General features: G+C 44.9%; 3 protein-coding genes across 3 annotated transcripts; 2 read left to right on the forward strand and 1 right to left on the reverse strand.

Moving 5' to 3' along the window:
• Positions 1-18,032: 18,032 nt before the first annotated feature.
• Positions 18,033-99,880, forward strand: GLG1 (golgi glycoprotein 1; the record flags this gene model as incomplete). Its single annotated transcript, XM_082005480.1, has 26 exons — positions 18,033-18,344; positions 55,630-55,662; positions 58,384-58,470; positions 61,910-62,125; positions 68,783-68,986; positions 69,629-69,700; positions 71,958-72,141; positions 74,004-74,218; positions 80,505-80,626; positions 81,291-81,392; positions 83,300-83,453; positions 86,948-87,085; positions 87,912-87,998; positions 88,881-88,943; positions 89,690-89,803; positions 90,203-90,291; positions 91,191-91,308; positions 92,307-92,399; positions 92,947-93,084; positions 94,406-94,529; positions 94,878-95,020; positions 95,253-95,354; positions 95,882-95,989; positions 96,651-96,771; positions 98,651-98,757; positions 99,233-99,880. 26 exons carry the CDS (start codon positions 18,033-18,035, stop codon positions 99,398-99,400), a joined length of 3,414 nt encoding a protein of 1,137 aa, XP_081861606.1. The 3' UTR covers positions 99,401-99,880.
• Positions 99,881-108,511: 8,631 nt separating this feature from the next.
• On the forward strand, positions 108,512-125,893 carry PDPR (pyruvate dehydrogenase phosphatase regulatory subunit; the record flags this gene model as incomplete). The annotated part of the gene is made up of 16 exons (XM_082005593.1): positions 108,512-108,587; positions 109,609-109,690; positions 109,782-109,945; positions 110,922-111,043; positions 111,923-112,040; positions 113,408-113,557; positions 116,301-116,493; positions 118,038-118,162; positions 119,838-119,993; positions 120,096-120,229; positions 120,624-120,772; positions 122,090-122,202; positions 122,570-122,664; positions 123,301-123,390; positions 124,338-124,520; positions 125,489-125,893. Exons 1-16 carry the CDS (start codon positions 108,527-108,529, stop codon positions 125,891-125,893), a joined length of 2,340 nt encoding a protein of 779 aa, XP_081861719.1. The 5' UTR covers positions 108,512-108,526.
• A 10,603-nt stretch (positions 125,894-136,496) lies between these two features.
• ST3GAL2 (ST3 beta-galactoside alpha-2,3-sialyltransferase 2) lies at positions 136,497-140,479 on the reverse strand. Its single transcript, XM_082005916.1, has 6 exons — positions 138,644-140,479; positions 138,307-138,500; positions 137,687-137,866; positions 137,454-137,499; positions 137,179-137,298; positions 136,497-136,868 (listed from the first exon to the last, which is right to left on the reverse strand). The coding sequence occupies exons 1-6, from the start codon at positions 138,974-138,976 to the stop codon at positions 136,695-136,697; spliced, it is 1,047 nt and encodes a 348-aa protein (XP_081862042.1). The 5' UTR covers positions 138,977-140,479; the 3' UTR covers positions 136,497-136,694.
• Between the last annotated feature and the right edge of the window lie 1,686 nt (positions 140,480-142,165).

Raw genomic sequence — 142,165 nt, forward strand, 5'->3', positions numbered from 1 at the left:
GAAGCTAGTAAATGTGATGCCCACCTACAAGAAGGGCAGGAAGGAGGATCTGAGGAACTACAGGCCCAACAGTCTGACCTCGGTGCTGGGGAAGGTTATGGAGCAGATCATCTCGAGTGCCATCACGTGGCACGTACGGGACAAGCAGGCAATCAGGCCCAGTCGGCATGGGTTTATGAAAGGCAGGTCTAACGTACATTCAGCTAAACGTAGCTTCTTCCATAAATCACACGGCATTTGTAATAGTTTAAGTTGTTTTACGCAAATCTCTTGTTCAAAAGTTCAAATTCAGCACAGATGCGAGACATCTCTCATAAGGTTGCATGGTATATGTATAACTTAGTACGTGTGCTTGGCACCTGCATCTTTTTAAGGCACACGGTGGTCAGAAATGGACCCACCGGTGCAGCCTGAGCAGGAAAACAGAATTTGTTCTGAAGCTGGGTTTAGTATTTAACTTGGAAAGGACAAATTACAAAGAGATGTGAAAGTCTGGTTTTTCCATCTCTTCTACTGTGGGGTAATCGCTGAGGGGCAATTTGGAAATTTACCCTCTAAGAATAACATTGAGACCGGGTGGAACATAGCTAATGTACAATGAGTCTGTACCATGGCAATTCCCTAGGCAGCCCCAGATGTTGGCAACATCAGGGGCACTTGGTGTGCTGATTCTGGGAGAAATTGCAAGGAGGGTGGAGCGGAGTGGGGACGCCGCGGCCACACTCTGTGAACAAGGGAATTTAAAGGTACACAGTGTGTACATTAATAAGCTGCACATGCGATGCCCTGGGTCAGTGACCTGTCAACTTTGATGAAATGCTGTACTTGGAGTGAACTTTGCTTATTATAATATTATTATAATACTAAAACGCACACCCCTCTCAAAAGTTACCCACCTCCCAAGGTGTGACCACCCCTCAATGAGCGTGCGCACTGAATTTTTCCTAGTCTGGACCTTTAAACGCAAGGCAAGAGAATTTTGGACCAATCCTGATAAAGGTATGTATGACTAGAGTCACTCAAGCTCCACCTGCAAAGTAAAACACTATAAAATAGTTTGAAAAGAGCTGGATGTCAGGGAAGACACCATCACTCCTGAGTTTTAGGATCTGCCAACGGGCTGACCCTCTCTTCCCCTCATTGGGACGCCTTTGGGTAAGATTCAAACACTCAGCTATCCCAAGTGGATCCGCGGGAATTTTAGGAATCCCTAGAGTTGTTTCATCACTCCACGCGTGAGTAATCAATTTAGTGCACTTGCTTTGCAGACAGTGAATTTATCACTGGCGATCCAAAGAACTTGCGCGTCTGTTGCTTCAATAAATCGCACTATTGATTGACTCAGCCGTGTGTGGTCCCTGAACACGACCGTACCTCTGAGTGCGGCCGTGTGAGTTCAGGAGGTGTCCGGCTGAGCAGGTCGTGTGATGTTAGTAGTGCATCCGGACCCGTGAGAGTCCAACGAAAGGGGTTGGGTGCGACCAGACTACTAACGCTGACTTTGGGCATCTGCCTCTTAATGCAACATCTACTCAAGGAATCAAAAGCTGATTTACATGCATCTGGTGTATGCTGTGTGATGCTTCTTTAAAATACAAGGCTCCGTAGTTAAGTTGAATTCCATTTATTCTTGACGAACGCGTTGGGGTTCCTTGCTTGAAGGAAGGAAGGGCTTGAAGAAGGGCTTAGGCCCTTTCTTTGCAATGTGGTTGGAGAGGCTGGAGTCCTGAAGCGGTGAGGCAGAACGCCAGCATGGCTGCAGCTGGCAGCACTGACTCTTGCCCATCACGCTTTCAGGTGCCCCATGGTGTCGCTGTCCTATCTGCCCCGGATGGCCTCAGCGTCACTGCCCTATGGTGGAATATTAGCTGGGACCTTGGAAGGAGCCTGCTTTTGGGAAAAGAAAGCTGGTGACTCCTACCAGCCTCATCACCTGCCGCTGGAACCTGGAGGATGCATCGATATTCAAACAGAGATCAGCACACGACACTGCCTCGCGACATGCAGGCCTAGTACGTAACAGCGTACATCTGCAGTGCACTCTGCCACTCTGGCCTGCTGTTTGAGTTCAGCAGCAGCTTGAGTGCTGAGGGCGCAGCAGAAATGCAGTACCTGCCCTGGCCAGAGCACCTGCACGTAGAAAAGAATTGGGTGAGGGCAAAAGGAGGCAGCTGCAGGCTGGTGTTGCTCGTATTCCTACAGTTAAAACTTGTCCGCAACTAAATTTTCCAAAGGTTACCTCTTTATTTCTTCTGCGCAGGTAAAAATAACGCGTGCGTGCGTTGTGTGATGATGGAACTGACCTGCAGCCCGCTGACAGAGGCCTCTGATGATGTGGTGTGTTCTTCCAGCCTGGTTCAGACTTTCAGCGCTGGGCCCACCTGCAAGTTGCTGACCAAGAATGCCATTTTTCAGAGCCCAGAGGAGGATGGCAGCATCTTTGTGTGTGCTGGTGATGGGGCATCTAATTCTGCCCGAGGATCTCTCGTTCCTTTCAGTGTGGTGGAGGGTTTTCTTGCAATTCTTAGGAGAGAAGCCTTCTCAGTGTGTTTTGGTGGGAGTTGTCTTGTCACAAACGTTCCCCTGTGCAGGTTGGTCTGTTGTGCTTGCTGTAGCAGGTGTAACTTTGTGGTAGTGCGGGACACCCAAGCGAGCCAAGGCCTGCGGGCCACAGCCGTCGAGAGGAGTGCAGGTAGCGAGCCCCTGTTGTCCACCAGCGGAATGCAGCTGGGCACGCTGACACAACTGGGCACTCACTGGTGTAGCGGGGACTTGGTGGGATAGCTCATGTGGTAAGTGCTGTGAGGGGTGGGCGCAGGCTCTTTAGGAAGGGCAGGGGAGGTGGGGATACCTGGGGTTGCCCTTTATATGAAAAAGCAGCTCGGATGCAGAGGATGGACAACAGGCCGCATGGGAGCTCATGAGTCAGGGTCAGAGGAGAGGGCAGTCGGGGTGACATCATGCTGGGTGTTAAAGACCACCCAAGCAGGCTGTGAAAGTAGACAAAGGGTCCTGTAAGTAACTTGAGGAAAGGCTTTTTTGTAGAGAGAGCAATTTCTGTTTTGGACAGGAGGGGAGAATCCTGCCATCTCTGACCTTGTCTGTCCCACAGCTATGGGATGCTGGAAGTGGCTCCTTGCTGCAGAAGCTGCAGGCTGACCTGCCTGTGCTAAATATCTGCCCCTTGGAAGTGAACCAAACCCACCTCCTGGCTACACTGACTGAAAAGATGGTGAAGATCTACAAGTGGCAGTGAGAGCGGTCCCTGCATCCGCCAGAGAGAAGCTTTCCAGATATGCTGCGGATGAACCCTACGCAACTGCTCAGTCCCAGACTCTGCTGTCCTGCATGGGCTGCTTACAGGAGACCCGAACCACTATGGCATCTTCCTGGCAGGAGGCAGGAACTGGGCCGTGCTGGTGCCTGGTGTAATTCCCTTCTTCCTCCATCTTCCTTGTTAGGTCTGCCCCTATTTCTTCTTTGGTCAATTCTCTTCAGTCAAACTGCACAAGCTGCCTCAGCACAGTAATAATTCTTGGACTGTCTCCAGCGCGTGTGGCTGCACTTTTTTCCCAGTGTGAATACAGCACAGGGACTTGCAAATCTTTTCTGCGAATCAACAAAATAAGAGGAACTTGCAGAGCTGAGACTCCCACGGCACTTTCTCGGGGAGTCCTGGTGTGATTACTGGGTGACAAAAAGGTGGCAATATTGGCATCTCGCTAGCATGGCTGATACTTGGTGTAAAAGCCAATTCACTGCTTAGAGAACATGCTCCCATGTTCTTTTGAAGGTCTAGGGCAAAGTCAGTTGGCAGTTATTCCCTGATGAGGACAGACCCTGTTTTGTGGCCATGGAGGGAACAGACGTGGAAAAGCTAGACAGAACCTTTTTCTTTTGTGCCTTTTTGTCCATGAGCTTAGAATTTGCACTGTAATTCCTTAATTCTCTGGCCCCATTTCCTTCCCCTTCTCCCTTCCCTGCTTCACCTGCAAGCCAACTCAGACAGTTTGGTTGTGGAAGATGAAACTGGAGAAGTAGAGGTAAAAAAGGAGATGATTCTTGTACTGTTGGCTGCTGTGGTCCATGGTGTCCTTCCCTAAAGACAGTAATGTACTGAAACAGGCAGTACCTTGGGAAAGTATGCTGGCTGCTTTGGGGTTTTGGGGTCTTTTTTTTGTTCCTCCTCCCTTTGAGGAACTGGTGGAAACTCAGGGATTTCATCAGCTCCCTTTCACTGACCTTTTGCCTGCCTTAAGTCATAGCTGCCAGCTCATGGGCGGGTCCTAGACAGCTTCCAGTTTTATGTGTGTGCAAGTGTGCTGCAGACTGGCTGGTTTACGTAAATCTGAACCCGTCAGGTGGGATTGGAGGTGAGGGACTGTGGGCTGGCCAGGACGGCTCTTAGCCCCCTTACCATAAGTACGCTGAGGGATGTGAGAATGTTTTATCTCCAGGTCAGATCATGAAGGAGGATTTTATTTTTAATGAAGTTTCTAATTTCATTTTATTTTTAATGAAAGCAAACTTGCAAGGACGTTGACAACTGCAAGACGAGTTCCCTGTGTTGGAAACGTATCCCTAGGCCCACCTCTGCCTGTGGTAAGCGGCATCCATCCTGTTCAGATGATGTGGTGGCACACTCAAACTGCCAGAACCATTTTGTTTTCTGAAGTCCAGGGCTTGCACAGTATAATCCTGTTTATGGCTTGCCTCTTAAAAATGAGATTGAGAAGGATCTGCTTAAAATTATATTATTCTGTATAGTATTTTGTTCCTGTATTTTTATATACTGTAAAAATAAAGCGTTTATAGTTGCCAGATACAACTGCTGCCGCTGTACTTTAAAAATACATCTCAGCAGTGTGAACAGAAGGAAGCCAGAGTGGCATTGCGGTCGGTCCTCTGGGAGGGCTAGAGCGACCCGTGGACCATAGAGAGGGGTGCCGGCGGCTGGAGATACGCCTCCAAGTCGGAAGTCCTCCCGGGCCATAGGGACAGTCATCCGGGGTGGCTAGAGAGGCCCCGTAGACCATAGAGAAAACGTGCGGCGGCTGGAGAGTCGCCTCCAAGCCCGGAAGTCCTCACGGGCCATAGGGACCGTCCTCCGCGACGGGTAGAGTGACCCAGTATACCATAGAGACTGGGTGTCTGCGGCTAGAGGGCCTCCTCCGAGACCGGAAATCCTCCCGGATCATAGGGACGGTCCTCCGGGATGACTAGAACGACCCATGAGCCATGGGGGGGGGGGGGCGGAGGGGGCTGTGCCGGCGCCTAGGCAGTCGCCTCTGAGCCCAGATTGCCATTCCACTTTCAAGCTGCAAGGACAAGTAAAAAAATATAACAACGCAAATCATACAGGGTTAGACACATTCAAAACACACCACTCATTCAGCTATAATATGAACTACCCCTCACTCTGAGCTCATCCGTTCTGCCACCTGCCTGCCGTCACAAGTCGTTGCCCCATGTCTACGAGGCTCCTTGCAAATGCTGTTCCCGGGGGCCCCAAAAATCACCCTGCCTGCGAAAACCTCGTCCCGAGCCCAACCTGTGTCCAAACATTGGCGATGAATGCAGCCTCGCAGAGTGGCCAACAACGGGGGAAAGGGGGGAAATCCTCCAGCTGGGGGGTTTTTTTATTATAATGGAAACAATAATTTCCTATTTCTATATGAAATAGAGCCCAACATAAAAAATACACACACAGTTAGACATATTCACAAACTAACACTCATTCAACATCCACTCATTCCACCCCTCACTCAGAATACATCCGTTTCACCACCCACCTGCCACAATGGCAGGTCATCCCGATTCTAAAGCCATCTCTGGAACTGCCTCACCACATGCCTCTAAACGACATCGCTGCTCCACATGATTCTACATCGTCAGCCTTCGTAACCAGAAGCTGAGGAAGACACTTTGCTACATGCGCCACTCCCGCTCCTCTTCCCTTTCAATCGTACACTCTGGCACAAGTCGCTCAAGGATTTGTTCTGGGGATCCGCATTGCCCTGTGGCACCTGCAAAACACTACATGAGGGACTCTATGGCCTGCTTAATAGCTGCTGGCTGCCCCCAAAAACAGGTTATACAACCTCCACCCAAACAGGCCATGCTAAGCAACAGATTATCTCAGATACACACATACACACACTCTACAAACATTACCTAAGGATGCTAGAATACCACACAGGGTAGACCTAATGCCAGGCCAAAAGACACAGCCTGACAGTAAGCACAACACTGCCCAGGATGCAGGGCACGGAAACTACAGCATGGCCTGCCGTGTGAGAACGCCACAGCTCGAGACAAAGATGACCCAAAAGACTTAAGACTACAACGGCACAGGGAATAAACCCCTGGAAGAACTCTTGAGAAGGAGAGTCAGAGACAAGACCTGATGGCAAAGCCCAAGCACGAGCCATGAGAAAGACTGGCCAAAAGCTCCTATGACACTAAACCAGACCGGAGGCATCACGCTTCCTCTGCTTTCTCTGCCCGCACGAGACTGACTCCCCACAAACTACCCTCCCATTATGCCAATGTTTAGACACACACGGTCTCCATGACCCCCAGATTTTTGCCACGCCGCTTAGCTGTCATGCTTCCACAGGTCACGGTCCATTCTCGATGGCCATCCTCAATAGCAGCCGCGTCACTAAATGCGAGGTGCCTTTAATCACCTCATGCTGCTCTGCCACCTGCAAAAAAAAAATACAAAGCTGTTGAATATGCACTTCATCCATGAGAGAGCCGTCCTCCACGGCTCCGCTCACCTGCTCCACTTCGATTCCAAGAATAACACTTCATAGTCAAAGACCCCCATGGCACTTGAAAATCCAGAGCATCGTAATGACCGATCTCTCCCAAAGCAACTGACCACTCTGAGGCCCATCATGCCGCTCCTCAGACCTTGATGCCTTGACTGTTTCTAGAGGCTTGCCCCAAGGTGCCTGCAAAAATGTTAGTAAAACCATTGCTGAGTTACTGGCTTACCTTATGCTACCTCCCAGTCTGGTTGTGATCTGCTCAACTCCCACCCATGTGCACAGAGACCTCAAAGTCACTTCAACCCTCTATGCTGCTTCTGCAATGCCATACAGTACCAACATAAAGAGAGCCGTGTAATGCACATGCAAATAGAATGCCATACAATGCAACATGCTCATAGATCATGGTCAAAGACAAAATACAATACGGAGCACTGCAATGGAAGACAAAACACAATACAGGGCCATATGATGCAAGACAGTCTCAAATGACGTTCAATACACATATGGAGTGATAGAATACAAATAGCAACACCAGGCCATATGACGCAATACAGATGCAAATACAGAGCAACACAATGCAAAATGCAACACAGGGATGTATGATGCAAGACCCTCTCAAATGGCAGTCCATTACAAGTACGGAGGGAAGCAATGCAATACGAAACCAAACGCAGAGTGATACAACGCAAAAGAAAGCGCCGCAAAGCGAGGCAGTCTCAGATGGTAGTCAAAACCAATGCAGAGTGCCGGAATGCAATACAAAACCAGAACATTAAATGTATGTGAAGCCAGGCTTGAAGACCTAAGCCCAAAAGGGTGCAGGGATGAAATGCTGCAGGGGATCTCTATGGAAACAGAACTTTTAAGAGCAGAGCTGTCATCGTTACCTTCCTTGTTGGAGTAGACAGTGCAAGGTTTCAATATAGCAGGTTTGGATTGTGAGAATGGGAGAAAGCACAGTGGCTGTTTGCAAGGCTATGAAAGAGCAGAGCCCCGGTCTGGCAGTTTATCTGCAATGACTGCCAGGGCAAGCGAAGACCAGCAACACAATTCTTTCTTAGAACCTTCCTTGTTGGGCTAGACAGTGCAATGTTTCAATCTCGTAGTTGGGAGTGCGAGAGTGAGAGAAAGCAGAGCGGCTGTTTCCAAGGATAGGAAAGAGCAGAGCCCAGCAGCCTGGATCACTTCCACAAAGGCAACCCTCCAGAAACAGCTGTCAGGCAAAACACGCTTTAAGCTCCGATCACAAGATCAGAAGCGCTCAATGAGCTCTATGCTGAAGCGGCAAGGTATTAGAGAACCCGCGGACACCTACTGAGGTGGGTGCCAAGTGCAGAGCACCCTTGGGGCAGTAGAGAGACCTCTGGAAAGCACCATAGAGCAGATGGAATGCACACGACAGATGACACTAGGATGCAGACGTAGGCCAGAACATTCACATCCTGCAGGACGGACCCTGAGCCCTCTATCTGCCCCCAGACTTAACAGAGCCTCCATAGCCCTCTCAGCAGGCCTGATGTTAAACCCCTCCGCTGGCCTCACACCACCCACTGCTTTTGCCTCTCATCCTTCAGAGGACAGCATCGAGAATCCATCCTCATCAGGAGCACTTCATCCATCTACATGGATCTACATCCATCTACATCATCTACAGCCACTCCTCATTTATCAGCAGTCCTGGTTAACAGGGGAGGTCCCAGGTGACTGGAGGCTTGCCAATGTGACGCCCGTCTACAAGAAGGGCCAGAAGGAGGATCTGGGGAACTACAGGCCTGCCAGCCTGACCTCAGTACCAGGGAAGATTATGGAGAGGTTCATCTTGAGGGTGCTCACAAGGTACGTGCAGGACAACCAGGGTGTCAGGCCCAGCCAGCACAGGCACATGAAAGGCAGGTCCTACTTGACCAACCGGATCTCCTTCTATGACTAGGTGACCTGCCTGGTGGATGAGGCAAAGGCTGTGGATATTGTCTACCTGGACTTTAGTAAAGCCTTTGACACTGTCTCCCACAGCATTCTCCTCGAGAAGCTGGTGGCTCATGGCTTAGACAGGTGTACTCTTCGCTGGGTAAAAAACTGGCTGGACATCCGAGCCCAGCGAATTGTGGTGAACAGAGTTAAATCCAGTTGGCAGCCAGTCACAAGCAGCGTTCCCCAGGGCTCAGCAGTGGGGCCAGTTCTGTTTAATATCTCTATCAATGATCTGCATGAGGGGATCGAGTGCTCCCTCAGTAAGTTTGCAGATGACACCAAATTGGGTGGGAGTGTTGATCTGCTTGAGAGTAGGAAGACTCTGCAGAGGGATTTGGACAGGCTGGATCGATGGGTTGAGGTCAATTGTACAAGGTTTAACAAGGCCAAGTGCCGGACCCTGCACTTGGGTCACAAGAAGCCCATGCAATGCTACAGGCTTGGGGAGGAGTGGCTGGAGAGCTGCCCAGCAGAAAGGTACCTGGGGGTGCTGGTTGACAGCTGGCTGAATATGAGCCAGCAGTGTGCCCAGGTGGCCAAGGCGGCCAGCAGCATCCTGGCCTGTATCAGCAATAGTGTGGCCAGCAGGAGCAGGGCAGTGATTGTACGCCAGTACTCGGCACCGGTGAGACTGCACCTTGAATACTGTGTTGAGTGCTTTGGGCCCCTCGCTACAAGAAGGACAATTGAGGTCCTGGAGTGTGTCCAGAGAAGGGCAACGGAGCTGGTGAGGGGTCTCGAGCACAAGTCTGATGAGGAGCAGCTGAGGGAACTGGGGTTGTTTAGTCTGGAGAAGACGAGGCTGAGGCTCTCTACAACTACCTGAAAGGGCTGATCTCTTCTCTCACGTAACTAGCAATAGGACGAGAGGAAATGGCCTCAAGTTGCACCAGGGGAGGTTTAGGAAATTGGATATTAGGAAAAATTTCTTTACTGAAAGAGTGGTCAAGCATTGGGACAGGCTGCCCAGGGAAGTGGTGGAGTCACCATCATTGGAGTTGTTCAAAAAACTTATAGACGTGGCACTTTGGGACATACTTTATTGGGCATGGTGGTGTTGGGTTGACGGTTGGACTTGGTGATCTTAGAGGTCTTTTCCAACCTTTATGATTTTATGATGCCAGCAGAGAAGCCCTACAACACTGCCGATGCTTTACAGCAACCCAAGGAAAGTGACGGCTGTGGCCTGAGAGAGAAAGCTACCGTCAAAACCAGAATGAAGGATGCATGAGAAGCTGGACTTTAAAACCTCGACCCTTAGGGATGTGGGCATGAAACCCCAGAAGACAACTCTGTGCAAACAGAACTCTCCATGGTGGAGCTGCAGGCCCCACCTGGCTCGCCACTGCCAAGAGATGATGGAAACTAACGTCTCGCATTAGTAAAAAGCCTTAGGCCGCAAGCTGTGATCTTTCACCAAGATACTGATAAACTTATACTAAACTCTGACCTAGTTACATGAGGGAAGGCCCCCGAAACGGGTGTAAATTAGATAGATAAGACAGCCACATCCATCAGCTGAAGTTGCCTCCTCAAGAAAAGAAAAAGAACGGCCCACCTGGAGACAGTGAAAGGATCCAATGAGGAACAAGTAGACCCCAGACCCAAATACTACGACTACTGGACTGAACCGTCTCGCGAGGGGAGGGGAACTTACCAATTGTAAGGGTATAATTGCCTTTCCAGAGGCACCCAGCTCGAGCTGTTCTACACCGCTGTACCACCTAATAAATTCGTATGGCATACGTCATGTCGGAGATTCTGCTTTGGGAAACCTAGGGTCGAGCCTGAGGGAAGAGGAAGCGCCCGAGAGTGAGCGTGTGTGTGTGAGGAGTCAAAAGGGGCACCCGTCAGCTCACTGGAGTTGCCCGCTGCGAAGGGACTCTGATCCTAGCAGTTAAAGTCTCAGGTGGTGTGTGTGCGACTCCTTGATTGGTGTGTGAATGCTCGGGCAGTGGCTTCCCCCTTAACACTAGTGTTGTGCCAAAAAGGAAACTTGCTCCCTTTGCCTGCCCAAAGGGGACTGTTCCTGGACAGCCCTCTCCCCTCCACTAACTGCCCCTCCCTGCAATTCCCAACCTTGTCCCCTCCTCACAGCCCCTCCACAGCCCCAGGGGTGTGAACCCATTCTCAATTAAAAAACCACACTGGCTAGCTGGGACATTCATGAAGTCACCAGGTTCCTCTCCATCAGCTGCAATAAAAAACAAAAGACAAAGCGGTGCTGGCAGTCAGCATCACACTGGTCAATGCCAGCCTCTTCAACAGCACCCGCCTCCTCAAAAGCACCGTGGCGCTCTGCTCACCTGCTCCGCGCCGATTCCAAAGTTGGACGCTGTGGCCATCATTGCTTGTAGTGCCTAGGATACCAGGAGACACAAAATAATCATTGCGTGTGAGAAATCACCAGCCCTGTGCTCCTCCCTGCTAATACACAGAGCACCTCAAACCAGTCATAGAACGGTTTGTGTTGGAAGGGACCTTAAATATCCCCTAGTTCCAACCCCGCTGCCATGGGCAGCGACACCTTCCTCAGGACCAGGTTGCTCACAGCCCCATCCAACCCGGCCTCAAATACTTCCAGGGATGGGGCATCATACAGTTCCCAAGGCAGCCCACACAGCACCTGCAAAACCAAAGGTAAATGCTTTAAAAAGTTGCCATATACCGCTTTGCTATTAGACGCTGACCCGACTGACAACTGCCTCACCTTCTCAGACCGCTTCACCCCTCTGAGGCTGCATGTGGCACCTGAAAAAAAGAAGGCAAACAAACAAAATGTGCAAGAGGCACATGGAGAGAGACTGCCCGACACTGCAGCCTGCCCACAGCAATTCGTGTCTCCTACTCCTTTACCTTGACTGCTTGACCAACCTGCCTTTGCCGTTTACAGGTTGCCAGGTCATCAACAATAAAACATCTGAAAAACAACTACTACTTCAGCCCAGCTAGTCATTGCTTACCTTGCCTGAGACCGCTCCGGTGCCAATACACCGCTTTGCTCATCATTTCATACCTTCAAATTAAAAAAAACAAACCATAATGTAGTCATATAGCCACCAGACACATCTTCCCTCTGACACCACAAGCCAACCCACCTTCTTAGGGCACTCCGCTCACCTCCTGCATCGCTCTTTGCTGTGCATCTTGTCCCTCCGCATCTGAAAAGCGTTAAAAAAGCCACCCGGATGCAGAGCAATAGCTTAACAATTCCAGAGGTCTTGTTTCCATTTAGGAATACCATCTAGACTCCAACTACAGGCTGCCATTAAAAAAAAATAGACCAAACATTGTGTGCGTATGCGCTTAACACCTTTGAGATTCAATCTGCTTCACTACTGCTGAACAGCCCCTCCCAAAAGGCTCCGATCACCTCCATAAAACACTATTGAAATGACCATCCACGCAGTCTGACGACAGCTACTCAATCCAGGGTGACTGTACAACCTTTGCCTAAACAGTCAAGCCGTCTCGACACACTAACCATAGACTCTTATTGCTGTTGCGCCTGTCCCTGACTCCACGCCTCAGGCAGAGCAGCTCCACACCAAACACACACATGCACAGACCGACGCACTACACGGAACACCGCAAATAACGCAACGCAAAGATGAGAGAAAACTCTCAGCAAGAATAACAATTCCTGGACCAGAGGCGCTGCCGGGCAAGATGACCTGCGGGGCCGCAGAGGTGATGCGCTGCTTTCTCATCTCTGCAGTCAAAGGGGCAGGTTCTGGGATGGAAGGAAGGAAGAAAAACCTCAGTGTCTCTGCATGATGCAGGGCAGCTGTCAGTAAAGGCTGAGTCGTTTCACTGGTGCTTTAGGCAACAAGCCACTGTGTGGCTATTTCTGCCCTGTCTCTGGGAAGATTTTGTTATCACGGAGCAGGGCAGCCTCTTGGCAATCCCTGCAGTAAATCTGATGCCAGGCGGTAGGTGAAGCCGGGCAGTGCTGTGGCTCCTGCAGACGGGGCCTTGCTCTTAGCTGTGTGCGGGCTTTCCACTCCCCCCCCGGCTGTTGTGGGGGAGCACCTTTCCTAATTTTAATTCTTATAAAACCAGGCCCGAGGGACAGCACAGCGTTGGCCAGAGCTGGCTGTGCTGGCAGCTTGGCAGGAAACTCATGGGGTCGCACCGGTGCCGAGCACGATCCAGCCATGCAGCACCCACTGCTCCCCGCGGCGCTGTGGTGTCGGGAGGCAGCTGGCTGGGAAGGGGAAGCCAGAGCTGGAGGGAGCCGTGCTTTCCAGAGAAGGATTGTCCTCCACGCCTCCCTCTAACAGGGGCGATCCAGCCTCAGCCTGCGGTTATCTGCAGAGTGAGCAAAAGCCTGGGCAGGGGAGGGTCAGCAGGCAGCCAGCTCCCTGCCTGCGCTTGGCCTCTGCGCCGTGGAGACTTCACTGCCATAGCACCTACGCTTGCATTTTAGCCCTTGGTTTGGAGTGACTCAGGGGTGAAATTTCAATAAAAATAATCAAAAAATGTTGCAGACGACAAAAAGTAGGGCTAAAAATGTGTGAGTGAAGAAGCGAGCGCAGCTGCGGTGTGTGCACGCGAGGCGGGACCTGCCAGCGCCTCCCTGGGCTCTGGCTCTGCCGCTTCCTGGAGGACGGAAGAGCGGCTATTTTGCACGTCCCAAACCAAATTGGATTAAAACCAGGCAGTGCAGCAAGTGAAACCCGCAGCTTCATCTGAACCTTGTTACACTGAGGTAGCCAGAGCAGCGCAGTGGAATTTCATTTAGTTCTCCTTTCAGTTTGCAGGGAGACGTGGCAAGAGTTTCTACTAAGGCAGTAAATTCCTTAACAGACCTGCCTTTCTGCTGGTTTATGAAAGAGAGACAATATGAAGAAAGGGAGTTCAGGGAGGAGGAAGAGGAGAGAGGGGAAACAAAAGAATGAGCAAGCAAAAACTACTTTTCTGTTGGGTTTGATTTGCATCAAATACCAAAACTAGTAAATGTGAAAAAACAGATTTCCCTGCCAAGACAGGTAGGGAGAAAGGGGCAAGGTCTCCCCTGCTGGGAGGCACTTTCAACTTTCTATTAGCAAATCTGCAGTAAAGACTTTTCCCAGCTAAAACGTGAATTACTTGAGTGCTCAGACACCCTCTGAGCCTAGCTGCATTCCTAAATGTTGCGGAGTTGCCTGCGAAATCAAGCAGCGCTCGATTGCAGCACCTCGGCAGTGGGACTGTCCCTCCGCCAAGCTGCTGTCGTCCCCTGAGAGCACTCAGCCTGCAAAGTCCAGCGTGTTGGTGTAAACAGCCTCCGTCACTTAAGATAACAATATTTATCATTGTTTATTTGCATTTGAGGGCGTTACAGAGCACTGGGTGCTGCGGGATGGGTGCCCATAGGAAGCCCACGCTCTGGTACAGGGGAGTTAATTGATAAAAGCCTTGGAGCTGTAGCAGCATCTCAAGAACACCAAGGGAATGTGGGATGTTGCTTCTATCCTGTCACATGCAACATCGTGCCTCTAAGTAGCAATAAAATAGAGGAGCTTGGGGAATTACGCCCTAAAATGCTTCTCTAATCCTTGGGACAAACTTAGCAGGTAACTGGCCCTGTCCAGCCTGTGCTGGTCAAGAGAAAAAATGCCTCAAACTAACTTCCGTGATTATCCCACCCCGTGAAGCGTAATTAATTTGAGGGTCCAGGGGTTTAGTCTTGCATCAAGTCCAATGAGGTGCTTCCGCTAGCAGCAGAGGTTGCGAGCCCCCCGTGCTTCAGACGGCGTCAAGCTGGGAGCAGCACTGAGCGCTTGGGAAGGCACAAGCAGGATTGGGAAAGAACTGTGGCAGGTTGGAGGAAAGGTTGGAAAATCGCCCACCTTTTTTTTTTTTTTTTTTTTCTTAAAGGTAGGTGCTAACTGCAACACAGAGCTGAGCAAATACAGGGGGAGCAACAGGCTCTGCAGTAGAGACCTGGGGCTTCTGATGCTTCATGAAGCAAAGATGCGTCAACAGCAACACTGTTTTGTGAAAAACACAAAAGTCACATCAGGTTGGATGAAGGGTTGTGCATAAGAGGCACAAAGATCCCTTGCCCTCGGCGCTCACAAGGTTATAGCTGGAATATTGTCTCTTGCTTGTCCACAGCGTCCTTGGAAGCTAAATACTGCTGTGGCCATCTGGTTATTTCCTAGCACGGCTGAGCAACGGTGCTGCAGGACTCTGACCTATAAGAAAAGCTGAAACAAAGCAGGGCTGAACTTGTGCATGTCACGCAAATAAAACACAAAATACCAGGCTAGTGTTGCTGCCCTAGCCATGAAGAAAAAGCGCTGAATAGTAGCGGTAATGAAGCACCTGACTAGGTTCTCTGCAACAGCATTTGTTGGTAGAGATGATCATCAGTTGGGAAAGGCAGCGCTGAAGTTTTGGGAGACCCATTGCGTTGGAGGGAGGCAGCTGAGCCAGTCTGCGTGCAAGGGAGAGGGCCTCAGCACGCTGTGTGGAGGCTGAGCTGAGATTCGGAGCAGGGCCCATGTCTGCAGGGGAGCGAGCGGTCTGTATCCAATTAAAAATTGGAACAGCTCCTCTGCAGGGACCGAGGAAGAGCTTTTCTTCTCTCTGAAGCAGTGAGCTGGAGGACGAGGACGCTGCTGGGAAGGAGCAAGAGGCGTCCCAGCAGCTGAGCTCACCTCTGCCTCGGTCTGCAAAGCTGGGGGCTATATAAGTGCATTTTATTGCTTGAAGTGGTGAGACTTCAATGTGCTGCCTGCTACAAAAGCAGACGACTGCAAGCACTTAATGCAGCACCCAGTCTGAAAGCCTTGCTGGTAATATGCTTAAAATGTGGCAGTAAGGGAATCTCCACCAAGGGAGAGGGGCTGCTGTTGCAATGAACTGCTGGGGTTATTGCATGGGCAGAGATGTTGCTATGCACAAAGAAATAACTTCTTCCTTTTTAACTTGCTGCGTGGACATGGTAAGCACAGGGCTCTTTGTGAAATGCTTATTTAATGGTGGATTACGCAGGATGGTAAAATCCAAGGTTGGGAGGAGGTTTCCCTTGAGCACAGGATACTCAGCAGAAGGATGCGGGCTGCTCATCAAAAAATGAGTCTCCAGAGAGCTCCCAAGGGTGTGGGAAGGAGAAGGGACCCATAAACCAGCTCTGCTGCCCCTCTCTGTCCTTGTCCTGCGATGGATAGAGGAGCGGAGCCAGCTCTCACGCTGGGCTAGCTCTTCAAGTAACTTCCACTAAGCCAAATGGACTGCTGAGCATGGCCCGGATTTTGCTGGCTTTTGTTTTTAAGTGTTCCCAGCTGTGTGGCCCCTGGGTGCCAGCACAAAGACACTTTCCCGAGCGCTGTGTCCCAGCGTGACACTCGAATGCAAGAAGCATGGGGACTTTGCCAGCAGATCCCCCCTCCCTCTCCTGCCCTCACCTCCACCTGGACAAAGCGGCTGCAGGCTGGTGGCCACAGTGGGCTCCAGCTTGCTCACGGTGCTCTGGTAGCTCCTGGTGTGGATAAGATGGTTGGTGGCATCCCCAAAAGAAGGGCTTTGCCCAGGCAGGACGAGGTAGCCCCAGGGCAGAAAGGGAGCAGCCCTACAGCTCTGCTTCACCCGAGCCAGGGCAGACCCGTGGAGTGCCCCGGCATCCAGGCAAAAGCTGCTGACTTTGGCCTGATGCCGGCTTGTGCTGGGAAAACTACTCCTGGAGTCAACCAGGCAGACGAATTGAGGTGGGATTCTCCTTGTCCCCAGTTTCCATCTGTCATTGGAAGCAAAGCTGAGATTTTGGGGTAAACTCATCTTGGGAGGGTGCTGTGAGCCAGCCTGGTGAGATCCTGCTGCTGGGAGACCGGGAGGGCACCCAAAAAGCTGTGGTTGCTGAGCTGGTGGCAGACCCGTGTCCCACTGCTGCCACCAACCCAGCACTTGGACAGGTATTTTTTTATTGTGAAATACCAAGGTCTGGCTGACGGGGCGGAAGGAGCCGCAGCGTTACGAAAACGCTGCTCCGATGGAGGCTAAGTGGTTGCAGACACTGCTTTTCAGACACCGTCACCAAATTCAGCATCCAGTTGCCCTAGGAGGAACTTGTCGATCCTGTCGGCAATGGGATCAGCCCTTGTAGATCCTGCTTTGGGGACAAAATCACTCTTACAGGAGTGCCCATTTCTCTCCATCCCCATGAAGGAATCCCGAGGCCACAATGGAACATGACATGCCAAATCCCAGCTCTGAAACAAGAGGATCCTGCGCTGAAAGCTCCTGCAGGAGGTGCAGCCAACCCAGTAAACCCCAAAACAAGCAGTCTTGTGGCACCCCCCAAAATGTGTTTTTTTTCTGCCCTTGTTTGGCTGCCTGCTCCCCGAAGGGGATACCCCAGGGCTGGGCCACCCCGGCACAGGGAGCAGGATTTATCCCATCCCCTCCTGCCAACCCTGCCTCAGGAGGGGCCGCGGGTGCATCCGTGTATGAGCAGAAGATCCCCCCAGCTGGTAACTCAGCACCTGGCATGGGGAAACACCAGCACAAAGGTTGTCTGTGTCAGTGGGGTTTGCTGCCCGTCTCCCGGATGATGCAACGCTTACCTGCATCATCCCGTGCCGTTTTGTTACTGTGAACCCTTGCCCAAGGTTTTGGTTTTTTTGAGCAGCTATTCAGTATTTTTTCTTCATCATTCACTACGCATCCCCAAGTTTTCTTTACTGCACACTAGCCCAACCCTGCTCTGTGCACCATTTCCTCATGGCCTTTCCTCCGTCCTCCATCACCAGGGCAGCCAAGAGCTCCTCGGGCTTTGAACAACTCTCCCCAACGTCCCTCCGACGAGGATGGCACTGCAAGCTCCGTTTCCCGGGTGGGAACCGAGAGATTTAGAGCAAAAACTGGAGACAGCTTCTGGATACCCGCTGTGGGAGGTGTGGGGCCGGGCTGCCTTCCTAGAGGTGTGAACGTGCCGGGGCCATGGCTCCTCGCGTCCCCTGCCAGCAGCGCTGGCTCAGCAGTCTGGCAAGTGCCGTCCCGCACAGCCGATGAGCTGTGGGGACCACGGCGGGGCTGTGATGGCGGCCGGGGGCTGCAGTGGGGGTGGGGGGGTGTCACCACGGCGCCGGGGGCCGCGCGGGCGCCTCGCCCGCTTGAGGCGACGACGGGGCGGAGCCACGGGACCCGGACGGGACGACCCAGGCCCCCTGGTCCGAAAGGGGGTGTGGCCGGCGAGGGGGTGCGGCGCGGTGACGTCACCGGGGCGCTGATTTGCATACGGCGTGCGTGCCGCTAAGGTGGGCGGGCGGTCGCGCTGGGGGTGGCGGATGCAAGATGGCGCCGTGCGGACGTGTCTGGGGCCGCTGCCCAGGCCCGGCGCTTCTGCTCCTGGCGCTGGCGGCGCGGGTGGCGGCGGGCGGCCCTCCTCCCGCGGGCCCCGCCGCTGTGGGCAGCTTGGCCTTAGCGGGGCAGGCGGTGGGGCCGGGCGCGGCGGGCCCGCGGGGTCCCCGCGGCGGCGGCGGCTCGGGCAGCGGGTGGAAGCTCTCGGAGGAGGCGGTGTGCCGGGAGGACGTGGTGCGGCTCTGCTCCAAGCACAGCTGGGCCAACAACCTCGCCGTGCTCGAGTGCCTGCAGGACGTCCGCGAGGTGAGCGCCGGGCGCCGGGCCGTGCCGGGCCTACGCGCGGCGGCGAACAAAGAGCGGAGCTGCGCGCCGCTCGCTCCCCTCGGCCCCGCCGCCGCTCCTGAGGGGAGCGAGCCCGGCCCGAGCCTCTGTTTCTTATTCACCTCGCGATTTTTGTTCTTAAAAAGCGGGGTTTGCGTGCAGGCCGGTGCGGTCCGCGCTTCCCGCGCTGCGCCCCTGGCGCTGTGGAGCGTCGCGTGAGGGGGACGGGCCGGCTGCGGGGAGGATGGGGACCGTGAGACGAGCCCGTCTTCTGCCGGCAGCCCTGTGGGGTTTGCAGCTGTGGGACTCTGGGCTGCCACCCTAGCAGCGACCTCCTGGGAGGGAGAGGTGTCGGTGGGATGGCTTTGTTTTGGCTTTGGTGCCTGACGCGGTTATTCTCTTTCCAGAGGTCTGCCCCCGTAGTGCTGAGGAAAGTGCGCCTTGCTGGTAGCAGCGGTGACCTCAGAAGGTGTTTTTTTTCAGGCTCCGATTCCCACCTGGGTGGAAAGCTCAGCTGCAGAGGTGGTTGGTCTCCAGGACTTGCTTGTGCGTGTATGAAACCAGATCTATACAATCCTTAGACCTCACTTAGTTTATGTGGGGAAGTTGGCTGGGCAGGCCGTTGTTCCCAGACATTTGCTGTGAGTGGCTGAAGTGTAACTGAAGAAATCCCCCCCTGAGTTGCCACCTCAGTGTCTCTTCTAGCCCCATCCCTTCATTCACTCGTTGATGGTTCTTGTTGTGTTTGAAGAAGGGGGAAGCGTTTTTGGTGAGCTGCTGTGGTGTTGACGTCTGTTTAGTTCTTGGTTTCTCTGCTGCAAAGTCCAGGAACGTCAGGCTGGATCAGTTTTAATGGTGTTTTATCAAGTGGAAATGTAGTCAGGAAAAACCTGTGCTCATTCCTCATCCGTTATTGCAGCGACAGCAGATGGCAGTGACTTAATGGTTACTGTCCTCAAGGGGAGTCTTTAACCAGTAAGTGTCAGTGATTTACTTCCGGGCTTAAAATGCAAAAATAATTTAGATTTTTATCTAACACCATCTTTTTTAATTTTGGGCAGGTAGCTTAGTCAGGTACTTGTGGCAGGCCTCTTAAATGAGTCCTAATGCAACATTCACGACAGTCATAAAACCATCTGATGTTTGCTTTATGAATAACTTGTCCCTTAATGTTCCTTCTGCCTGTCTGGGCCCTTTTGGCCCCTCTGTTAGGGAGGCACCATCTCCTAGACAAGCTCAGAAGCTGTGCTTACAGGTGGTGGCTCATTAAGCTAGCAGCCTGCCAAAAAGGCAAGCTCTTGTTCCTTACTTTGGAGTTGTGTGGCCCCTCCCTTCTCTTGTCATCGTTTCAGTGCTTATTGGTTTTCTGCCATCTTAGTGTGGTGGACCTTTTTATCGTCTGTTTTTACCAGCTTTCTACCGGAATAGTTTTGTCACTTTCCTGAGTGAGGGGGGTGAGTGCAAAGGCTAGGGCACAGGGGTGAGCAGGGAGAAGCAAAAGATGAAGGGATGCCTCGCATCACACACTATTTTCAGCAAGTGCGAGCCCTTATTTTGGTTCTCCGCTGTCTTCTGAATGTTCTATGTTGCTTGTGGTTTTCCTTTTCTCCTTTCAAAGCCAGCCAGTAGCTGTCAGTAGCTTGCTGGCTGCTGATCTTGCCTAGCTGTAATGCTGTCTGATATCCAGTGCCGAAGGTGACTCTCTTACTGGGGTGACATCCCAGGTGGCGATAGGACGTCTTGGGATCATTTTGGATGGAGTTTTCTCTCCAAAGGTGCCTGTCTGCAGCCTTGTCTTTATTTGTCTGTTGGCCTGTAAAGAGCCAACACACAGGTGGTCTTAGACTCAAAAGTTTGCCCGTGTGGTGGGCTCTATCCTGATGTAAGAATGACTTCCTAGAGTGCTGCTCTGGGAAGTGAATTAAAATACCTGACTTCTGAGCATCGCCACTGTTTAACTCTTGATCTTTAACCTCTGGCTAAAAGTCATGAGTTGCAAATGCTGGGTAGCACATCGAGTGGTGGGGAACGGATGGAGTGAGATGTTGTCTGGGGTGTTTCCTTGCATTGGAGGAGACAGAGGAAATAAGTGACATGCTAGCTGTTACTGTGGTTGATAAACCTTTTAACTTCAACCCTAGAGTATCTGACAGCTTGTTTGGATGATACCAGAGAAGTGACAATTACGTTGTCAAATGAGTGAGGAACTAGTCTAAGTCGGGGGAGTTGCTGTGTGTGTGGTGTGAAGATGGTGTTTGGACACTGCTTTGCTACAAGTAGCAGGGGAGATTTTTAGGTGCAGCTAGGCTGCAGAAGCAGCCTTTTTTCCATAGATGTTTAAATTGATCTTATTTTTCCCATAAGAAATATTCCTCTAAAGTGGAAAAACTTTCAGTTTGAAGCCAGGAGCCTTCCTAAGAGCTGTTACGGTTATTAATTGATTTTTCTTCTTAGCGTGATAGGGAAAAGCTAGAATGCTCTTAAATTCAAATAATCCAGGGAAACAACTACTTGAAACCTTTCCTTTGAATCCATCAAATGCAGAGGAAGGAAAAGATGTCCTTGCTTGTTAGCCAGTGTGAATGCAATCACACTATTTCAGCAGCTGCTGGTTTGTTACCACGGATGTCTTTAAAGGAAGTCCTCCCTTGTTTTTGCTGGGTAGTTCTCCTGAATTGAAAGAAGAGGGTTGTTGAGTCTGTAGTTGACTGGTACAGCAGCCTGTCTTGTGAGGTGAATGTTGAGAGCAGCTGTTTAAGACAAATATTCTGCAAAGAATAGTTTGAAACGAGAAAAACAGTAAGACAACCAAACCTCAAAATCGTAAGTTTTAAAGTTTTGGTTTTGAAAGGTTACTTGTAGAGTGTCCTTTTAAAGTATTATCAGCACAGATATTTAAGCACTGCATATTTTTAGAATTCTTTTTTAAAAAACATCAGATCCCCAGACTGATTTTTCCACCGAGTCAATTCAGTGCTTTATTGCTGTAGTGGAGAGTCTGCTTCTGCAGATGCATAACTCTTCTGCATTTCAGGTTGTTCAGCTGTTTGAAAAGGCAGAAATGAAGGGGCAGTCATGTGTGTTTGCTTTCCTTCCATAGAAGAATGAGAAGGATGCTCCTTAACTGGAGGAGGTAGTGGCCAGAGCTAGTCAGCTTAATTGTTGTTGATTCTGTCTTCTGATGATAGTCAAATGTGTGTTTTGGTGTGTTTTCCAGATGAATGAATTTCTTTCTAGTTAAGATTGTGTACTGCATAAGTTACTCTTTGGAGTGACTTGAATTTTGTCATCAACGTTTTAAAAGTTACTCAATTGTTAATTGAGTAACTTTCTGCCAAGATATAGAAAGAGTAGAACAGGATGGTGTATACTTCTGTTTCTCAAAAATGTGTTTTAAAGTGTGTTTTTTCTGAAGTGATTCTGGTTGTGAGCCTGTTTGTAGAGACACTAAAGAGCTTGTGTTTCACTGAACATAGACTTTGGCCTTGAAGCGCTTTTTTTATCGGCTGCTTAGTGAAGTAATTTTCATGGTGGTTATAAATCCATGAAATATATTACTGTGTTTCTAGGTGAAAAATTTTGCATTATTAAGGATGATGTTCACTTAAGGCATGACTGAGTTGTTGAATTTGAGGTTGGAAACATTAGCAGGTATGAAGATATCTTAACCGGTGTAGCACTCTCTTGGCTTATTAGCGAGCATAATTTTAATGCTAAAACATACCTTAGGTCTGATTAATCAGTGAATTAACTTGATGTCATAATTGTTGAGCTTGCATTGTGCTTGTAGAGAGTATGTAAGATTTAAAGCATTATATCCATCTATGTAATGCTAATGCATTACAGGCTAAGAGCAAATGGTCATGGTTAAGTTGGGATTAGAGATCAAAGTTTTGGCCTCCTGCTACTTTCTTCATCCTGAGTGGCTCCATTTCATTGGTAACACCTTTATGGCAGGGACAGTATAATTGTGTCTGAATGCTCTGCTTTCTGGAAAACATAAGGGTCTCTTAAGGTTGAGGATTGGATTAAGAACAAAACAAGTTAATCTTAAAGCTTTGTATTTTAAGAATAGTATTTTTCCTGTTGTTTCACATGTATAGTCAGTGTCAAAGGCCAGAAAATTCTTTTGATGTGACTTACAGACTAGGAAGTGTGTGACATTTGACGGGTTGGGAACTGGCACGTTTCTTCTCCATAAATGTTTTATTCCTCACTCTGTACCTGAGCTCCTTAAGTGGTCTGATGAAATAGTGCCAGTGAAATTACCTTAAGTTTTAAATAGATGGAAAGGAGAAACCAGACAGTAATGCATTCTTGGAATCTTCATCTCTCTTGGTAATACTGTAGTTGCAGGAAGAGTCATGTGTGCTCAGTCCCTGTGCTTGTTCTTGAGTTTTTCTATTTTCTTGGTAAAGGGATTGGAAATGCGAAGGCTTCCCTGAAGCTTTTTGGTTGCATTGAGGTGGATAAGTGTGGTCTGTCACAGTAGCTTGACTCATTTTGGGTTTTTTCCTCCCTTTTATCTCTGTAATTTATTGAGTTGAAGGGGGAAGGTTTTGTTTTGGCTTAACGTGTGACATTCTCTCACATTTGAGCACGTACTCACATTCTTTCCATCTCTCACAGCTTTGCCATGCACAAGTAGAGGCTGGCATTTAAAGTACCTTTTTTGAGATGTCTGGGCTGTGGCAACAAATGACTATTTACCCGCCTAGAGCTGTACGTAACTGAGGGCTGTGGATTGAACATAACACAGGGGTGGGCTAGTTTTTTGTAAATGCAAATAGTGAAGACACCGTTTACTGAGTTGGCCCATCTCCTTCAGTGCTTATAGTTTGGTTTTGTCCCACAAAACCTCCAGGCGTTCTCCCTAGCTTTCCGGTGAGCTGTTTTGAATGGGAACTGCCTGTTTCTCAGGATGGTAAGTATGGAGTTGTGGGGCGGAGTTGTGGGATGGAGGCTGTTCTGGTTCTCCAACCATTACTGTGGCAAATGAGTAGGCAGTTAGTATTCCAGTGGTGCTTGTACAGTGCCTACAGCATTATCAGGTTCAGACAGCAACAGGTGAAGGGATTTTTTTTTTTTAAAGACAATGATCAGAAACCTGGAAAATGTACTTTAAGCCTTGCCAAGGGCTTTGCTTACACACTCCCTTTTTTCTAAGGGATATTGACCTGGTGAAGGTTCAAAGCCACCTAAATGAGGGTTGGCTTTGGCAGGTACAGGGCAGAAGAGTTTGTCTTGCATCCTGAAGAAAAAGAGGGATAATGTCTAGATGTTCTTTATAATGTAGCTTTCCTGCATGAGAGCGCCACTTTGTCGGTGGACTCTGCTTGGTTTGGTCTTTGGAAAACGTACGCTTACTTTTGAACAAGCTTTGCAGTTGTTCTTCCTGATAATAAACTGCAAAGAACTGGATGAGTAAAAGGTCTAGGTAATTGCCTTTTTAGTTGAAATCCTGCCTCAAAACAGTTTTTTTAAATCTTCTGCCTAATTTGTTTTAAGGTCTTTGAAGTTGGTTACTATGGCATTAAAAAAATTCAGTTCTGTTAGCTGATCACTCCTTGTCATCATGGAATACTTTCATTTTCTGGATGTTCAGTTTGTCAGTATCCATAGCAGTGTGTTAGGTGAGAGGCAGAGAGCCTTCCTTCCTCAGGTCCCAACTTGTAGCATAATTGCAACCTCTCTTCATCAAGACAGTAGGTCATGAAAACCCATGTCTTCTGGCACGCTGGTGTCTGAATGCCTGTAGTTCAGAGCTGAGGAATTTCCTTCAGTAGTTGAAGAGGAGCCTGTTTTCTCAGTGCTGTCTTTTTGAGGGTATAGTGCCTGAATGTATGTTATGTTTCCCTTTGGGTAGGTGTATCTTGTAGCTCTTTCAGTTTTGTGAGCTTAGTTTTTGTGCGTTTGCGTTGGAGTGTGTTACTCGGTTGTAATGTCTACAATTTTGGCATTTGATGTCTTTAATATTGTCAGGGCTGTGGCTTGGGACTAATGGTACATATCTACTATCTGTTTTTCCAGGTAGCAACATAGGGACAAATGAACATGAATCATGCAGGACAGGAATGTTTATGTGCTGCATTTGTAATTATTTGCACCTTTGCCTGAAAGGAGGCATAAGAACTGCTGGTGAACTTGAGGTGACAAGAAGGTGGTATGTATTGTCATGGGTATCCATGGTTTCCCTGCATGCCTGAAGCATTTTACTCTGTTGCAGTTAGTGGTAGAACTGTGTGCTCTTCTGTGAAAAACTTCTTGTAGTTTCCTTAGTTGATTCTCAGGAGTTTTGAGTGTCTTCTAGAGAAAGCAGCTGGTTCTGTTGATCCAGTGAAGTACTTCTGTACGTTAATAACAAAGAGCTGTTCCAGGCCTGCTATGCAAAATCATTCTGGCAAATGTGTTGTCTTTTGTTTAAAAAATAATGCCTATCTTAATCTGGTGGCAAGTTTGCTGTCTAGATCTCTTGAATCTTAATAGAAGGCTCACCCACTTTCATCATGCTCAGTAGTTTGCTGATTGAGACTTTCTTGTCCTGTTAGTGCAGGGTAAAATACTTTCTGCCAAGTGAGCTGCCAAACAGACTTGGCAGAGTATGCATTCTTTTAAGTGTTGAAGTAATTGCCCTACAAAATGTTTTGCTAGAGTAAAACCAAACAAACAAAAAACCCCAAACAAAAACCCAAACCTGCTTGGCTTGTGGACTTCCTGTAACAGTCCAGGCTTGACTTGAGCTGAGTCAACTTTTGTTAGGCTGTTCTCAGGTGAGTTGAAATAATATCTGGAAGAAGCTTACAGGAAGCTCTTTCATTATCAAATTGATTTTTTTGCTTTATGTCAGTATCTGTGTGGCCTATCTACGTATGTCATAAAATGAGAACAAATGAACCACCTTCAAGTGAAAACCAGTGTAATGCCACAGTGGTCGTAACTTACAACGGGAATTGTGTATGAGCCTGCAGTTCTTTAACTGTGTTCATGGTGATTTAAACACATTTATATTAATATGATCCTCTCATTGTCGACTTGAGACAGGCTAAGTCAAAATCTGGTCTCCATTGATATAAGGTCCAGAGTAAGTGCAGGTGGAGAGAACTGTTGACTGTGAGTTTTATATATGTGTTGTCAAGCATTTTACATTGCTAGTCACATATGATGTGATGTTGACCCTGCTGCTTTTTGATTGTTACTTTTGAACTGATGCTGTGAGCACTGTATTTTTGGTGCCTCAGTATCTGAGATGTGAGTTGTTGGGTCTCCCACCATAGCACAGCTAATCAAACTCATGATGACATCCGTCTTGTCTTACTGAAGTCTGTAGAGTCAACTCTGCGTAAGCAACAAGTATGCTGATGCAGTCTCTCATGCTGCCAGTCTTCAGACTGAAGATTCAGTCTGCTTTTCAGTAATGTATGTATGTTGTAGGTGGCGTGGAAATGTCTGTGTGTTGTAGTTGCCAGTTGGAACTGTGTTCTTAATGAGTAGTGTAGAACATCTTACAGGAAAATCTTTTTAGTCCAGATGGAACTGGAGAAACTCAGTGTGCTGCAATGTGAGGTTTGAATGGGAGAATTTTTATGGCAACCTTAATTATCCATTTTTTTCTGCTTAAAACAGTGAGGTAAATTTTCTGCAACTATCTGCTTCTTGGGCAAGGATTCAGCAGGATACCAGTTCAGTGCTTCCTGGAGGGAAGTACAGTTTAGACAATACTTAACAGCAGTTGTTGCTGGAAAACACAGAGCATTTGCAGCAGAAGTCAAAGATGTTGTGAAGCTTGTAACATTGCTTGCTTTTTTAACTGAAGGTTTCCAGGCAGCGATCCGCAACTGTCTTCAGTTATTTTGTTTCTGATTAGTCTTACGAAGCAACATTATTTTCTAAAGCCACAGAAGAAAAATCTGAAACATTAGTTTATGGTCTAAGTCTTCCCTGCATTTTTGTTAAACTTAGTACAGGAATGGGACTGCCCTGGTGAATGCTTGTCTCTAGGAAACCCAGGGATAACGGACAACAGCATCATCTGGGAAGGTGTGGTACTAGGGAACATATTTTCCCTGGACTGAGTCACAGCTCTAAAGGTGTATGCTCATTCTAATCTTGCTGTTAATAGCCTTAATTAGAAGTATATGTGCAAAATATGCAGGAGGGATATGGTTCTGCACTTTCCTCACAGAACACAAGGCCTTTCTGTGTTTTGTATTTTTGCTTCATGACCCTTTACCTGTGCTTTAGCAGGCACATAGTGAACATATAGTGAACCATCACTGGTAATACTCATCTCTGACTGCAGACATAGCAGCAGTGTATAGGGCAGACTTCCCTGGAATAAAGCCATTTGTTCTAGCTCAGGTACTCGGCAGTGTGGCTTGAGCTTGTCCACATCAAAACCCTTCCATGTGCTCTGAGGCTATGTTGGCTTCCTTTCTAGGAGCAGCTCTCAGGTAAAGCCTACACAAAGGGGAAAAGCATACAACAAGCCACAAACTACAGATTTCTTTGTTTTCCTCACCTCCTCCAGGCATTTGTGAACTCTCCAGCCTCCTGTTGTATAAAACAATAGCCTAAACTTGTTCTGTTAGGGAAAGTGCTGATGGAATTTAAATTCTTCTCTTTGCAGGTCAGCTTTTCCCTAAGTGATTTCCCCAAATACTTTCCTCCCTTTAGACATTCCAGTGAAATCTGTCATGACTTTGTGATGCCCTCACAGATTATTTAATAAATGTTATTGTCTAATGTCTTACTTGCTAGGATTCGTAGTATCTTAAACTTAAACTTTTCAGAAAATACCTTTTGCAAGTATTCTAAGAACACTGGAGAGCTCAGGTAGACTGTGTGGTGTTGGCATACAGCTGGGAGGAGTACAGAACCTGGATTTCTCTGTTGTGTAATTAAAAGAGAAGGTGAGAATCAGTGCTCCAGTCACTTTACCTGCTGGTTGCTGGCCCACCACAGCTGTATTATCCAGTGTGTTGCCTGAAGTAGCTTAGGGCAAATGGAAATAGGCAAAAACCTTCCTATGGCTTGGAGTTGTACATCAAGGGTAACTTTAACATGGCAGCATATTGTTGCATCTTAAAGTGATTTTTGGTCTGTTGGGAGATGGAGTTCCATCTCTGACTTCTGCATTACCTAGTGGGACCACTAGTTTGGAATTGGGCTTCTGTTTAGGAGATCAAAGTTTTGGCTTAATAAAAAAAAGCCCCTCTGAACCTAATACTGAGCTATTCAAGCAGAATGGTAAAAAAGGAAGATGTTAAAAGCAGTGTAGCAGAGTAGCTTATAGCCTGTTAGGTATTAAAATGTTGGAGAACCTCTGTGTATCTTCGAAACTTTATTGTCTCAAGTTTTAAGGCAGAGCATTATTTCATATACCTTGATTGTTCTGATCTTAAATTGGACCAGAAGAGTTTTTCGAAACTGAACTTTTGTTCTCAGGAACCATTTAAAATAAATTTGTGGAGGCTGGCTGATATTACAGTTCACTACCTTGGGGACCATGTTGCTGAAAGTACTTCTGAACAGCCCTTTTGGGGTTTGGCATGGCTTTCTTTCTTCTTTCTTTGTGTCTTGCATCCTTCTTGTAGCATTAAAAGCCATAAAATAAAATGAATCAAGAGTTCCACTTTGAAAGTTTTCTAAAGTAACACCTCAGAGCTGTTGAAACATTGCAGGGAGTAAAATTTGGGCAGTGTAAGTACAGTGTTGTTTGCTCCTGCATTTACAGGGCTCATTGTTTTGTTTTGCCCTGTATAATAAGTTAATCAGTTTGGGTCCTATCCCTTGGTAGTACTGTTTTGTGTATGTTCTACTACATGTTCAGACCTAAATCCAGGACTTCAGCAGTGAGCTTCCCTCTGTGTACCCTGGTGAATCTGAAACCATATGGCCGAGCGAGCCACATGGGTTGTCAGTAGATCAGCATCTTTATAGGAAGAGATTGGGGTAGATGGAGAATTGGAACAGCACAGCCACTTTCCAGTCTTGAAGCCACTTGGAAACGAAGGGAAGGATGACGATTTGGGGGTTTTTCTTCCTCTCTGCCTCTAGAAGCTGATGTGCAGAAGCTGAGAGGATCCAGTCTCAGGCAGGCAGTGCTTTTTGCCACTGTTTCCCAGCTGGGACTCTTACTTCTCGTGGGACGCTAGAGCAGTAGGCTTGTGTTGAGCATCTGGGCATGTAACCATCCTTAATAGTGAAGGTGGACTTGTTTGCTTGTTTTTTTTAATGTGGAATTTTTCATATCCCTTATTATTCAAATGTCAAACCAAAGCTATGCTAGCCAAATCATCTTAATTGAGTCTTTCCAGTTGAAGGTACAGGAACTAGCTTGCTCTTATGTGGAAAGTACTTATCTTCCTAGAAATAGACTGTAGTATTCCAGGATAGGGATAAAAATCACAGAATTGGCCTGATGACAGTGAATACAGTAGCTGGAAAGAATGACTGATTTCAGAGAAGCACGTGAAGGGTTTCTATTACAACCTCTTCTTGGATCACATGGCATATTGCTGGGATTTTGACCATGGAAGTATTTATCTTGAAGTTCCAGTGGTGTTGGCTGGAAGCGTTAACAGTACAACGATGCTGCATTTCCGTGGAAGAGGTACATGATCAGGTGAATCTTCCAGAATAACAGTGACTTGGAAAGGTGTTCCGGGTAGCGGTGGTAGTTAGCAGCCACCTTAGTAAGGCACATCTCACATCTTGTTCTGAGGATTGCTACAGCTCTGGTGCAAGGGGGAGAAGAACTTCTTCCACATCAGTTGCTGTTCCTGTAGAGCTACCCCTATGGATGCATTCTTAATTTGCAGCCTTGGCTGTTTGTTTTGTCTTACTGGGTTGCTCACATTTGTTCTTTTCTGGGTCTGGCTGTCCAAGCTCAAAAAGGTACTGTAAATCTGACAGGTATCTGAGGTTGATGATATTTTGGGTTGGGGCTGGATGAGAACCTGTGTTATGGTCCTGAATCGCTTTGGGACCTGCTGGTTAAAATAACTCTGCTTTGGTTTCCTCAGCTACAGTACTTGGTGACAATAGAGAATAGTATACAGGCTGAAAGTGGGCAAAACAGCGAGTCTGTCTCGGTGCTGTGAACAGAGGTGAGGGTGGTTTTCTGTTTGTGTTGGATTTTTTCTTGCCTTTCAGCATTACAAGTTCCATAATGTTGAGCTTTGCCTGTATAATCTTGGGAATGAATAGCATCTCTTAATGGTAAGCAAATTGCACTTTTTTTTTAAACTAGTCTCTCAACTGATTAAGACATAGCTATGTTTGTTCTTCCTTGCAAAAAAAAAAAAGGAACTTGTTTAACACTTACTGTCAAGACTTGCTGTATCAAAAGATAACAGTGCACTAGGCGTAGATCTGAGTTACTTGGTGTTTCACATCCTTTCATACTGTCTGTTGCTTACTAGTCCATGGAAAGTGCTTTGTGAAAAATATGGAAGAGTTTCTTTTGCCTGGAGCATCTCAGAGTCTTAAAAACATTGTGTGGGATTGAAATGTTGCTTCATCCTTCTGGGGCAAATCTGCAACTTGTTTTAGTCCAGAAGGAATTCTAGGACTAAAAGAACAGCAATATGCTATTTCTGTAGCAAAATGCCTGAGGCTCTCTTCAAAGAGAAGTGTGGTCTTGAGTAGGATATTAATGCCCTGAAGAGCTTATTTGTTCTTAGATTTGATATTCATATGTCTGGTAAATACTTGGGATTTGATTGCACTAGGCATTCATCCTTCATGAAAACCGGAACTGCTCCTTTTAATGTGACAGAGACCCTGGGAGCAGCTGTGGAAGAGGGAAGGGGAACAGGCTGCTTGTCCTCAAATTCTCTAGATGATGTGTCTCTCAGAGTTTCTCACATATGTTTATGAAGTCATATGTCATCTGCAACAAGCTGTGGATCTGCTTAAGAGCCTGAGGTACCTGTGTGATGAATACCGCTCATGACTTCAGGAATATTGCAGGGCTCTGTCTTGCCCTTGGCTATAAGACTGTGGACACAGTTGGGTAGTTTTATCAATGAAACTCACTGCTTGCTGTTGAGAAGAAAGTGCTCATTAAGGAAAACAACAGATAAAAGTTATCAGAATAACCCTTGCTCTCTGGAGAGCTGCCGGTGCAGTGGAGAGGGAGGCCTGTCTGTCACACTTGCATTTGAATAACATTACATAACATAATATGAAACAATTTAGAATGAAGAGCACAGGAGGACTGCACTTCTAGCCCCTCAGGCTTGCTTTATGTTCAGAGCTTGGTTGCTTGAGTAGGGAGTGTGGGATCTAAACGTAAAATCAAACTTAATAGCTTTAAATCTTTGCATGTGTCAGGCTTGTCCAAGCTTAACTAAATCAAGTGCAGAACTAAAATGATGCACATCTCCTACATGGATGTGTCATAGTTGACTACTTGTCACCTGTGTGATTGGGGCCTAATTTTTTTATAAGGTGTTTGAATTTTTACAAAATGTCTTCATGAACCTAAGGTGAAATTTCCTCTGAAACGTTTAACAAATTGTGAGTTATCTGTTGTTGTGGGTTTTTTTTATTTTTTAAAAAAAGACTCCCCAGTTGACTTCATTTAGGCTGTTTGACCATTTACTTAGTGTTTACATAGTATCCATGTCCCAAATAGTGATTTTAGTGAGTTTTTCAAATAGTTTATGCTATAAACTTGGGGTAGAGCTAGAGCAGATGAGAGGCAGTGGCTCTGTCTGTGGAATGGCATGAAGGAGTGTGGTGGCCCATCTTATGGAGTAGTGAGGTCTACAGCAGGTGGGGAATATATGCTAGAGGTATGTCAACAGTTACAGCTGAATTCCTGCGTGAGGATTCAGGATTTCCCCTAAGGGGAATCAGCATTACCTTGGATTTCTTCAATAGTCTCTTTTTCTTCTGTTTATGGAATAAGCTGGCTTGTCTGGTGACTCTTCAGAAATGTTCCAACAAGACAGTTTCTGGATGAGGTGGTCAGCTCTTCTCCCAGGACTGATTTTTCTGGCTAAAATGGTGTGTGTGAGTATAGTTTTCAAGTACTAGATGCAGCTCTTGGACCCTGAGATCTTGCTGCAGTTGATTTACCTTATTTGTTTCCAAGCTGTTTGGCTACAGAGCTTTTCTCTGCTTTAATGCTTACTTTTGAAGAAGAGATCGTCTCGGGGATGTATTTGGCTGGTTTGGGGGAGGAGTGGATAGCATGTCTTTCAACTGGTAGAAAATTTAGTTTGTCCTCTTTAACACTGCACACCATGGTGTTCAATAGTGACAGTAATAGTATGGGCTAATTATATCTACATTTAGGCTTTTGCTGTCTGAACCTAGCATTTTGTTTATTGTGTGTCAGGGGAAGATGATTAAAAGGTTCATTAGAACCTTTCCTGGAGGTTTTTTGTGCTTTTACAAATGCCTTGTTTTGTAAGGTCAGCATTCCCTGGAGGCTTGCATGCCTCAGCTAACCCTTGATATCTAGCTCTTGTCCCACTTTTTATGCTGTCTTTGCGATGCATTAAAACCTCAGCAGAGTACGTCAAGGGAGAGCATTCTCTGAAAAGCCATGTATTGCTTTATTCTGTCATGCTTTGTGATAGTCCTAGGAAGAGAGAGGCTGTAGTGTCGTGGCTTACTGGCTAGGCAAGGCTGCTTCAGGTGCTCAGCGCTCTGGTTAAGAGTCTTGGAGTTGATGGGATAAAGATGCTCTAAAAGAGCAGGTTAGAGTGAGCATCCATACATAGGGTGGTAAAACTGAGGCATGATCTTATGATTATACACTGCATATTATGCACTGCATGTTATTAACATAAATCACCATGATGGCTAATAGTTGGCAGTCTAGGCAACTGATGAAGTGAGCACTGATTTGACTCACAGAAGCAAATTAAATCCGGGAGTAGTAAGTTTCTAACAGTTGTCTGCTTCACTGCTAAAGGCTGTTGCTCCTGTGGCCAGGGCAGCTGAACAAAACATGCAGCAGTTCTTGTATGGGGAAAACAGGCCCTGGTTTCAGTGCGTTTGGTTGCAAATGGTGGTGCTTAGGAGTGGCTTCATGTGTTTGTGGTCCCTGCTCCAGGTCATGCTCATCCTTGGAGAGACTTGAACCCTGTCAGCTCACCCAGGTAAAACCTTGGTGGCTGAAGTTGCAAGTCAAGACCCTTTGGAGGAGCTTGATACTAGAGTCAGGAGGAGAAAATCTTTCCATTTCATCTAATATACATAGGACAAAGATTTGGTGAACCCTTGATGGGAAAAGATGTCCGTATTATGATGAACTGGGCTTAAAGGTTACATTTTTGCACCTGTGGCACATGGCTGTGTAAATGAATTCAGATTAGATATCTAGGGAGGCTAATGGAAGCATGTTTTAATGAACTCTGTCTAATTACTCTAAGTTCTTGATCAATACCCAGGAGAATTCAAACTACTTGCAGATTGTTTTTTAAAAACTCTGTGCGTACTTGTGCACTCTCTCTCTCAAATCTTCAGCATATAATCAAAACAATTGGAGGCATTTGGTTTGCAGAGTTCTGGTTCACCAGGGCTTTATATATTTGGAGGGCATCTGTAAATTAAAGCTGAAGACTCCAGCACTTCCGAGAGTGTTAATTGTGAATTTTTGATGGGAAGTGCAGAGGAATAAATGGACTTGAGAGAGCACATAGTAGGAGAGAACATGACTTTTTGGAGTAATTTTTTCTGTAACTGTGTAGAAGTGTGTGGGACAATTAGTTAGGTTACTTAAATGTGGTCTGGTTTTTGCTTTAGGGTTGGAACCTGTTTGACATGCTGGTGTAGACCAGAGAAGGCAGATGTATGTGGTTTTCTAAAAGAGGAAAGAGTTCTCATAAATACTTACTGGCATATGCATGTTCTTAAATGACCTATATAAGGACCACCTCTTATATTGTCTCAGAAACTTGTCTTTTTCCAGAATATTGTGTATGAATTTCAGTGGACTCAACATTAATGTTAAATGAATGCCAGGCAGGCAGCCTTACCCTTAAGGGATAAAGTACTGTCTTTTAAATTTGTTCATATTAAGGAAGTTGGAATATGTTTAGCCTTTTTTCATTGAGCTAATTAGCAAAACTGTATTGCACGTTCCTAGTTAATAGATCACTGTGTGCAAATGGATAATGAATGCATAACTGAGATTAGGAAAGGTAACCCTTCAGCAAACAGCCTGCAACACCATCTCCTTGAGTTTTGTTTTATAAATTCTTTGCAGTATTCAGTGAGAAATGCCAAGTCTGTCAGGCAGATGGCTTTTATTCTTGTGCATGTTCAACCCATTGCAGCTCCTGGTCTCCATTGGTAGCAGCACTGATTGTATCAATGGAAAAGTATCTGTGCTTTGACTTGCATAGCGACGGAATGACTGCACACCAAGGCTTTAAGGCAGCCCGTCAGATGCATTAATGCTGTACCACTTGTATAGGAAGAGGGCAATGTGGCAAAGGGGTATGAGAAGCATGTGCCTTGTAAAAAAGAAAGTTAGGAGCCTAGTGGTCTCACTAAGGGCATCCCAAGTAGAGTTCTCTCTGTATAAATGAACATCAGGTGGTGCTAACTTAACACCCAAAAACCCCAAGTTGTAGGTCTTGCTGAAGATTATAAACTCACTGCCTCCCTCTGAAATGATTTAGTGGTTAGTGGGCTGACTGAACAGATCCTTTGCCTGGGAGCTTTTCACAGTTGAAACTGGCAAGCAGTTCAAGGAGCCAGTTCCTGAGGTATGAGCAGTCCGCTTAAAGGCTTTTTTATTAGACCCGAAAAATCTGTTAACTTTGTAGAAGCCTTGAGAGGGATGTTGTCACTCTCAGCCACAGAAACCGGAGCCCAGCTGGGTCTTGAACTTTGAAAGAGAGAATTCCCTGGAGCAAGCAGTTAGCAAACAGGGCTAAGAGATAACATGGAACATGGGACTTTCTGAGGCAGAACCCAGCTCTTTCCTCTCTCACAGAAAACCGAAAACACCCTTTTCATAAATTTGAGATCAGCAGTTATGTAATGTTGCGTTAGCACACTGTTTCCCTGAAGTCTTCAGAAAGATCACAAGATTGAAAAATAGCCAACAAACTTTGCACTCCATGTTCCTTCAGAAATGAGTGGGAAAGTTGGAATTTTATGCTTTAATCGTAGAGTTAGCTTTCTATGTTCTCTTATCTTCCATTTAACGTTGTTGCTCTTGTGCCTAAATCTTGTCTGCTTTGTTTCATTGTTGATACAGCTCTTGTTTAAAAAAGGAAAAAAAATCCCTGTTATGTTATCAAGAGATTGTTCAAGCATGACTAGAGATAAAATTAACTACAAGTCAGTGCTGTGTGCTCTGAGGAGTGGCTTCAGATGATGGCTTACATTCCTGTACTAAAAATGACCTTAGGCAGTGATATAAAAAGACAGAGGTGGGCAAGGGATATCAACGGGAGTGAAACTTTTCATCCAGTGGTGGATATAAATGGACAAGATCTAACCTTAAGAGCGGGTCAGTGGAAGATGGCTTTTTTTATACGCAGAAGTCTAACAAATAATTACTTGACAGTTATCACTCTTCAGTGCTTTCCATGCTCATACAAGGTATAGCTGATCTGGCTTGTGACCTTTACAGAGCTTTTACCAATCAGTAAATGATTGTAATCACAGTGGTTCTTTTTTCCAATCTTGTAGTTAGTCTCTGGGTAGAAGGTGGGGATCAAATACGGACAGGGTTTCTAACTGCTGGGCTTACTGATTATTTTTTTTTTAATACCCTTTTCACCTGGTTTCTACTTGGTTGTGCTAAAGCAGAAGAAACTGCTACATGGCTGCAGATCATATCCAAGACTTCAAATATACTGGCAAATCTTTTGAGAACAGGCAAACATGTTCTGTAGTTTTACTGCAGTGAATTCCTAGTGCAGATCCCACGTACTGGCTGAAGGATTTTTCTGCCTGTGTAATTTGGTGTCTGCTTGGATTTCCAATGGTACAGCTATGCTGGTGGAGAAAACGTGTCTGCCTGGTGTTATCCTAAGAAACACGTAGAAAAGGCCATAGCCATGCAGACTTCCTAGGAGCAAAAGTGATGCATTAACAGAGTAATAGTACTGGGTTTTCATCTTTTACTGCTTAATTTTCTGTAGTTCCCTCGCTAATAATATAATGGCATTTTAAGTTTTCATCAACTTTTTAGGTACTTGAAACAAATGCAAGCTGTTTTTTTAGTGGGTCAGCTGCTGGCAATTTTATTTAGTGATGTAAGTATTAGAGGCAACACAGCGGGAGGTCCACAGCTTGGTAGTTGATGGCTGTGTTCAGAAATCTGCTTAATTCTGTGTTAAAATCAGATGTCTGTATGTGTTGCTGTATGCAGACTCCTTTGGAGGCTGTCTCCAAATAGTTCAAAAGCTGTTGCTACTTAAAAATCAAAGAACCTTGCAGCCAGTTGAGCTGATTAAAAAAAAAAAAAATCCTTTTCTTGATCTTACAGCAGCTTTACCTTCTCCTGCAAGGATATCCTCAACCACATCTTTGGAGCTTTAGTTCATTCAACTAGAATGCATTTACATGAAATGCCTTCTTTGCTGTTGCTGGTTTACGAAGAGCTTTCTGTGCCACAGCTTGTTGCTGTGTGCTTAGTTATGCTGGTTGAGTTGCTTGCAGGGCTGAGCTGTGAACTGAATTACTGATTGAGCTGGAGTGTGGCCCCAAACCTTTGATCAACCATTAACTTGAGCAGTGCAGTGCCTCAGACAGCTGCATTTGCGATGGCATTCAGGGTGCCAGTGTGAATAACGAGCTGGAGATGGGTAGGGGATGTGTAAAGAGTGGAGCAGGGTAGATCCCTAAGCCTACCTTGAACTGCCATGCTTCAGTGTGTTTGCTCTACAGAGTGGCAGAGGCAAGGTCTAGCAAGTCCCACAGGCAAAATGGTCGAGGAGCTGGGCAAGCTTGACTTCTTAACCAAGTCTCTCTGGCTTAAGAGTGCTTGTTATAAACATGCAAGATGGACATGAAGCTCAACCTCTGGAAATCTTAAATCAAGTCCACTGGCTATGACTTTGCAATAACAACTGCAAATCGAAAATACAATACAGTGTTAGACTGAGGTGCAGTCTTGCAATAGCATTGCTCTCTGTTTTGAAACCATGTGGCTATTGTCTGATAACTTCAAGTGAACTTGGAGGTTCTGGAGAAAATGAAATGAATTCTCAGAAGTGAGGTGCCCCTGAGTCTCATGTAGGAGAAACAGCATCAGTAGTTCAATTTTATTAGACTTGGCAACATAAGACTCCCTAAAACTAAGCTGAAGGGGCGTTTTATTTAAGCATAATACTGTAAGTATTAGTATATAAAAGCAGAATTGGATGAACATGCAGACTTGAGAGCTGCACAAATTTAACCAGTCACTAAGCTTTCTCTTTGGCATAGTTTACCTATGCTTTCCTTTCAGACTGAATTCTGTTTAATTTTTTACTGTGGTAAAAGGATACTTTCTAGTTAGACTCATTTGCTGGTATTTTCTCTAGCGTTGCTCAGACTTACTGGTTTTGTTTTGCAGGGCTCAAAAGATGTCTAATCTTAAACCAGTTTTAGTGATCTGAGGTATGCATGTATTGAAATGGATGCTCCCAGTCAAGAAAAGGAGCACCTTTATTTACAGGTGTGTCTCAGATGGAAATGTGTTTAAAAGGGATATAGACTCTATGGAAATGCTTTGTTGTCCTTTCTAGTCAATACAGGAAGGTTGTCTGGTGCAATTTTCTGGTGATCTGTTTCTAATTAACATGCAGATCAACTGCTTGGTGCTGGAGATCGGGATTGCAAATATGAAGTGCTAATATGTGTTAAGCTGGGAAATCCCTGGCATCTGTGAAAGCTCCAGCACTGTCTACCTCTACGTTTGCTGCTGGGTGTGGAGTGGTTCCCTCTGGAGGAAGAGAGCTACTGCAGCCTGCTATCAATGGCTCCTTTGTTTCACTTTAAAGAGAACCGGTTTTATGTTTTGATGTTAATGCTTGCTGCCCCTCGCAGGGAGTCATTTGAATGCATTTTACAGCCTGGTTCACCAAAACTGGCTGTTGTGAAAATGATGGGCTACTTCAAATATTTTCCTGGAGGTACTGTTTCATGAAGTACCTTATTTCTTCATACTAGTGTTGCAGATGCCAACTAAATGAAGAAATTAGCATATTTGTTAATGCTTCTCGTCACTTAAAAATTAGTTTTCCGTTATATGCTGCTGTAAAATTTATATTTAGAAAGCGGTTTTGATCTAACAGGTAGAAATGCTTAATTTTGTAAAGGGCTGGTCAAAAAGTGAGGTTGTACCTTTGTCCTTGAGGCATCTGCTTATTTTGATGTCACAAAATAGCTTATCTTTCCTCTTCAGCGTTTTTGTGCCAACATTCCCTATTACCAATGGCTGTAACAGCTGACTTAGTAACGCTTTTTCACACAAGCTGTATTAAGGTACAATAAAAGCCCGCTTGACTTTTGGATTGCAGCTTGTTTCTAGTGCTGACTATTAAGGGAAAAATCTTTTGTGCAAACTGAGCAAACTTGAAATGGAAAAAATGAAGCAAATAAGTGCTCAAAAGCCCTTTTCTTCTCCAAAATGCATCTATGACTTAAGCTTTGTAAGAGAATTATGTTGAAACATCAAACTGTCAACAAAATTGGGTATATTTTAAAGTGCAGGAAAAAAGACTTTTAGTTTTGTGAGTCTGTTAATAACCAAATGGTTTGGTTGCAGATGGAGTCAGCTCTGCTTGCTTGGCTTCCCGTAGCGCGTTGTCACCCGGTCCCCTGTGAGCTGTCTCCAGCAAAGGTGGGGGGGCTGTGCGTGGTCAGTGGTAGCAACTTGCTCTGTCCTAAATGGCACTAAACTGCACCAGCAAAAGGAGGCTGGAAGTGAACCTGCCAGAAATTGTTAACTAGGTTGGGGCAATGTAGTAACAAAATTAGTTTTGTAAAAAAAATTGTAGCTCAAACTAGCATGGAGACTGTTAATAAGCCTAAATAAAAGGAAAGACTTCTGAAAAACCAGCATGAGTGACTTAAATTCAGGAGTGTTCTTGCACAGACTGTACTTTTTCTTTTTTTTCCCAGAAAGACTTAATTCTTGCAAGAATTAAAGCATTTCAGCAGACTGCCTACCAGTGTCTTATGTTACAGTGCTGCTGTGTAAAACCTGAACACTGAACACTTTTCCTGGCTCTCCTGTCCTTACAGTGTAAAGCCTCACTCTGCTAACCCTGCTTCCACTGAAATTTTAAATAGAAGATGAGGAAGAAGGATCAAGTCTTCAGTTCGAATAATTGATGGATTCACTCTGATGTGCTTATCTCGAAGGGCAGTGAGAACTGGCTTCTAGTGGTGAGCCCCACCTGTGTTAGTAAGATCTCGCTCGTTCTGACAAGGTTTCCTGCTGCACAGCAGGGTCATTGAAGGAGGCTGTCTTCCAGAAATGTGTGGGAAGCTACCTGGGTGTCTTAGAGAGGGTGTCTTACTGCAAAAAGTCAGCAAATGTAGTGCCAAATCTGTACAGTCGCCTGCTCTGGTTTTGAAGCAGTGTGTAGGGAAATTTGCTATTCCAGATGTTTGGTACTTCCATGTGGAATCTCTTGCTCCAGTTTTGAAGTTGAACTGAGCACTTGTGATAACTTGCTGAGCCAAAAATAGCACAGTTAGTGTTTGTCCTCTTAGACTGGACAAATTGTGTTGCACCCACCTCCCCCTTCCCTAAAAGCAAACCACAATTAGTCTTAGTTTACAGAAGCAATTTTTATTTATATAGCCGTGGAGCTCTCATCCACCTATTGCTGCAGATGCTGTGTTCAGCAGGTTATTTCTGTTCGGCTGCTCTTTAGGAATGGGAGGCTGGCATCAGTCAAGGACAGTTCACTGGAAAGCATGAGAGAAGAATATATGCTTTAATAATATGTTTTCTTTCCAGTTTTGCAAGAACAAATGGAACCACTTAGCTTTCTAAAGGCTGTTGTCTTGTGCAGTAACAATTGGGTACTTGAGGACATAGGACCGCCATCAGGTCATGGGGCAGCATCGCTTGTACTCTGAGAAGAAGCTTTGCAAGTTCAAAGGGGTAGAAGCCTTATATGTCTTAAATTACTTGCAAGCGTGTGAATCTGTGGGAAACTACAGTGCTAGCACTTCCGCTAACAAGCCTAGGAGCTTGGTCGGAGCAAGACAGCTTTTCTTGCAGTGGTTTGAGTTGGGTTTGGTTATAGGGGCTCCCTTGTGGTTTTTGCATGTCTACTAACAATGTGGTGGTTGCCTGCAAAATGCTAGATTTGCAAGTCTTGGCTTCTAAGAGGTAATCGCAACTACAACTGATAAGGAACAAATCAGATTTTTTTTTCAGAGAAGTATAGTGCGTCTAGCACAGGAAGGTGTGTGTAGTGTGGCAAAGACTTCCGAATATTCAAGTCCTGAGACTTCCTGATATTAACCTATAATTCATTCTCATTTCTCATCCAGTTTGACTAAAGAATTGGCAACTGCTCTGTCATGGTGGGAATTTTTTTTTTAATAAAAATTACCCTTTTGACAGTCAGCCAAGCTGTTCTGTCAGCCTGCAAGTGTAACTTTCTTGCAGGTTCATGCCCTTTTTTGATCTCTTGGGGTAAGAGCTGCTCCCAGGACTGGTAACATTTGGATTGGTAATCTCGCTGGTGCTGTAGAGAGAGAATATAGAGAATGTTTTGCTAGCTTCTGGCCTGCTTTCAGGTTGAGCTGGGCCTGGGGATTGCTTTTGAGGGAGCAGGTCCATGATAGGTCAGGTTGACCTAAGTTAATTTTGCACTTTTCCTGTGTCATCCTTCCCTCCAGCAGCACTGACCCTGGAGGCTGTTGTGAGTGGCTTCAGCTCAGTGGAGAGCAGGAAACTAGGGGAAAACTCCTTACAGAAGTTCTTGAGGAGAAGTAAGGAAGGTGGTTTGGGGGTTTTGGGATTTCCATCCCCCACCCCCAGTCAACTGATGCATGTTATAATTCACCAACTATTCATCTGCTTCCTGAGTTCTGATAGACTTTGCTTAAGTACACCGAAAAAAATGCCAAAACTTTTGCATTGCATCTGTATTACAAGTAGCAAAACTTTTTATCGCTGAGAAGCATTAGATAGACATTTAATTGTATTGCCCCTCTGTGCATCATGGTAGTGATTCTTCTGTTGCTCTCGGTTAAATGCAGGCAACAGTGAAATGTCAGTGCTTCGACAGCTTCAGAGATGTGAAGACGATAGGCTTGTCGTAAGTGGGGATTCTTTGCAGTACAGTTACACCGCTGTAGTTGTGTGTAATACTTCATGAGTGTTTTATTTTGGAGTTAATTGTTTTAGCTCATCCTTTTCCCAAGACAGACCATAAACAAGGAGAAGGTTTCTTGTGCAGAAACAGGTTAAAATTAAAGTTACTCTGCAGTATCTTCTCTTCTTGACCTCGGTGTTAAGACTCGTTTGGTAATTTGCTAGATTATCCATTATAAATATATCCTTGTTAATCTGGTTGCCTCAGGTGACCTGGTAGATGCTGTGTTATAATTAGAAATGTAAACCTGAATTTACTAAACTCAATTTTGTGGGCTTCAGGAAGCCTGAAAATGTTGCTTTTGGAATGCCTGGCCTGTGATTAAATGAAAATTGTCTGAACATGGAAGTTCTTAATTTGCTCTAAGACTTTTCAGTCCTTGCTTCTTGTTTTCGAGGGCAATGTGGATGAAGCTAATATTGTTGCTTTGACCTCTAGATGGTCTGGGCAAAGAACAGTGGACCGCTCGTGTTGGTGCCAAGCCTGGTACTTACCATGAGGTACATATTTTTAAAAAGCAGCTGGTAATAATGTACACAAAGAAAAGAAAAAATCTTGCTGTGTAAAGTTGTGTCTCTTCCTTATTGTGCCATCTGAGTTCAAATGTACCTATAGAAAGCTGTGTGCAATAACGTTCCATTTATTGGAGGGTTGGGAAATCCTGAAGTATTGCATCTGAATGCTGAATGGTCATGGCAGAAGGTTTTGCTCTTGAGTTCCTTCTCCATCTGCTCTTGCTTTTTAGATGCCTCAAACTCTTTGTTGTGTCACATTTGGGCTCATGCCCGAATGATGCCAATGGAGCTTTGAATGCTCACTTGCAGTACATATTTTGCTAAGATTTAATTTTCAATTAAAAAAAATAGTATGTGTCTAATAAGAGGTACTATCAGTTGCTACTGTGCCAGGTATTCTTTCTTCAGACACACCTATCAGGAATGCTCCTGCCTCTCCGTGTTACTTGGAAATATCTGACTTGTTTCTGGAGATCTGTTTGTTGCATTTAATACCTCTGGTACTCTGTGTTTTATTGTTCCTTAGAAATTGTCATGGGACAATCATGTCTCCAGCCTCTTCTCTACTCTGTATTATATGGTAATCCAAAAATGCACAGAAAAATTATTCGTTAACCTGATGGGTAAATTTTTAAGTTTTCTTTTCCTTTTGTATGGAGATTGACAAGCTTTTTCACCTAGCAGAGTTAATTCTCCCCCTGAGCAATACTCTTCAAGGCTAGTCAAAGACATCGTGGGAGACCAGATAGGTGGTTTTGGTTGCAGTGTTGACCTATGCTTAAAGCATTCAGCTCTTACCTTGCTGTTGCAAAAGTTGCACTACCCGAACATTTTTTTCTTATCACTTAGCTAGAAGTCTGCATGCAGGGGATTTAAATGCTTGCAATGGGTGGAAAACTGCTTACCTGAGGGTACTGTTGTCAGCTTTTCCCCAGCATGTCCCCAGAAGTATGCTGCTACCTTATTGTGGGCATGAAAACTACATTGTGTTCCCCTGCTGCTTGGATAAGAACAGATCAGACTTTTAAAGTCATATTCTCAAGTGTTACCTGCTGGGGAAAACATGTTTATTCTGCTTATTCGTCAGGACAAAATAATCTCCCTATGTTACCAGGTTCTGCAGTGAGGACGGTCTGGGCTTTGCCATCAGCATACTCGAAGTAATACTGAAAACTAGATCTAGTCTGTTGGGCACTTTTCTGCCTGTAGAGACCAGAGATTTATAGCTTCCTGTGTATTTCTTCAGCCACAACGGAGCTTCAGATGGTAGGAAAACCTTGCTCTAGTGTGTAGCTTCAAATAGGTTAACAGTGCATAACTTATGTACAGACCACCACCAGTAGCCAGAGACTAGAATAAAGTATTTTCTATCAAGTGGCAATTGTTGTCTGCTATATGCTTAAACTCTGAAGTTCTCTTTTAGATATAATTGAAAAGTCAAGTTAGACAAGAAGGTATAGTGCTGCCCGTGTACTTGCCTGCAGTCCTTCCAGCCTGCCCTGCCTGGTTGCAGGTGGCTGGCTTTTAGGTCTGTATTCCTAAACCCTACAATTGATTTTGCTGCCTGTCAGAAATATCAGGAGAAAAAATAACTAGAGCAGTTGAATTGTTGATTAAATTCCCGTATTTTGACAGATGAAAATTGTACAGCAGTGATGCTGGTGGTGGTACTGTGTGCAGCAGTGTGCTGTGTGTTGGTATAGAGCTGTCTGCAGCAACTGTGTAGTGTGGCAGTGACTAGCTTATTGCTTTTCTCCCCTCTCCCTCCCTGCCCTGTTATTTTCTCTGTCGTTATTAGCAGAGAAGCTGTAGGTGTGCTCGGTCTCTTTAATTGCAGTTTGTCTTTATTCATAGCTTTTTAAGTAGGAGTTATGGAAACAGTAATTGGAAGGATTTGTGGGCAGGTGTCTGGCTCTCCTGCATACTAGTAAGACATCTTTCTACTAACGTTGCTTTCCAGAAAGCTCTTCAAGCTCACTTTTAAAATCCAGCATCAAACCTGTCTTTTTTAAAAAGTTGCTCATCTATGCAAAGCTAGTCAGCTGTAACTTCTTCCTTTGGCTTAAGGGAAACTGTTACTGATCTGGCTGCTTACCGTGTTACCACTTTAAATCCCCTGAATTACCATTACGGTCAGAATTTTCAAGCAAAATGCTTGGCTTTACAGCTCTATATAGCTATTGAGATGAGCAGTTCAAGCTGAAAAACCCTAGTGCCTTTTGGAAAGGAGCTCTCAAAAATACCAAATGCATTAAAAGCCAAGCCTCTGTGGCAGAGAAGACCAGTACCTATGGAGAAGCATGCTGCAGTTCAGTGCCCCAAGCTTCTCCCAGGAACAAGGTTAACTTAAACCCTTATTGTAAGGAAGCACAGAGCTTAAATAAGAGGATGTATGTACAGTTTTCTTTGTTTAAATCCTTTAATCAATGTGGTGAACTGAAGAAAGGTACTTGGCTTGGTCCTATAACAGGGCTTTTGTTTACATGTTCTGAAGGCAAGCAGACTTTTTATTCGGTAGTTTGTTACTAATCCCATGGAAACCTTGCCTTAGCAGTGACTGTAAAGACTTATTCATGTTGATTTTTCTGTTGAACAAAATCCAAGTGATTTTATCCAGGGTTAAAATAAACATTAGCGTTTGCTTTTCTTCCAGTTATATAAAGAAAACATTATGATTCATCAGGGGAAAAGTCTGTGGCTGTGTACAGTACCATGCTGGTCCTGCACTTTTGAAGAAATTATGCCCAAGCAAAGGAGGGGAAAAAAGCATTTAAATTGGATTGTGTTTTATATCTAGTCTCTTAAAGACTTGTGGCTTGCATCTGCCTCTCCCCTGTATTCTGTACGCAGATTCCTAAATAGCCCAAGTGTGCCATGTGCTACGAATCAGGCCTGCCAGTGGGTTGATGACTATTTCCTTATTGGTGCAGATGTGTACAGTAAATGTTTCTGGATAACTTTTCACATGAAATGCAGCTTCCCTGTGAGAAATGAACAGAGAGCAATCACTTTCATTTGGTGGGCACAAATACTTGGTACTGAAGAAAAGCTCAAATGGCTTTTCTCACTGAAGACCGCATGGTTAGCTCCTAGCAAAAGGGTAAGTCTTGGAAACTGCTGTGTGGTGCTGCTTTGAGGTTTTTTTGTTGTATTTTGTTATCTTGCTTCTCTATCAAGCTTAAAAACAAGCTGCCATTTATACCAGCACAATTCTTTAGGTAAATGCTCTAAGCATTTATTTGATCAAGTATGTCATGCTTTTCAGTAAGACTTCTTTTGAATGGTGTGCTCTACCTTTTGGCCAAGCAGGAATGAAGCGCTGTGTGTTTCAGATCAGTAAAGGCATTAATACTGTAGGCTTGCTGAAAATCTGTTTCATACACTTGCGCATATAAAATCTAGGTGTGCGTTGCTGAAGTATGGTGTTTCTGATTTTGATGCTGGTGCTGAGGTCTGCGACAGTGCTGCGCCTAGCAGCTGTAGTGTGAGTCACTGGCCTTTACTTGCTGAGACATTTATAACTTGGTTTACTGTTGTGATGTATCATCTGTCTGAATGCAGAATGCCTAATGACATTGTGAATCAGCTGATTTCATCTTGTCTTTCTGGTCTCTTCCTTTTTCTTGTTGTGGCCCTTACAAAAGGAGAACCAGACACTAGGGAAATCAGTTTACCATAGCAATTTGTGTGGCTCCCAGGCAAGAAGCTTAGTTTTGAATAATTTCAGTCTTGCTTGAACAGTCCAGTAATTTTTCTGGAGTTTTCTAGTCTGGTGATACTATTTTGCAGCTAATTTTAGCTTTTTAATGCAAAGCTTGGTACCTTTCCGGACAAAATTGATATGATCTGTAATTATTTAAATGCTTGCATCTTAATGTTTCTATCTTTTTTTTAATAATGTTTAAAAATGGCAAGACATTATCTACTGAATTACTTTTCCATGCATCAACCTGCTTTTGGATAGAAATGGAAACTTAATTAAAATGCAGAAGATGAGTATTGTTAAAGAACTGAAGTACTTGACTTAAATACTGGATCAGAACAGTTGTTTTACATGGAAAAATTGTTACTACATCGGTCTAGCTTTTCTGGTCATTATGATCTTTGAAACTTGAGAATAAGTGTTTTTTTTCTTTGTAATGATTAGAAAAAAAGATTTTTTTCTACTTGCTATTCAATGCCTCAGCTTCAAGGTATTGAAGTGAATGCATTTGTGATTGAGAACCCATTTTGTCCGCACATGCGGAAGAGGCTCGTTTGTCAAGTCGGTGATGGGTTCCTGGAGGAGGAAATGAAAGGTTTGCCATGGCAGCTTGTTAGCGGATTCCTGAGCTGTGTACCAATGGCTTCAAGAGCAGAAGCACCCACCGTGGGTCTCGTCACATAGCAGTCCTGTGACATGGTTTCACCAGCATCCTCATGAATTTTGAATTTGGTGCATCTTGCCTGGTCTTGTTGCTGATACAATGTAACAAATGGACTCAGTGGTTGTTTCAGTTCTCTGGTCTGTGAGGCGAGAGGACTCGAGTTCTCCTGGCTGCTTGCACTCTCCTGAATTTCTTCAGTTTCTTGGTCAGAGAGGCTGGTGGTAGGAACCCCTTCATGACTAAGGCTTAGGTTGGCTTATCCTGACTGGTGTTCTTTGGCTGGCCCAGACTGCATTTAACCATAATGCATGTTTCTGAGGAGAACTGCAAAACAGATAACGAGAGCTGTTTAATTGTGCGTGTTAACAGGATGGATGCCCTACCCAGCCACCGTAAAGTTTTGAAACTTACTGTTGAGTGCCTTCTAATTGTTTGGTTTTTTTTAATAAAGGACATGGAATCAGTGGTGGATTGTTGTTAACTGTTATTTGAGAAACACCGCTTAATACTTCCTTCTGACACGCAGGGTAGCATAGGGAGCAGGGGTTATTTTGGACATGCATCTCATGGACTGCCCTTCCTGTATGGGAGGGACTCAAAATGGAAGCAGGGCACTGTGCTGTTTCTAGGACTCCCTAAAAATAGCCTACAGACTTTTCCTGCTGAGTTCAGCGGGCGATGCTGAGAATCCAGCAAAACAGGTCTTGTGGGGAAAGCTTAAACAGGACTGGAGAAGTCCTCTGGACTGCTGAAGCAATGTCCTAATTCTCTGTTGCAGAGTGGTGCTGCTTGCAAGCTACTGTTGTGGGCCCTGCTGTAGACCTTAATATGCGTTAATGCTTTGTGCTTATTTGCACGGACTTCCGCTGTGTACAAAGGCAGTGCTGTTCCTTAAGTGAATTTATAGTAGCCTCTCTCTGTGACTTTTGCCTCTTCAGTGTGATGGGATCTGCTGTTTTGAATTAACTGGAAAGTTTTCAACCGAGAAGTTTCTTTGGGAGAATTGGAGAATGGATAATGTAGCAAGTCCAGCTTTTTTCTGTCACAGGCTGATCTCTTAAAGTATTTTAAAATCCAGGCTTCTGGTCTGGCCCTTGTAAGTGGTGTCAAGAGCTTGTGTGCAGCATGGTTCTTTTCAGCTCTCATGTTATGTTTGACGTAGTAAACTTATGTTGGAAGGTATCCTAACAGTGTTTTAATTGCTGTAAACCTAGCATCGGGGAGCCTCAGGTCACCAGTGGGTTTTCCTGGCAGCTGTGCAGTACCTACATCTTCTTCAGTGATCTTGTGAGTGTTGTAATAAAGAAAGAGAGGATGGACGCAGCCAAGGAGATGGCATGGTTGTTGAGCATTTGTGGTATAATTGTTGGGTTTTTTCATGTTTTGACTGGTACTGTGATAAAATTGATGCATACGGGGGTCATAAAGTCAGTGATTGTGGTTAACACTGAAGTGTGAGAAGAATGGGAAAGGTTTATTTTAACAGCAGTGAGTTGCCCTGCACAGGCCTTTCGTTCTTCACCAACCTCTTACTGCGGGGAAGGAGTGATATGCTGAGGCCCCATGGATCTTCTGAAGAAAGTGCCAGTGTTCTATCTCAAATCCAGCTGTTAAAGTGGCTGAAAGCTGCCTGTGCTAAGGCTGCTCCTGCTTTTTTCTGGGAGACATCCCCATCGCATTTCATCTCTCAGAGAAAGCAGCTGGACTGACAGCCAAGGTAATAGAATCATAAAATCATTTAGGTTGGAAAAGACCTTTAAGATCGAATCCAACCTTTAACCTAACACTGCCAAATGCACCACTAAACCATGTCCTTCAGCACCATGTCAACAAGTCTTGGAAATACCTCTAGGAATGGTGATTCATCTGCTTCCCTGGGCAGCCTGTCCAGTAGACTTTGTCCTTTCAGGAAATCTCTTGCAGGGTAATAGTACTACAAAGCTGGCATGCGGGGTCCCTTAGTATATCCTGCCTCCAACTTTTTCATTTTAAGGTAATAAAAGAGATGCTTGAATATTGAGTGGGAATTCAGGAGAACGTAAGCCACACAGGAAGCTAAAATAGTCCTTTTCTTGTTACAGCAAGGGACTAGTGCTGGGCATTGCGCAAGAACTTTTGTGGGCCTGTTTATCCATGTGTAATGTCCAGCAGCTTTGGAAGTACTGATCTTAAAAGTAGTTGTGCCTCCATTGCTTTGATCTAAAATACTGACAACTGTGCTGGAGGTAACTCAGGGTTTAGCTTGTCTCAAAAAATTGGGGCAGGTGGGACGGGGGAAGAGTAGGGCTCTCGCCACTGTCTGGAAGGAAGGAAGACTTCAAAGTAAAACTGTTGTTCTTGTGGTTTGTGGTTAAGGCTGGAACGACTGCTTTGAGGTATTTGATTTTTCTTGCTCTAAGTACAATAGTTGGCAGGATTTAAAAATGTTGGGTCTGCTTCCTGCCTGTTTGGATGCTTGTCTTATTTTGGTTCAGAAGTGGAATGTGTCAATGTAAATCACCAGGATTAAAGCAATGCTGCTTATGCCCCTGACCGATGGGCATGAGATGCTTATTGCTCCACTGTGAGGATAGGTGCCCCGATTGCTGTGACACATGTGCCTTGTTGAAAGAACAGGAGGAAGATGCTCCTGGGGAGGCATCTTTGGGAGCAGTGTATGGATTTCAGTGTGGAAAATGGGAGTCATGAGCCCACATGTTGAATAACAAAGACAAATACGAATATTGGCTGGTTGAGTGTTAAGAGCGTTGTTCTCTGTTTATGCTGAATGAAGCAAGAGCCCTTGAGTGGGGAGCCTGGTAAGGATTAGAGATACTACCCAGTACATGAGCAACGGTAGTGTAATGAAGCTGCCTGCAAGTGGGGAACGTCGGAGCTTGACGGCTTTGCTTTGCGGCTTAACACTTCATTAAATTGTGGGAATGGGGAGATGAGTAAGCACCGTTTGCTCTGAAACCTGTGCTCAAGTGCTGCACTTTCTGTGTGCCTTGAGATGCGAAGCTTTTGATATGAACTTTTTTCTTAGCTTCTGTACAAGGCTAATTTAGAAAGGCTTTCTCTACTTCCAGACCATGTGCATACAAAACATTATTTTCTGAGGAGCAGAGTACGGTTAGGACAACATGCTCCTCTTAGGAGATGGGGACTTTACTGCACCATGTGCAACAGCCTTTTATTTTGTCTAAAACTGAATCTTGCTTGTGAACTCTATATGGCTTTTTGGAAGCTTCTGTCAAGTTTAGCTCAACCTGGAGCACTGTAGGGAACATACAGTCAAAAGATATGAAGTCTCTATATTGAGAATAAGTGATTAAATTTGACTTACTGAGAGGTGATGAACAGATTTAATAAAAGCTTTTTCATAAGCTGTTGCACAGGAATTATTTGTTGGGGCCTCCATTCCTTTCTTCACTCATTTCTTCTCTGCATCCCCCAGCAGACACTGTGCAGTACCGCCAAAACCTGTGTTGTTGATTTTGCCCCTCTACTGGAATACTCTTCAGTTACTCTGGAATTAGGTAGAGAGTTGTCCAGGAAGGTAGTTTGAGATAGGTTGTCTCAGCATAGCATTTAAGATGTATGGGCTAGCTGATGCTGCAGGTGGAGATGCCACTGTGCTTTCCCAGTAATCTGACTGGTACTGGTGGGACTCCTCGATAAGCCTGTTGATACTAGCCTGGCAGAAAACTCTAAAATGGTGAACAGCTTTTCTGTTATTGGCTGAGTTTTGGGCTCTACCGTGAATTGGAGCCAGCAGCAGGGGTCAGGAAAGACAGCGGGCTCCCTGTCACCTCAGTAGGCACAATACCAGCTTGGTTCAGCTGTCCTCTGTTTCACTCTGCTCTTTCTAACAGCTCTACCTCTCCTTTCCTCCTCTTTTGTGACACTACCAGCATCCTTGCATGCCTTTCAGTCTCTTAATTTTTTTGCCAGCTTTGTGAGAGCACTTTCCAGGAGCAAATACTGAAACTTCCTGGCTGGATCTGCAGCTCTGTGTCGGTGCTATGCTTAGTAGCAGAGTTCTGTTGTGGAGGAGCGTTAACGGGAAACATTATATCTGGTAGCAGTGCTGCCAGACTTGTGTAGCAAACGTCATTTCAGGGTCTGTCTTCCTCCACAGTGCATTGGGACTGGCTGGAAAACTTCCAAGAGGAGGAAGAGAGAGGACTAAGGGAAGAACAAACATACATCTGGGACGAGTTTGTTTTGATCGTGCCGAGTGTTAGAATGTGCTCTGATGTGTGGATCAGTGTTGAAATGAGGAAGGTCCCTGCTAAAGAAGGCTTAAGGGCTTGAGAGTACCCCCGTGTGGGGAGGCAGAAGCAGCAGGGACAAGAGTAGCTTGTGCAAGTGGGCTGTTTTTGCACAGAGCGTGGCACTTCCAGCACAGGGCAGCTGTGCAGCCCCAAGCACCTGCCTTGCAGCTTTTCACAGGAACAGCCAGCTGGGAAAAAGTGATCTGCTGGTAAGAAATAACCAGCAAAGATGTTTGTCTTGTTAGGTGAACAGAATCAGTGTGTTTCCTTTAATGGCACCATGATCTGTGGTCACTTCTGATGCATCAGAATTAAAACTTGTGCATTTTCTGTTGTTGTACTGCCTGTGGTGTTTGCACAGGACCGGATCTCTGCTGTGGAGGAAAGGGATGTAGCCTGCCAAAGACTTTGCTTAGTGTCAAGCAAATATGAAACAAGCAAAACATAACAATTACTGAAATTCTATTGACTTGTTATCAAAGCTACATAGCAAAGGGTAAGACTTGCTGAGCTTCCTTTGTGTTTGAAGCAGATACTGAAGACTGGATCCTCAATGTACGAGTGGACATTGGCTCCTTTTTCCTTGGCTGCTGGGCCAGAAGGACACACAACATGTTGTGCTGGGGTTTTTTGATCTTGCTTTGTGATATTTTTTTTTTTTTTCCTGAACGAGTGTACTTGCCTTAATGGTGTCATACCCATGGAGCATATAAAATGTCAGCATAGGTGGAAAAGTTTGTGGAATCTAGAGTTCGGTTAAAACAGTGAAGAAAAGTTGCAGAGTTTGGGGTGTGGGGTGATTTGCTACTTGTGCTTTGTGTGGGGAGGGGGTGGCTAAAGAAATTGCTGCTGGTCCTGATAATTTGACTTTCATATGCAAAGTTCTGTATAGGTTTTGGCGGTGGTTGTTAGGGTTTTCTGTATAACTTGTATTATTAAGTTTGCATAAACTAGGAGTGCTAACCAATGTGAAAGTAATTATTTGGTCAAATGATTTGCAGTGTTGCAAACTTTGGTGCTCTAAGTGGGGGGAAAAAAATATTTATGTGAAATAAGCAAAGGGGACTAGCTTCCATGCATGATATGCACAGAACCATGCATTGAACTGGCTTTTTTCAAAGCATGAATGAGAAGTGTTGAGGTTTTTTGCTGACGTGACAACACTGGGTTTGTTTTTAGTACTAATGGTTCACTGGCATTAGAGAATATTTCAAGCTCAGCTTAACAAGTTTAACTTCTATTGCTCACTAAACATGTAATTAAATTACAAAGTCTTCTCTTCTGTTTTGAACTTAAATTATCACTGGTTTTAACTTTTTTATCACACATGACTTGCAGGATTGCAAGATGTGTGAAAACGGTTTACTGTAGCCATATGCTTGTTGGCATGGAACTCAGGATGTTTCAGTAGGTTTGAAGCATGGGTGGTTGTGTGATGTGTGATTTTTCTTCCTTTATGAAAGGGATGTTGATTCTTGCCTAGACTACTGTTTCTGCTCTTGTTCCCAGAGATTCTTCTGCAGAATCATTTCTAGGGGTTGCCTTGGGAAGGGATCAGGTTTGCAGGAGGGTGGCTCCCCTAAATCTCTCCTCGATTGCTACCTTGCATCTAGTGTGCCCTGTTTTCTGGTGTTGTAAGTCTAGCTAGCTTGATACCTGCAGATTGAATGGCTTTATTGTGAGTTTGCTGTCCCAGATGGGTGTGTTCGGTGCGAAGGGGTTGCTGTTATCTGTGGGAGGGACACAGCTAAGAAGTCAATTTTCCCTTTATCAGCTTGATAGCTTCCTCATTAGAAGCTCCTGGGCCAGCAGGCCTGCTCTGCTGTTTCTTTGCAGATTTTAGTGATAAATGTGTGTGTTTAGGTCAGAGTGGCAAACTTCAATGCTGCATCTGAGAACCATGAGCTGTCTGTACTTCATATCCATATGCACAGTGCTCTGTAGTATACCATATGTGTGACAGTGCAATAAACTGGGGAACACCTGCAGTCTGGCTGGACTTCTGCCTAACCTCCCTTTCATGGGAAGGCAGCTGCTTTAATTGACATCCTTTCCTAATTGGCTTGCTTGACCTTTTTGCAGTCTGTTCTTGAACTTAGGGAGAGAACATCTGTTGGGTTCCTCCCATCCATAAGCCAACTGCCATTTTATTTTGCTGGTTTGCTCCGTGGTGGTTTTTGGTGGTTTTTGCTTGAGCAGGTCCAAAGTCTGTTGTCTTCAGTGCCTGAAGATTATCCATAGTTAGTTTTTGAGACATGCTTGGTCCTTACTTTTCAGCAAGTACGCTTGCCTTAAAAGAATATTGGGAAAGCCTGTGAGGAGGGATCAAAATCTGGGAATAAAGGCACTTGTGTGATTGACTTCAGACTCTTCTATTTGCATGATATTTGCAAGGGAGCAAAGGAATGGAAGGTCAAGCAGCTGCTGGTGATTAAAATAATCCCTGCAGAGTTCTCCCAAAACCTTGAGTTTCATCCACAGTAGTTGATTAGGATTCTCACCTTGCTTTTCAAAATGCAAAGGTGTGAAGTTGTTTTTAGGATGTGATGAAATAAGATCAAATCAAGTCTGTTTCATATACACAGCTAGAAGGGGCTCTGACTCAATCTGTGGGAGTGACAGTAATTGCACCCCAGGCAGTGTGATCTTCACTAGATGGTGATGCATGACGCTGGTTCATGGTATAGCTATGACTAGGTAAGTACTGCTGGGAACCAGCGCGATGATGGTTCAGTTTCTGAAGCTGAAACACCAATGCCTTGTGCCTCCTTGACCCTGGGCAGTGGTGGTGTGTTGCTCATTTGCTGTATAGTTTTGACCTAGTTTTACACTGCTGCTGAGGCAAATTTAGAAAGGGGTGGCTGTCACAGCTTGTTTCAGTGAGTTGAGATCTGATGGATGAGGAAAGACACTTTTAAGCACAATGGTGTTGATGACCTCAGAGTCTGGTGGTGATATGACTTCCTACAAACCTTTGAATTTCTCTGTAGAGTTCACAACAGTAATGCAGCATGATTTTTGTCTGTTGCATGTGGTTGAATGGAAGGAAATGCTTTTTTCTGTTCAGGTTTTCTTATAGCTGGTACTTGTTCAAAACTCTGCTTTTCCTGGGAGATAGGAAGTGGTGTTCATACTCTGGAATGTGAGTGTTAGTGTGTGAAGGAGTTTGGGGAGCTTTTTAGAGAACTGCAAAGGGAGGCAATATATTCCCACCAAAGCTGCTGAACAGCAAAAGCTTCTGTGAGCCCAGAGGCACACGTGCTGTCTGTGAAGTCTGTTTTTAATCCTTTAATTAAGAGATGCAAGAGGAGTCCTTCTCCCTCACTAATCGGTGGAACGTCCTCCTTGCTGTCAGCTTCTCCTAAAATGCCTGACTAGCAGCGGGTGCCAGTCTGGGCTGCTCTCCTCCTTCCCCCCTGCCCCGGGGGTTTCTGAGCATCTGTGTTCCTCTAGCTCACTATGTGGGAATGACACAATGCAGCTTTTCTTGCTCCTCAACTTCTTTTAGTGGTAATTTGAAACTTACCTTTTTTTCATGACTCTTATTACACAAGCATATTGTTCTTAAACTGCTCTTGTTTGGAAGGTTTTTTGGGTGGATGTAGCAGGTAGAGGGCCACTTGCTGTCTCTCTAGAAAGGCAGAACTGGTTTGGGTTGCAGTGGGGCGATTTTTCTTCCCCTTCCTCAAACTCAGCCCTTCAGTTCATCAGACACAAGATAAAGAATTATTTTTCTCATTTTGCTTCACTTAAATTGGGAGAAGAGGGTCAGCATTGCCAATGAACCCACCTCTCCTATGCTTGCAATAGTAACAGGGAAGAAGGATCACAGCTTTTAGCTAGCAGGTGGTCATCTTGTTCCACATTTAAAGGATTATTGACTGGATCTTATGCTTTTGCATATTTAAGTACTGAACTGTGAATGTATGCATTACTAAAGCTTACTTAAAGACCCATTTAACTTCCCAGAAGAATAAGGCTTGACTTCTCAGATCTGAGGTTTGCCGCACAGCGCAGGGAAGGCTGGTATTTCAACATGTAGTTTAATATTGTGTGTTTCAAGAAAAGCTTGTTTAAGCTTCCCAAGTCAGTGAGAACCAGTCTGTTACCTTCTTGATCTTTGGATCTGAAGCAAAGGTTACTGGGTTGGAGGATGCAAAAATAACCGAAGCAACCAAGAAGGGTTTTGGGAGAGTGCTTTCTGACCCTTGCTAGCACAGCTGCAAGCAGAAGAATTTGTAAGTCCTGTCCTCTCAAAAAATTACAGTGCTAGGCTACATATTTTTATAAAGAAACTATCCTTGACTAAAAGACTGAGACAATAACTTCAGCTGAGGGCATTATGACTCAGCTTTTGGAATTGGCTTAGTCTAAAACCTACATCTATTGCTGAATGATTAGGGTGGGTGCAGAAAAATAAGGAAAAAACACCTTGTAAGTCATGGTAGTGTTGGTCTTAGAGGCTGCTTTAAAATAGTATAATTTGAATGTTATCTTAATTTTTAGATGTGAGAATCAGCTCTGCAGTCTGAGGATAATGAGCAGGCATCTGCTAGTCTTTTTAAAAAAAGTTGATATCCTAACTTTCAAATTTATGATTGCTTTGGGAGATACGGTTTTAGATGGTGGCAGTCTGACCAAACTGCAATTAATTACTGTGATCCTTCAGGTACTGTTTTGGTTTTTATGTTCTAAGTGGAGAAGTAATTTCTGCCACTTCCTGTTATGCAAAATAAAAGTACTTTAGTTAATAATGGCTGTAATTAAGGACTTGGAAACATTTGCCATGCTCTCTTGTTTCCACAAACTTGTGTTAATGCTCTTCAAAGCAGCAATGGTGCAAGCGTTTGGCATAACACTGCACCAGCAAACACTTGTACTGAAAAACTTCTTGGGATATAATCTGCTTGTATCCAAAACTGATGAAATGCTAGTTCTCTTATGTCAAATATCTGAGGTCCAACTGTCAATGATGTGTTTAAACTTTGAGTGGTTTTGAGTGTCTGTGGCTCTTAGAGCATGTCTCGCATCTTAAATGTCAGTGGAAGCGGAGGCTTTGTGAGTCAGGGTTGATTTTTCTGTGATATAATGGACAGGTGGGTTTGAGCTGTTTTGCTATGGAGATGAGATGGGGATTTGTGTGATGAAGTTTTTTCAAGGAGCTCTCTATTGTGAGAGTGACTGAGGCTGGAAGGAGGGCAGGATGGTTTGCAGCCAGAGTTCTTTCCAAAGTGGCTCCTCATGGAGTGTGGGTGTTTCTCTCCAATGTGCTAACTGGCCTGGTGGAGGCTGTGCATTAGGACTTGTCGGGATTGTTGTGAGGATATAGCAGTACCTTCATTACTGTAAAACAAAGAAAATAGCAAATATTTTGAAATTATGTATGAATATTGGATGTTAACGGTTTCTCGTGGCTCAAGCTATAAATCTCAGGGCTACTTTGGACTGGCCCCTTTATGTACAGCTGAAAGAAAAGACGTTGCCTCTCAAATAGGGAATACAAACACTTCGATCCGGGGGATGGAAGAGAGTCCTTTTTTTTTCCTCCTTCAGCTGTATGCATTAAGACTTTACTGCATCTTTGTTTTCCCACAGATGCTTTTTTGCTTTCTTAGTTTGGGCAGTTGGGTCAAGTGCAAGCACATGCAATACGTTTTTTCCCTGTCTACATAAATGCTGCTACTCTTGTGCCATTTATGTTCTGTAGAGTTAAGGCAGCATTGTGTCTAAAGTACCTGATATTTTGATCTTTTTGGTATTTTTAAAATTTCCTATTGCGTCACATCAGTAGTGAACTGACGCTCCTTTTTTCTCTTTTTCAGCCAGATAATGAAATCTCTTCAGACTGCAATCATGTAAGTATTGCTTTGTTTTATTCAGTCTCTAGCTATGGCATTTGCACCTTATATCCCTTCTCAACCTTAAGAATTTTGCATAGTTTGGTAGTTTGCAAAAGACATTAATCAGGACACATTTGGGCTTCTGTACTGGCCTGTGGGGGAAGAACACAAGGCGACTTCTTTAACCCAGTCTAGCCACTATGGCCTTACTGGCGGCTTCAGAGTGGAACATACCTAAGAGCTTCATAAACTGTACTTCTGTATCAGAGGAGGATAGCAGATGTCTTTCCTATTTTATAGTTGGGGGGTGGTTCCCATGAGTTACTGGGAGCAATATGATGTGCTTTTGGGAAAGATGTGAGCAGTACTGAATTTAAACTCAATTTCAGCTGTTGAAGCCTTCTGTGTTACTTTCACAGCTGCTAAATTCTTGTTTGGAAAATGCTGTGGGAGTGTGATATTTAGAGGCAGTTTGAACCACTTGGCTGATTTTAGAACAGATTTCCTCTCAGCACTGTGTTTAACAGTGAGCAAACTGTTAGCCAGTTTTCAGGCTGTCAAGCTGACTCTTCAAATCCTGAGACTCTAGGAAAAAAAAAATATTATCAGAGCTAAGGTTGGTATTAGGCTTCCTTTGGCTTCTCTCATTTGTATTCCGTTAGCATACACGGTCTCAAGATCCTTAATTGTTTGGTTAGCCCTTGACACAGACAGGCAAGTGCATGTCTCAGTGACAGGCTTGGTTTCAGATGCTTGAAAAGCTGTATTTTGCTTTATTATTGGAAGATATATTCCAGAAGTGAAACCTGGCCATGTTGTGCAACTAGTAATTTCCAACTGTGTTTATAAATTAACCTTTAGGACTGTGCTGCCTGACTTCATGGCCACTGTATTTCTCTGTTGTGCAGGGTTGGATCAGATGAAGGGCACATCATGTTCCTGTTTAAGTCTTTTTTTTTTTAGTGAAAACTTCAGTAATTAAAATTTATATACCTGACACTTAAATGTGCCAACAGAAACTACCTGAATGAAGAAATTGAGCATTCTAGAAATCAAAGTTGGACCTTGCTTCTGCTGGATTAAGTGACAGCATATCTGCCACAAGGCAGATGTCAGGCTGCTGTGGATTATAGAAGCCATTCGGGAATAGGAAGTGTGGGCAAAGTCTCATTTTCCCATCAGAAATTGAAGGAGTGATCAAAAGCTAGACCACAGAGACGCGTCTCATGTCCATATGTTTTCTTTGCCTTTCTTTGCAGTCTTTTGTAGTACAACTGCTGATCATCCCCTGGGACGATATTGACTAGTGCTAAAATCTGGATTTTTTTTTTTTTAAGTTGCAAGTGTAACCTTCCTTCTGTCTGTGGCAAAGTTCCTTTGGAGAGCATCTCATTTCAAAACTCTTAAAGTTTGAGATTATGAATGCAGAGGTGTATTCTTATGGTGTTGGACCTCATTCCTGTCCTTCTGATCCTGGCTGGGAGAGGTCTATAGCACTCTTTGCAAGGACAGGTTCCCTGTTTATTTGGTTTTATCTATTAAACCTGCATATTTACAACTTCTTACTCCCTCTGAAATAGCTTAGGATACCACCATCTCCTCTTTTTAACTTTTTGCAACTCCATGACGTGAGGTGTGAAAGGCGGCCTAGCTGTGCTGATTCCAGTTTTGGTTCTCTGTGTGTGCTTCCACCCTCTTGGTGATGTAAAACTGCTCTCTGGGTGTGCAAGCATGTTTTCATGTTTTCTTAATGTTTTGTGTACAATTGAAACCTCAAAATAAAAGTTTGACTAAACTGTTTATCTTTTTTGATATTAATTTGATGTTGTCATAAATGCAGAATACTTGAAATTAATTTTTAAAACTTTTTAATAAAAGTGGTTAAATGCAACTTAAGTTCTTAGAAGAAAATTGTATGGGCTAATAGAGCTTCTCTCAGGCAACATTTCAGCTATTCATTTGCTGTGGTTTTGCTATCTTACCCTGTATTTTTACTTTATGGTGCCTCAGGACGGCATCTGGGATATATATATATCTCTGCAGAGTGTGACTTGCCCAAGACTGATTCTTGTACAGTGACCCAATGCCTCTAGGCTCCTACTTGAGCTAAGCTCTAGCTCCTAGAGGGACAGTCGCCTTTACTGAGGTTTGCAGTCTAACCTCTAATGTATCTTTGTGCTTAGCAAGAGAGAGAACTTCCTATAGGTTTGAAATATATCTGCGTCCAAAAAGTTGTCTGGTCGCAGCCCCTCACAGAAGGAACCAGCTCTATTGTCTCCGTCTTTTTTTTGCTAGGTTTTTATTAGTTTTTCAGTATGAAATGTGCTCATCTTAAGGATTTACTTTCTGTTAAATCATTTGCATCAGGCAGACAAACCATGGCACAGAAAGGTGTGGTGGGATAAAGATGCTGCTAAATAAGCAAGGAGCAAGTTACAGCTTTCATTGTTTTATCCTTTCAATTATGAAATAGTCTTCAATTAGATATTTCCTTTTAATGAGTCGACTCATGACCTTATGGAGAGATTTCTAGCTGCCTGAATTTGTTCAATATGACAATTGTTGGAGAAATTAAGGGACAAAGTTATTGTCGAGGAGACTTTGCATTGATGGTTGCTCTGTAGAAGGGTGATGATACAGTCTGGGAATAAATGATGTTTCATTCTTTTCCGAAGCAAAATATTTGTCATTCTCCATGGGAAGCTCTTAAACCCCTTTTCTATAAATGCTCTCTAGCTCTTGTGGAACTACAAGTTGAACCTGACTACAGATCCAAAGTTTGAATCCGTGGCCAGAGAAGTCTGCAAGTCCACTATTGCAGAGGTAAGCCAGAAGAAAGGCATGGCTGCTGTTGTGGCACTAAGGTGTTTTTAATTTCTTTGTGATAGTGAACTAGTGTGTAAATAATGTTTTGGGTTTGGGGAAGCTCTAGTCTTATATGCCAAATTACTAGGTGTAATTAATTTGATCTCCTTGCAGAAAAAGCCAGTTACCTTAGTGGTGCCAGGCAAAGGGGTGGGAGAAAGAAATGATAAACTAACAATCCATCAGCTCTTACCTGACCTTTTATCAGAATCTGGTGTGGATTGGATTTGTTCCCTCTTCGACAATTCACAGAATCACTAGGTTGGAAAGGACCTTCAAGATCATCAAGTCCAACCATTAGTCCAGCACCACCATGTCCCCTAAACCATGTCCTGAAGCGCCACATCCACATGTTTTTTGAACACTTCCAGAGATGGTGACTCCACCACCTCCCTGGGCAGCCTGTTCCAATGCCTGACCACTCTTTCAGTGAAGAAATTTTTCCTAATATCCAATCTAAACCTCCCCTGGCGCAATTGTAGCAGTGTTGATGTATAGAATCATAAAGGTTGGAAAAGACCTCTAAGATTATTAAGTGTTCATTTTGAGAGGAATACACAAATTGAGAGTGTCAACAGCCTGGCTCCAAAAGTTTGGGAATTAGTTGAGGGGTAATCAATTGCTTTTTCTTCATGGCCTGCTAGGGTTCTGCTTCCCCTTCTCAGCACTAGCTGAGTTGTGGTAAGAATAGCATTAGTGGGAAACAGTCATTTAGTGTAAGGAGAGGTCCATGAAATCATTAATACAGGAAGGCTAGAACATCAATCAGAAGGAAAACAGCTTGCATTGAAGAGTTATGTTGTGTTTGGAGTTTAGTAGCTCTCAGGAGCAAACACTGCCAAATCTATTGAATCCCACTCTTTTGCAATCGTAGGAAAGATTATATTTTTCTGGTTTATGTCATTTAGCTGCTGCAGAATTTTTACAATCAAGACATTCTTGAAAATACTCTTTTAACAGTCTGTTTAATTACCACTTTTATGTGGTGACAGTCTGGCATTGTTGTAAATGATTCCCTCTAAATGCGGGATATGATTTTGAAAAACAGTGGGAAGACTATACAGAGTTTTAGCTGTATATTAACCACCAGTGTCCCTCTTATAATTGTGGTGCATGATGACGTGAACCGCTGATAGTTTGCAATTGGTGAGCAGCTTTTAGTTAAAGGAAAAAAGCTGTATAAGAATCTCATGTGTTTGATCCTCTGATATTTAATAGAGGCAGGTGCACTAAACCATTCCACTAATTCTTTAAAGGTACTTCTACAACACTCTTTGAACCTAAGATATATAGTGGGCATATACTGCTAATATATAGTATTAGTCTATTAATATTTTTCTTTAATTCCCACTAACAGGTGATTTCTTGCTGGGTGACTGAGCTCTGATTTTAAGTATTGCTGTATATTAAGAACAAAATACATCTAGAAGAGTAATTTCTAGTAAAAGTTATTTGGGAATTGGTGGCTGCACCAGCTGGGTATGTTTAGAAAAGTAGACCTTTAATTTTATCAGCTAAATACAGATTTAAATTTCAACTTTTTTTTTTTCAACTGTTGTGATTTTTAAAAGTTCTGGGAATAGTTTTAGTCCAGAATTATAGTTGGCTACCAGATAATGGCAGTTGCTTCAGAAGTGGCCAGGCAACAACGTGATCGCTTGGTCTTTTATGTAGTTCAGTGGCGCAGGCCATGGAGCTCTGGGGCTGTTTCCAAAGCCAGGCTCTTCCAAAAACAGCATGTTGCTGTTGCATGCTGGTTTGGCTTATGGTACTTGAGCTGAAGTAGGGCCAAACCAAAGATGCGGCTTTCTTGGAGAAAGCTTTCTTGACTCTCTCCTTTTCACCCTGCAACAAATCATAGGTGTTTTCACTTCAAAATGTATTTTATGCCTTATCTGTAACAATTACGTTGACCTTAGTAACTCGTGTTTTTTCTAATGGTTGTATAGATTAATTACAAAATGTTCTACCAGCCTACATCTGCCTTCAAATAATGGTGTTTAAAATGTTGCATGTTTTATTTGTTATATAGAAAGTAATGGCCTCAAGCTGGGGCAGAGGGAGGTTTTCTTCATCTAGTCTGACCTGTATGAATCTGTCACAGGATGCCCCGACTTAATTGCTGTTTGAATTAGAATATGTCTTTCCGGAGATGGCTCTCCATTTTTTTAAAAATTTTCCAGTACAAAGATTCCAAGCTGGTATTTGGGAACTGCTAAAATGGCTCCCTGCCTGTTCCCATAGTGCTGCCCTTGCTTGATATCTGAACCTGCCTGGATTATTGATTGCCATGGATCTCCCTTTAGATTGATGAGCCCCTTCAGTATTTGTACAGGAACAAATCTTTGATGTAACCAAGTCAACCCATGTATCTGTTGCTTGGAAAAACTGTCACCACTGAACTTCAGTGTCTGGCTGTCAAACATGCTTTCTGGTCATTTTGGCTGCAGTTTTCAGCATGCTCCTGAATAGGGAACACCAGAACTGGGCAAGTATTTCAACACGGGCTTCCCAGGGTTAAAAAGAGTCTCTGTAATCTCAGTAGTCCTTGGAGCAAGGCATTGCACTGTTCCTATTGCAGTATTCCTTGGGGAGTGTCCTTAACTGATAAGCAACCATGTTTTCCACGTCCTTTGGAAAGACACTGTCAAAACTGCCTGCATCTTTCACTTCCAAAGGTGATGTTTTTGGCCTTACTGTCTGCTTCCCTGAGCAGTGCAGGCTGTGATATATATTGGGGACCTGTCTGTTAGTGTACACTGCTTTTTCCAGTCCCTACACAGCTTTCAGCTTTTGTTAGCCGTGATTTTTTTTTGACCACTGCGTAAAATGGTTTAGTATCAACCATCAGTTCCTATAAGAGCCTGATAGAAAATTACTTTGAGGATTTTACTTTTAGTAATTTTCAGCTTCCAGCAAATTATAAACAGGTCAATAAATACTATGTTGACTTTTGAATCGGTCTCACTTCTAGCCAAAATGTTATATTGTATGAGGTCAGGTGGCTAATGGGGGTCCAAGTATGATTTGGTGATGCTGTAATGTGCTCAGTTTTCTAAATAAAAGTTTGTCAAACTAGCATTTTTCCTACAAATCCATTTGATTGCAGGCCTTCCATGTGATTATTATGGAAGATGATTATTGAGCAAGAGGGTTTATAATCCTCAAGGTCACTGCATTTGCTTTCTTCAGGTGCTGGTACACATGAGGTATTTTTCATTTCTGAAGTATTTTTGAGTATTCTGACTTACTAAAAATCAAACTAAAGCCTAGAGGGCTTCTTTGCCAGCAGGTTTTGAAGCTACAGTTGCAAATTTCTTTGAGGATTTTTTTTTAAAAAAGGGTTAAATTCAGTAGCTGCAGCCACTGTTGTTTGTTTTTGGTTTTTTTTGAACAGATCAAGGAGTGTGCAGATGAACCAGTTGGTAAAGGCTTCTTGGTGTCATGTTTGGTGGATCACAGAGGCAACATCACTGAATACCAGTGCCATCAGTACATCACTAAAATGACAGCCATTATCTTCAGTGATTATCGGTTGATCTGTGGCTTCATGGATGACTGCAAGGCTGACATCAATCTCCTGAAATGTGGCAGCATTCGACCTGGAGAAAAGGTATCCAGAGAACATGTAGATCGCCAATAGGCTTGTAAAAGTCATTCTCTTAAGGAAACTTACGTGGAGACTCCGCAACAGTACTGTTTTCTTACTTGCAACTGAGAAAATACATGGCATATCTAACTTGCCTGGAAAAGGTGATGTCCTGATTCTGTATAGTTCCTTTTTAATAAATATGCATTTGTTCCTCTATGAGGGACTGCTGTTCAGAGACAACTTTCATTTGTCTTTCCTTCCCTTACAGCATCGCGGGTGATCTGGTAGGTAGTTGTCTTTTTGATCACGCTCTGTCAGGCTTGGCTTGATACAGTGAATCCAAACAATAGATTTAAGCAGACTTATTGCTAAGGCTTATTTCACAGTCTTGTCGGGTCAGATGCAGGAGGGTTATCACGGTGATGTGGCCAGTGCTATAACCCTTTCTGCTTTCTCAGGCTGTAGTTGATAGACTGGATCAAGAGCTTTTATTTGTTCACTTCCCCTTTCCCCTGCCCACCTGAAAGCAGTTGAAGGGCAGGTAGTACCTGGTGTCATATTTTACTCGTACAGACTTAACTAATACTGTAGTATTTTTACTAAGTAAATCAGCATTCTTTTGCCATACAAGACTTACGTGGAGGTTGATGCAAAGAAGTTTGTGGTGACTGCGTGTGGGACTATTTTCAAGGCACTGTCTTTTCCCCATGTACTTCAGCATAGCTAATGCAGGCAGCAACTATGTAGTGCTGTAGGAATGAGTGGCTTCATTTACAGTAAGTTTTTATATTTAGGGATAGTTAAAATATCATTTTTTTATAGTGCTTTTCAAATTATAGCTCTTAAATTTTTAAGAATTAGTCTCTTAAATCAGCTATTAATGAAGCGGTAAAAAGATTTAACAAAAAATACACACTTTTTGGGTTAAAAAAAGTTCCTACTTGTTTGAGATGTTAGCTTCTCTAAGCAGCTTCAGGTTCAGAGTGTGTTAAATGGAAGTGCTAGTGTATTCCAGAAGACTTACCTGAACAACAGAAAGCAGAAAAATAAGGACTTGCTTTCAAGCACAAAAGCAACTATAGAAGTGGGAGGAACTTGCAGACACTACAGGTTCAGACTGGTAGCAGCTGAGTAACTTTCTCCATAAAGCAAGGGCTTTCTTCTAATCCTGGGATGAAGGACCTCATGAAATAAGAAATTGTTTCGAACAATAAGTATAGAATCACAAGTGTAATAATGGGAGTCATGTCTGCATATTACCTGTGGCCTGATTAAATTAAAATAAATTAAAATTTATATACTTATCGTAGTGTGTATTTCATGAGCCTAAGACAAATCTGTGGTAGAAGTGAAACCACTGCTGGCAGGCTTGTGTGCACAACTGCATAACCCACTGTACTGGTCACAGAAGTTAAGATGAGTGAAGGGTGAGGATGGCCAAGGGGGGCTAAGGTCGCAAGGGAGAGGGAAATGAACGCAAACTTTGGGTCACCAAATGTCTGTGGCATAGCAAAGGCAGTCACTGCCCAACCTTTTATGGGGGTTAGTGTAGTTTATGCATATTCCTCACTTTCTTGGTACCCAAACTAGAATATTTTGCTTTGGTTTGTGAGAGCGTTGCAGCCTGTCGGATGATTTCTTTTGTTATGCTGTCATCCTTGGCACTTAGAGCAATTAAAGTATTTTGTACTGCTATGGAAACAGCTATAAATGGCTATGCAAGCATTTCTTTTGTTGTGTTCTGTTCTATCTCTTTTCTGATTTGGAGAAATCTCATCTAATTTACCCCCATCAGATGCTGGTTCAGGTTTTATTGCCACGCTGTAGCTTCTGAGAGTTGCCTGTAGAGAAACAGTCATTACCCTTTTGTGTGACTGAATGTAACTGAGTTTAATAAATAGGACCTGGACACCTGAGGAGGAAGATATGGGGGAAGAGATTCATATCTCTTGTGGGAATAAGCATGGGTAGACTACTAACTCCATCCACATCAGGCAGCTAGTAGATTGCAGTTATGATAGCTTAATCATAGTAACTGGGATAGACTGGCTTATTTTTAACTGTAAAAGGCACTTCAGTAGGTATTCTGGAATTACATTGCTTCTTGAAGCCCCTCTGCTAGCTAACCATTTACTTTTTCTATACTTCCTTTTTTATTTCAGCTCATGTTCCACTTCCTAACTTTCTGCTTTGCAACTGAATTCTGTTCCTGCTGGGTTTGTTGCTTCTGATGTGGTGGTTTTTGTTCTTTCTTTTCCATGTTTCTTGTTGGTTTCCTGCTCTGTAAGAGCTATAAAGTTCAGCATAGAGGTCTCAATCTGACTGTAGACTTCGTTTTGCTGCATATAGCAGAAAGGCTGTAGATGTGTCATTTGAAAGGGCTAAGTTTTGTGATACACCTGTGTTGCAGGGTGGCTTGTGTTTTTTTCCTTCCAGTTAACGGAGAAATATTTAATAGTAGTTTTGGTCACCTTTCCCACTGACTATTGTGCTTCATAGTGAATTTGATCTCCTGGCATTAAAGCTTGCTTTGTCCTCATGCAATAGGGGTCTAATTGGAAATTGGAATTGGTAATTGCAATGGACCTTTTCTTCTTGGGCTGGCTATCGGAATGAGCTGCTTTCCCGATCCTGGTAATGTCCAGGATTGTATCAAACTAGCGGGGGGTGTATAGTTGCCCGGGTGCTGGAGTTAGCCGTGATGTCCAAACTGAAGTTGATTATTTGCCATAATGAAGGCTATTTAAGTGTCAGTTGCACACCTGTCGTAGTGCTTTATCAGATAATAGTATTTTTCAAATTCCTAAAAAAAGACACATTAGGAAACCAGTGTTTTCTTGCTTTGTTTCACCCCTAAGTGCTTTGAGTGCAGTTGCTCTTACTCTTTCCCTAGTTTCATAGAAGTTCTGGACACAGAGGGGAAATGAGTCTAAATGGGAAGTGATGATAATGTTCAGCTCAGTCTTTGTTTACTTAGTGTAGTATTATAGCAGTGTACTATCAGTTGAAGTACGGGGAATTAGGTAATCTAGGAGTCATTCCTACAGCCCTGGTGCCCGGGTTAGCCAGGTAGAGTGCTGAGCTGGAACTTGCGATAGGTCTGCTGGGGGTTTTTCCATACCCTGGCTGCTCTGGCTCCAGCAAGTCAGCACAGCCGTTCAGTGCAGGGTGCTGTGCTGATGAGAGAGGTTACGTTTTCTCCTCCTGCCTGCTGCTCCTTTCTACTCTTGACTCTTTTCTGGTCGCTTTTCTAGCTTCTCTCTGCAAGTCTGCAGCTAGAACAGTCACACACTCGAGGCACCTCAGGTTTCAGACAGAACAAAGTCTTCTCCAGGGGAGCTTCTGACAAAAAATAAGAATTGCAAAGTCTAAACTATTCTGTGGAGCAAATCTCTCAGGCATAGAATGAATAGTAAAAACAAATTCTGTCTTGGCCTAAGGCCAGGTGCCTGGAGTGTGAATTTTGGTCATAGGAATTAAAATGTCCCAAAGCATTGTGCTAAAGCGGGTTTGCTTGGGCACATTTAGAACTTAGTTCGATTTCTTGGTGGCTCAAAGTCCTGTAGGACAGTATTGAAAAGCTGCTTGAATCCTTTGTGAATCTAAATGTATTCTTTCATAAAAGCACGCAGAGTTTCAAGGCACTCCAGACTAGATAATTATCTAGTACGTCTAACAGATCTCTGCAACTTTCAGTTAAAATTCTCATTCGAGATTGATAGTGGTGGTGAGGCAACAATTCCAAGAAACGTGTGTGGCTTTTTGATCTAATCTCTTCTATTTCAGTGTGTTGCACTGGAGAAATAAGGCCCAGACTCTTGTCAGCCCCTGCAGCAATTTTGGGGAGTCCTGACTTGTGGCGTGAACTTAGAGGCCTTCAACTCTAAAGGTGGAGGTTTTCCAACAACAGGATGCTGGATAGAGGAAGAGCTTTGGGATTCATTTCGCAGCAGAGGCGTAGCAGGCATTTATACTTTTGTGTACATCAGGCAGCTGGTGCTGGAGCAGGACTGGGAGAGCGCACACCGTGAGATGCCAGCCCTCAGCTTTGGTGCCTCTGAAGCTGAGCTGGCCCCGCAGGATGGGTGGCACACGGAGTGCAGGTGGGAGCAGGCAGCTCTGCATGGTGTAGAGCCACAAAGTGGTGCAGGTGCTGCAGATGTCTGTCAAAGGTGTCCTGCCATCCTTAGGTCAAGCCTGTCAAACTTTTGATTGCCACCTGCTTTAGAAAAAGATGGATGAGTGCAGCTGTACACATGGTTGTTTTCCCCTCCAGTCTCCAATAAGAGATTGTACAATCTTAAATACAGTAGGTGTTAGCCTATAATTAAAAGCTTGAAGTGATACTTCTCTAATCCGCATTTATAAAGCCCCATCTATATTCCGTTTGGCCAGTAGTGTGGCTGCCTTCATGCACTTTTTGAAGAAATTAAAAGTTAGGACCTCCTTAAGCTGGCTTAACTAGTCAGCACTAGCACTCAAGGAGCTGAACTGCCTGAAAATGAACTCCAGATTAGGTCAGTAAATCTCCTAGACAGCCTCAAGTGGGCACAGGAACACTAATGGCACCACAAGAAAGCATGTAAATGCTTGGAGGTAGAAGGAAAGGGCAGGACTGCATCTTTTATGAGCCAGCTGTGTTGACTTGTGTGTTTCTATTTCTGTTAAATCTGGTATGTTTTAAAATTGGTCTAATACAGGGCAGCAAAGTAGACAGCACTGCAAGATGATCTACCCAAATGTAAAAATTGTGTTTGCAAAGTAATGCAATAAATTAGTTATCTCATGTTGTGTCCCTGAAATGCAATAGTAAACATTTAGCATCTGGCATATGGAAATATGCTTTCACCAGACTATCAGCTTTATGCAACATGACTCTGACCAGGAATCTAGACCTATGCTGCAAGAAACCAGGAAACCTGATTTTTCCTCGCGGGACAAGCTTGTCTTGTGCCTTCCTTGCTGGCTTGAGGGGAGGCTGCAGGTGAGTGAGAATAGTCTTGGCCTGCCTTGCCTCCCAGCTGCAGCCTCACCTAGGCTGGAGCAAAAACTGCTTAAAATGCTTGTTTTCAATCATTTACGCTTGCCAGCTCCTCAGTTGTAATTACTGCCTATGACCACAAGGATTTGCAGACTAGTGTTTGTGTTTGGCATGATTATAGATAAATGACAATTTTAAGTAATGTGGCGAGTGTACTACTAACTAGTATTCCTCAGATCCTTTTTGGGTTCAGCCCTAAAGGGACCATTGAAATATCATTATTTCTTCAAAGATGCTGATATCTGGCCAGCATGTGGAGTTGACTAGTTCCCACTCAAAGAAAAGAGCGAACCAAAATATGGAGTTTTGGGGTCTGTGGTTTTGGGGTGCTTTTGTTTTTTTTTTTTTAAAGGGGAAAACTACTTTTAGTCCTTTTAAACTGATGATACTTCTGGGTTGTATTTACAACTTTAATTAGCCAATCCTTCTTGTGCTCCAAGTGTAGCAGAGTTAAAACGGGAATGAAAGGCTGCCTGCCTGAAGAGACGTGTCAGAAAAAAAAGATTTGGAAGAGTTGCATGGCTTTGAATAGTCATGGTCATGTTTTATGGGAACTGCTGTCTTACTCATGCTGCTGCAATGGCAGTGGATGAACCTACTTGACAGAGCGAGCTGAAGGGATAGTTCCAAAGTGGTTACTGCAAATGCCAGGTTGAGTGATTTGGATGTATGCAAATCTTCATGCCTTGGTGTATACTCCAGGTAGTCTGATATAAGTTTAGCAGCAGTATCCTCTCACAGCAGAGCAGCATAAATTAAGGTGGTCTTCACAGGAAAAACTTGCAGAAGCCTTGAGAGATCGGTTCCAGAAGAGTTCTTGTTTGTTAGAGGAATGAGACCTCCTACAGAGATAGATAGGTGGTAAGGTTCCCTTTCTAAACGTGTAAAAAGGATGTAGGAAACTAAATGGAGCTTTGGTCAGTTTTACCCTGCATCTTCTGGGCTTTCATATAAAGCACAGGCTGTCTGTGTTTGGCAGTCACTGGTGGTAGTCCAAAGTTGTCTTCAGGCTTGCAGGACAGTAGACGTGGCATACAGTATTGGGCCAGAACTGCTTTGTCCCAGATTTCGTCTACTCTTGAATTCTTTGAAGGTTTTTTTAATCTCTTAATGGAAGAATTAAGAAGAATTGAGAAGCCTAGATTGGTCAAAGCTCCTTTGTGGCCTTTTTAGCATCACTAATTATCACCACCCAAACTGAAGGCTTGTCTCAGTATGGAGGAACTATGATTTTTCTCTCCCCCAGGTATGTTCTTAATGTGATGCTGTTGCTTGCTGTTGCCGTGGTGCAGAGCGCGCTATGTCGGATTACAGATAATTTTGGCTGTTTTGGTAGACTGCTCTGAGCAGTGTGACGAAGTAGTGATAATCTCATTAAGTCACAGTAGAACAGACCCAGAGCATTGGAGGGGGTGATTTCATGGTGACCATCAGCAGGATGGTGATGTGTAGAGTGTGTGAGTAGTACAGATATTAACTGTTGCCTCCTCTGAATGTAAATGCAGTTTAAGGTGAACTTTTGGAAGTCTATATGTAGACAGTTTGTTACTTAATTTATATGGTGCTTATCCAGAATCACAGGCTAGTTGATTATGTAAGCGCTTGATTACAGATGTTGTCTTGCTCTTCTCGTGTAGGATGCCCACTCACAAGGAGAGGTGGTGGCATGCCTGGAAAAAGGCCTGGTAAAAGAGGCGGAGGAGACCGATCCTCGAATTCAGGTTTCTGATCAATGTAAGAAAGCAATCCTTCGTGTAGCTGAACTCTCTTCAGATGACTTCCACTTGGACCGGCATCTCTACTTTGCGTGCCGAGATGATAGAGAACGATTTTGTGAAAATGTGAGTAGCTTTCTCTTGCCTTCTCTTCTACAGTAATCCATTAAAAACAACCCCAAAACCACACTGGAAGAAGGAATGGAATGGTACAGTGGAGCCTGAGCGAGATCATGTAATACTGAAAACAGACACCTTGTGGCTTTCATTTTGCAATAAATCTGGTATTAAATTCACTTGCCCAACAAACAAGCATTACTTCCAGTGTGTTAATGAACTGAATTGGCATAAATGGTTTAATGGGTGTCAGAGCTGGCGTGAAAGGGAGTGGAATGACTCGAATGGGGAAGAGGCAGCAAAGGTAAGTAACCGCTCTTTTCTACAGCGGTAAGCTGTTGCACAAGGTTAGCCTGGTCTGACTCCTTATCCTTGGCGCGATGAGCTGGAAAGCTGCATTGCTCAGTCTGAATTAGCTTGTATCAGCTGAGCGGCTTGGCACTGAAAGGGTCATGAACATGACCAGATTTTTTTAATGCAACAAAATTTAAAAGATTTTGTAGTATAGAATACATATATATACACACTGTCGTTAGAAATATTACCTTTAATATATTTCTGCTTTAAAAAAATAAATCTCTTCAGATGTAATTTAGCCTGCTTGTTAAGCATTACAAGTCTTGTCTTTAATGTATTTCTGTTCTGTTTCAGACTCAGGCTGGGGAAGGCAGAGTCTACAAGTGCCTCTTTAATCACAAGTTTGAAGAATCAATGAGTGAAAAGGTAGGTGTCTATTTTAGTGAGACAAATCCTTAATGCAGAAATCATCAGATCATTCATCAGTCCAGGCTCCATTGTTCTTTTCTAGTGCTGAGGAAAATCTGTCATCTACACGGTTGGATAACTGACTACTTTCAGATGCTTTTACTTTGATACGTTTATGTTTCCAGCTACGTGCTGATGGCTCGAATTAATTGTGCTCGAGTTACAGCCTTTAAAGTTAAGGATTTAAATAAATCAAAGCTTTTGAGTGGGTAATTTGAGAAGGTAGATGTGGAGCTCGAGTGGTAGCACTGTGATTGAGTGTTTAAAGTAGAAGTCGCACCATGCTGGGGTAAGCCTTGGGTAAATGCTGCCATAATGTACAGATTAGCAACAAAATGCCCAGGTAACTCAGCACAGGAAGCTGTGTGTGTTTCACTTCTGTTTTCAAGGCTATGAGTGTCTGACTGTGAAGCAGCAAATTCTGTGGGAAAGATGCACAGGTCAGTTAGTGACGTTTTCCTTAGAGTGTTTCTGAAGATGTTGTTTTCAACAACAACAAAAAAATTGTTCTGGAAAGCCAAACCTGAAAAGAGTTTGTATTGATGTAGGTGTTCTGGGAAGGCAGCAGTGCCTTCAGTGATTTTAGGAGCAGCATCGTAGTGTTTGGGATTATACAGAATTATATCCACTGTGTGAAAGGATATGAAGATGGATATCTGTACAGCCCTCCTTGGAGAAGCTCTGCTGAAGGAGCCAGATTCAGAGGCCTGGAGGGACCAGACTAATTTCCTTTTCTTTAAATGCATTAGCTATCTGAAAGCTTGGTTCCAATTAACAAATTCAAAACAGAGAGTGATCCCTGAGGACTTAAAACAAAGCTTCATTTTGTACAAGCATGTTACTGAAATGGACTGCTGTTTTTGCTTAACCTGGTTTTGGTTGTACAGGGACAGTGGTGGCTTTTGAAGGGTCTTTTCCATGATCAGCTATCTAAGATATGGAATGTAAGATGTTGAGAGGTTAGACAAAGCTGTAGCAGATGACTTGGTAGGGAGAGAGGGGTGGATGCTCTGAGGGTGCAGCTTGCAGAGCGGGAGGAACACAAAATCTAGTTCTTGCTCTTGTAGCTGCCAATATTGTACCATCTGCAAAGTCCCCAGTTTTGTAGAAGCTGTTACCCAGTATAAAGTCCCTCCTTGCTGATGGCATTGGCTGTTGCGTACACGTGCAGCCAAACATAGCTGCCTAGTGTCTGGCTGGCTCTGTGTAATTCAAAACTGCTTTACCAGGATGGGCCTCCCTGGCTGTACCTGACCTACCCTGCTGTGGGGGATGAGGTGTCTGCAAGCCTGTATCTCCCTGTGTCCAGAGCTTTACGTCTGCCTGGTTCCAGTTACGGCACAGAGATGGGAACATGAAGGAGAGGGTGGGAATATCTTGGAGTAGAGCTTTCCAGGTCCTGGAGTAGGTATGGGAAGGAGGGAGAGAAGTAAAAAACCTGATGCAAGTAAGGGGAGAGGACTATAGGCCTTCTGTTCCTTGTGCTGAGATTGCTCCCTGTTCTCCCCACCCTACACGTGCACAGTTTTCCTTCCTTTCAAACAGGCTGAGAATGAACAAATTTGTCTGAGGTATTCTGAATTATCTGCCACCCTTGGATTTAGTTTTCCTATAATTTAAACCAAAAGCTGCAAAGCACAGCGGTGTTCTTACAGGCCCTTTTTTGGATGAAATTTAGAGGGAGGTTCCTGCAGATGCTGGGTTTGGCCACAGTGGATCCTTGTGAGCCTCACCAGTTGTGGAAAATGGCTAGAAATTCCCATGGTTAGACTGCTTTATCTGCTGTCATCTGTTTGGTGCATTTCAGAGCAAACTCAAATAACACACTATTTCATAAATGCGACTGGAAAAAAGTTGTTTCTTGAGGGCATGGGGCGGAGCGTGTACCACAGCTGGGATAAATGTCAGCAACTGATCCTAGTTACCGAGAATGAGTCATGGTCTCAGCCATAGCTCTTCACAAAAAGCTGGATGAATGTGCAGTTTTCAGAAGTGCTCTGCAGAGAGCTGCTGCCTTTAAAACCCTTGATCTGTTGACCTCCGTGTGCATTGTTAACTGTGCGGTTTCTATGAGACAAATGGAATTTAAATGCATTAATTCTAAAGCATCGGTCATCTTTTGAAACACAACTTGAAAGCTTAACAGCAGCAGATCTAGTTCTATGCCACCAGCACGCAGAAGCTCATTCAGCCATCCCAATGGTGTCTCCTGCAGTGCCGTGATGCGCTGACAACCCGCCAGAAGCTGATCGCCCAAGACTACAAAGTGAGTTACTCGCTGGCAAAGTCCTGTAAAAGTGATCTGAAGAAGTACCGCTGTAATGTGGAGAACCTTCCCCGATCTCGGGAAGCCAGGCTTTCCTACCTGTTGATGTGCTTAGAGTCTGCTGTGCACAGAGGTAAGTGGAGTTCAATCAAGAGATGTGTGACTTGCTGGGACCTTGATTTTAAAAGTTCTTCTTGGATCTTTTTGTAAATACATCAACATGTATTTACAGTCTCCATCTCCAAGTAACCTATTCCAAACTTTCGTTCAGAGGCAAGTTTCCTCATCCTAACGCTTTCATCACTGTTGTTTTGAAGATCAGAATAGCTGAGTAAACCTCTGGCGCTGACTTCTATTGTGTAGGCAAGAAGTTTAAAATGCAAATTAGCAAATCCCACTTGGACTGATGCTGTGTAATTGCAAATCATTCTAATCACTGTGAATTCAAGCAGCCTTTTTGTCTCCTTTATGTAGTAAGCATTAAATATGCTACTAGGTTCAAACACAGAATAGAGAACTTGTTTATCATCACTCACGGAAAGTCAGGGATACTCAGTCCTCTGCCTCTTGTAAGTAATGTTCTTTCCTTGCAGTTCAGTAGCTTGGGTAAATGCCTGAATTTCTCTAACTCTAGTTTTTCCTATATAGAAGGAAGGTAAGTATGAGAATATTTCTTGTGTTCATTTAAGTTAGTGTAAGCTGGAGATATCCTAACACCAGTGGCTGTCCCAAAGGCATTAGAGAGCCCTACATGTCAGGACCATTCTAAAGGTTCTTTGGGAAATTGCTGTAACATGTAAAACAACACGTTACATCCTCTAGAGCTGCACTGGAGAATTGTTTGCTTTCTCCCTTGGCATGCAGCTGGGTGATTTCTGATTCAGCAGTAGGACTGCATGCTGCAACGGCCCTGGCACGGGAGGGAAAGGCTGCCTAACACAATAAGCTATTTGTGCATTTGTGAGTTCGAATAATTCCTTGCTTTTGATTGACGTGGAAATGATGTGTGCTGTTTGTGGAAAAGTTGTGGGTTTCTTTTCCTTCTCCCTGCAGTAGGGCAGGTGCTTTGCTGGATTATATGCAGAAAACTGCTGTTCCGTTATTAACTTCCACTTTCACGGTGGAACAGGTTCTGCAGTGTGTGGCTCGTGCATGAAGCGTAGCCCAGGAGGAACACTAGTTATTCCCCACACCTCCACGTGTCTGTGTTATAATGCCTGGGAGCCCCTGTTGGGGTATAGGGCCTCTGTTGCATGGGGCATTGGACACGTATGAACAGGTTGTGATGGGGGCTAGGGGAAGGGCACAGCAAAAAAAAAAAGACCTGTTCCTTTTGATTAAAAAAAGAACCCAACAAACTGTCTACATGGGGACTGTAGGAAAGCTCATTGATTAAAGTTAGATTTCTGTGCAGCTGCAGTGGTTTGTTAGACATTCTGTATATACTCTTGGTAACTTATTCCATTCTGTATTTTGGCTTCCTGAGTAAGTATGTGCTATTGCTTTAGAAAACCTTTTTCTCAGAAAATGTTTTACATGCTGTCCAAATTCCTCCCCCAATTACATATCAAGCTGCTGAATTACCAGAGGTGACTTTCATTTCTGCAGTGGAAAAAGGAGCCCCTAAGCATATGGGGAAGAGCTGACCTGACCTGTGCTACAGAACTGCAGATCTGCTGAGTGTTTTCTGCTGTTCTTCAAAAGCAACTTCTATAATGTGAAACCCAAAATAAGATTCTTTTAATCTTTCAGGAATCCTTTTTGCAAAACCATGTCTGAATCCATAGACCAGCTATTTTAAAGGTTCAGTTAAATGACGGGAGCTACCATAACAACTCGTTTAATCCCTAGCACATCCACTCTAGCACATTTGTTGTGATCTGGTGTTGTCCAGAGTGTGGACATCGTCCTGTTTTTTCCAGATGATGGTAGCATAGGTCAAGAAGGGCTCTGCTAAGCATTAATACTAAATCACATTGTATTCTCTCGGCTCAGGTCGACAAGTGAGCAGCGAGTGCCAGGGTGAAATGTTGGATTACCGGCGCATGCTAATGGAAGACTTCTCGCTGAGCCCAGAAATCATCCTGAGCTGCCGAGGGGAGATCGAACACCACTGCTCAGGCCTGCATCGGAAGGGTCGCACCCTGCATTGCCTGATGAAAGTAGTACGGGGCGAAAAGGGAAACGTCGGGCTGAATTGTCAGCAGGCAGTAAGATGCTTTTCTGTCATTTCACTTTGAGGTTGCTCAGTTGGTAGAAGCACCAATTTGTCTGTTAATGTTTTGCTGTGCGATGGAAATTTCCCATGAAGGCAATCTGGCTCTGCCAGCTACTAGTGAATGCTGGAGGCAGTTGTGTAATTGTCATGGTATGAAGCGTAACTTGGTATCTAGCAGCACATCAGTAATGCTTTTTTCCTCAAAAAATACATTTTGGATTGTTTTGCTCTGGATTTTGTACTGGATTTCCAGTAGCTCTCAAGTCATGGCACTCTCTCCTGGGTGCAAGATGTGGGGAAACTTGCTTTTTTATAAATTTTAAAATATTCCCTCTCCTTCCCTTTTTCCACCCTCTGCCCTGTCTTTGGAAATGCACTAAATCTTCTCAAAGCACCTTTCCTCTCAATTTTTTTGCTGTTTCATTGAGCTTAAATGGTGGAAATGGAACTTCAGGGACAGGTAGGTACAACATCGTGCTGCACTTTGTTGTAGTTGCAGCTGGTGAAGAAAATGTTGTTCTTCTCCCAATACCTCTTTAAAATGGGATGATTCTTTTTGCCCTTTTAAAACTCCATTCTTGCCCAGGTGCATCCTGTTTGTAGTCTCTTTAAGTTGAAAACAATTTGTTTTTGTTTGAACTCATTAGTTCTCTCAATAGTTTTTTACTCTCAATAGTTTAAAAAACTCTCAATAGTTTTTTAAACAGTTAGTATTTGTTTGAACTCATTGGTGTTTTTTAATGTAATACTACATTTTTGTACTTAATACTTGCTTTTAAAGACCCTTCAGCCTGTGTGAGATGAGCCTGGAAAAGGGTAGGGAGTGTTAGTGCTGATGGAGGAATTTGCGAAGATGTGTGTTCTTGGCCTCCTGCAATATACAGAACCACTGTAGTCCTTTTTCAGTGTAAATGTAGCTTAAAGCCTGAGCTGAAAATGTTGCCAGTTTGTGTATGTTATTAAAGATAAATAAATATCTGTTGGATTTTTGTAAGGCATAGGATGCTTTTGTGATGAAGTATATTTCTGCATAAATACCAGGTGTATTGGTGCAGCAGACGAACAGTTTGAGTCATTTGTGAGCTGTAGTGCCTGACCTGTGCTTTGTGACATTTGTGTGAAACACTTAACACTTGTTTCTGTTTAAATATGAAATTAAACTTGCTGCCTTAGAACTTGATTATTTGCAAATTTCCAGAAGACCAGTTCACCTTGGAAGTAACTTCCAGATCATGAAGCGTATGTTCAGAACAAGTCAGAAGTCAAGGCAGGGGATGCCCAAAAGTGATAAGAGATTTTAGACTTTGGGGGGAAAAGGAATGTCTGTAGAAATCTATAGGGTGTTTTTTTTTCTCCCAGTTCTCTTATACTTAGAAGCTTCTGCTTTATTTTTGTACAGTAAGTTGATGCAACGGCAGGGCTTGACCATGACTCCCCTTCAAGTTGAATGACGTGTTCTGTTCTCCAGATGGCAGGAGCAAATTAAGTGATCATTTTATAAAATATGATTTGTTTGTCCATATTTATATGCACAAGAAGAATAGGTGATTGCAAGAATAGGATAAACATTCCAGTGCTCTGGGTTTCTGAGGACTGGCACGGTGCTCTTATATAGCTGCCTGCAACTTCTGAGGTAGCAAGTAATTTATTGTTGATATTTTTCTATGTGAATGGTAATGGTTGTCTTGGCTGTCACTGGTTTTGTTGTCTTTTGATACGTTATGTTAGAATGAGCTTCTTGTTCTTACCTTCTATGGTAGGTAAATTCTCTTTGTAAGGAAGAGAATATTATCTGAAACCCTTTCAGATACTGTGCAGCTTGTGCAAGAGACTCAGACTCACCTGTCATATGAGATTGGTCCATACAACAGGCTGTGAAGAAGGCAAGTTAGAGGTCCATCCCTTGATAGTAGATGGAGCTACTTCATTTCCTCTTGGATACCTAGAGAACACCTTTGACGTTGCTTCTGCTGAGCTACTGCTGCTTTTCTGAGGCTGATTTTTCAGCTGCTTCATTGCCATGTGTCAGTATAGTTCAGTCTTTGAGACATGGTCTCGGAAGTGCTGCTTTGGTAAATTCATTTATGGGGGAAAGGTTGACCTGTGTCGGGGCTTTCAAAAACTAGTAAGCAGACTGCATTAAAGAGCACGGACTGTTTTGCTTTGGGTTTTTTTTTGTCTATAATGTAATGTTGGTGAGAGCTCCTATCACTTTGTACCTCCAATGGCTCCTCATCTGCAGATAGAATGGCTGCTTCAGCCATCTTGCTTGCTTGCTTCCTGGTTACTGCTTGGTCCACATGGCTTCAGCCCAAGTCCAGCTAGACCAAAGCTGACTGATGTTGGTCCTTGTTTTCTGATGTTCTTGGGCAATTCTTCTTGCAGGAACACAGTGCTGATGCTCTGATTGAACTTTGATGTGGCTGTTGATGGTGGGACTACTGGTCTGTGGCATCTTTACCTTATCACCTGTGGAAACAGAGCAAAAACGGTTGCTTTGGTGTAGTCACAGCAGAGCTGGCTGCAGAGCTTTGGGCCCATCTTCAGTTTTTTCTTTGTGGAGTCAAAAACTTGTGCCCCCATGCTTTTAGTAGCATCATGAGGTAATGCTAATACAGCACTTTGATTTCTTAGCTAGCTCAAAGCAGGTCCTGAAATTCTTCATTGCAGAAGCTGTACAACCAGACACACTTGCCTAGATGGTTTGCTTGAGAAAGTTGGAATGGGAAACATCTAATTTGGATCTGGTTTTACTTATTGTCCTGTCTGTTAAGGTTTGCTCTGATTTTGCTTGCCTTATGAAAAGAAGATGTTTGCCCATCTGCCAAAAGCAACACCAAAAAATCCCGCAACAACAAAACATAACTGAAGAACCTGCATGATTTTATTTTCCTGCAGGAACATCTGTTCATACTCTTTCCTGCATGAGGAACATGAGTAATTCTTTGTACTTAAAACTGTCAACAAAATGCCTTCTCAAATCTTCTGAAACCCTGACTTCTTGGTGCAAGGTTTCATTTCTTGTGACACCTCAACCAGAATGATCTCACATATTTGAGTCTGTGCTTGCGATTAACTGTGCTGTTGAGCAGGAGGCATGCTTAGACCCAAATGGGCGAGAGATGTGCGGTTTTTTGTCTCCATTTTGATCTCTGAACTTGCCAAAAAGCCCAAGTTCTGTAAATGGTAGAAGAACAATGACTTCTTTAGCCCCTTTTTAAGAGCTATTTGCGGTTTGACTTTGCCATCTTGGAGCGCTCTGCCTGTTCTGAAGCAAAGGATAGAGCGCCTATTATTTATGCTATTGGTGTACTTCTATAGGGGCTTGCATTTTATTAAGGAAAAAAAAATCATCAGAAGGAGATATTACTTCCGGAGCATGTCTTTCCATGTGAAACAAGCTGCACTTTGCTTTGGGGAAGTGTATACAGCTTGGATGTGTTCCAGACATTAAATGGTCTTCTGCAAATACCATTGTTATGTTATGTTCTTCAAAGATGGAGATTCTGAGTGTAGGGAGAGGTGGGTCTGTGATGCTGTAGGCCATCAGACAGCAGGTATATGTGTCCCTTAATTGTGAGCATCAGCCATAAAAGCTCTACAGCTGTACTGGTGGTGTCTAGCACCTGTGGTGTTGCTTAGTGGAAGCAGTATTTTATACTAGAGCTGCTGGGAAACTGTTTTTCAAATGTGGCTTTTTATATTTCTCTGGTCTCATCTTTGTTTTTTTCTGTTGAGTCCCTTGAGCAGGTTAAAACTATAATCCTTGCTAAAAGGACAGATATTTCAGCTTCCAATTTCTAATACAGCTAATAAATTGATAGTTATTAATTGTTAATTTAGCTCTGCATCAGGGTAAAAGTTCAGAAGATTATAAAGTTTATCAATCTGCTTTTCAGCTGCAAGTGTGTGTTGTGAGAGGGAGGAAAATCCTATAAAACCTTTCCTTTTACCACCAGTGCCAAATTATTCCCTTGACCCTGCAGTCAGGGCAGCTGGCTAGCTGCTGCACATCTTGCATGTGGTTGAGGATCAGGACTGGGGATCTTACAGTTGTGCCCAAAACAGGGCAGAGAGACTAGGAGGCAATCTGGTGCTTCCAAGCTGGCGTACCCAGTGCACTTTGGCCTCTTCCCTTTGATAGCCACACAAATACCGCTTAAACTGAGCCCTGAGGAAGAGTCCTGCCTATATAATACTCTGGCCAGTTTATTTAATCTGTGTGTAAGGCAGTGTCAGGTTTGCAGTTTTATTCACCCAGTTGTCCTTGGGGGAGTAATTCTACTAATCATACTTGATCCCTTTTTATTGTAAACATCTGAGTATTGCCCATCTGTTCAGGCTCTGAATGCGCCTGTGCACACACACCATCAGAACGACTATATTCTCCCGCTTGCATTGACTTTTATGAAGTTTGTAAAGGACTTAACCTGGAGAAGTGAGAAGTGCGTAGTTCCCTGTTATGAACTGGATCCTGTATTGGCTTCTGTTTGACCACTGTCAGTCTTGTATAAAATATTTCTTTTATTATTATTAGGTTTTTTTAAGTGAAAATATCCCAAGAATTTTTAACTCAACAGCTCGTGCCTGCTAGGCAGCACCCTTCCGAGCTGCCTGTATCCCTTAGAAACTGAGGCTGGGCACAATTACCTTTGGCCAAGAGCAAGTTGAAATCCTGCGTTCCTCCCAGGCAGTCTGTGGTCTGTCCTCTTGATTACATGCTTCCTATTGGATAAATAGTGCTAGCTTGCATTTTCTCCGGTTCTCTGATGCTTTTCTTTTCTTTTTTTTTCCTCATTTTTTTTGTGATGTTAGGGCTTTGCCCCTGGAAGTTTCCTGGATGCTGTTTGGGTTCAGACTTTGAAAGGTGGAGGATAAAATCGTAACTGTGCTTTTGATTTAACTGTGCTTTTACTGGGCTGCGGGCCAGTAACAAAAATCATTAAGTAAGTGTCAAGATGTTAACGGTGTAGACCATTTGATGTTGGTGTGCCGTCTAAGCAAGCTCACTTTTTTGCTCCAAATTTGTCAGCTGAAAATGCCTTGTCGAATGGTGATACCAGTCTGCCCTATGTCAGTCTTTGGGAATTCACAGCTTGGTGGGAAATGAAGTGAGACATGGGGGTCTTGGGCTGAGCGATGACCCAGAAGGCTACCCTTCTCAAAACTCTAGAGTAAGTGAGATGATGAGATTTACCCGAGCTCTGTCCCTTGGCCCAGCAGATGCCTCCCAAATTCATGTTCAGATGTCATGGGCTGTGTGAAGATGACCCATCTGGATCTGATTTTGAAGCTCAGTGCTCTGGATGTTAAATTATGTTTCCTTATTAATAAGAAACAGTGTTTTTTCTGAAACCTTAATCAGAGTAACTGTTTCACGAGAAGAAAGGACTTGATGAAACTGTTCATACTGTGTTTACCTATGACAGTTGAAAGTATTTAGAAGTCACAGAAGGAGTGCAGGGATATCACAGCTTCAAGCTCGCACACCTGTTCTCTAAATCTTTGGAAAGTTTTTTGTTTTCATCTTATACCATTGCTTCTCTTAAGTAGATAAAAACTAATGCCATGCTTTTGTTACATGTGTGTATGGTATAATACTGTATATAATTTCATAATAATGTTTAATAATTATATTGGGTTTATCTTTTTTGTATTAAAAAATGTTTAATGTAGGCCAAATTGTGGTTACTCTGGCTTCCAAAAGCTTGAGCGGGTATACTGGAGGAAATGATATTGCATGGGCCAGCAGAATGGGAGATTTTTATCCTGTATTTCAGAGAAACTTTTGTGTCTTCTCCAGGCAATTAAAAAATGTTTTTTAAGCTTTCTTTGTAGTTAGACAACTGGTCTTTAAACATTGATTTGGGTTTCAGTTTAGAACAGTAGATAGTCTTCATGGAAGTGTGACAAATTTACATGTGTGGTATCATCAGCCTTATGGGATGAGGGTGGATGAAGAATACAATATTGAAATTTTACCAGTTCCATTTTGTAAATCGGGATATAAGTGGTCCAGGACCACGGTTGACCTTCAGTGTGTGACCAGTCTCCCCTGATGTTCCTGGGAAGCTTCGTAAGGATAATTAGGGTTCAGCAGCACTTGACTCCCGTGTCTGGTAATTGAGCTGGCAGCACAAGCTCTTGAAATAAGCAACTGCAGAGTGGAGGTCATACCTAGTAGTGTTGTTATTGGCATAGAATTGCCATGCTGAGAAGTTGTAAGTTCTCTCATATTAATAATAATAATTTGTTTTCCTACCCACAATTTCTTGCAGCTTCAAACACTGATTCAAGAAACTGACCCCGGTGCAGATTACCGCATTGACCGAGCATTGAACGAGGCCTGTGAATCAGTGATACAGACTGCCTGCAAGCACATACGGTCTGGAGACCCAATGTAGGTGGTTCTTAGTTAGAACTGATTTGTGTTTCTGTTGAGCATCCATGAAGGTTGTGTGGCTGGCCAGTATAGATACTAAAACCCGTCCAGAAATGACAGACTCCAAACTAGTAATTCATACAGGGTTGGAGTTGTGAACTGAGCTCTGTCTTCGGTCTTGCCATATGAGCAGGCTAGTATTTTTATAACAGGGATGGTTTAGCACTGGTGAAGGACATAGCTGTCTCAGGCTTATAGATTAAACTTGTAACATTTGATGTGCTAATTTCTCCTACTACATAAGTCTGTAGCAATATCACAAAGAAAAGTAACAAGCCTTGAAAGGCCAGTTAAGCAAAGATATACTGCAGAGACAAAAGTCTCCTTTCTCTTCAGATCTGAGATACATTGTCTCCTGAGCCAGATTTTATATAAAATATTCCTTATGATTTTGTCGTATATGGGGCTTCCTGAGAACTAAAACAATGGAATTTAAGAGGATGCAAATGTGGTATGTACTGTTGTTTTAGATGTAATATTTTTGAAGGAAGAGAAAGATCTTCACTGTGTTTGAACATCTCTGTGGTTCATTGGGAAGACTGATTTGTCAACACCAGCTGTTTTAGGGAAGCTCAGCATGACTATAACAGCCTGTTGCATAACTTTTTTCCTCTGTTTGCAGGATTCTGTCTTGCCTCATGGAGCACTTGTATACTGAGAAGATGGTAGAGGACTGTGAGCACAGGCTCCTGGAGCTCCAGTATTTTATATCTCGTGATTGGAAGTGAGTACTGTAAAACAAGATTTATCTTCATTTGATGCATGTAAGCATTAGCAGTTCCTTGTAAAACGGTATAGGTTATGCTTGTTCAAAAGAGGACTTTCCAGTATGCCAGGTCTGTAGGGCATTAATGCCTTTCTAGAACAGTAGAAGCAAAAGCTGCTTAGAAAAAGTAAGTGTGGTGCCTACTTAAGTCAGGTACTCGCATAGAAATGATGCAACCCTAAAAAACATCTCAAGTTTGAACTCTGAAATTCAACGCATCTTTAAAAGAAGTCTCTCTGGCCATATTGAAGTTGAAGGTCACTTTCTGTGCAGGTGGCAGCCAGTTTTATCTGCTCTGAGCAATACAATATGGAAGTGAACAAAACCAAGCTACTAAACATAACAAAGACACACTGTGTGAGAGGTTCCTTGCTTCCATGTCTGCCTTGTTTCAAATTCTTCAGGCATGATTACAGTCTGTAGAGCAGATGTAATTCCCTTTTGGAGCACTGCTTTTCCAACTTTCTCATCCAAAGATGCCAGTGCTTTGTTTTAGATATATACAGAGCCCTTTGTGTCTGTGTGGGTTAAGATGAGGAGAGTGTAAATTTGATAAACATGACCTGTGAGGAAAGAATAAGTGTTTGGCTCTTCTGCAGAAGATTGAGAGGTGAGGAGATAGAGTACATCAAATGGGGTTACTTCATGAAATGGAATAATTGTTCTCGGTGACCACAGGGAGTGTAAGGCAAGAAGTCACAGGCTTTGACTGCTGCAAAGGGTATCCAAATCAAACATTAAGAAAATCTGACTCTTAGCTGTGTATATGGGCAGCATTGTCAGTAGTTAAGAGTGGACATGCTCTGTGAACCTTCTGCTTTTAAAGTACATGGGACTTCGTGAACCAGATAGTTCAGGGCCTTGTGGCTGTTTATTGAGTCATCTCAATAACTGTCTCCATAGGTAGACAAGAATACTGTTAGTTTTCTTCTTCCTTTTCCTGTTGCCCTTCACTGCTGGTTCTCCTGCCTGTGCTATGTTTCCAGCAGGTAATTAATTGCTTGAGCCAAACTTAAATGATTGGAAGAAGTAAGACTGAGTATTTGCATTTTGCTAGGAGTAGGGATAATTCTAATTCATATTGCAGGCTGGGCAACATTAGCTCATCTTTCTTGTTTAACCACTGTTTCCTTAAAATTAGCTTATAAAAACTGTGGTATTAACTGTGCACAGTCAATGCACACAGATGCACAGAATAGAAATGGTTTTACTACTTTTTGTCATTATCTATGTGATTGTGTCCACTGATACCGCTTGATGTTTGCCTTCTAAAGTGTTGTAGATATCTGAAGTTTCCATTTTGGAAAGTTGTCAATATCTCAGCTGTAATGTAATTGGATGTCACCTTAAGAGATCTGCACTTGCAGTTTTCTTGTATGCAAAAGCAAGGGGTGCTGAGTCTTCAGTTAGCTCAAATCCAGAGCAGACAATAATTAATCTAACTCAGATTTTTATGAAACTGGCATTTCAAATGGCAGCGGTACAAAGTACATGTAAGGTGTTATACAAACAAAACATGGTATGTAACTGCCTTTCTGCTGCTTTAGGACATCAAGGAGACTGATTCTTTTCTCATGTGTCAGCATTTGGCTGGCATGCTGCAGAAGAGAATGGTGCTTCAAGAAGTGTTGAAAATTTAATCTGTAATTAAGATCTTAATGTATTTTTGAAACATGAGGGAGTTGATTCCAAATTGAGTGACAGGCATTTTGCCACCTGTTGGTTCAGTTGGTTAGACACTGCTGCTAAATGATGTGGTGGTGTATGAAACTTGGAAGTAGATTTTTCTGCCTCAAAAGCATTTCAGCATATAAAAAACATGAAAGGTTTGAATCAAGTTCTAGTGATAACTTTTCTGTTTGCAGATTGGATACAGTCCTTTACCGCAAGTGTCAGGGAGATGCCTCCCGTCTCTGCCATACCCATGGCTGGAATGAGACTAGTGAGCTGATGCCTCCAGGGGCTGTTTTCTCCTGTTTGTACAGGCATGCGTACCGCACAGAGGAGCAGGGAAGGAGGGTGAGTGCTGGAGTGCAACTGATTTGTGATAGAAGGGTTGTACGTATGTTTGGAAGATGGACACACTGTGCGAAAACTGCAAGAACTTGCAAAAGCTACTTGAAAGCGTTTACCATAGGTGGTACTTGCAGTGCTTCGGATGCCCAACTCCTCTTCAAGTGTGCCTTGAAGGTCTATGTTGTTGTTCTGGTAAGGCAAAATAGCCACATCAAGATGTGACAGTTGCCTGCAGGGGGAACTGTGTGCTGACCACAGCTTACATGTATCTGCCTAGACACACTGCAAGTCCTTCCCCTTGTCTTTCCAAAAAGGGACAAAATTAGAAAGGCAAAAGCCCAGCTAGAGCTCAGTCTGGCCGCAAAGGATAATAAAAAATGTTTTTACAAATATATTAACAACAAAAAAGAGAGGCAAGGAGAATCTCCATCCCCTACTGGATATGGCGGGGAACATTGTCTCTAAGGACGAGGACAAGGCTGAGGTACTTAATGCCTTCTTTGCCTCAGTCTTTAATAGCCAGTCCAGGTATCCACAGGGTATTCAGCCCCCTGAGCTGGAAGATGGGGATGGAGAGCACAATATACTCCTCATAATCCAGGAGGAAGCAGTGTCAAGGACATGCTAAACCACCTGGACACCCACAAGTCTATGGGGCCTGATGGGATCCACCCAAGAGTACTGAGAGAGCTGGCAGAGGAGCTTTCCAAGCCACTCTCCATCATTTATCAGCAGTCCTGGTTAACAGGGGAGGTCCCAGAAGACTGGAGGCTTGCCAATGTGATGCCCGTCTACAAGAAAGGCTGGAAGGAGGATCCCGGGAACTACAGGCCTGTCAGCCTGACCTCTGTACCGGGGACGATCATGAAGCGGTTGGTCTTGAGAGTGCTCACAGGGCATCTGCAGGACAACCAAGGGATCAGGCCCAGCCAGCATTGGTTCATGAAAGGCAGGTCCTGCTTGACCAACCTGATCTCCTTCTATGACCAGGTGACCCGCCTAGTGGATGAAGGAAAGGCTGTGGATGTTGTCTACCTGGACTTTAGTAAAGCCTTTGGCAGTGTCTCCCACAGCATTCTCCTGGAGAAACTGGTGGCTCGTGGCTTAGACAGGTTTACTCTTCGCTGGGTGAGGAACTGGCTGGATGGCCGAGCCCAGAGAGTTGTGGTGAACGGCGTTAAATCTGGCTGGTGGCCGGTCACAAGCGGTGTTCCCCAGGGCTCGGTTCTGGGGCTGGTCTTGTTCAATATCTTTATAGATGATCTAGATGAGGGGATCGAGTGCTCCCTCGGTAAGTTTGCAGATGACACCAAGTTGATCTGCTGGAGGGTAGGAGGGCTCTGCAGAGGGATCTGGACAGGCTGGATCAATGGGCAGAGGTCAACTGTATGAGGTTTAATGAGGCCAAGTGCAGGGTCCTGCACTTCGGCCACAACAACCCCATGCAATGCTACAGGCTTGGGGAGGAGTGGCTAGAGAGCAGCCCGGCGGAAAGGGACCTGGGGGTGCTGGTTGACAGCCGTCTGAACATGAGCCGGCAGTGTACCCAGGTGGCCAAGAAGGCCAACAGTGTCCTGGCCTGTATCAGCAATAGTGTGGCCAGCAGGAGTAAGGAAGTGATTGTGCCCCTGTACTCGGCACTGGTGAGGCCGCAGCTTGAATCCTGTGTTCAGTTTTGGGCCCCTCACTACAAGAAGGGTGTTGAGTTGCTGGAGCGTGTCCAGAGAAGTGCTCCGGCCCCCTCACCAGCTTCGTTGCCCAAGTCTTATGAGGAGCAGCTGAGGGAACTGGGGGTGTTTAGTCTGGAGAAGAGGAGGCTGAGGGGAGACCTTATCGCTCTCTACAACTACCTGAAAGGGGGTTGTGGCGACGAGGGTGTTGGCCTCTTCTCCCAAGTAACTAGCGATAGGACAAGAGGAAATGGCCTCAAGTTGCGCCAGGGGAGGTTTAGATTGGATATTAGGAAAAATTTCTTCACTGAGAGGGTGGTCAGGCATTGGAACAGGCTGCCCAGGGAGGTGGTGGAGTCGCCATCTCTGGAAGTGTTTAAAAAACATGTGGATGTGGCGCTTCAGGACATGGTTTAGGGGACATGGTGGTGCTGGATTAATGGTTGGACTTGATGATCTTGAAGGTCCTTTCCAACCTAGTGATTCTGTGATTCCTTGTAGATAGCTAGCATAGCTGCAAGATTGGTTTCATGCAAGAAGGAGTTCCAAGCCCAGCTTTTCTAGGCTGTTTCTAATTAAGTTTTGATTTGAATACAACTTCAGATAATACCCCATTAAATTCTTCCCTTCAGTTCTTTGAGCATACTGTACTGGTAAATGTGCTTATGCTGTCTTTAAGGAAGACAGTAGGGATCTGAGTTGCTGACATGCAACCTGGAGATCCACCATAATCACATTTGTTTGGTTCAGAGCTACTCTTTCCAAGTTTGCTGCCCGCTTGTGCTTTTATCCAGGCACTCCCTTGAAAGCAGCTGGGTGGTCTGTTCCATTTCTTTTGGCACTGTAGTGTACACAGACCCTAGGAGTTGGTGGGTTTACACAATGCCCTAGCTTAAAAATTAATTTCCACAGCTTCATTTAAAAGGTCTTTTGTGGCAGAGGTCAAGTATTGATGAAAAGCATCTGTCTTTTAGGAATAATTTTTTTAATGCAGTTTTTTATTCTGCTCAGTTGAGACTTTTTAATTCCATTTTATATTAATGCTGACCAAAGAAATCAATAGCCAGCCTTCAAATAATCTATCAGAGAGAGAAAAGGCTTTTAAATGTACTTTTCTTGTGGAAAGTAGGCTAAGGGAGTAGCTGTCATTTTGAAATGTAGCATTTGAAAGCAAACTTACCAGAGGTTAGGTCTGTTACTTTTGTGCTGTCCACGAAATGCTAGGTAACTTCCAGTAGTTTGGATTTTTAAGTGTATGAAGTTTTAAGCTTCAGTCAGTGCATTTTAGGTCTGACAAACACCACGCCAGTATCCCTTGAGTTTTGGCAATCTGTTTCTTCCTCAGCCTTGGCAAATGCTGATTCTGATGTGCTGCAGTGGAGATTGCTGAGAAGAAATTACAGCTGGATTATATTGCTTCATTCTGGGCTTCCTTTTTGCTATTGAGGGCATGAGCTATTTTGACTTTATTCTCCAGGAGCAGTCTATAGCTCTATCTGCTGCCCTGCCCCTTTCATTCAATCTAGGGACCTGCTTTGACATCTTGTTTCAAAAGTAAAGTGAAGGCTTAAGGGTATAAGATTTATTTTAGTGGCATGAAAGGAGCCTTCCATCAAACTAAATGATAAAGTTCCAAACGCTTTTGGAGCCTGGATTGCTTGTGGAAGCTCCAGCAGGTTCATGCTGAGCAGTACAGGACTTCATCTGTACTTCTGGGATTGCTGATGGCATTCATGGGCACCCTCAGCGTATCACCCGTCAGCATCTTGTTTGCGTTGTACGGATTTAGAGACCGCATATGCTAAATGCTCTTTGCCCTCTTCGCAGCTATCGCGAGAGTGCAGAGCAGAGGTCCAGAGAATCCTCCATCAGCGTGCCATGGATGTGAAGCTGGACCCAGCCCTCCAGGACAAATGCATGATTGACTTAGGGAAGTGGTGCAGTGAAAAAACGGAGACGGGGCAGGTACTGTATACAGTAACGCTGCAAATTCATTTGCAAAGCTGGAGGGGTGGGAAGGGCGAAAAAGGGGATGAAGGGACATCTTGTTGTTAGCTGTCCCTTTATAGCTGAGAATATATTAAAGTGTGCAGTTTGAGACATAATCTGTGCTAGACTGAGAGATGGAGGCGATACGAAGAAGCTTTGCACCGCATGGCTTCAGTAGGTGCAAATGTATAGTGGAATGAGGAGGAGGGAGGGGATAGTTAACAGGAAGGATTTTAATGAAGCAAATCCCAGCCCAACCCCTGACTCTTACTTGTAATATTCTATTAGAAGCTTGACATTTCCTACACAAACTTTATCCCGTTTCCATTTGGCAAATACTGACATGCTTCCTGTGTTTATACAGAACTGAACTAACATCTGCTGAACAAAGTTTCAACAAACACTTTCATGTTAAATTGCTGAGCCCTAGTGTAGCTGTAGGGGAGGAGCCATTCAACAGCAGATGCAGTAGAGTGTACACCATTGTGTTTTTGAAGTGTTCATCATAGGTTGTAGTTTAGGTAATAAACCTCTCATTAAGGTTATGTGAAGGGCAAACTAAATGTGATATCCCAGAAGTGAAAGCACATCATGCAGCTTTTGAGAACAAGCAGTAGCATCCTAGACCAACATTCTCAATCACTACTACATATGTGTTCTGGGAGTTCCAGCAGAGGAGTGGGATTAAATGAGATTTAGGACTTTACAAGGAGGAGGGCAATTCAACCTGTGTTGCAGTATTTCAAGCCCAAATTTTCAAATTGGGTTCTTGGATCACACACCAAAATGTCTGTGTTTGTAGGAGCTGGAATGCCTTCAGGACCATCTTGATGACTTGGTGTCTGATTGCAGAGACATAGTGGGAAACCTCACTGAGCTGGAGTCCGAGGTGAGCAGTTTTCAGCCTGGGATAAAGGGAATAGCTGAGCATGTCTTGTTAGGTGTGTCATTTTGATAGTGATGAAAAAGAGATTAGAGTAGCTGCGAAAATGCAGCTCTCTGGGATCAAGCAGAGACCATCCATTCTGCCTCATACAATGTAATTTTCACATGGTGTTCTTGAGGAAGAGAACTGAACAACAGTTCAGGATTTTAGGCTGGTAATGACATTTCTCCTGCTTAATCAGTTATGATACTGAAGCTAAGATTTCTTGCGTAGGTAACCCAGTTACCTTTAGTACAAGTCAAGATATATCATGAGACATCATTTTTTGATCTTGCTTGCAAGTAGTTTTGAGTAGCATATTGCAACTTCCCTCTCCAGTCCCAAAAACTTTGCAAGAAGTAATTGCTAGACGCATCGTTAGGGCTTTCAGTGAGGTCAGCAGCTTTACTTATTTTATGGAGCTGCATATTTGACTGTCTCGCCTCAAACTGTTCCCCGTATTTGTTAAAGTTTACATTGTGCCCTAGGGAAAGCTTCCTTCCAGTGGTTAGAAAACTGTTCAAAACTATCATTAATCTTTAACTCCTGCCTAGGTGTAAGGTGACTTCTAGTGCTGTAGCATCCAGTTCAGAGCAGGTTGACTGAAATATCCATCTTCTGTAGAGAGCAGGCCCTTCCCTTAAGCTGGAAGGCTTGTCTTGCATTTGTCACGTTATTGGCAAAAGTGAACCCTAGGATTTCCAGACTGAAGGGCAAAGCTGTCTGGATTGCATCTTTCAAAACCCTGTAAACTGAGTTGAGTTTAACTTGTTATCACAGGGTTTTTTCAGAGCCTTTTTTCTTGTTCATTCATTGTGAAAAGGTAATACTGCATGTTTTCTGCAGGACATTCAAATTGAAGCCTTGCTGATGAGAGCATGTGAGCCCATTATCCAGACATTCTGTCATGTAAGTACTCTGCAATAGCGTGAATATCTTTACAGGAAAAACACCATGTGGGAAAGGTTAGAGGTTTTTAATATTGGTTCTTGATGTACTTTTGGCACCTCAAGAATAAAATAAGAGGTGTAAGCAGTTACAGAAGTCTTTTATTAAAAAACCAAAAAACACCCTGAAACAAGAATTCTTAGTCCCATCTAATACTTCTGCTGTTGTCAGAACACTAGCACAAAAGCTAGAGGATCAAAGATGAAAATTTCTCTGTAATTGTAAAAGTTACTCTTTACAGTGGGTTAAAAACTAAGCTTTTTTCCTTCCCCCTTGCCCGCAAGCAGTGTGCCTAGCCACTCCACTCTGCAACTGCTCAGCATTGACGAAATAACTTCTTACATTGCTCTAAGATTGAGTAGTTAAATAGCAAAGAAGGCACCTAGCTGTAATACTTCATGTAAGCATTGAGTCTCTGCAGTATATTCTCTTGAGTCTAAAGTGTGTGTGTGCCTGAGATGATTCTTTTCTGAATGGTATAGTTTATATACTGTAACTATATTTAAGTATAGAGTTACAAAATATATATTGTTTATAGTAAATGCTTGTGTGGTACAACTCTCGGGTGGTCAGTTAATGGTGAGCGTAAGCTCACAAGAGAGTAGCTCTGCAGGTTCCACTATTTCCTGTTCACAATGGGCTAAAGGAGCATAGAAGTCATGACTTGTAAGAGTAGCTCATTTTTAAGCCTTTCACCTGTTTTTCAGGAGGTTGCAGATAACCAGATTGATTCTGGGGACCTGATGGAGTGTCTAATACAGAACAAACACCAGAAGGAAATGAATGAAAAATGTGCAATCGGAGTTACTCATTTCCAGCTGGTAAGCAGCACTTCTGTGCTATCAATGGAAGCCTGTTCTGTTTGAGGGTGTTGACAGGAGTTAGCTAATTATGAAACCTCTCCTTTGAGATCAGTTTCCCACTTTTTAAAGTGCTTTTTTGAATTCAGAGTATTGTACTTGCATGGCTAATCATAAATGGTCACTTCTGGAGAAGATTTATTTTCAGGCCCTCCTTCCTTCCTTGTGTGTGGTAGATAGGGTCCCAGCTTCTTCAGTAGTGCAGCATCCCCTTTGCTTCCATGTTAATAAATTGGGGACAGAAGCGTTTGCTGATTGTATGATTCAACAAGTGTTCTTTTGGGCAGTGCTTTTTCTTTTCTTGTATTTTTTTTTTCCTCCAGGTGAACAAAGTTGTTTTTTCTCATTTCTCTCTTGCAGGTTCAAATGAAAGATTTTAGGTTCTCATACAAGTTTAAAATGGCTTGCAAGGAGGATGTGCTGAAACTTTGCCCCAACATCAAAAAAAAGTATGTAGCACCTGACCAAACAGCAATCTGATTGTATAAATAGGTAATAAAGTTACAGGATGTTTCGTGATAGGACAGAAAAGGCTGGACTTCCTTTAAAGGTTGATTGTTTTGTGTGTTTTTCCCTTAGTGACTGTGTTCTGCAGATACTTAAGGTATTGGCATTAAGGCATTGCTGCCTCTTTAAAATTACTTCTGCTTTACCCTTGCAGACAAGCCTGTCCTCTTTTGTTTTTCTTGCTCTCAAAATAGCTATTAATTACAATTAGTGGACTTCATGTCCCAGGATGTCTTATATCCTTGCTAGATTCATTGTCTTCTAAGATGCAGGCTACTGTTGTTCCAGTTGCTGATCTGGGAAAGGAAAATATCCCACTTGCTTTAGCTGGTTTTTTTCAGTATAGAGTTTTTTTCAGTATAAGGGTGTTTTTTAATGGCCTACTGCAATGACATAAGGTTAAAGTACACACAAGGTCAATCCTGTTTGTGAATAGCAAAGCTCTTTGCTTTTTTGTGATATAACAGCGCTTCCCATAATGCAAAAGAATTGTTTGCAATGCCATGTAGGTATTCATCTATTTCTGAGATTTAGTAAGGCTTTTCTAAAGTGCTCACATGACTGAAGAGCAGAGGTCTTGCTGGGCACGTGTGTGGTGGGATTCTGAGTATCTTCCTGTCTGATCCAGACTCCAATTAGATAGCATCAGATTTAGGTTTTAATTGTGATTCAGCTACTCTACATAGAGCTGTATCCAGGCTATAAGTAAACATAGATGCACAAGGACTTTATGTTGGTTTTGGATTCTTGGGGTCAGTTTTTCTAATGTGGTGATCCAACACCAATCTTGGCTGGTCTAAGTGAAGGGTATATGAGTAAAAAGCTGTCTTCTGTTCTGCAGGGTGGATGTAGTGATCTGTCTGAGCACAACTGTGCGCAATGATACTTTGCAGGATGCCAAGGAGCACAGGGTCTCTCTGAAGTGCCGCAAACAGCTGCGTGTTGAGGAGCTAGAGATGGTAAACATGTGTGAAAGTCTTGATCTGCCCACTCTTCTAGCGAGGTCCTTCAATTAAAGCTTCCGAGTTTGTCCACTCTGGAAGAAAAAGGAAGCTCATTTGTAAGATGTATCTAACTTATTTTTTCCACTCTTCTTACAATCTGAGGCTCAATTGCCCTTCATGGTGAAAGTAATAATTGTCTACCTTAATGCCTTAAATACAGTCTCATGAAGGCTAAGGCAAGCTAAGTGGTCATTAAAATTTCAACTAGAAGTGATTGTGTCTAATGTGAGGTAGCAATGTGCTACACATGCTGATGTCCTTGAAGTCCTCTAGGAGAGAATAAAAACTTCATTTTACAGACTGAGGATACAAGCACAGTTGAAGCAACTTGACTCCACCTGCTCTAAGTTGCTCAGTGGATAAGTAAGAGTAGTATTTGTTCTGGTATGCAAGGCTGCCTCTTAAGCTTCCTGCTGTAGTGCTTTGCAGCAATAAACTCTTAAGGTCTTTTGTCCAGTAGATAGTGTTTGAGTGTTAAAGCTTCACCTTAAGTAGGCTTATATCAGAAGATGCAGCAGTCTTGCCTTTGTATGAAAGAATTCAAATGCTGGGCATAGCTAAAGCAGGAAATTTCATTCACATCCTCCAAATCACCTGATAGATGGCTGGCTATTAATCTGTCCTTTAGCTTTCACATGCAAATACTTCAGCTGTCTTGGACTTTTCTGTTGATGCCCTTTTAGGAGGAGCAGTGGAAAAAAAACTTGTCAGCTCTAAAATTTGGTTTAAACCCTTTCTTCAGTGTAAAAAGCCAACCGATCCGATACACGGATTTGCAAAGTTGAATTCCCACTAACACCACTTCTCACAACCAAGACCCTTAAATTCAAAGAAGCTGACCTGCCTGTTGTGAGAGTTGCTTGCATTTTGTGAGGGCTCTAGTTAATAGATTAACAAAATAAAATTGTCTTTAGAGTCCTACTTAAAAGTTCATATTGTAATTTATCCTGCAGACTGAGGATATCAGACTTGAACCAGAACTGTATGAGGCTTGTAAAAGTGACATCAAGAATTACTGCCAAAACGTGCCCTATGGCAATGCTCAGGTAATGGATTTTATTAATAATTTACAATTTAATTTGTACTTTCATTTCAGAAAACTTTTGAAGAACACTTTTGCCCCTGTGAGTGCAGTGTTAGATTTTCATTTTGATACCACTGAAATCTTTCGTTAGTATTTTGGAGCATAATTTTTCTTTCCACTGGTTCACAAGCATTCTATTGGGCGAGTGCAATGCTGTGAGCAGTTCGTTCCTCAGTTACTGCTAGTTTTAAGCTATTGGTAGCTGGTTACTGCAAATGTTGCTAAAGATTTCTTAGGTGCCATGTCTGCAAGATGAGGTTTGGAGTTTCGGAGTAAGTCTGGATAACCTGCTTCATTTCATTAAATCTTTGTGAGAAAAGATGAGCTTAAAGCAAGTCCTGGAAATCAGTATTGGTAATGACTTTTTTGATAAAATCTAGGCATTGGGAGCTTGACTGCACAAATCAGGTGACGATAGCCATTAGGGGAACATGTAGCTGTGTGTTGTGAGCAGCATATGACAGAATCATATCAACAATGTGTCTTATGGTTGTAATACTGTATTGTAGATTATTGAATGCCTGAAAGAAATCAAGAAGCAGTTGAGTACCAGGTGCCACCAGAAGGTGTTTAAACTGCAGGAGACAGAGATGATGGATCCAGAATTGGACTACACACTCATGAGAGTCTGCAAGCAGATGATAAAGGTAATGAATGTGTGCTGATATAAGAGGTTGAGGTTGGGATACGAGAGCTCTATTGGTTTTGACCTTCCCAGAAAAGCTTATTTACAAGACTGTTGTGTTGTTTCAGGGGCATGACTGCTTTTTTGCAAAGTAATCAGTTTCTTAACTCTGAATCGGGCTGAGGTTTCTTCAGGTCTCTTCTCTTCAGATTTGCTTCCTCCAAGTATCTGATCAAAGCCTGTGTGCTAATAAATTCTGCCAGCAGAATCGAAGAGGAAGTCTGTGCTGAGGCTTCCGATACAGTTTTCATCCAGTCAGTTTGGATTTGGATTGGCTTTTAGCAAAGGGGAAGAAGTTACAATTACAGAGAGGAGTAACATCTTCAGTTCACTGCTGACCTGGTGCACACAGACTTTCATGAAACTGATAAAGCAGGCAAAATCATGCAGAACTTAAATTAGAAGTGCTGGCTTAAAGTGGCACCACGTGGAATGCAGCAGTGAATGTTAATACAAGACACTCTTGCAATGGTAGCCAGAATGGCAAGCCCTGAAACACTAGTATGCGTGGTCTGGATGCAGTCCTCTGACTCCATGTTGTGGCTGAAGCAGAACATCTTGAGAATTTATTGCTCTCCAGCACAGACTCAAGCTTTTAAAAAAAGACCTGTAATCTCACCAAAATGGTGAGGGTTAGAAGATGCAACAGCCTTATCTTACACCCACAGAATTGGTTTTAACGAAAGAAGTTAGTACCTTGGTCTGAATTTTGGGTAAACTGGTTCACTTTTGACTATCTCATTCAGGGGGGGGAATGGGCAAATTGGTATTGGGGACCTGCTCTCTGCTTTCTTATTCTGTATGGTATTCCTTTGTTCTGAGTGTTACTAATGAAGTCTTTACCTGTCACTTTGTCCAGCCAGTGTTTATGCAGAACAGTATGTGTGTAGACTTAAAAGATTCCCTTTCTAGTTTCTAAGATAAAGGGGACCAAAAGGAGTTGGGTACAAGACCTAACTTGGTGAGTATTTTCTTGCAAAGTGTGCTGTAACTTAAGTATAGAAAATAAAGGCAAATTGCTTTTGATACTGCCAACACCAGCTGGTGCCAGGAAGCCAGTCAAGACTGTATGGCTTAGTGCTCAGTCCATAAGCAGAGATACTCATGCCCACAGTCAATTTAGAGAGTAGCACTGTTCTTTGTAATAGGAGGCATTGAGGCTAGGGAGTGGTGTGTCTGTATACCTCTGGGGGGGGCAAGTGGTTATTCTCCTCCAGTGATATAGTTGGGGGTTTTTTGAAGTGCTTAGTGATGAAACTTGGGTTTTTTGGGTTTTTTTCTAGCGGTTTTGTCCAGAGGCAGACTCAAAAAATATGTTGCAGTGTTTGAAACAAAACAAGAACAGTGAAGTGATGGATCCTAAATGCAAGCAAATGATTACCAAGCGCCAGATTACACAGAACACAGGTATCCTCTTCTGAAAAAACTTAATTTACCTGCCTGAGCCGTTGAGTGGTCTGCATGGCTGAAAGAATATTCACTTTGTTTTATTCTCCTTCATGGTTGCCAGTGCACACACTGACTTAATTCAGTTAAGTTCTTGAGGGTCAGCAAGCATTACTGGATCTACTATCTTCCTGAAGCTCTTACCTCACAAGTTAAAATTCTCTTCTGAAAAAATGCAGGGTTTCACCAAAACTAAATGTATTGGTGGCACAATGTCATCCAGGAAATTACTGTCAAATCACTTTTGGAGTGTTATGTTCTGTAATCTGATGTGTACTCTCCTGAAATTATGTTATCTTTCCCGGTTAGATTACCGCTTAAATCCAGTGCTCAGGAAGGCGTGCAAAGCAGACATACCAAAATTCTGCCAAAATATCCTGAATAGGGCCAAGGATGATACAGAGTTGGAAGGACAAGTTATCTCGTGCCTGAAGTTGAAATATGCAGACCAGGTGAGTAGAGCTGGTGCATGCAAATAAGAAATTGTGCAGGATTGTGCTGAGCAACAGTCATTGAATAGCAAATCAAGCTTGGCTTGTGGTGTGTTTGATATATGTAATGGGCTGTACATAAATGAGTTTTTAAGCTCCTATAGAAGTATTACAGAATACAGAGGTTAAAATGCGAAGTGATTGATTTATGAAAATAAAGGTCATTGGGTTAATGACTTTCTCCGCTTAATAGCGTCTCTCTCCAGACTGCGAGGACCAAATTCGAGTGATAATCCAGGAATCGGCTCTTGATTATCGACTGGATCCTCAACTTCAGATGCACTGTTCTGAAGAGGTAGGAGAAGTAGCTCAGCAGCTCCTTTTGTCCAGTGTGCAAGAATTGCAGTTTCCTGAGCAGTGCTGATATAAAGTTAATTTCTTCATCTGGGATCTCATTGGTACTTGTGACTATGCAAAAATACTGCTTTCCTGTTGTAAAAAAAATGTGTGCTAGTTCTTTGGTTCTTGTCAACCTTAACTGGAATACACTCAGATTTTGAGCTTTCACTTTTGGTAGCTGAATCAGCCATGTCTCCAGTATTGCTTATTTCGTATCTTAAACATTTCTACGCTGTTTTTCTCCCTGCTTTCCTCTCAGTACAATAATATTGACTTCTTGCTGTTAGGTATTGAAGAGTATGCATATTGCATGAGCCAGGCTGCATTTGGCTCTGGGGATTCGGTGAGGGGAGTGGGGGAGGAAGTATCTCATGTGTTTTCTAGCTGTACCCTGTGATGAACTAATGTATTGAGATATAGCTGTGCTAAAAGGCAGAATAATTGTTGTGAACTACTTATGTTAAAATACCTTTTTCAAAATAGATTTCCAGTTTGTGTGCAGAAGAAGCAGCGGCTCAGGAGCAGACTGGGCAGGTGGAAGAATGTCTGAAAGTGAATCTGCTGAAAATAAAAACTGAAATGTGCAAGAAGGTAAAGGAAATAAATTGAATGTGCTCTAAAAGGCATCCCATCCCTGCAGAAGTCTGATTTTTCCAGATCACAGCCCAGGACATGTTCTAGCTAGTACAAAGCCAGAGTTCTGCAAATTTCCTTACACATCTCAGTTCTGGCCTGCAGCAATTCAGCTCTATTTCAATTTGCCAGTGAAAATTGTGCTGACAGTGCCTCCTTTGCAGTTCCAGGCTTCGATCCTTCCTTGGTTATGGTTGCCAGAGCTTCTTGTTACTAATCGGTTTTCTGTTGCTGTCTCTGTTTCAGACCTCCTGAGTGCTGGGTATTGGCCTAGGCACTGGCTATGACCAAGAGCTGTATAGTTGCCCCTGTGGCTATGGCACCTTATTTCAGTTCTAACTGAAGTAACCTGGCATATTGACTTTGTATTTTAGATTAATATGGGTATTTTAATGACTGTAATTATGGTAACCCTTACAAACCAGGACATTTAAGTCAGCCTAAACCAGTATTCATAGCCTCATGCAGTGACAGTGGTGTTTTTTTGTCATGATCCTGGATTTAAAAAGATGATGAAAAAATCAGAAGTGTTTCAGAAACATTGAGCAATATGAGTTTTGTTCTCGGTCCTTTTTTTGAGATGTACTTGTAATTCCCCTCCCCCCCACCCCCCCCCCAGGAAGTGCTCAACATGCTGAAAGAAAGCAAAGCAGATATATTTGTTGACCCAGTGCTCCACACAGCCTGTGCCCTAGACATCAAACACCACTGTGCTGCCATTCCACCAGGGAGAGGACGCCGTAAGTGCTTGTGCTTTGCTTGTATCACCTGTGAGTCCTGAGGGCCTTAATGCTGGTAAGAGAATGCAGCTTATCTTAAGTACCAGATCCTTCCACCAGTCCTTTGCAGGTAAAGGAAGTGGAATGGCTGCAGAGGTGGTAGATACCACTAGAAGATGGCTATTGAGAAATCCTTCCTTGTGTCCAAGGAGGAACCAATCCTGATATAATATCCTTGCAGCCTTATCTGCAAATGTAATGAGTATATCTTGCATTCCATCATTCATGTGATTACTGACAGCATTTGGTACCTGGTCCGTAATCCTTTCTGTAAAATCCCTCCTTAGTGAAATACTGTTGAAAGTGAGCTCTTAATACACATGGACTGAAGTACATGGACTTATTTTTCAGTGAGGTTTATCTCCCACCCTGCATCAGCTTCACACAGGATAGAGCTACCAAGCTTACTTATGACAGTGTTACATCAGACTGCATCAAAAGCTTCCCTGGAACTAAGCTGCTTCTCTTAAAGAAGCAATCAGTTTGCTTTCACAAGACTCACCTTTAACTTATCCACTTGGTCCTTCTTTCTTTATGTCAGTCTTTGTCCATGGTTGGCTGCTTTGTTTCAGTGTTTTTGACAGACAAAATTAAACTGAAGTCCTTTGACCTTCTTTTTTCTTCTCTGCTTAAATGTACCAGTTTTTTCTTTTCCAATATTACAGAGGGTAGGTAATCTTTACTATATTTAAGTTCACATAGCAGCTAAAGGCTTTGAGACTTCATCAGCTGTTCCAAGTCACCTAAGACTACAGAGTTCATCAGGTTCAGACCACTTGAAGCATTGTTTAAGTATTTCCTAAGACATTCTTTTCCTGTTTGAGGTCAAGCTCTTGCACTTGGTTACTGTTAGTACATTAGCTAGCTGGATAGTATATATGGCTGCTTAAGGAAAGCTAACAGGGGAAAAGTTCTGAACTTTCCCATCATTCTGAGTTTATCTAGCCTTAAAAATAGCGGCCAAGTATTTTCCTGGTCGTTGTCTTTCGTGCTGGTTGCTGAATCCCTTTCTGAAATTCTGGATATCCTTTATTTATTCCTGTTTTGTCATAATTCTTTTGTGTGTTTCAATGTGTTTGCACTGAAGGTATGCAGAAGTCTGTAGTTTAGGGGTCTGCCTCTGACTGTTTGAACAGACAATTGTGTTCAAAAAGTCTGGAGTTAGTTTAAAGTTTGCAGCCTGTTTGCTATGAAGACAGTAGCTCTTCACTGCAAAGCAGAAAGCATCCAGTTAGGGGTTATTGAAGTAGGGCAGTATAAGTATAAAATACAAAATTTTCTGTCAGTGTCTCATATGAGTATCTAAAAGAGCTTATGAATTAGCCAAGGTGCTCTGTAGGCACCCAGAACATTGTGATCCCATTTCCTTTGCTCAGGACTGTGCAAAAACTCAAGAAGTTAAACTTTCCAAAACATTTTGTTGATGAGAAGAAACTCCTAACAAGCCTAAGGAGATCCACTGTGGTTTTTTTCTCTCAGATGAGTTTGATCTTAGTTCTCTCTAAAGGGTGGTGGCATGGAATTTAGAGTACAGCTCATTGAAGGTGCAAATTTATAAGACTATAAAATCACAGGAGTTACATCTGAATACATACTGTAATTTCTTTTGGAAGTCAAAATTCCTTGTGTCTCAAAATGCAGTATTAATCATGAATCTTAGTGAAATGGCTAGCTTCAACAGGTCTTTGTATACAGTCTGTCAGGCTGGCTAGTCTGTTTCGAAACCTATGTAATCATCAGCCTTTAGAAGTGAGGTGTCCCTTTCCAGCAGCCTTTCTGTAGCATGTTGTTGAAACCACTGTTTCTATTTTGTAACACTGTTGTCTTCTGCACATTACAGAAATGTCATGCTTAATGGAAGCCCTGGAAGATAAGCGTGTGAGGTTGCAGCCTGAGTGCAAGAAACGTCTTAATGATCGTATTGAAATGTGGAGCTATGCTGCAAAGGTGAATATGTAAAGGATTTCAGTAAACTACTTCCTTTTTTCCCACTGGATCTTTCTGTTGCAAGCTATTTGTGAAAAACTTCAACTGTGATGAAGTTCTTGTCTCTGAAGTTTAGCATTTTGAGTTTGGTCCAGACAAATGGAAATCGGGTCTCCTTTTCTGGACTTGTATATCGCACTCTCTCTGTGTCTGGGATGCGTCATCAGTGCAGAATTAAACTGTCTTTTGCGCGCACAAGGCTCGATCTCCTGTAAAGAAGGTCTGGGGCAATGCAATAGGGTCAGCAGACCTTTCTGTTGTTATAACGCTGTCTTCCTTCAGACACATCATTGCAGGCCTCCTTGTTTGTGGTTCAGGACAAGTCTTATGATGACAGGAGGCAATAGCAATACCAGAGACTAAACCTGATAAATGCCAAGGCTGAGGGTCACATGGAAAGAGCAGCTTGTCTCATTTATTACCTTCTCACCTCCAGGTTGCCCCAGCAGAAGGCTTTTCTGACCTTGCCATGCAAGTTATGACCTCTCCGTCCAAGAATTACATACTGTCTGTGATCACGGTTGGCATCTGTGTACTCTTCCTCATCGGCCTGATGTGTGGACGCATCACCAAGCGGGTGACAAGAGAGCTCAAGGACAGGTAGAGCCTGGATTGCCTGCTGAAGAAATGCCTGCCTAGTGCCGAGTTTTGTACAGCCCTCCTCTGTATAGTCTACCCACCCCCTCTTGTGAGAGGAGAATAAAAAAAAAAAAAAATTAGAACAGCAGCAGGTGTTGGCTCAGTTTTCCCATCCTGGATCTCATCCACAGCATCTTCATCCAATGAAAGTTTGCGTGCAACATTGGCAGCCCAGCCAGCAGCTTTTGTTACCCCTTTGTTAGCAGACTCTCGTTTACCTGCCTGTAGACAAGTCTCTATTGTACTGTTGGAACTGCTTTCACCTCCAAATCAGACTGATATAACCTGCAGCTCAAGCAGTTTTTAAGTAAATTTTTAAAGACAGACACATATCTGCATACTGACTATATGATTTAGGTAATGGTTCATACTGAAATCTAGTCATCCTCGGTGGCTGGGTGAAATTGAGGCAGGAAATTAAAGGTTAAATTGCATCTTACACCACAGTTGGCCTTGTTTTGGACATCTTATGTAAAGCATCTTCAGAGCATAGTCTTGGACAACCTAAGGACACCAGTCACTGGTGTCATCTTCTAGTGAATATCCTGCTTCTGTTACTGTGGATTTTTTTTGGCTGAAAAGATGTCCTCTCTTTCTTCCTCTACCACTCACAAGATAGAATAAAATACTGACAGGGATCAAATACTTATGTGAGCCGTACAACTCATATTTCAGTAGGTTAAAGATGCAGTGTAGATGCACGGCATGTAGAGCTTGTCAACAGTGTACAGCGCTGCTGTCGGCAGGCATTAAGTGCCCTGATCAGTTACTCAGTCAACTTTTTTATTAGCGATGGTGCAGTAAAATTCTAACACTCCTTTTATTTTACTTTGCTGCTGCTAAGCTGTTACCCTTCTTAATTAACTACATACAGATGGTATTGACATGCTGACAATACGGTGCTTTATCAGTGATGCAGAAAGTGACTGAACGCTCGACATGCTCTATCTGTTAAAACGGTTACTTGTGGGCTTGGTGCAGTGGTTTGTAACCGGCCTGTCTGGGTCTTAATGGTTTGAATGGTAGCACTGAAGAATGTTTTTCATTTCCACCACTGTATTTGATAAGGGATAGCAACTGGCGTTTTCTGGGATGTAGGACACAGGTGCTGGTCCAGAAGGCCAAGCAGGAGTGGATGGGAGGATGATAGTGATGTATGAAAGGCAGAGACATCTGGATCTTTAAAGGGAAGTAGCTTTCACATTGATACCATCAGTGTGTGCACTCATGCTGTATATGGTTACACTCCGGGAACGTGATACTCGTACCTGAGAGCCCAAAGCAGGTGTTTTAGGAAAGCTGCACTAGTAGTTGTGGCCTCTTCTTACCATCACCTTTGTTCCTCAAGTACAAGGAGATGTGGAGTCTTAAGCCACCTGCTTTGGAGTCTTAAGCCACCTGCTTTGGCTGAAAAGTTGAGTGTGTTGGTGAAATCTAGAAGTTGACTGCACAGGAGTTTGTGTGTACAGTAGGATATACTGTATTCGCCTTTTAGATGTGCTCAGCTGCGTGTGCTGCAGTAAAAATCATATGCCTGAAACTGTCCAGCTAAGGCTGATGCTTGAACTATAACTTTATTTCCCCACTGTTAGTGCACTGCCAGGTAAGACCTGACACTTCGTTCTCCACATTATTCTCTAGAAGAAAAGTGGAGGTGGTTTTGAGACACTTTGGAGTGTGGACCAGCTGATTCTGATGATGCTGCGTGTACAGACTGGCGCATACAAAATACTGTGAGCTTTTGCTGCAACTGAAGCTTTTTGCAAATGTACTTTCATCCCACTCTGAGGATCGGCAGCAAACTATTAGTGATACAGTTTTAGACTTAGACTTACTATGCTAGTGAGTCTTTTGCAAACACTTCTGGGTTTATATGAAAGTATTACAAACACAAGGTAAGCAGTAGAGAATGTCTAAGCAATAAAGGTTCACTGGAGAACTAGTGCATGGTAGGTTTCCAGTGAAGTGGTTAGGTAGAACAGAAATTAATCCTGAATTCTTTCTCTTGCCCCTCTTCCCTCATGCGAACGGAGCTTAAATGGCCCACTGTCGATGAGAAGTGGAGCAGAAGAGGAACAGTTGATCATGTTTCTTGAGGTAGCACAAGTGTGTAATACCACAAATGTTAGTCTGGTGATTATAAGAGTATACTGTTTCACTTGACAGAGTGTGGAATTACTGCTGTAGAGGTGGGTGTGTTTGCAGAGCTGCCGGCAAGGGAAGTGGGATCTTTGTGCAGCCTTGCTTGCTTGGCATGAGTCCTGCTTCTTGAAATGTCTATCAGGCATAATTAAATTGCTATCAGTGGGCTTTTTTTAAACTGTTGTGACTTTTCAAAAAGGCATTTTGTAACATGATTAGCTTGAAAAGCCTAATTAGATGGTTTATTGTCTAGAAATAGCATCTTCCACTAAATTCAAAAAGACATTGCAGTGAAATTGTAGGTTTGTAGCCATAGTTCTGAATGTAAACCGTCCTCTGCTCTGAAGGTAACTTTCTTTTCTTTCAGATATAAGGCTTTCTGGTTTATGGTTTCCTTTTTTTTTTTTCTTTTTAATTTGGAGAAGGTTAAGATAAGGGTGCCTGGAGTGCTGCGTTAGGAGTCTGTGGTCTACAGTGGTGTTTCTGACTGTGTCAGCAGGCTCATCTGGGAATTTGGTTTTGGTGGGAGTGCTCTGGGATGGTGTTACAGGTATGTGTCTGGAGGCCCTCTGAAATAAAGGTAGTATACTAAATAAATTTCTGCATGATTCCCTCAGATGCCCTTTGTCACTCTTAAGGGCACAGACCCACCTTTTAAAGGTATAACACTGGCAAAGGGTCAAGGCTGTTTCATCATTGAGCATCATTATCTCTTCACATTTTAAAATGGGGCCTCCTGCCACTGCCAAAACTTGCTTTTTTTGTGACTAGAAATCTACCAGTCCCGGTCTTGAAACATCCTCTTCCTTTTCACATATACCTAAAAATCTAGAGGTCTCAAAAGCACAGAAGCCTACACAAGTACTTTTCCAAAAATAACCTGCTTGTACTGTTGCTAACACAACCTCTTGCCTGCAGGTAACCATTTTCCATTCTGGGGAAAGAAAGAAATGGTTGTAAGAAACACTGCTGTTGCCTTGAATTTGAGGAAGCCTTTTTACCTTCTCTGATCTAATTGAGAGTGCTAGAAATAGCTGTGATCAGCCAAGAGAAAGGTGTTGGTGTTGGCAAAACGTGGGGTACCCCTTCCTCTTCATGACCCTTGCCTCTTGGTGCGGAAGGGCACCTTCCACAGAACGCGATTCGGGAGGTGGTTTCGTTGATTTGTGGTTTTGGGGTTTTTTTTACTCCTTGTCATAACAAAACCTCCTCTTGGAGAGTGTATTCTGGACGTGGTGATGCTGATGCTCCTGGGGCTGTATGGAAGGGCTAGATAACTGGGACCTAGCATGGCATGCAGCTCTGTTTCCCTCCTGCTGCTGCAAGGATTAATAAGTTATGTTTCCTAAATGATGGCACGTGTTTAGATGACATGGGTAAGTGGGACTGTGCATGATATGCACCTTGTTACTTCACTCCTGCTAGTCTGTTAGTGTTCATTCTTGTTGACCTTCATAAGCTTATGTATTGTTTCCCCTAGTGGGTCTAACCAAGTCCTTTTGCTGAGTTTCAGCTTGGGACTCTCCTGCCTTGCCTCTGTCACTTAGGCTGCTGGAGTAACTCATCTGGGTAGGAACAAAATCCCTGGCACTTCAAGTTCTGTCCAGTGAGCCAAGTACCGGTATGTTTGTGTCACTGCAAAGGGCTGGAATAGCCCTAATGAAGTTCAAATAATTCTGTAACAAAATTTAAGGATTTCACCCAGAATCTGACACTTAAAAATCCATGCAAATAGTCTTGTTCTGAAAGAATCCACAGTAAGCACATTGTATGAAAAATAATGGAGAGGAGAGAATGTCTCTAAGTACAGAAACTAACTGTGGGTGGGTACAGAGGGAAATGCAGCGAGCCAGAGGGATCACTTGAATCCCATAATGTTGTAGAGGAATCATGTTCAAGTTCGGTGGCAACTTCTGTTACAACACAACTTTATTATTTAGTTGAGAGAAGATTGTAATACTTTTTTTTACTTTATCAGTTGTTTGGGTTTTTTTAAGGAAAAAAGGTAGTTTTGAGGGGTGTGTGTGTGAGTGCATGAGTGTGGTATGAAACCAGAACATTTCATCTAGCACTTCTGTCCCCTGTACAGCTCTGTGGACTCAAACAGCTGTAGTGTTGGTTTATGTAAAAGTACATTCTGAATGATGGTGTTTAAAATCTTCAAGGTAGCTCCCAGGTACTGATCTTTGTGCAGCCTCCCTGCTTGGAGGCCAAACCCGCTGGCTCACTGCCACTGATGAATCGTGGTTAAAGGGGATCCAAATCACAGGCACATGGGAAAGAATTCAGCTTGGTGCCACTGTCCTGTCCTGTCCTGGTGGAATTCTGCATCCTGCCTGCTCTGTCGAGCTCCTGAGTGCTGCCTGTATGGGACAGGGAGGAGTAATAACACTCGCTGGCCAAATGCAGATTGCAGTTTTCTCCTTCCACAACATCCAAATTTCATTCCACAACTGACCGAAAGCAAGATATCCCTTCCTGGGCAGATTGCTGCACCCTGAAGTCCCACCCCACTGCCCCCGCTGTGTTTACTGAGTAGCTCTCACCTTGGGAAATACTGAACTAGGGGAACAGGGAAAGGTGTGACTGTCGCCTGTGCTGAGTGGAGATGATCAGAAGCTGTGACCGATGCTTGTGTTGGACTGGACAGCATACTAGAGAAACCAGAGCTGGGTTTTTTGGGGAGGTAGGGGGGTACACTGTAGGCCTCCCTCCACAGTGTACAAAACAGACCCAGCACATTCCTATTGTACAGCAGAAGCTGTTTGAACTTAGTATCTTTTTTTAATTATTTTTAAATGTGACATTAATGAGACTTTTTTTGTAAATTGTTTTCCCTTTCTGTGTATAAATCCTGGCTGGTCCTTGTTTTGGTTTGTTTTTGGTTTTTTTACATGTTCATGCTGTGTAATTTTGAGATGTTACTGAGATTCTGAACATAATAATGTGCATTTTTTTCTGTACAGATGAAATGGGAGAATTTAATAAAAGAGTCTGCAGGTTTTTACTTGTTGTCGTTTATTTCTTAGGGCTGGTCGCGCCCTCCAGGGGGTGGTGTCACGCCCGGCCACGCCCCCGTCGCCGGCGCGCTGGGCATTGGCCGGCGGGCGCGTGACGCAGCGCGCAGGGGCGGCTGTCGCGCCGCGGCTGGCGGCCGTAAAGCGCGGAAGGTCGGTCAGGCCTCCCACCTCCCGCTTCCCAGGTGAGCCGGCGCGGCCCCGCCGTCCCCGCGGCCCCGGCCCGCTCTCCCCTCACAGCCGCCGGGGCCCAGCCCGCGCGGACCCGCCAGCCGGGAACGCTCCTTGGCCCTGACCACCGCTCCCGGCGGCTCCGCAGCGCTCGGTCGGGGGCAACGGCAGAGGCAAAGCAGGCCCGGGCGGCGTTTTCCCCTTGTTGGGGGCTGCCAGCGGCGGGGCTCCAATGCTGGTGGCCCCGCTTCCCGCCCTGACACCCTTTCCCTCCGGTTCGGAGCGGGGAGCATGGCGGCCTGTCGGGTGCCGGGCTACCTTCTCAATATGGATCCATAGCGGGCTGCGGATGAGAGCAGCCACAAGCCTACGGTGATAACCTGCTTAGGGCAGGTGTAGTCTTAATTTCCAGCTGTGTTACCGCAGCCAGAGGTCCTTGAGTAAAAGTAACGTTATGGGAGAGCATGCCTCTAGTTCCTTGTTCCAGTTACTCTCATCAGAGACTTTGTTTCCTTTCTCAGGTAAAGGCCTGACAATGTTAATAATCAAGCCTAGTTGCCCCCTATTAACCTGAGCCTTTATGAAAGATTGCAGAGCATGTTCTGTGCCTGCTGCCTTTCTCTGATCTTCCTGTTCTTAGTGGGAGAGCATTCTCGCCATTCTTTTCCAGGTGTTGTCTGGTTCTTCGCTCATTGTCAGTTACGCTGCTATCAAAAATGAAGGTGTAAAGCTCTGTACCCATTATATGATCTAAGTTTAAATCTTAATAGCAAAATTGTTGTCTCAGGATGGAGTAACTGCTCTATTTGTTTACTCATCAGCTTGCCCATGTTCACTTACACCCAATGCACTGTGTGATGTTTGCTGCTGCCAGCCTTGTGTATAGTAAGTGGTAATGTGATTCTTGTCTTTTCCTTTCTAGAAGGAGTGTTAACATCTGAACACATCTAGGTGGTGCTTTAAGAAAACTGACAAATCGCTGCCACGATGTTTCTTCGATTACTGTCAGATGTCCGGTGGCGGGCGGCTAATCCAAAATGGAGAATGACTGGCTTATGGCGAAGTACCTCGAGTACAGCAGAATCTCACCCAGTTTCTTTGCCAGCACAGGTGCAGGTTGTCATCTGTGGTGGTGGAATAATGGGTACCTCTGTGGCATATCACCTTTCCAAGATGGGTTGGAAGGATATAGTCTTACTTGAGCAGGGCAGGTAAGGATTTCTGGTAACAAAACCAAAGAAATGGGACTTCCATGCCTAGCAGCATCTGCTGTAATGTGTTTTTTCTACCTCTTCGTCTGGGCTTGGACCCATCCAGTAAGCTTATACTGAATGTTAGTAATGACACTTACTACTTCCCAAGCACAGGGCAGACCTGCAAAGTGAAGGGTGTCCTTTGTGTGATTGTGGTGCTTAACCTTGGTTAAGGGCCAAACTCCCATACAGCTGCTCGCTTTCCCTCCTCAACAAGATGGGGAGAAGGTAGGCTGAGAAAGCTCACGGATGAAGATAAAGACATAGAGATTGCTTCCCAGTTACTGATGTAGGCAAAACAGACTTGCCTTAAGGAGAATTAATTTAAATAATTAAATTAATTAGGTCTTTTAAGTTAATAATTTATAATTAATTTAAATTTAAAGCATTAATTAAAGAATTATTTTATTTCATGCCAGTTCTAATAGGTTCAGGGAGTGAGAAACAAAAACCAAACACTGAAACACCACCTTTCCTTTCCCATGCTCAACTTCATACTTGCACTCTGGGGACTCCTGCCCCTGACTCCGCCCCAGGAAGCGCAGGGGGTGAATGTTGGGGGTATGGTCAGTACAGGGCTGCAGTGTGGGTCCTCCACGGGCTGCTGTTCCTGTCAGGAGAACTGTGCCCTTTTGTAGGTTTTCTGTGGACTACAGTTCCTTCAGGCGATACCCATCTGCTCTGGCATAATTGCAGGTAATCATGCAAAATACAATGCAGCTAGCAAAGATGGACCATTTTAAGAGAACTAAAAATCTGTGTAAATCGTCCAGCCCCTGTTGACCATCTGTAGAAGTAGGGTATGACAAGTATATAAAGTATTCCACCACTAGCAAAGCTCAAATGAGATTGCAGGAGACATGGAGGTTATAAGCAGACATTGCTAAAACATCACCCTGTAAACTGGTTGAAGGCTGGAATTTTCTAGTTTGTTGCAGGATTTAGGGCCTATGTGTGAAAAGGCTTAAGGCCATGATGGTTTGGCTGAATGCAAGTTTTTTGAGTGCTTCCCAGGGAGTTGGATCCACAGCCTGTGGCAGAGTACATACATCCTGTTGAAAAGTGACTGTGCAGCCCTTACCTGTTGTTTAGGTTTCTGTTTCGGAGGTGGATTCGTGGTGTTTTTGTTAAGCAATTTGGGACCTTGGGCATGAGGCAGTGTTAAGACTTTGGGCCTTTGAAGAGGTGTTTATTGCAGTGGCTTCTAACACCCTAGGTAGGGGCTCGACTGAGAATATTTACCATCTAGCTCAGACGGTAGCTAGCATCATACCACCTCATGCTCCTTTCAGGAATAATTAGCTGTGTTTCCTTGACTTTGCATGGCTGGGAAGCAGGTAGTATCAAGTTTTTTATAGTTGCAAAGAGGGGAAACTGGGTAGTCTCATCTGAGACCTTCTGAATGAAATTAGCTGCTAGACTTCATTTGTAAAGGGACATAATCTCTAGTAGCCTGACGGGGTTTGCATACCCCGTTACAGATCTCCATTGAGTTAGATGCTGTCCAGGCTCGGTCTGTGTGTGCGTTCAAGGAAAAAGCAGAACGCTGCATTAGCAGAAACATCTTACGTGAAGTGTAGCGTAGTGAGACCGTGCTTCAGCTTGTTTTAGTTGTGATTGAGTAGGGCTGTAAGCTAAAAGAATACCTCACTCAGCTGGTTCTTAGGTTGAATTTCTGAGAGAATATGGACACGTTAGGCCAAAAGCAGTCTTGTCAAAGGTTTGCACAGGCAAGCGGAAAAATGCGGGATTGCTTTAGCAGCAGGAAAGATGACTTAGAAGTATTGTGGAAGCAGGTTGCGAGAGATATAGCAACCTGTATATATATATATGTGTGTGTGTGTATATATATATGACCTATATTGATATAGCTTAAATCTAATTGTTTCCCTGTCTGTGCTGCAGGGAGTTTTTAATAGGTTTTTAATGTCTCTACAGCAGCCCTTCACCAAATATCTAGGTGGACAGTGTTTTAAAAAAGGAAAAGAAATAGGTGTACCTATCTATGGAAGTTGCTGCACAAGTAAGAGGGACTTGTTCGTACTGTAAACTGCAAAGATTCAGGACTCAAATCCAAGTAAACTTTCTTTTGAGGGAAATCCTGCTTTGGAGAAAAAGGATCAGGTAGGCAGGTTGACTTAAGCATAAGGTAATTATTTTTTTAAGTGCTTGCTTTGAAAAATTTCTGTGTTTAGGACTAGTTAAAGAGAAATGGTTTTGGAATACAAGACGTTTTCAAAAGTGAGCTAAAGGAAGAGTATTCTAGAGGTTGCATTATCCCTGCATCATCCAGCGTACAGCTTTTGGTCTGATATGTTTGGGGGAGAGGTTGCTGTCTGGTTTGTTCTGTCAGCAGAGGTGCTGGAGCAGCCTGACGGGGGGTGCTCACCTCGCCTGTCAGCCGGATGAGGCGTTCTTTGCAACTTCTTCTGCAGGTTGGCTGCTGGTACCACTCGCTTCTGTGCTGGCATCGTGAGCACAGCCAGGCATGTGTCCATAGAGCTGAAGATGGCAGACTATTCAAACAAGCTCTATCAGCAGCTGGAACAAGAGACTGGAGTAAAAACAGGTACTGAAGTTCTGTTTGTGAAAGAAAAAAGGTGCTATTTGTGAAAGAAGAAAATTACTCAACTGAGTAGTCATTTGGAAACTGGATCAAAATATTGACACTGAAATACGAATGTAATTTTACAGTCTCTTAAGAGTTGGTGGTTCCCATTCAAAAACGGTATGTTTGGACTGAATCAGATGCAAAGGCATGTTAGTAATGTAACCAGAAGAATGGGAAGAAGGGTACCAGAGGGGCAAACTGAAGGCAGACTGCCTGCAAACTATGACAATTGCTGGCATTGCCTGTAACTTGGATAAATGTAGGTGAATTTTCACAAGGACACTGAAAAGTATATTGCAGTGACTGGAGCAAATGGCCCGTTTTCTGCACCAATTCACTTCTCAAAAAGAGAAGGAGGTTAACAGAAGCACTAAAGCATAGGCAAAGCAAGATATCTTACTCTAGTCTCACCCTGAGAATAGCAAGAAGACATCGTGTGGAAATTCTCCCTCTCCCTCCAAAACACTCAGGCATGCACCTGATACGAAGAACTTGGTCACTGTGAGTTTTCTGCTAACAAGGACTTGTGATGACATATTTCAAACTGTAACAGAGGTTAATAATTATGCCTGTAATTAAGATTAGTATTTAATCTGTTGCAGGTGGTGGAGTCACAAAATGTCTGCGTTTAGTTGTTGAGGTTTTATTCTCCTGAGTAGTGATTAGATCACTTTTTTTGTCAGTAACCTCTTTTAATAGGTACCATGTGTGAACTTTAGGGTTTTTTTATAAGCATGAGTAAATGTAGCAGAAAGAGTTACAGCATGAGTCAAAATTAAATTGCTTTTTTGAAAAGTTGACTAATACAGTTTTTAATTACTAGCTGATAAGTGTTTAAAGTTATTTGGGGAATCTGGGATTTCCAGGCTCCTGAATAGTGGAAGCAACAGGTCTGCAATTATATTAAAGCAATGGGTCTGAGATTAAAAGGAATTCAAGATCCTGTCCAAATCTGACTTGACTTTGGTCATTGTCCTAGGGTATGTGAAGACAGGCTCTATTTCACTGGCTCAGACTCAGGATCGACTAATCTCTCTGAAACGCATTGCTTCATCGCTGAAGTACGTATAAGCAGGAAATATAACTGATCTTAAGTTTGCACCAACTCTCCTGCAAGACTAATGACGGCATTTTTCTTATGTTCTGTGGCAGTGTAATGGGGATACCTTGTGAAATTATCACCCCAAAGCAAGTGGCACAGCTCCACCCACTGATCAACATCCACGACCTTGTGGGGGCCATGTATGTGCCAGAAGATGCACTCGTGTCATCTGCCAGTGTGAGTCTGGCTCTGGCAACCGCTGCCTCACGGAATGGTATGAGGTTTTTTTATCTATAGAGTGCTCTCCTGCATGATAGTTGTCTTCTTTCCATAAAGGAAAACTATGTTCTGCATCTCTTTTGATATTCTAGCTGAGCACTGAAGACCAAAACTTGGTTATTTCTGTAAGGTTCAGATTCTTTAAAATTTGTTTTTTCTCAAAAAAAACCCCAAAACAGGCTGAATGTTTTTAACATGCTGAATCTTTACATGTCTGCTGTGATAGATCAAGCAGCAGTTTGTTGTCCTTACCGGTTATATATTTCTCTGAATAAGCACACACTCTTTTATCATAAAAACAATCCTCGGTAGGGCCTGACTCAAAATTACATGTCGAAAGAGTTTTAATTACCTACAAATGAAAAGGTGTGACTGAGACTTTGTGGAATATCCCACTGGGCACATATGCTTTGGAAATGGGTTTGGAAGTATAGTAGTAAATGCTGTTTGCCCACCACTTCGACAAATTTGGAGTGGTCTAAAAGTGGGAGAAAGGTTAGACATGATAACAGAGATGAAGCTCGTTAAGGATGAAAGTCCATCAGATTGGAAGAAGCTACTTAGGAAGATACCTCTCAGTTTCTTTTAGCCCAGCTTTTTTTGCATGCTATTAATTGAATTTTTTTTTTTCCACAAAATGACTGATTTCCCATAGAGAAGCAGTCTTGCCATCTGAAATTACAGACTTTGTCGCGTGAAAGAATTGTAATGGAAAGAAATCCATAGCTGAGATTCTTTTTTCATGTTGTTGCTGTAACTCTTCACAGTCTCAGCCCTTAAATGATGTACAAATTGTACACATGCTCTTTTACAAATAACAGGGTTTCACGAAAGAATTGTGGGGTCAAGAATGGAAGTTTTGTCTTAAAGAGAAAATAAGCATTTAGGTTGAGTTTAAGGGTTTGATGTTAGCAGCCTGACACATTAGAAAGAAGACTTGTGGTATACTGCCTTTCTTATGTTCTCTTCAGGTGTCCAGATTCATGAACGGACGAGTGTCAGTCATGTCTCAGTCCAGAAGGGTTGTGTGACTGGAGTTGAGACCGACAGAGGACAGATTCAATGCCAGTACTTTGTCAACTGTGCTGGCCAGGTTGAATTATTAAAATTTTTCTTTCTTTTTTCCTTTAGTTAAGAACGTGTGCACTTTCCTCAGGGTTTTGTTTGTTCGTTTGTTTTGTATTTGGTTGGGGTTTTTTTGTAGTTTGGAGGTTTTTTGTAATGATTTGTGCTTTGGCTTCGTTTACTGGAGTAGGTCAAAGTAGTGTTATTCAGTTTCTTAGACCAGCAGGGGTGTGAAGGAGGAAAGTAGTGCTTGCTGTTTTCGTGGCACTGAAGACTGGATGTTAACCTGCTGAAGAGCACCCTGCAGCTTGTCGGTACAGCTCTGCCCCTGGTCTCTATCCTGGGGGTGCACCCTTCTGACAGAAAGAATTTTGCTTTGGCTCTTAGTGAGACAGTTAAATGTCTCTCTACCCTTCTCTGCCTCTCACACACACACTGAAAGTTCCTTTTTTTGTTGTTTTTCTTAGTGTCATGTCATGAAAATAGATCTGACAATTGCTGTTTCTCAGCTTGCAGCTGGCTGTCTTGTTAATACGGGATCTTAGCAGTACAGGCACCTAAATCCTGACTATTCTGCTTCTAGAGGCTGAGCCTAGTGTTGACTTTGGTGTACAGATCTTACTTTGCTTTTGTATTGTAAGTTGATACTTCTTAGTCTTGAATTAGGGCCCCATCTTTCTAGATCTTATGTGAGGGACAGAAAAAGTCTTTGTCCTAAACAGTTCAGATTCTAAGCAAAGAGTAAAAATGTGTGTCTGTTTAAAGATTTAGGGGACTAAACCAAATCTTATTTGGCCTTTTATGAAAGCAAACCCACAGAGAGGACCTGTGCTTTTGTCCTGCCTTTTTTTTTTAATTGGAGTTAGTTTTCTTCTTTGGCATTCTAACATGCAGGTTTTTATTTCAGTGGGCCTATGAATTGGGCCACTCTGGAGAAGAGCCAGTCAATATCCCACTCCATGCCTGTGAACACTTCTACCTCCTGACACATCCTTTGAAGGAACCTCTGGCAAGCAACTTACCAAGTAAGGATTCTTCATCTCTACCTAACTTTCCTTGGTGAATTATATCTGCCTTTCCAAGGCACATACTTTATGACATAAAGGCCAACTAAGGGCTATCAGTTCTCAGCTCATTTGGGATTGTGAAGCACATTCTAGCTGAATTGCTCTGATTATCCTCTTTCAGTGGTGGAATCTCTTTCCTTAGTCCTGGGAAAGCTTTTGCTGCAGAAATTGGTTTTCAGAGTCGGTCATTTTAGCAGGAGGATGACCTTGACTCCAACTTGACTAGTAGGTGTGTCTGAGACGTTGGCTTGTTGCATTTGTGGGCTGGAGAGGATGCTATCCTTGCCACTATGTTTTCCTTTCAGGCTGCTGTGCCCAAATGGCCCATCTATTCCTTTCCTCCAACTGAAGCTAAGGCTTTACAATGGCATTTACATGTCTATGAGCTGTAGGGGCAACCAAAGCACTTGAGGTAATTGCTCCTCCCCCATGTTCTGGCTCTTGGATCTCTTAAAGAAAAGCCCTTGTGTTTGAAAAATGTGGTTGGGAAGTAGAAAGCTTTGCTTATTTACTCTCAGTCTTTAGCAAGACTTTCTGCTTCTAGTGAGTAATGTATATACTCTCCAGGGAATTAGGGAATTCAGCTCTGACCAAAGTCCCTGAGTGCTTCACTTTTACGTGAACAAGTGTTATTTATATATACACACACGTGTGTGTGTGTGTATTCACAGCTTCTCTGTCTGTGGGTAAAATTGCTATGGAACATGTCAGATGGAGTATGCCTCAAGTTGACACTGCCACTAGAAGAAGCAGTCCAGACCTGACTGCTTGTCCTGTCCCCAGTGCTGCCCACTTTCTTTGTGTTAGTGGCCTGCAGGAAACTGGATCAGTGATGCATCCCCATTAAAATTAACTGTCCTTAATATAGCAAGGGAAAGAGGGGGAGAGCGGGACATCTCCTGGTGGAAAGTCTGGTCTTGGGCGCAGTTCCAGTGGAACTAAGTCAGTATAACAGCTTATTGTTGCCACAGGGGATCTGACTCCCTCTGGTGTCCTCCCACTCCTGGTAGCACTGTCCTGCTGGCTTGGGTGTTCTTCAGGTTCAATTCAGTTTACTGTGCTGCCCAAAAGGTTAACATGCATGGTTGTGGTGGGAGTTAATGCTGGTTTAGTTATCTAAACTGATTCACCAAGGCATCACGTGAGAACCAGAATGGTGTGAAAGTGTGGGGTTAGGGGACTGAGACTGTCCCCCCTCATGTGAGGAGGCCACTAGCTTGGCCCAGCCTGTTGCCAGACCCCATCGTTGGTGTTTGTGGAACAGCAGCCTGCCATAGCTATCCCTTCTCTCAGTTCCCTTTCCACCTCTTTTCTTTCCTCTGCAGCAATTGTAGACCCAGATGGCAGGATCTACATACGCAACTGGCAAGGTGGCATCCTCTCGGGAGGCTTTGAGAAAAACCCCAAACCTCTCTTTACGGAGGGACGGAACCAGCTGGAGATTCAGAACCTTCAAGAAGACTGGGATCATTTTGGTATGTTGGGGAGGAAAGATTCCCACACCAATGAAACACATGGCTTCAGCAGAAGGCAGAGTTAGCAACAGCACAGGCTGTTGTTGACCAGCAAGCATGTGTCTGCCTTTACCTGAAAGGTGTGGGAAGGGTGAACGTTCTCTCAAATTCATTCATCTCTTCATTTGTCAGCAATTTGCGTAAAATCCCTTTATCAAGGACTGCATCAATACCTGTGTGGTGTTTAAAAACACCCGTGAACTCCCAGCATATATTTATTGCCTGTAGTGCAGTGAGGTGCCACTTAAACTTTCCAATGCTGTTCTTCCATTCCATTCCATTTTTGACTGTCAGTGCCACATGCTGCTCCTCTTGTGACGCTGTAGATCAACACTGTTGACCTGCCATGTAGCCATGGTATTTTGTTTCTGCAGCTCTCTTCAGCAGTGACCGCCAAGTGCGTTTCCATCAGTGGCAGTTGCTTTGTGGACAGAACTTGGTATTGATGCTTCCCAGACTTCATCCCACCATTGACAGTGGTTGTTTATTATATTCCAAATCTTCTTTCTCTTCCCATTTTATTTGGTTCTGTGTTTATATTCTGTATGTACTTTTACATGGAGGGCTCTTTCTGTAGAGAAAAAACTTAGCATGGTCTATGAGTCCCTTTCTTTTTTTTCCCCCTCTTTTATGCCTGGTAAGTTTGTGTGTGCCCTCTCATCTTCAAATTTGCCTTTTTTTCAGGGATCCAGTTTTCCCTTGTGTCAGAGCTCTTAGCATCCCTCCTGAATGTGGATGCCTCTGTATGTGACTCTAGGCACGGATGGATTTTCAGTGATTTCTTTCTGCAGTGGTAGTATATTCTTCTGGCTACTCCCCAGGTTAAACTGATTAATTTTTACTTTCATTTCTGTGAGATACCGTATTGATACCATAAAAGCTTAAACTCGGGGGGTGGAGCCAGGTAGGGGTGCAGTTTTGTGCTGGCATATGTTAAAGGTTTTTAGATCTACAGATGCCTGCAGACTTGCTTGAAGATATTAGCTTCACTAATGAGTTGCTCGAGCTCTGCACTTCCTTTTTGCTTTTCTAGGTACTGCTGAAATGAAAAGGTGCTGCTTGCTGGCACCCACAAATTTCTCAAGTTTCAGAAGCAACTGCATGCTATGTTCCAGCATATTACCCTTTTATCACTTCCAACATACTGAGCAGTTGAGCAAAGTCAGAGCTTACTCAGCCAATATTTGAGCCTTTTCTAGGGCTGCAGTTCCTGTGGTTTCAGCTCTTGCATTACTGCTTTGATCTCTTTCATTGGAACACCTTTTGATTTTAAAATAGCCTGTACAGTTGCTTAAATGTTGGGCTGGATATGAGAACAAATCTAACACTGGTCCCTCTTTTTATCAATAAGAAAAAAAAGGCTGTAACTACAGGCTCTCACTCTGGAATTGTAATGCATGAGAGAGGGAAGAAAGAGAGCAGGTCAGAAAGACTGTTTCTGTTTGCAGCTTCTTAAGTAATGTGAAATCTGATTATTTTACTGCTTGTGTGTAAAGCTGAGGAGTGTTAGGAGTGCTTGAATCTTGAGGGCTTTTACCTGAAGCACTATGCAGAGGTAACTTCTGGACAAGAAAAACAAAGTAGATGGCTTATCCCTTTATTAACGTCTCAAATGTCAGACTCTGAAGAATTACCAAAGGACCTTTCCAGCGTGACTGAGCAATGAAGTGACCAGGAAATTCAGTCAGGATAAATGTGAAGTGATGGAAGTGCGTGAGGGTGGTCTTATTTTCACCATACAAAATGATGGGCTTTGAACTGATTAGTTCTGTGAAGACATCAGCTCAGTAGCAGTCAAAGCAAAAGGCAAGTTAGGAAAGGAGCAGAAAACATGATCATTCTGCAACACTAAATCCTTGGTTTGCCAGATAGTAGTTGTTGTTCTAGGCTCCCTGTCTCCAGAGGATATTGTATGACTGGAGGAAGCCTGGTGGAAGAGCAGCAAGAGGCTGATTAAAGCTTGGAACATTTTCCAAGTGAGGAATGTCTGAGTGGGCTGGGAAAAAGAGATCATGGAAGGGAAATCAACAGAGGTCTGTGAAATCTTGAATGAGATGGACAGGATAGATGGGGATCTCCTGTTCACTGTCTCTTCTATTACGCCAACTAGGAGGCATCAAAAAACGTTATTTGAGTGTGAATTTCAAAACAAAAGGAGGTTATTCCTCATACAACAAAAATGAAATATGTGGAACTCCTTGTCAGCCTCTGTAGGATGTTGTCATGAGTTTGGGGAGGACTGGTCAAGTACTTAGAAGAGAGATCTATTCAGGGGTTACTAAACAGGGAAAACATACCAGGTTTTTAGGAAATCTCTGAGCTGATGGTAAGTGGAGGCTGACAGAGTGCATGGGACAAGATTCGTCTGTTCTTATTCCTCACTAGGTATCTATTTGATGTTTATTCCTCTTGTTTTCCCTAACAAAACTGAACACACTCTTGCACTGTTGAAAACAATGCTGGGCTCTTGGTCCGGATCGATATGGCTGCTTTTATGGTATGCTGTGAGATCCATTGCAAGTAGTTTGATTCCAGCAGGTAAATGGTTTATCCTGCGACTGTATTGAAACACGGAAGCAGTTTCCATCTGTTCAGATAACAGCATGGCTCTGTCGTGCTGTCTAGTTTGAAGGTGAAGTAGCTGAAATCCGTCAGAAGTGAAGGCTGTGACTTTTTGTCATTTTTTGTTTGTCCTGGGTCCTAGAGCCACTTCTGAGTGCCCTTCTGCGCAGGATGCCAGATTTGGAGGCTCTGCAGATCATGCAGTTAGTGAATTGCCCGGAGTCCTTCACACCAGATATGCGGTGCATCATGGGAGAGTCGCCCACCGTGCGGGGCTACTTCGTTCTGGCTGGCATGAATTCAGCTGGTATCTCATATGGTGGGGGAGCAGGCAAGTAAGTGGTTTATCACTGTTATGTGTGTAAGTAAGGTTTTCACCAAGAAAAGAGACTGCTCAGGTGATCCTTCTGTGTAGAATGTTCTGCTCAGTATTTGTCAACTCCTCTCTGACAAAGAGTCCTCTTTCGTTTCCAACTTGAGTGAAAGAGAGGAGCAGTTACCATGTTCTGATTAGGTTCTCCTGCGTGTATTTTAAATCTGTGTTGGATTCTCCTCCTATCCTGGTCGCCTCTCCTCAGGCATTGCATCTCAGTGACCAGCAGCCTGCTGGGGACCAAGTAAGCTTCCTTAGAGCTAACAGGTCCGATTTTTTTTTTTTTTTTAATCTACCAGGAAGAGATAAAAGCTTAGCAAAGTGTATATTCCCTCGTCTTCTGTAATCCATGATCCCTGGTCATTTATTATGTGATTGAAGTCATTGATCATTCAAGTTGACAGAGCAGTTAGGTTCTCTGAAGGCAGAGTGAATCTGATGCACGTGAAGCACTGCATAGGTGATGCCAGTACTGTTAAAGACTGTCCTCTGACAATGAGCTAGGGATGGAATAATTTCCCAATCAAATTCAGTTCCTGTGTTAATGCAAATACTTCGACGGGCATATAAGTGTGATCCCAGCAGCAAAGTTGCTTTCAGAATGATCACTCCCTCTGATTGCTGTTTGGTTTTGGCAACCCAGCATCCCTTCTGCCATACAGCCTTCTTAACAAGCTGCTCATATTTTATGGCAGGTGTTGGTATCTGCATTTGTCTCCACTAGTTTCTGTCCATTGTCTAACTCACCAGGGAAGCAACTCGTGATTTTTTTCTTTGTTATATAAAATCTAGAGAATCTTTGCAGTGAGGTTCTCTAAGAATCAAAATAATTTCTGAAGGTAAATGCACTCTGTCCATTTGTTGCTACAGCCTCAAGATAAGCAGCTTAGCTTGCTAATGTAACTTTCAATGATCAGTCTCAAACCCCCTTGTTTTTCTGTTTACTGACTGTGAACAGATCCTTCTGCTCTGCTTTGGTCTGAGCTGCCTTTGTGCTTTAGCTCTGGAGCATGCCTTCCTCCTTCACTGCTAGAAGTGTAGCTAAGCATAACTTGGCTGGCACCTCGTGCTGGAATGAATGCTGTCACTGATGGTTTGTGGCTGAGCCTACACCAGGTACTGAAAAACAACAAAGCAGTCAGCCTCCTAACTCCAACCTAAATGTACTCGGCACCTCCTTGGGTAGCGTAGCCCGAGGACTTGACACAGCGTCAGCCAGGCTACCTGTCGAGGCTCTGGCTTCTTTTACCACGTGTCCTTAACTTCCTGCTGCCCTTTATGTTTCATCCTTATGGGAAATTAATAATTTGGAAGTCTGGTGGATGGGTTTTATAAAGGGAAACCTCCCAGATTCTGCTAGTATGTAGAGTACGGTGTTAGTTGTCTTCTCTCTCCCTACTGCAAGAAATTCTCATGTCCAAATTACCTTGCTTCTGACTTCAAAGCTAGGCTCTCTCCCTTAAGACATTGGCAGATATCTCAGTCTTTCTTTACTTCTTCCATCAGGTACCTGGCAGAGTGGATGGTAAACGGGTATCCATCAGAAAATGTCTGGCCTCTGGATTTGAAACGTTTTGGTACCCTTCAGAGCAGTCGCACTTTCCTCCGTCACCGTGTGATGGAAGTAATGCGTAAGTGAGGTCTCCGCATTCAGTGCTGGCCAGGATGTCCCAAGATTTTTCTCTTTGCTCTTTGCTGCACTCTCTGTCCTCTGTCAGCACCCTGAGAACCATTTTTCCTTCTTCCTGGTCTCCTTTGTGGCAATACAGACTCTTCCCAGGAGAAAGGAAAGGATGGGGGTTTTTTTGTTTGTTTTGTGGTGTTCTTTTTAACTTTTCTTAAAGAAATGCTGTTGGTACTGTGCTCTCTCCTATTTGCTGTGCTTTGCCTCTGGTATGGGGAAATTGGTGCATATCTTTGTAGGACTCCAGTCTGATAAAACAGTGCCAAGGTCTTAACTGGGAATATTATGCTGTCTCAAACATTGTTATTCTTTGCATATCATTACAGTGTGGAAATACCATTACTTCTAACTGTGTGTGATCTAGCTACCTTACATCACTCAGGAAGCCTTCGTAGACATATTCTTTCTCCTGTCAAAGTTTGCTATAAATACCTTACAGAATAGATTTGAGATGTCATTGTTCCTGTCTAAAGCCATACTTAATTTCCTCCTATTGTTTGTTTCTCTGTCCTGAGATAACGTGGACAACTTCTATTCAAGTTTCAAATAGAAGTATGAAGTGCTCCACAAGTTGCAAAACACAAACGATTATGTGAATACCAAGTCTAAACTAAAAGCATGTGTTTGGGTGAGAGCAGAGAACTTGGGTAAACCTCTTAGCTCTGCTATATCCAGGAAATAAAAACGTTATGCTTTGACCTTCCTCCCAGAAAAATCACTTTATACTCTTGGCATTATTCTGCAGTTGCTTTCCAATACAAATCTTGATTCTGATAACTACAGAATCACTCTATTTTTTCCAAGATAAGTACAAAATTCAATTTCTGTGGTATTATGTTCCCGTTCTAATCTACTCTTCCCTCTACCCACTCTTTCAGGAGTACCAATACCAGATAATGCCAATTATAAATCATTAGCTATGAGGCAAAACCAACAGAAGTATTCAGTAAGAAGTATTTGGCTCCTCTTCATTTTTAAGCAGTTTATTACCTACGTGGAAACGTAACTTTTATAAAGAAATATTCAAGCATCCTTGAGTTATTACTCCCCACTGGTAACCAGGGAGGATGCTAAACATTTATTAGGGTAACTTGTTTTCTAAATAAGAATATTCTATATTTGCTGAAAAGGCATAGGAGCCATTTGGAAAAATGTCAATAATCAGAGAAGACTGAACTGCCAATATTTAAGAAGGTAAATTAGACGATCCTTGTAGCTGTGGGCTACAGCATTAGTAGCTACCCCAGCATGAGTATCGTCAAAACAGTAAGTGTCTGATATAGTGCGCTGTCAGGGAAGAATAATGCATAATTAATGCTAGTCAACATGACTTCATGAAAAATAGAGAGTTTTTGTTATCTTGACAGTACTGTCATAGGACCATAAGTATCTATAAATACAATTGATCTGTGCAAATATTGTCACTCTGATTTTGGATAGCTATAAATGGCTCAAAACAGATTTGTCAATTTTCAAAAGCAGAAAGGGAAGGTCAGAACTGTTTTGAGGGCATTTCATGAATGGTTCTGGTACCTGTAAGTATGTTCATTGATAATCTGGAAGAAAAATTTTAGATAAAGATAATCACTTTGCCTAATAACGGCTCTTTGTGACCATTGCAGCCCTCATGTGTGATCTGAAAGTTCCTCGTTGGGACTTCCAGACTGGCAGGCAGCTGCGTACTTCACCATTATATGACCGTCTGGATGCACAGGGAGCTAGGTGGATGGAGAAGCATGGATTTGAGAGAGTCAAGTATTTTGTCCCACCTGGGAAAGGTGAGATCATGCTTTCCTCTGCCTAGTGCATCCCTGTTGGTCTCTCTAAGATCTTAGTTCATCCAGTTTATGGATTGTCCCTTTGATTCTTCTTTACATTAGATCTGCTGGATTTAGATCAGAGCAAAACCTTTTACAAACCAGACTGGTTTGATATTGTGGGTTCCGAAGTCAAGTGCTGTAAGGAAGCGGTTTGTGTCATTGACATGTCATCTTTTACCAAGTTTGAAATAAGCGTAAGTACCTAGGAAGTGGCAAAGCATCAGCCTGGTAAAGGTGGCCATTAGTTTATTGTTGACTCCTTTTGCAAAATTCTGTGTGGCCTGTTGAGGATAACTAGAGGAAGTCGAGCTGTATGACCAAATTCAGGTTGTACTACAGTGTTTAGCATAGATTGCTTTTTGTCTGCCGAAGGCCCAGTTTATAGAAATACCAGCCTAGTCTATAAACAGAATTTGACCTCCGGCACTATGTCACCATTGTATCCTGTTACGCTGGAGACATCGGTGTCACTATCATTACGAATTGAAAGAATTTGGGCCAGGACGTCGGCGCGATCTTAAACTGCCCCGGTGGGTTTGTTTTGCTCAGACAGCTTCCCTGACTTTCTCTCCCTTTCAATTCATGTAGTCCACAGGAGACCAGGCCCTGGAGAGTCTGCAGTATCTCTTCTCAAATGACCTGGATGTGCCAGTTGGGCATGTTGTGCATACAGGCATGCTTAATGAGAAAGGAGGTTATGAGAATGACTGCAGCATAGCACGGCTGAGCAAACGCAGGTAGGTATGCAGACAGCATCTTTAACACCCAAAGGGTGGTGGATAGGGCCTTTAAGAACCTCTTAATGGAGGTCATAGACTTTTTTCCCCTCTGTAAAGAAAAAAGAAGAGTCTTGATTCTCCACTTATGTTCCTAATTCAGTAACCAAATGAGAGGGAGCTCCTGAATTTACTAAAATTGGGGGAAATACACCTTTTTCTGGGACTACAGATGAACACAGATTTCTACAAAATGTTAGGCCTTCAGATGTTTAATTTCTCAATTAAAAGACAAACTGTTTTTCAGCAGTCATTAGGGTTTATTAATTTAGGTAATCATTTGAAGTGCAAACCAAAGGGATCCTCCTTGGCTCCTGGCCAGTCTCCTCATTGGAACTGCATGCTGAATACGCTACTTCTTGGCTATTTCAACTTTCATTGGGTACTGTAATTCTCAGCTCTGCAGTCTCTCATGGTTCTTTTTTGTGCTGTCTGGTGCAAAATGAAATGATCACAGGATCTTATCCTCAGACTCAACAGTTTGGGCTATCTTTGGCAGCACGTGATTAAAAAAAACCTCATTTTTAAAAACTTCTTCATGGGCATGTCCCAGCTGAATGTTGGTTTTATTTCTCTAGACCGTTTTCTATACATGCTTTCGTTGTGCTGGTGTGAAAGCATTCTTTGCTGCTCTTTCAATTAGAAACAGCTTTTCTTTCTCTTCCTCTTCTGTCTGCATTCATGTATTGCTTAAAAGTATTGTCCTTCTCTGTGTGAAACCAGTAGCTTTCCTCCTTGCCTAGTCATTTCTGCAGATGTTGTCTCTGTCAATAATGCACTTTAACTCGCAGTTTGTATGAGAGAGGCTTACACAACAAGTAGCTCATTTTCACGTATCAAGTGGAGTTCTGTTTTCGGAAACTGTTAATAATAACCACCATTGTGTGTGAAAAGGCTTTTGCTGAAACAAGAAATTGCTGTGTGAACCAAGCGCTCTTCTGACTGCCAGAGTAGACAGAATCACTGTTGGTGAAGAGCTGCGAATACCTTCTGCAAAACGATTGTGACTTTTGAGATGCCCTGTGAACTTTCTGTAGAACTGCCTGTGTTTCCCTGTCGCCAGACTACTGCTAACGTTGGAAAGCTGGGGTTTCTAGTCATGATAGATGTGATGACATTGATCCAGAAACTTTAGCTGTGACTTTTCGCAAACCAGCTTGTTTTAGTCTCTTGTTAGCTTGGAAGCTGCTGAATGGCTCCAGCAGTTTGTGGACAAAGAATGAACCGAGTCATCTTGTGTCTGTCCATTCATTGTTTCTTGGTTTCAATTTGTTCCAGTTTCTTCATGATTTCCCCTACTGACCAACAAGTCCATTGCTGGGCCTGGCTGAAGAACCGCTTGCCTGATGACAGCAACCTGACCATGGAAGATGTGACCTGGAAGTACACGGGTAAGAAATCATTGAAAGCAGACCTCCTTATACAGCCTGAAATCACAACTGGTGTCTCGCGCTGCGTGCCAATTAATTGTTTAAGGTGTCTAGAATGGTGCCTGGGTCTCCTTTCCAAACAGTTGGATGAAACCAGTAATTCAAAGACTTCCGTCTAGCCAGCCATGAGCTGGGAGACAGCTTTCCTTTCCTGTGGACTGTCAGGAGAGAGAGTTTAATGACTCTTTCCTCCGTTCATAAATGTAAATGTACCTATTAGTTCAATAAACACTAGGACTTTAGAAATTGGGGCATGCATATATGCAACTTAGACACTGGACAAGATCTCTCCAGTCTTGTCCTAATACTGTTGTCTTCCCCTCTTCAGCGCTCAATCTGATCGGCCCTCGTGCTGTGGATGTCTTGTCAGAGTTGTCATATGTCCCAGTAACTCCAGAACACTTTCCCTCTCTCTTTTGCAAGGTGAGTGACTGTGCTTCCTTCCTCCTCACACTGCTAGGTCTTTCGAAGCATGTGTAGGAGGAGGGGAAGAAGTATGTTTTGCGTAGAGGGGAATTTAGATGGACATACAGGTTTACTGCAGTTGCTGAGCTAGATTGGTGACGTACTCACTAGGCTCACTTAAACTACTTCACTTTGCGTTCTGCTTGCTAAATATATAGGTGAATATGCGTTTGTTTTCAATACTCCACTCACTGTAGGCTTGGTGCCATTTGATATCTTGGCGTATTTCATATAATCCATTATGCAGCTGTCAGAGGGATAGCTGGGATTGGTGACTCGGGAGTCATTGTCTCCTGTCACGTTAAAAGGCTGAGCAGATAGCTGTCATTCAAATTCTGTCTTGTATCTAGAATACAAGCCTTTGCTGACCTAGTTCCAAGCCTTATTGCGAAGTGTCATGAAGTGCTTAAGAAGTCTGGATAATGGGGTGTCACTATTTGAATTTTTAAACTCTTCGCAAATACATGCCCATGGTGAGCTGCAGTGAGGAAGGGGGGAGGGCTGGCCAGTGTCGTTTGCCTTATGCATTGTGCTCCTTGTGGATCTCTGTGCTGTGTTCCAGTTTGGATGATTTCACCCCCTCTGATTCTGCAGGAGATGAGCGTGGGCTATGCTAATGGCATCCGTGTGATGAGTATCACTCACACAGGAGAACCTGGATTCATGCTTTATATCCCCATAGAGGTAAGAGGACACCGTAGCCTTAGCTAAGTAAGAGTTGCTTGCATGCATGATCAGAAACACTTTCCAGGTTGACTCAGGTTAATGAAACGTCTGGTCTGTACCATGGAGAGACAGAGAGGAGACAGTCTTGGGGGTGATTGTTAAGGAGAAGTGTAACATGACCCAGCAATGTGCGCTTGCAGCCCACAAGGCCAACCGTCTCCTGGGCTTCATCCAAAGCAGCGTGGCCAGCAGGTCAAGGGATGGGATTCTGCCCCTCTGCTCCGCTCTGGGGAGACCCCCCTGCAGTGCTGCGTCCAGCTCTGGGGCCTCCAGCATAAAAAGGACATGGACCTGTTGGACCAAGTCCAGAGGAGGGCCACAAAGATGATCAGAGGGCTGGAGCACCTCTCCCCTTGAGTCTGGAGAAGAGAAGGCTCTGGGGAGACATTATAGCAGCCTTTCAGTACTTAAAGGGAGCTGTTAAGAAAGCTGGGAACAGACTTTTTAGCAGGGCCTGTTGTGATAGGACAAGGGGTGATGGTTTCAACCTGAAAGAGGGAAGATTTACATTAGACACGAGGAAGAAACTCTTCACTATGGGGGTGGTGAAACCCTGGCACAGGTTGCCCAGAGAAGTTGTGGATGCCACATCCCTGGAAATGTTCAAAGTCAGTCTGGACGGGGCTGTGAGCAACCTGGTCTAGCGGAAGGTGTCCCTGCCAATGGCAGGGGGGTTGGAACTAGATGATCTTTAAGGTCCCTTCCAACCCAAACCGTTTTATGATTCTATGGGAAGGCTGCCTGCAGGCACGAGGGGGAGTTTCCCTGCTTCGTATTGCATTCCCGTCGGGCAGACCTCTTGTGCTGCGGAGGCAGGGGACAGTAACATCCATGGTGGTGCGTCAGATGCTGTTGCTCTCTCTTGGTGTTTGTCTGCAGCTCTGTGTTTCACCCTTCCTTTGCAGTACGCCCTTCACGTGTACAACGAGGTGATGAACATGGGACAGAAGTACGGGATTCGGAACGCTGGTTATTATGCTCTCCGCAGCCTGCGCATTGAGAAGTTCTTTGCGTTCTGGGGCCAGGATCTGGATGCCTTTACCACTCCTATGGAGTGTGGACGCGAGTTCCAGGTCAAGCTGGAAAAGGTACAGTGGAAAACTGAAATCACCTCCTGCAGCGGGGGTCTGCTATTGCAGCAGGGGTGGGTGGGAGAGCAATACTGAACTGAAAAGACTGCCATCAAAGTGGGTAGATATATCGGTGTTTTGATGGAGCTGTGTGCAGTGCGGAACTATAACCTATATTCTTGTACGTCATAAAGATGCTAGAAATATCAAATCTATTCTGCCTTCTTCCTGGGCAGCATTCCCAGAGATCTGTGTAGCGTCCCGTGTTGCTCATGTGTGCAATGCTCAGTGTAGAGAGGGTGCTGTCTGCCTTACAGATGTGCAGAGTTCCTGTCTCTCCCAGCTGTTTTCCCGATCTGATGAAGCAAAAGCCTGCCTGTCAAGTGGCATTTAATGAAGTTAAATATGAGGAGAGGCACCAAGAACAGGTGTTCTCTATTTTTACTGAAACAGGGGAGTTCTCTACTTTTATTAAAACATAGAACAGTGTAGAGTTGTATCCTGCTTGTTGTGGTGGCAGGTGCCATCTCTGTCACTTGCTTGTTGCCTTCATTCTCGCATCTTTGCACGAGCCAAAACAAATGCTTGTATCGAATAATTCAGAGAAGGGAATGTAGCGACCAAGAACACAAATTTCCCATGTTGTTACAGTTTCCATCTGGTTTCTAAAACATGGGAGACCTCTGGAACCGGAAAAACGGCAAAAACTAGAATGTGCGACATGTTTTCACTACAGTGAAAATTAGGATGAATTTTTTAAAGGCCCATTTTACAAATATTTTTGCGTCTTTTAACATCTGGAACAACAGGCATGATAGGAAAGCTTTTGTCTGAGCTGGGCTTCTTGTCTGTAGAAGCAGCCTGTCTTGCTAGGGCGTGAGTTCCACGCACAAATGCACCTTGTGTCAGTAAGCTTGCCTGCTGAAACTCAGCGGCTGCCACAGTTCATGTTCCTTTCATCAGCTGATGCTTCCTTTTCTCCACAGGGAATGCAGTTTGTTGGCCAGGAAGCACTGTTGGAACAGAAGCAGAACGGTGTGTACAAGCGTTTTACCATGTTCATTCTTGAGGACCATGACACAGATACAGACCTCTGGCCCTGGTGGGGGGAACCCATTTTCCGCAACGGCCGCTACGTGGGCAAGACCACCAGCAGTGCCTACAGCTACACTCTGGAGCGCCACGTCTGCCTCGGCTTCGTGCAGCACTTTGATGAAAAGACAGGAGAAGAGCTGGTGGTGACAACTGACTTCATCAACCAGGGCGAGTATGAGATCGACATTGCTGGGCAGCGCTTCCAGGCCAAAGCCAAGCTCTACCCCTTCAGCTCCCTCTTCACGCACCGTCGCCGCAAGGATGAGGTGGAACTGAGTGGCTACCAGAGGGAGTAGTGCTGACTAGACCTGACCCCCTCCTTTTCCTAAGCTGGAGTCTTCTGCCACCACCTTCCAGTTATCTCTCCTCACCCCATATATTTCTTTCTTTTCCTTTCCTGTCTTGCAACTTTTAAACTTTTTGCTGTGTGTTACATTTTGTATATTTTAGAACTTTAATTTTCAAGCTTTCCCCATCCTGTCTGCCTCCCTTCTTCAACCCTTTGCTTGCCGGGCTCCCCCATGCCCCAGTGGATGAAGCACAGTGCTGCACGTGCATCGGGCAGTCCATGGGAAGCCTGTATAGCAGCGAACCCCACCAGAGGCCCTAGCCTTATGGTGACGGGAAGGGTTTGGGTGAACCCCTGCGGACTATGCCCTTCCTCTCTCCTCTCCAGCATAAGGCACGGGACAGCAGTCATTTGCTGCCTGTAGTTCAGATGAACGCTGTGACTTCACCCTGCTCTCCACATACCACGTTGCAGGGGGGTCGGTGCCTCGATGCGCACAGCAACGGAACGATCAGCTACCTCACTGGCATGAGACATAGCGTTGTGTGAGCAGCAGCCAAGAGACAGGTTTTGGTGTAGTCCAGCCTGTTGCTGCCCCCGTTTGTCTACCTTTTTTTTTCTCTCCCTAAACAGGGAGTCAAGTAAGATTTAATCATCAGATCTTTGAGATGACAGTAAGGCTAATAAGTTTGTTGTTGTTGGGATTGGATTTTTTTGCGTGGGGTGACTGAAACCAAATGGCCTTCTATAAATATAATCGAAGATCAACATGTGTGTTTCACTTCTATAAAGGAATGGGATTTGTTGGGAGTTTTTATACAAGGACAGATGTTAGTGTTTAATGTTAATAGCAGTGTTGAAATGCTGCACAGTGTACAGTCTCTTTGGGGATTTTCTTTCACTTTAAGTGACTCAGTCAAGCTCCTCTGGCAAGGTTCATGCAGTGAACACGAGTTTCATGTAAAATTTGTGTTGGTTTGGGGAACTTGAGCAGCAGGAGGGGACAACATCTTGTGGTTGTAGTAGCCTGTGGTTATTTTAAATTAGAGGAAAATACCCAGCATTTCTCTCACCTGTGGCGCTGCCAGTATTGCAAGAAATACTGGCTTTTCTTCTGGTGGTGAGAAAGCATCTCAACAGCTCCTGCCGAACTCAAGAAGTTGTCTTCTGTTTTCCTCCTCAAATCTATTGTGCTTCTTACTTCTCTCTTGATAGTACCTCATCTGAAGGGACTGAATAGAGGGAGCGTAGAGAGTGTGGCAGTGGGATTATAAATGGCTTTCCTTCAGCAAAGCTCTTGGCCATCATGCTCCTCATAGAGATGCTTCAGACAGTGTAGCTGGGATTCGCCCTTTCTTCAAGTGTCAAAATAAGCCGATTCAAACACTGATAGTAATTGGTAAAGAAGGGGGGGGTGCTCAACTGTATTGCCCACGTTTACATCTTCTTTTTCTTCTTCCCATTGTGAGAACAATCAAAAGCAAAGATTCTCTTTATTTACTTAAAAAAGATCTGTTAAAACATTTTATTTGCCTCTGCCACCTGTGTACTCATCGTGGTCTTTCTGCTCCAGCATCTTTCTGTCTGGAGTTCAGGCACAACCTTGCACTTATGTCTGCCCTGTCAGCCGTGATAAACACTTTCTCTGTGATTTAGAACCCTTTTTTGGCACTTTCTTTTCCAGTTAAGTGTTGAGCATCAGCCCAAAACCTTCCCTGGTTCTTGTTTTAAGTTTGCTTTCTGCTACTTCAGCTGCTTCAGGTCATGGCTTCAGTTGAGTCTGTGGTCTGTTAGTAGTTCATCATCCAGATGTTCTCAGCATGCAGGAGGAGTTGGATGGCCCTAAGGCAGCAAAGGCAAAAGTCCAAAACCTTTATACTTAAAAGTAAGTTGTCAGAGCAAGCTCCTGCATTCAGGGTGATACGGAAATTGTGAAACCAGGGAGAGTCAGGAGACGGTGTAAGAGAATTAAGGATTTGGGCATGTGGCGTAGTAGGTTGAACATAGATGTTACTTCTTCAGGCGTGCTCTTCTTTGGGAATGGTGAATTCCTTTGTCGTGTGTGACCTCTGAGGATTTCAAACTTACTTTCAAATTGACATGCAAAAATTCCCCCGTATCTGAAGTGTAGAGACCATAGTAGGACAGCTTTTTGGAGTCTCGCAAGCTGAGATTACCCTGCATGGCTGTTGAAGGCGGAGATTGTAATTAATTCCAAGTTCCTCTGTTACTGCTCTCTGAATTAAAATTTTGCCTGGTGTATCAGGATTAATTGCTTAAATGAAAGGTTCATAAGGCATCTAATAGCAATTTAAAACCCAGTCGCTTCTTGCATGCCTTTCCTACATAGAGGGATGCTGCTTCGATCCCGCTATCCCCACATTGGATGTGCATACCAAGAAAGAAGTCTGCTCTACCAGTCTGTCACCTGGGGATAGTGCACCGGGTCACTCAAAAATGCTTATCCATTCTGTTGTCCCTCCGTTGGTTTTATGAGCTGTTGCTATGCCTGCCTTATCCAGGGAAACAGGCATTCAACCAAGCAAGGGGGTTTATATGTGATACACTAGGATGTATCTTAGAGCAGCCCTTCTGATGAGAGTTTATTGACCATTTGTCGTCACTGCTGAGGCATGATACTTCTTGGGGGGGGGGGGGTGCAGTACACAGCTGAGATGAGCTAGAGTACTTAATGCGACTCCTGAAGAGAGATTTTTAGCTCAAACCATTCAGTTTGTTGTCTGCAGAGTTAGAACTCGTTAAGACCAAACTGGAAAGTCAGCAGTGTGCTGTCTTCTACCAACCACTCATTCGTAAAGTATCATTTAAGTTGCAGCCAGGTTGTGTTCCTCTGTGTGATTATTTTTTTTTTTCCCTAATTTATAGGTGCCTTTTAGTTCCTCAGACAACTTTTGATACGGGTATCTCTTCCCACAGCAGTTCTGACAATAAAATTGTGGTTTATGAGCTATTTTGTCATTATGTCTACTTAGGTTTTTTTTATGTCTAGATCCATTGACTTTTCAGTTCCAAAAATAGAGAGTGAAAACAGTTTTTCATCATGATGATTGGTATAGCAGCATTTTCTGTAATGCTGTGTTTGCTGTTTGAGACTTACAGATAGGTGGTTTGATAATTGTCAGTCTTGCAGCTCATTAACACCTACTCTGGCTTTCCCTGCTATGAATTCTGATTCTTGTTTCGGAATTCTGATATCAGAACCTGTAGTCTTCAGCTGCTGTTCAAGCTGAGTCAATTTAATTTCTAGCAGCTATTTTTAACCTTACAATATTAAAAAATAGCTTGCCTTCGCCAATTTGAATACCCATCAAGGGGAAAATTGGATAGCGTGTTTTAAAATAGTGCTAGTTACTGAGACCAAGGGAGGTCCTTCTAGTGTAGTGTTTTCTTTCAGAGGTATTAAATGGTGATGTAAGACTAATCCCTTTATCTGATGACTAAAAGTAGAGTCCCTAAAAAAAGAACAAAATCAGCTGAAGAGTTACCACTTCTAGTAAACCTTCAAATTAGAAAATTAGAAATCGGATCTTGGAAGCTGCTGTGACACAGTCTTAGCATCTAAGATACTAAACAACGTGGACTGTAAAATTATGCATCATGATTCTCGTCCTTAAAACTGCCTTAAAATGCTTTCTGCTGAGAAAGGCGGTTTGTTCTCATTCTGCACAATAAGACTATGAACCTGGGGTGGGAAGCACTGAAATAGCATGCCCCTCCTCTGCAGCGAAAGGGGTAACGGCCTCATTCTGTGCTGAAGCAGCAGCAGCAGGTCTGCCCTGTGCCCCTCATGCGTAGCAGTCGCGGGGTTGTTAGCAGTTCTCGGAATCTTGCCATCCAGAACGGGAACAGTCCTGTAGATTTTCTTCATGCAGGCATCTTTGCGAGGGAAGCTAACTGGAGTTTAATAGGAGAAAATAATTTATCTTTTTGGCTAACATATTACAGATTGAGCATAACCCATTTGGGGATAAACTTAACTACCCAGCAGCAACAAGTGTTACGGGAAGCGTGACCCGTGGGGAGATAGGCCACTGTAGGTGGTGTGCGCTTGGCACGTGTAGGCTTGTTTGATCTTGCCGCAGAAGTCGACATCCGAGTGGGTCTGCTGGCGTGGCGGTGGTGAATCCATCTAAATATACAGCATTCGTATATGCTGGGAAGGGCTTGCCTGCCCCAGTGTCATCTGTAGTGTGGGGGACCTGTGCACTTACTGGGCAGCCTCTTCCATTAAATGATTTTTCCAGAGGTATTGTGTTGTCTTACGCTTGTTGCATCCTTTCCTAAGTTCTCACGTTTTATTAGTCCTTGAGTGAGTACTGAAAGGCTTGAGTAAAAATGGTATTGGAGAAGAGGGAGTTTATTGTTCCTGTTTGACGATCTGGGGATAAAATTAAAGCAGTCTATTTAGGAATGATGTTTTCTGTTTCAGGAGGGTGTGTCATAATGATTTTCGCATCTGTCTTTGCCAGACGTAGTTTCTTCTTGTTTTCTTGGTGCTGACTTCGGTGTCCGGATTTGATGTGCCTTGTTGGACATTTTCTTTTCACTATTTTGTGGCAGGGAGGGGAGGCTATGTGAAACTTCCACTGCTTCTCTATATTGTATTACACTGCATCGGTGTAAGCTTGGATTCCTCCTTTCTGCTGTTGCGTTCAAGCTGCCACTGATCGTGTTGCTGTTCCTGCAACACCTCTGAACTCCAGCCTGTGCTGCTGTAGGACCTCTGCTGCACAAGGTTCTTCTCTCCATTCTACTGATGCTTGGCTGTCTGAGCCAGGTTGCGTCTAGATCTGTCTCTTGGCATCAATGTAAACTCTTCAACTTTTAGATGGTACAGATACCAACATCTTAACTCCCAGGTGGGTTTGTGGCCACTGTAGATTCCATCATTTAACCCTCCCTCTCCCTGTGCCAGGGTTTTCCCACTCTCCTTAACACTTCTCTCATTTCTTTCCTCAGGCAGCTGAGCACAGTAGTTCCTTTCACGCATCAGAGAGCGAGGCACGGCAAAATAAAAACAGGCAAGGGGATGGCGGAGTGGCTGAGCTGCGGTGGGAAGGAGAGGCGTGATTGCGGTTTGATCCTTTGCCCATTACTCAGCCACTTAAGCCCAGCCTTGGAGAGATGATCAGCCCTGATTCCCAGCTCAGGGAGCATCTTCCTCTGCAGCCTTAGTGCTGGGATAGTAATGGCACAATTGCTTCTAAAAAGCATTTGAAAATTTTCTTTGCACTTTACACTTCCCTTAGGCGTTGTGATTGTAGCGTGCTTCTAGCCCTTGGAAAGAGCAGTCTTTGCGTTTGAGGGAGGAGAAAAAAAACTTCAAATATTTGTGAATGCCTTAAAGCTTTAGGTGAGGTATTTGGGCATTGATTGTGCCTGCCATTTGATTCTCTTCTTGGAAAGCTGTGTGCTGAGCGTACAGAGCAGAGACAGACGTCGGCAGATATTTTTGAGCGAGCACTGGGGATGGTGGAAGCTGCTACTGCAGTATGCTGCTGGTCGGAGGCTAGAATTTGCATTGAACTAAACTAACTCTGCTGGGAGCCCCCGTGCCTGTACAGCTGTCTGGCTGACACCTTCCCTCCCCGCCTCCTGCCCCGAAACGAATTTATTCACTATATTGCTCATCCTAGAATGGATTTTCTTCTTTCTTTAAAGAAGCCTGGGCTGGTGTAGAGTACTCTGCGAGTGTCCCGTTGCATTAAAAGAAGCAAAATTCTCTTGCTTGATTGCTGCACTGCCGTTCCAGCTGACATTTGCAGGGCAGGAGTCAGGAGAATGAGGAGCAGAGGGGATCTGCTGCTGCCCGTGATGTTTGTTGAGATGGCTCTGAGGCTTCTCATCTCCCATTTGTCTCAAAGCGCTGCTGGATTCCTGATGTCAGGCTGTGAGCTACAGCAGAAAACAAAGCGCTGCTTCGCAGGTATGACATGCTATGCCGATTTACTTTGTTCAGAGATACCACCTGTTCGGAATAAGGTCTCTCCGTGAAGAGAAGTGGTAAATTAAAACGAAAGACACACTGGAGAAAGGTGTTCACATTAATATGTATTGATTTGTCAATGCTGGTAACAGCCAATCTTCCTGCATGGACGCTTGACACCTGCGACAAGCAGAGCAGGCACCTGGGAGTCGTCAGCCATCCCAGCTGGGGCATGATCCATTTTGTAAGGAGGAAAGTCCTATGCTGTCGCTTTCCACCGTGGCACTGCTGAGACTTCTTCCACGTGATAAATAATTTTTCCAACTTTTCCCATAGTGGAACAGGTTTCACTTACACCTTTCTTCATGTCCCTGAAGTCCTTGATGCATTCTCCTGCACCTCGTGGTCAGCTGTGCGGCAGGGCATGTCCCTGCTTGATATGCACTTCTGCCAGAGAAGCAACCGTAGCCAGGCTTGGGGGAAAGGAGCACGCCCGTGCTCTGAGCGCAGTTGTTTCCAGACTGCCTGCCGGGCAGCTGACCGATGGTAAGGTTTCCTGCATCTTCAGGAAGAGTTGGGGAAAACCCTTTTTGGCCCAGATTAACTCCTTGCTGCTGCTCCTCAGACAACGTGCTTGCTTTCTGCCACGTTCTGTCTGTTCCTAGCTGTGCCCGCGTGATGGCTTCCACCATTGCTGGTTTTACTGGAGACCTGAGCTCTGTGGGAGAAGGGCTCCCCGCTTCTTGGACAGGCACCTGGTGCAGGTCTCCCGAGCAGAAACTGCCATCTTGTGAACTGCACCAATATGTCCCTTCTCCACCATTGCTTCTGGTCATCAGCTGCACCAATTTACTTCTCCAGAGCCCCCTCAGGCTTTTATCAATCTCCTGAGACCAGATTTTAAAGGGCTGGGAGGACTTCTGAAGTGTGCTGCTGATGGTATTTTAAGAACAAGTGAAGTTTGAACTCGTGAAAACATTTTTCTGGTGCCTTAGGCTTGTGAATGTTGCGCAATGGATGTAGCTGAGGTGGGACAGAGCAAGGAGCAACTTCAGTGGCGTGGTTCCCCGTCCACTACGGCCACATCCCTCTCCCCTCGCAGGGTCTCGACAAGCAGACGCCAGCAGATCGACTCTTAGCAATGCAGGGATGATGCTTTTTTGAATCCCTTTGAACTTGGGGTTGTAGAAATGTTAGACTGTAAAACCTCGTGCTGGGTGGTCTGCTTTTGAGAGGAGCGGTGGTCTCACCTCTCCCATTTTTGGATTCAGAGGGGTTTAAGAGAGACAAAGCTGCTCTGATTGCTGGACCCCGTGGTGGAGGACATGGACAGTTGTTCCCAAGCGCACAAGTCAGGGGGAGTTCGCTGCTCTCCACTGAGGCCATGTTGTAATGTATACTCTATTTATATTGTGCTTTATTTCATTTACTATTTTGGTTGGCTTAAATGTTGCTAGGTTTGTATATTAATAAAGAGATGTTTTAACTACTCCTGAATTTGGCAATTTGTTACGCAAGAACCTGGTGTGTCTTTCAGGATCCAAAGCCCCCAGTCACCTGGATGGATCCCGCAGGGGTGCTGTGCCTGTTGCAGGGAGCTGGGAGCTGGAGGAAGCCCTGGGAAAGTCACCTCCCTGGCCTGTGCCTGCACCCGCTTTCAAAATTACGTCCTCTGAGAGTTTGTCCACATCTTTCCCTGCGCCCATGCAGGGGCTTAGTGACACGGGCCATGTGGGACCAGAGCCTCTTTTTTTAGGCTCCAAGGGTGGTCAGGAGGGCTGTATCGGACACAGACGCAGGGTCTGGGTGAGCAGCACCATCCCTTAACTGCGGGCTCTGGCCGGAGGGGCTGTGCCGCTGGGCACCCGGGCCAGCCTGGAGCCGGGCTCAGCTCCTGCTCCAGTGGATGGCTGTGGCTGGTCGCAGCCAGGGCCTGATGTCCATCCCAGCTGGAGCCCAGAGGGAGAGGAGGGGATCCTGGCCCCACAAACCCTCCTACTCCCTTTCCCTCCTCTCCTGACCTGTCCGATGCCTGGGCTTAGGTGCAGGTGAAGGCATGGCAGGCCTTTTCCTTACTAGAAGGAAAACACAGAGTGGTTCTGATGCATGGTTTTTATTGACTTTAAAAAAAAAAAAAAAAAGTTGTTTTAAGACAGTTGTGTGCAGAAGTACTCATGTACACAGGGGCTACGGGCGAAGCCACCCACTTGCTCCTAGCCCTAGGTCGGAGCACTGGTCTCTCCCGGCGCGGCGGGAGGCGGTGGGTGCTCAATCAGGCACCGCGTGATGAAGACTACCCCTGCCAAGCGGGCAAGCCTGGGCACCTCCTGCCTGCCTGCCCGCTCCCCTGCCCGTAACCTCTGCCTACATCTCCTCTATGTACAGTACAGTGGTGCTTGTCGGTGCCACGCACGCGGCCCCCTCCCCGCCAGGCGTGCAGCATGCTCCTCGTGCGTCTGGCCGACGGCCGCTCTGCCAGAGAAACAGAAGTGTTTCTGACCTAGCGGGACAGCTTAAATAAAAAAAACAATAATAATTAAAAAAAAACCAAAAGGAAGTGGGGGAAGGAAGTTAGCCAACAAAAAATACTGTCAGGACAGCAAAGAGCTGCGAGCGTGCCCTTCGCCGGATGCCGGCAGTGTTCTGCCAGCGGGTTTGGTAGCCGGGTTTGGTAGCCAGGTTTGGTACCCAGCATCTCTGCTCGCCCCATGAGTGTCTGGCCTGGCTCCTGACAGGAGCTGGTCCAGCCTCATCACACTGGATTTGGTCACCGCTGTGGTGGCCTGGATGCGCCCCCATCTTCCCCAGCAGCAATTCCCAGCTCAGATCCAGCCCGGTGCGAGGAGGGAAGCGGCTACGCCTGCCAGATAAATCGGCCAAGCCCTACTGCTGCTGCGGGAGTGGGCACAGCCCGGCGTAGCTGACAGGAGATGGTCAAGGCACTCATTGTTGCTCGTGGTTTTGTGGGGGTTTTTTATTCCCCTAAAAAAAAAAAATCAGCCCAGGAAGGTGGAGACCAGGGCTCGCTGCAACCTGCATCCATGTCTCGGGGTTCGGAGCGGGGCTCGGGGCTGGCTGTGGCAGTCACAGGTTGCGGGCAGGCTGCTCGCACTGGGGCGGCACTGCTTCTACCAAAACCCACCACGAAACTCAAGGGTTTAAAGCCCTGTGGAGAGAAAAGATTAATTTCCCTTGCCACCCAGGGGATGCTCAGTGCCTGCTCCAGATGACCCAAAACCTTATGATTCATGACTGCAGAGAGAAACCTCAAAAAAAAAAAAAAAAAAAAAAAAAAAAAAAGAACAAACCCTGAAAAAAAGCTGAACTGAAGCAGAGAAACAGGTAAGAGGCTGCTACAGAAAAGCCATATACAAATGGGTAAAAATACAAACAAACTCCAAGCCAAAAAAATCCTATGGTGATTGTTCCTCAAATAACTGTTGCAGCCAGGTGGCTCGGGCAGGGGTCCCCTGGGCAGGGCTCCGGCACCCGGCACCAGCTGTGCAGGCGGAGGGTCCCTCTCTGGCGGAGCTTTTCTATGATTGCCTTTTTTTTGAGCTTTCCAGCATCTCCTAAAACAAAACCAAAACAAAACAAAAAACCCAAAACCAAACAAAAAAAAAAAACCCAAACAAAACACCACCTGCCTGATGGACCCAAAGAAAGTGGTTTTAATTACACCTCTGGGGAGGCAATTTCCTTCTGCATCTCCCTGTCCTGTGCCCCAGGGCAGCCTCTCCAGCCCGAAAAGCCCCAGGGATCCCATGGGCACCGGCTGTACCAGACTGGTGTAAGCCAAGCCCCACCCTCACAAAGGGAGCAAAGACTTTGGGATTTCGGCTTCTCACCAGAGCTGTCCCTTTATAGCAACACAAAAGCAAAAGCACAGTTCATTCACCCACTAAAGCTTTCTCTAATCTGGTTTTTCCCAGCCCAAAAGCAAAGGGAAATCTCGTCTCCTTTCCTCTGGCCAGGCCGGACCTGCTGCTGCATCCCGCAGCCGCTGCATCCTGCATCCCTCGAGCATCCCACGAGGGAGCCTGGCCCGAGGGACCGGGCTGCCGCTCCCACGCGTTTCTTAGCTGCCTTATGCCCAGTCGTTCCTGAAATCCATCCTACCCTTCCTCAAACCTCGGGTAGAGGACCAGGGATGCCCAGCCCCAAAGCCGGGGCTCCTCTCCATCCCGCAGCCCGGCTGTGCCGGCAGCCACCAGCCTGCAGCAGAGCATCGGTGATGGTCGGCTTCCCAGCGACTGCCAGCTCCCTGTGATGGGTCCACATGCTTGCGACCACCTGTGTGCCGGGAGCCTTCCCTGGGGAAGCGACGGCAGCAGCTGCCCCAGGTGGGTAAAAAAACAAGTATCAAAGTAAAGGAAGAAAGAAGCAGCTGGTTCCACGGGCGAGGCTGCTTGGCCACCACATCTCCCTCAGCCCGGACATGATGCTTGGGTGCTCCCCAGAGTCACCCGGCTTGGGCGCAGGGGGTTTGTCTTGCTTTAAAAAGAGCAGCATTTGGTTTGACTGTAAAGAGATGCAAGGCGGACGTCCCCACCGCCTGGCCACTCGCTGATTGTGTTTACAAATCCTTTCTCAGCCGGGTTTCTTTAGTAATAATAATAATAATAATAATAATAATTAAAAAAAAGCAGAGAGTCTCCTTTAGTTCTGAACCTGATTGGCCGCTGGAGGCACCAAATATCGCCGGGCACCAAATATCGCCGGGGTGGCTCCATCAGTGGCGCGGGGCTGCGCTGCCCACCCGGCGTTCATCGCCCGAGGCCACCAGGGAGACCCTCACCCTCTGCCCCCAGGGGCAGCCGGGACCCAGCCGGCACAGGGGGAGCCGGAGGAGGCGCAGCCCTCAGTTCCCCCGATAAACCTCAATCTTGCTGGTTTTGGCCAGCATGTCGATGATGTGTGCCTCGAAGTCGGCGTCGTGCACCCCTGTTTTCCTGAACTCCCCGGCGTAGCGGTTGTTCTCCCAGTAGTGGTGCCAGTTGCCCCGGCTGTCGGCGCCGAACCCAAAGACGTTCACCTGCAACGGCAAGGAGGGGGGTGAGCCAGCCCTGACGCCCCCGCAGGGCTGGGCACCCCCTCAGCCGAGCTCCCGCCATGCCGCCGGGGGATCTCGCACCATGACGGCGGCACGGGCTTCCCGCTGTTCAAGGGTGCCCGTCACCATGGTGTTAGGCAAAGGGAGCGAGTGAAACTGCTGCAGTTGGATCCAAAGAAGCCACCTCCCTCCTTCACCCTGCAAGGTTCAGCATCCCAGCAACCCCACCCGTGCCAGCTGGGACCCCGCAGCCCAGCGGGGACCCCCGCAGCCCAGAGGAGCCATCACTCACCTCGTCGCAGACATGGAGGGCGAAGAAGAGCACCAGCATGCCGGTGGAGGGGTAGCGCCCGTGGTGCTCTGTCCAGCGGTCGTGGATGTACTTGAAGAAGGCAGGGTTGTAGATCTGCACCTGGGAGGACGGGCTGGGGTTAGCGCCGGAGCCCCGGCCACGTGCCCTTCGGCATCAGCACCCCGGGAAGGAGCGCCAAGGCACATGGGGGGACCCCTGGGGCAGATGGGGTGACCGGTGCTCATCGCAGCGGTTGGGATCACAGCCCCCCTTACTTTTTCTTTGTCCACCCGCAGAAAAGGCTTCACAGGTGCATACGTGCTGGGAAAAAAGGGGAGAGGCAGGTGAGCTCCCGGGGGTCCCGCACCCCCCAACCCCAATGAAGGGACCAGCGCCGGGGGACGCTGCGGGAAGGAGGAACCGATGAATCCCCACCGCTCCCAGGGGAGCTGCCCCCGCGGAGGGCGAGCGGCCAGCCCAGTGCCGCCGGTGCCGGCTGGGTACTTACAACCTGATCTGGCCGGTGGAGAGGGCACTGGCGATCCAGAGCAGGTCCAGGGTTTTGAAGGGCACCAGCACGAAGCTGACGTTGGCGGGCAGGTTCTTGGCACTCTCGGGGTACATGAAGTGGTGCGTGGTCCGACCACCCACGTCACCCTCGAAACCCACCGTGGGGGCCTGGTTCATCCTGGGGAGAGAGCAGGGAAGGTGGCACCCCCCTGCCAGCCACCCTGTCCCTCGCAGATGACAGGGGTGCCCCCGCCAGCTGTTGAACGGCACGGAGGAGCAGCCTGCTAGTGCCCGGGGTGCTGGGATGAGCTAAAGGTCCCCCCAGCCAGTCCAGGGGAGGTGGCAGGGCTGGACCCGCTCCCACCCATCCCAGCTCCTGGCGGGACCCATGGTGGTCTCCTTGACCGAGCGACCGGAGCCCGGCCGTGGCTGTGGCGTACGGCACAGGGATAACCCCCCTGGCATCCCCCGACCCACAGCAGACCCGGGGAGACACTGCTGCGGGGCACAGCGGGAGCTCAGCACCCACTGGTGCTGACAGCGTCGCCCCACGTCTCTGCGCTGCCTGTGGGGCTGAGCAGGCAGGCAGTGCCCCCAGCAGCGCTCCCCCACCCTCACCGCATGATGAAGTCATGCCCGTCGATCTCCGGCCCGTAACCGGAGCCGTGCAGGTTGCCCGAGTTGCCGACCACGGCGCAGCGGCGGCAGTGGCGCGGGTCGCGGGAACGGTAGGGATCCTCGCCCGGCACGATCTGGAAGAGCTTGCTCAGGACCTCGTGGGTGTTGTGGGACTTGAATTGGGGCTGCAGCATCTGCGGGGCCGGGGGGTAGAGTGAGGGGAGGGGGGCACCAGCCAGCGGCCCCCTCCTTGCCGGTGGAGGAGAAAGCTGTGCCACCCGTGCCAGAGCTGGCCGCTGGGGGACCCATGGAGGGGGGTACCCGTCCCCTCGCTCACCATCCACCACCTCTGGACGTCGGGCGGCAGGTCCATGTTCTCCTTGGTCCACACCGGGGAGACGGTGCCGTCGTAGCGCCCGTCAAACCAGTCGACAGCCCCGGCCTCCTCGGCTGGGCAGCGGCGGCAGGCGCAGCCCCGGGGGTACGGGCCCCCCTTGCTGAGCCGCTGTATGCCGGCGTAGCCGGGTACCAGCTTCACCCGGTGGATGCCGCCCAGCCCGCCGGGGTCCAGGTAGGCGATGCTGTGGTGGGAGTAGGTGAAAAGGAGGGACATGACGAAGACGAGCAGGAAGGCGGTCGAGAGGAAGCAGAAGCGCAAGGAGCACTTCATGGTCGGCGGGCAGCTGAGCCGGGGAGGGCGCCCGCTCCGGCATAGGGCTCGGGCATAGGGCGTGGGATGGCGTCAGCCGGCCAGCGAGGCTCCCTGCGGGACAGAGAGCTTTGAATCTCCACTGCGGCGGCGGCGGGGGCCAGGCAGAGCCCCGCCATCAACCACCACCCCTACCTGCTGGGCTGCAGCTTTCCATCCGCGTGGTCCGGCCGCAGCGAGGGCCCCCGGCGGCTCCACGGGCCGGGCAGAGCGCATCCGCCGCCGACCACGGCGGCACGGGGGTCCGGCACAGCTTGGCACGCCGGTCTCAGCCGCAGCACCGCACCTCAGCAGCTCCTCCAGGTCCCGGCCCCGGCTGGCTCTTGGCTGCGACGGTGCTCATCGTCCCCGGGCTTTAGCTGATCCGCTGGCACGCGGCCCTCCGGCGCTGGTGCGGGAACATGGCCACGACGAGACTGGCCTGGAGCGGGAAGGAGGGGACGGCAAGTTAAGGGACCGCGATGCACACACCAGAGCCGGGGGGCTGCACCGAGCAGGAGGAGGGTGCTGGCGGGGCTGAGGAGTTTGGTCATTCCCCATTGAGCTTTGCAAAATGCCCCCCGAGCCGTCCCCGAGGAGGAGAAACAGCTGCAGGTGTGAAGAGAGCCGAAATGCCGGCATCGCCCGTCCGCCCCAGCTCCTCACCGGCAGCGCCCGCGCTGTGCCCTGCCTATCGCTGCCAAAGGCTCAGCCGTGAGCTCGCCTCCGGAGCCGAACAAGCGGCTCCTTCCTGCAGGCTCAATCCTCCTTCTCTACCAAGCCACAAGCCACCCCCTCAAAACCTTCTTCGCTGGCTGCCACCGTCACCGCAGCGGCCGGGAAACAGCCCTTTCGCAGCCCGACGGGCGCCCCGGGTACCGACACCGGCGGCCGTGTCCCCGCCACGTGGTAGCATCCCTTGGGGAAGGTCACCCGCTCGCTCGTGATCCCGGTGGGTAAAAATAGCCGGGGCAGAGGGGCCGGCGCCTGCGCCCGGGGAGGGACGGGAGGAGCGGCCGAGCCCCCCGAGCCCGGGGGGGCAATGCCTGACCTCCCTCCACAGAATAAAAGAAAAGAAATTAAAAAAAAAAAAAAAAAAGACTGAAAATCCCCTTTTAACACAGCCACTGCAATTGGGGCAAGATGCATCACCCCAGGGGGACCGAGACGTGACACCCCCGAGGCTTTCTGGGGAGGGGTATGCCGGGGCAGGATCCCCCCAAGGCCAAACCCTGCAGCGGCATCGCCTCCGCAGCTCAGCCCTGGCCCCAATTAGGCCAGCGCTGAGGCCGGCAGTGCTAATTAGGAGCTGGCAGGCACCAGGATGCCTCTTCCCTACAAAAACCATCCTCCAGAAGATGCCAGCTTTCTTCCCAGGGCTGGAAGCTGCCGAGCCCCCCAAAAATCTCCTCGCTGGGATGGGGGAAGACCTGAGCATGGACCAAAACCTGCCCCTTCCAGCCATCATGGGTGGCTCCTGCCCAAACCATTAACCCGCCGTCAAATATTTGTCCAAGCGGCGATAGACTTTAAAGGAAAGAGCCAGAAAATGGGTGCACGTCCCAGCCACCATCGTTGTCCAAGTCTTTTTCCCGGCTTGGAGCGGGGGGGTGGTACGCCTCCGCAGCACATGCACGGCCGGCGAGCAACTGCAACGGGATTCCTGGGTTGCTGCCAGTGGAAAAAGCAGGAGGGGTTGTTAAACAGAGCGTTTGCGTCTAGGGGAATTTGGGATAAAGCCAGCAAAAAGCTAGAAACTGCCCTCCCCGCCCCCGGATACACAACTCTGGAAGGTTTTGGAGGTAAAAGGCAAGTTCGGGCTCTTTTTAGCTGCGACGTGATGGGGACGCCAGGCAGGATGGGCTGATCCCCCTTCCCCTGCTCCTGCCGCTCGCCGTCCCGCGGGGCTTTTTAAAGGCTAAAGGAAATCGGCTATCACGTGTCTGTGGTATTTTAGTTCCCGGTGAAAGGGGGAAAAAAAATCCCTTTCCGGCTCCCCAGCCCAGCCTGGGTCCTGCCTGCCACGTCCCGGCCCCGCCGGCATCCGGAGCCTGTTTTGTACGGCCAGGTTTTGATATTTTCTTCTTAAAATAACAGGGGATTTGGGGATTTCTTCCACGGTGAGCGAGCCCGGCAACTCAGCGATACCATCAAATACCCTCCGGTTCCCAAATTCATCCCCTGCTCTCCTTAATTGCCTCCTGAAGACCACGTGCTCATCAAACATGAGTTTCTCTTTGATTGCAAGAGATAAGGAAGCGAGGCTATTAAAAGATCCTGGCAAAACGCTCTTGCTGCTTTTACAGTTGGGTGATTTTTCCAATCACGCAATCTTTAATTTCAGAACGAACGCTGGAGCGACGCGACCAACAGCCCTGGGGCCTGGAGGACGCCTTCCTCTTCCCCATCAGCCGTAACGCTGCCAGCCGCATCCCCGCCCGGCTTTTTTAGGTCTCGTCAGCTTTGTTTGCTCATTTCTGAGAGATCCTGAGGCCGCCGGCACCGATTTCCAGGCGGGAAGGAGCGGTCACCGGGCTGCCACCCTGCGCGGGGCAGGGAGAGGGGGAGAGGAGGCAGCGCTGCCCGCGCCGGCTGCCTCCCCGCCCGCGGACGCTGGGGCTGAGAAGTCCCCCGGGAGTCCGGGTGCCGCCCGTCGTCCCATGGTCCCCATGCAGGGACGTCGCCTCTGCCACTGCCGAGTCATTAACCGGTGCCGGGAGCAGCGCCCGGCTTTTGCAGGCGGAGGAGGGGGAAGCACGCAGGGACCCCCCGCCCCAGATCAGCTTCCCTCCTGCTGTCACGGGTGGGGAAAAAAGAGATTTAGGTGGGGGGGGTGATATGGAAGGGAGCGGATGCGAGCTGAGTCTTCTCCCACCTCCTTCAGCCCCAGGCAGAAAGAAATGCCGAGTGGTGATGTGTCCGTATCTCAGGCCCGGCTTCAGCAAGCAGGATCACTAGAAAAATTCATAAAAATGCTCGAATTTGCTTTTTTCCATGGACCGAGCCGCTGCCCGAGGTTGTGGCCCCCCCAGCGTTGCTTTAGCCGGGGAGCGTGCTGAAAAGCGTGCCCGCTCGCCTCCGCCACGTCCGTCAGCTCACGTTAGCTCGCTGCTCCGCAGGAACGGCGAGCGGGAGTCGCCAGGAGCCACGCAGGAGGGGACGACACTCCCG

Source organism: Phaethon aethereus, assembly GCF_964289735.1.
Source record: "Phaethon aethereus genome assembly, chromosome: 13".
NCBI lineage: Eukaryota > Metazoa > Chordata > Aves > Phaethontiformes > Phaethontidae > Phaethon > Phaethon aethereus.

Coding starts and splice junctions, on each gene's coding strand:
- ST3GAL2 (XM_082005916.1), bottom strand. CDS start 138,976: ATGAAGTGCTCCTTGCGCTTCTGCTTCCTCTCGACCGCCTTCCTGCTC. Junction 137,500..137,686: donor TCCACCGGCCAGATCAGGTT/GTAAGTACCCAG, acceptor CTTTTTTCCCAG/CACGTATGCACCTGTGAAGC. Junction 137,299..137,453: donor TGCGGGTGGACAAAGAAAAA/GTAAGGGGGGCT, acceptor CCGTCCTCCCAG/GTGCAGATCTACAACCCTGC.